General features: G+C 33.2%; 2 protein-coding genes across 2 annotated transcripts; both read right to left on the reverse strand.

The window, feature by feature from the left end:
• Window positions 1-41,612: 41,612 nt before the first annotated feature.
• On the reverse strand, window positions 41,613-100,437 carry LOC149911083 (protein apterous-like). Its single transcript, XM_090102594.1, has 6 exons — window positions 100,294-100,437; window positions 92,226-92,548; window positions 71,171-71,344; window positions 69,816-70,072; window positions 55,730-55,932; window positions 41,613-43,365 (listed from the first exon to the last, which is right to left on the reverse strand). The coding sequence occupies exons 1-6, from the start codon at window positions 100,327-100,329 to the stop codon at window positions 43,159-43,161; spliced, it is 1,200 nt and encodes a 399-aa protein (XP_089958720.1). The 5' UTR covers window positions 100,330-100,437; the 3' UTR covers window positions 41,613-43,158.
• Window positions 100,438-101,055: 618 nt separating this feature from the next.
• LOC149911084 (putative NADH dehydrogenase [ubiquinone] 1 alpha subcomplex subunit 12) lies at window positions 101,056-108,647 on the reverse strand. Its single transcript, XM_090109234.1, has 4 exons — window positions 108,534-108,647; window positions 107,551-107,676; window positions 105,584-105,776; window positions 101,056-101,099 (listed from the first exon to the last, which is right to left on the reverse strand). The coding sequence occupies exons 1-4, from the start codon at window positions 108,645-108,647 to the stop codon at window positions 101,056-101,058; spliced, it is 477 nt and encodes a 158-aa protein (XP_089965360.1).
• Window positions 108,648-112,763: the final 4,116 nt, after the last annotated feature.

The following is a 112,763-nucleotide window of genomic DNA, read 5'->3' on the forward strand; positions in this document are numbered from 1 at the left end:
ACTTACCCGATATGCACAGAAAATTTCATGAGAATCGGTCCACCCGTTTCGGAGGAGTATGCAGACTAACATTGTGACACGAGAATTTTATATATAAGAAAGATATATATATCAATTATCATATATGATGGGGATGGAGCACTATTTGTTTTAAATACATAGATATATTATACAAAGTTCTCTGCCCATATAAAAGCCTGCTTTATTCCAAAAAAGATAATGGAAAATTTCTGAATTAACATCCAGTGAGTAATTTTTATTTACCTTACAACGTAAATTAATTTTATATATGTATGTAATAGTTTTAAATGTGAACGTTGATATTTATGATGATGTTATCATTGAATACTTGTTACTCAATCAGCCGGAAAAGGCTGAACTGATATCGATGAAATTTTTAAAACAAGTAAACAGAGTAAACCCGGTGCGTATTTTAGTATGACTACAATGACAATTGACATGACATATTATATCAACCAAAAATTACTTTTGACGTACCTAGGTACTATAAATCTTACTTCATTGTTCTATTCATTAAGTTGTTAAGTCAATTACGGTATCTATTTTCCTTGTAACTAAATAATTGTAAGGTTATCCTGTAAAATATTTGTGAACTCTGTAAGACGATAAACAATTTTAATCCATGGCAACTTCTTCTCCTGTAAGTACATAAAAAAGTTGAGTAAATAAATACCAAAAGCTTAAGGACCACTAAGTCAAAACAGTAATTTTTATTTTCATTATGCTGTCTTTTAAAACGTAAGGTAAAAATATTACCTATACTTATTTTTATTGTGCGTATAAAATTAAAATCTCTTTTTGTAAATGTAGGTATTACTATGAACATTAACTATGAATATTAACTATGAAAAAAGATAAAAGAAAAATTATTACTTTTACATCTCAAGCTCCAACATACAGTACATACACATTTCTTCAACGCCTATCAAAAAAGCGCAACAAATATTCAACTACTTATTTCCCGAAGCACGAACACGTCGCTGAGATATTTCTTTCAGCCGGTGTCTCAGCTTTCGTCTTCAGTCAACACGTTTACAACGTCAACACATCGCTAACAAGAGAAGGTGTCATTTGGACATCTGATCTCGGGTTACTAAAGGGCGGCACATCAAAGGCCACGGTACACGCATCGTATGACGAGCATTGCTCACCCCGACATAATGCACGCGCTGTTTATAATAAGCAAAGGGTAATGACGTATGGATTTGGTGACGTAATTAATTCTAATACTATAATTAGGAGGTAGGATAAGTTCCAGTGGAGGCAGGATTAGACGCAATCGAACAATATTATTACCTCATAAATGTACTGTTCGTACTGTTCACATTTCCGTAACTTTGTGTTTTTAATTTTTTATGAGACCGCATTTTGGTCGGAAACAGGTTATTATTTTAATTTATATCACTTAAAATTAAAGAAAAACCATTGAAAGTAGTGAAGTGTGTAGTATAGTCATTTTTAAAATCGGATGGTCATTCATTTTTCTCTTTCTATATCTTAATAAAGTAAATACCACGATATTTCGGTGTTACTTAATCCGTAATCGTTTACAGAAACTTTACAGAATAATATCTAAAGTTGATTATATCAAGGTAGTTAATAAAAGCTTACAGAAACTGTAGAAAATGGTATAGTTAATTAAAAAAGATACATCAACTCATCAAGAGGCGAATAAATAGGCATTTTCTAGGTAGACATGATCTACCACCATAGACCGCGACACCGCTTTCCATCAGGTGGGACTGTGGTCAAATGTCTACCCATCCGAATTAAAAAAAAAAAAATTACGTGACATTGGTCTAACCGCTTACGTAACCCCTCGGTATGAAAGCGAAAAAGAAAAATAAAGGCATAGAAAACTGGAGCATTTATAAAGAACTCAAGCTAGCGTTCCATTGTTGAGTTTATACGATTTTAATTCAACAGTGCTTCCCTTTCAATTCTCCCTAGGGCTTGAAACAATCGCCTTACGGAAATATTTTTCCGATTAATAAGATAGCTTAGTATCGTGCACAGACTCATTCGTCATAAATAATAATTGGAACATTTAAAATCAGTCTGCTTTGCTGTTGTGTACTTTCTCCAGTCAAATTTACTAAAAAAAATGGAAAAGTATAGAAATGAATTTGCCTAGCTTAGAGCACTACATTCGAGTCTGCATAATCATAAAGAAAAAAAGAACTATTGGAATCGTTACCATCGACAAGTGAGTGTTACCCGTTTTGAAATTAACTGTAAAAGAATTGTAGAATAAACCTAACTCTTTATGTCCAATCAAAATCCGCCTAAGTCGAAATCCTTTATAAGTTGAAAACTCTATATAACTCGAATTTTTGGGCGTCTCCCTTGGTCTTTTCAACTACCGCACGGGCGGAGCGAGCGAAGCGAGCGAGTCGCGGCAGTGGCCGGCGTAAATATTCAAATAGGTAGCGAGGAGCGAAGCGACGAGCATCTTAGGTTAACTTTTGAACTACCGCACGAGCCGAGCGAGCGAAGCGAGCAAGTTGCAGCAGCGGCTGGTGTAAATATTTAAATAATTTGGAAAATCCAAAAGTGCACGCCTCATAATTTTTTTTAATAATTATTTATTAATTATTATTTTTGTTTATTTAATAACAATTAAACCACATCGAATCAGACCCTGAAAAATGAAAGGGTTCTATTCCTGAGCATACTCAAGCGTAAGAGAAAAAAAAAAGACTCGATTAGTAAAGTATTTCGGTCGCTATCGTGTTAACAAGAAAATCCTCCGCACATACAGACACACGGACGTCCAAGACAGAACTTTTTTAAACTGTTTTTTAACTAGTTTAAATAACAAAAATGACATCAAAAATATCATGAATGTTAAAAATAGTGTTTTTTCTTAATATGTGTGTGTATGTATTATCTTACAAGTGCAATGTATGATACATAAAGACATTTTAAGTTTGAAAAATCAGATGTTTTGCGCGAAGTGACAGTAGTACCCACCTCAACGCTTCGCTTATGAGGCGTGCAATAGGTAGCGAGGTGCGAAGCGACGAGCGTGTAAGGTTAGACTAACGTATTTCTGTAATATTCTATACAAGCTGTGCCGCACGGTTTCACCCGCGTGGCTCCGCTCCTGTTGGTCTTAGCGTGATAATATAAAGCCTATATTACTCGTGGATAATGTAGCTTTCGAATGGTGAAAGAATTTTTAAAATCGGTCCAGTCGTTTATGAGCCTATTCATTACAATCAAACAAACAAACAAAGTTCTCCTCTTTATAATCTTAGTGTAGATAGTAAATTATTTTTTGAAAAATAAGGTCATACCTAAAGAAGTTTCACTTCTTACGTGTGTACTCTAGTACACGCTCACATTTTTTTCCCTATGCCGGCTTGTAGTCTATTAGCCACATGTGTAACGAAATGATTACAACAAACTTCCTAACCTGCAATTATAGTAAAAGTTTAGATTTCAGCGATTTAGTGTTAACCAATAAAGATTCCAAACACCATTCAATTACCATAACGTTAACACGGTGCCGTGAGGTGGCGTTTAGCACCTATTCTATTAACCGAACGTATAAAACAAAAAGTTCTTTGTCCGAAACACCTGCACATTTTCCAACTAAATTGAGATATTCACACCTACAGCGTTGGGACAGTTGATCAAATTCAAATTGGACAATGCGGCACTGGAATTCTCAATTGAAATAAAATATGGGAAAAACATTGAATAGAAAACCGTTAGTAACAAAAGTGGAAAACGGATTGTAAAAGTTCCATTTTATTGTCAGCTGTTTGTTTATTTGGGCGTAATTGCGTGGTCAAAAGCAAAAACAACGACACACTTGCCAACTATTTTCGGCGTATCTTTATTCGTGAAAAAATATTGTCAACTTAAAATCAAAAAGGCTTTACGGCACAAAAATATGTTTTTGGAATTAGTAGAACAACCTTTGCAAAGAATTTTACAAAGTCGTTTAAAGGTTTAAGGCTACTTTGACATATAATTGTAAATTGTAATTAACTTCTGGCTTTTTCAAAAAGTCTTGATGTTCATCAAATAATCGAATAGAAATTTTATCTTCGGAATAAAGTCGAAGCTTTTCAAAAACATTGTTATAGCGTCACTTCTCTTTATTCTGAAAGAAAATTTCATAAAGTAAAAATAGCACAAACGATAGCAACATAACAATACAACATTTCAAGATATTTTTCTTAATAATTTTTTCAAGTAAACAAGGTGAATATCTCCATGTACCTTTTCAACTCTTGGTACGTATTCATTAGAAATGACTCTACTTTCGTACAAAGCAGAAACCCAACCAATTATAACGACTAGACGCGTGATTATGTTCATTATAGAAATTGAATGGAAATAATAAAATAGTATATTTAGATAAAGATCGATAAATATGGCTACAAATGAATTCGAGAACAAAATTCTCCGATTAATTTAGGTGGTCAGCAACCAGTTCTAATACCTAGATCACTTTCCTATAGGTGGTATATTCATTGAGTATACTTTTACAACGATTTTTAATACGAGGAATAAAAAAGGAACTAAAACGGTGCCAATAAAAGCAACTAATACACACTTTAGTGTTTCGTAGCGATAAAGCTTTTTCGCGCGATTGAACTTTTATACTTAATAATTATATCAATAAATCCAATTTGCTTTTCAAATTGAACTTTATTAGTAGTCCAACAATTTATTCCACACAATGCACTCAATTCTCACACCATTTTAATTAATATCTCTTTAAGTAATATTATCATTACAATATTATATTGTACAAGTGTTAAATATCACGCCACGTTTGATTATACGAAGGTTTTCAAGCGGGTTTTATTGAAGTATTAACCATTATTATTTCGAAGAGGTTTTTCATTAATTTGAATCATACCATAATTATTAATGTGTGATGTATTCTCGAATAACAAAATATATATCAATATACTAGCGGTCCGCCCCGGCTTCGCCCGTGGTACATATTTACGTTTTCTCTACATAAAAACCATCCTCGTACTTCAAGGAATATAATAAAAAAAGAATTATCGAAATCGGTTCAACCGTTCTCGAGTTATGCGCTTACCAACACATTTTGCGATTCATTTTTATATATAAGAAGACTAGCGGTCCGCCCCGGCTTCGCCCGTGGTACATGTTTACGTTTTCTCTACATAAGAACCATCCTCGTACTTCAAGGTATATAATAAAAAAAGAATTATCGAAATCGGTTCAGCCGTTCTCGAGTTATGCGCTTACCAACACATTTTGCGATTCATTTTTATATATAAGATTATGTTAGTGAAGTCCCGTGTTTTCCTAGTAGGCTGTAGGGTATGTAATGGGGCAGATTCATTATACATATATGATAACATTCTGTATCACTGATCGATTTTATGATGGACAAGTAGGTGCCGTCTGTGTCCTGCCAGACAGAGACATTTTTTTTTCTTCGTCTCCAACGGGAATCGAACCTAGGACCCCTCGATTCTATGCTCACGCGTTATCCACTGTACCAGGGAAGGCTGTCATCAATATACATTATACATAGCTTAAATTGTAAAACAGAGAGGCTTTCTTATCTATTTACTCTTTATGACCACTGAGTGTCTCTGTTTTAATTGCAGCAAGGCAATTTCGAACTAAATGTATATTAACGCCCAAACAAAATAAGAAATGCATCATATGCATAAGTACCAACGCATACAAGTGCATTTATATCCATCATAAAACATATTATATACCTTTACGGCCCGACGACGGTTACCCTATAATCAACGATTTATTACCGGTAACTCTATCAAATGCGAGCGTATGTCTTTATTTACTGCCCCGTGAGAAAACAGACCGATCACTTCCAAGAACTGTTACCTTTTAATTTCGAAAATAAAGACGAAATCCTACAGATTTTATTGAAGGACTATTGGGTGCAGTATTTTAATTTTTTTCCGGAGCAAGAGAGGCCGCTTCTTGAGTGTTGTTTTTTTTTGCATCGAGTGTTTTTGAATTCGGTATCGGTACTATTGAGTGTAGTAAATTCACGGTAGCGAGGATCTTAAAAAAATAGTAATAACGTCAATGAAGTGTTATCTTAGGATGAAACAAAATCAACGGTTGAAGCTGTTATATTTTAATGGCAGTGCGAAATTGCAAATGAATCGTGGAAAATAAATAACAATACTCATACTATTAACTAATTTTTAGCGCAGATAATTATTTTAAACTTGATGGTTAAGGTTTTTTAATAGTGTACGTTGTAATATAAACTAAATATAAATATAAAAGTTATGAGTTAGTTATAAGTTTAAGATATAAAATTTATAATTATAATCAATAATTGTTTGACGCGGACCGAGGTAACGTAATAAGTTCTACTGCATAATCACAAATGCTTTAGATACCTATATTTACAAGAAATAACTGACAAATTCTTTATTCCCCAAAGGAATATAAAAGCAAAATAACAAATAGGTACGAATTTTTCTCGAGTTCTAAATGCAGTAGACATCTATAACCGAGCTTTTTAATGCAGAAATGGTAAGATTATCTTATTTAAAATTATAATAACATGTGAACGTCTAAACTATATAACATATACCTACCAATTACCAAAAGTCTAATCCTTCGTCGCAATGTTACGAAACACGAATACGATTCACATACTCCTATTGATTTATCGACAAAAAAGAGTAAGACTCCTCGCTAAAAGCTGATACAATTAATCGCGTATCCCTGACAATTGTTTACACCTCATATTTAAGGGCGATTGCAAAATAAAACAATGGTGTTTGACAGGAAATTCATTTAGCGCCGTCGAAGCATACATCACACTCTAAGCACACAGTCGGGTCGGGATTCCAATAGTTATGCAAATAGCGATGGAGAATGTAATGAGTGGCCGGCAGTTATTTAGAACCGCCTCGTAAGTCAAACGCTGGTTCTGGATTGAACTCAGAACAGAGACCGGCGTGGAGCGGCTGTTGATGTACAAAAATATTTTTCTATAGTTATCTTGGAATTAGGCGCCTTAGTATATAGAAACCAGAATCGAATATCAGAACCTACATTTGTAATCGTTTACCTGATTTTTACACTTCGACAAATTCGAATTAATATTACACACACACACACAATTTATTCTAAATTTAGTGTGAGAAAGATTTATAACGTATAACGTGTCCATTATATATTTGCCCAAACATTCTCATAAATAAATAAAATAAAATAAAATGCTAATCCGGGGAACATACCATTTTAATTATCTGTACCCAATCCGTGTCACATCATCACACATTCAAATGAATTCAATAAAACCAATGCATATTCATACTGGTATCCATATCAAAAGTAAGCATTACTAACAATATTAGAAATAATTAATAAGCTTGTTGCACTAGTTCTAAAAATATAGCTTACATAAAAGTACAGTTCTCAATAAGATAACAAATCTATTAGCATTTTTATTCAAATATTAAGTATCAGGTAGATGAACTTAAAATAAAATCAAACAACAGCGTCTCTAATCACGCCTCTGTGATCTCATCTCACAGTCTCACACCTCAACCGAACACAAAATTAATAACATGTTGATTTTTAATTTCGGTTCTGCTCTTGCACTTATTATTATTTAAACTGAATTTCGAGATATTATTTATGGCTATTTATATAACGTATGTTGATCATTTTTCAATGTTTCCACACAATTAACACTTCATTTCACTGTTAATCTCCTTTGGTCAGACTTTTTGTTTAATGTATCGTATATCGTAATTATTTTTGCGAGTCGTATAACAGTATTTTGTAATGTATTGTTATTTTACGAATGGCGAAAATATTGTTTTTTTCCATTTTTAATTAGGATATCTGAAATCATTTTATATAAAAACTATCTTTAATTGATGTCACAGTATGATCGATATCTATGTGAAATCTTTTATTTAAGTATCTAATCTTAGATGCTAGATTTATACTAGACGGTTATTTTTCGAAAGCTATTTTTATAATAGAGCATTGAAAAATTAATATATTATTTATTTATTTTAGTGAAATTCATAACAGGGAAACAAAACTCAAACATAATAATTAAATTATGTTTTATAGAAACATCAGTAATATTATAAAATACTAATTTTATAAATTTAAGCTAAAAATAACGCTCTAGATAGCGCGTTCAATCTTGTTTTATTCAAGGAAAATGAACATTGAAATTTATATGAACGAATTCCATTTTAGAAGTTAGTTCAGTCACCGCTCCCCGTATTTGATCTCTAGTTGTAAATATCCACAAAAACCGCGGTAGTTATCGAATAGAGGACCGTCCGTTTATGACACAACAATTATATACTTAGTTTTTTGTTTTTATTACTGTTTCACCGTCGGCTTATTGTTGGTTAGTAAACGCGATCCGATCCGATTTTGTTACGCTGTAAAATTTGATTGTTTGATTTTTAATTGCTTTAGTGCGGGGCTGTTTCGATTATAGAATGCGACCGAAACATAATATAACATATCAATCTAAAGTTTGGTATTATAGCTCTTAATGATTTTAGTTTTAACTACATTTTTATGTAGGTCGTTAACGTTGCGTCCATGGATAAATGTACTAGACTACAGGCCCATGTTGAAAAAATTATGGGTCATTTGACCCACCACCTGACCTATCTAGAATGATATAAGAGCATAAAATAATAAGATTCAGCACTATGACGTCACTTGTAAGCTGTCCACCTGAGTGCAGATTAGAATTCGAAGGTTCAGGTAGAGATTTTCTCCCCTTGTCTCCATGATTTTTGTACGGCGTTGCGGAATAATGGCTTAAAAGCAGTATAGAAATAGTATGACACAGATGGCGTACAAAAATGGTGGTCCACAAAGTCGGAATTTATTTTTATTTTTCGACAGTTGCCGGGGTAAATTTGGTCATTTGATTTTATACGGCATCTGTGTCATACTATTTCTATACTACTTTTTATCAATTATTCCGCAACGCCGTACAAAAATCATGGAGACAAAGGGAGAAAATCTCTACCTGAACCTTCGAATTCTCATCTGCACCCAGGTGGACAGCTTACAAGTGACGTCATAGTGCTGAATCTTATTATTTTATGCTCTTATATCATTCTAGATAGGTTAGGTGGTGGGTCAAATGACCCATAATTTTTTCAACACGGGCCTGTAGTCTATACTTCTCAAAAATGACATCATCTTCATCCGAATATTTTTTACCGACCTTTTTTGACATAGCAGATACATAATTATTTATAACAAACCTAGGGTTTAGGTTTAGGCACAGAATACATAATAGTAGCTAAACGGACACTCTCCGCCTCCCGCCAAAAGTAAACACTTACCTCCCCCGCACGATCGGTCTAAAAATGGTCCATATTTTTCTACAGGGACGATACGTAACGAAGATTGACAACATTAATCAAATTGACTTAAAGTACTTAATTTTATTATTTTGGATTTGTGAAAACGATAATTTTGTATGGAGTGTCCTGGGTGGTATGCTATATTCCATTACGATTTACGCCGGTTGTCCTGACACATGTCATCAAACTTTTGACCGGCCTTAACCTCTGAGTCATCAACGAATAGAAATAAATTTAATTAATTCAAATTATTCATTACGTCAGTTTGTACGTTCGTACAAAGCTATTTCAACATTTCTATATCTACATTCGGCCCGTAATACCTTTTTAATTTGGTCTTGTTTAGGTACTGTAAAATAAACTGTACACAGACAATATAAAACATAATTCCTATTCCCTAATAACTTGCCAACCAGCAAACCAAATAATTTCATTCGTTTCAAAAATTGGAAAAAGCCTATTAAAATCTGGCTGCGTATTACACCGTTAGCTTTGTTCCACGGCTCTTTATAAAGTAACTTTATAAATAATACATGCATGGTTATGATAAATTGTTAAATTACGCTTAAGTATTAAATTTAAATTAAAATATTTAATTTCTTAGCGTTTCCTAAACAAACAATAAAATACCGGGACGCCGTATGATTTATTATTTTATGCATATTATGATGATTCATTTATCGCATTTTAATGTGAGGGGAAGCAATTTAAGGAACTGTACATTTTTGTGTCTATTTATTTTATATCTTTTAATACAATAAACTGAATTATTCTCAATTCTTTTTACACTTCCTATACCTAGAATAAACGCGAATATAAGATCTGAATTGGCCATAACGGTCCCGATATAATAAAAGTGTAAACATAATGAAATAGTATCTAAATTTTGAACAACTAAAAGTACGTTTGTCGTGGTAATTGAGAAATGTAATTAGAAAGACAAATTGACCTCCGAGATGAGTTTGTCAAAAGTCGATGCGTCAATTCATCGATGTAAGACGAAGGTCGAGTGTTCGATTCTCATAATCGACTTTATCTATTCTATTACAGTTCTTATAGTATTCAATAGAAATATTTTATTTATTTATATTATGCCGTTACAAAGAATAAAAAATATTCGTCCACTTAATCTCGAATAGAATAATTCATTTCGAAATAAGCTTGTTTAAACTTTGCCAACGATTGAAGTGCATGTTTCATAACAGAAAAAACTTAACAAATCAGTACTGTAAGAGCATGAAGCCATTAGTTGAAAAACTTGTAGAAAACTTAGCTTGTTACGAGCACAGAACCTAGGTAATTTAAAAGCTCCGGGATTTCTAGATGTTTGTTATTTTGTTATAGAACGAATAACAAATAGAAAAGAGAAAGGGGTAATAAAGAGCCATCCTTCATAAGTCATAACGATATGAACTATCTTTATTTTCATGTCTGTTTTTATATAATATTACATTTATGCCTTACGAGAGAACATTATGCGAGATGAGTAATTAACTGAAGTCAAATCTGTATAATGATTTATCTGTTTATTTATTACTTACTTTATTTGTACCTAGCGGTTTCAGGTTTATCTCGTTTCGGTCTAGTGGATTAAATGTAGGTAAGGAAGAAGGTAAATGATTATTATATAACTATTTGTACTTTTGACGCTTAAAAATCTGTATTGATAAAAAGAAACATTTCATATGAGAACTATTATAGTACCAAACCATCATTAAAGTTTTATAACTGTTAGCCTAAAAATTAAGGTTATAATAAGCATTGATATATATAATATTATATAAATATCAGGTCAAAAACCTTACCTACTCGACAATTAATGTTACATTGCGGTGTGAAAGGATATACCTGTATCGTTATAAATATAATTTATGGTTAACGAGACACTTTAGTAGGCCTCAACGGTCAGATTGGTTAATTAACATCGTGCAAATAATGAAAATCACTTTTTGAAAGAACGATTTTCGATAAAAAAAAATTAAAGCGTAAACAATAAAGATGTTTTCTCAGGCCCCGATTGTTAATGTTCATGACGTAAAAAATATATATGGTAATTTCATGCGAGTACACCAGGCAAAAAAGTATATATAAGTATATTATAATATTATAATTTAAGCATAATTTTTATTAGATCAAGATCGTCTTAAGAGCGTGATATCCAACGAATATATAACTATTAACACGTTCACTGCGGCACATAAAATGCCAAACTTACCGTTGTTGCGGCATGTCTTCAATACTTCACATTGGCAAGTTCACCACTGTGCGTCATGAGCCATTTTTATCACATCGCACCTACTGACTTTGAAGGTTAATAATTTCATGAAATTTCAAGATATTTCAAAAATTTTTTTTTCGGATAATAGTATATATAGTCTTGTATATACCGCATAAATAGCTTTTAGTTTGACTCAATAGTTTAAAAGATATGAGGGAAAATGTAAACCCCTGATTTTGTGAAAAATTATTTGCCATCCCGCACTGCGTTGATACGGCATGTTTACAGTAATAGCGATGGGAAACACTGTAAAATAAAACATCGATATCGATATAAATCAATTTTGTATATTTCAGTCTGTTTGTTAACAGATAACGAGATCGTCGATACAAAAAAAAAAACTCATATAAAACAAGGTACTTGATAGAGTACTATCAGGAAATTGTTCAGTAACTTTTGTTTTAATGTTTTATATTATTTTCACAAGTGTCATCACATTTTTGCATTTATGCTACGAAATAAAAGAAAGTAAAAAAACTAAAGCCTCTAAGGTATCATTGTCATTTAAAAATTTGATAACGACGCGTGCGGTCCTGGTACTCCTGGTACATCACTATGCGAGATTGACACGCGGCGCGCTCGCAGTACAGTGCGGCATGAGGTGCTTGTCCATGGCAAAATATTTGACATGCCGCACACAAAAGAAACGGTTTCTTTTCTATGCGTGTGTCCAATATTTTGCCATACGATTTTTAAACGAAATTGAGTCCTACTTCAAACTGTGATCACAAAAATATATTTGTCTCTTTTCTAGTCATTGATTAACATATAAAAAACCTCGCCGCACCACGGTGAAAACTGCGATTTTGGGCGCCGCACTGTGGTGTAGTCGCTGATGGCCCGATACTGGACATGCCGCAGTGAACGTGTTAAAACGATCTGATAGCGACGTAATAGAAAAAAATTAAATTATTATCCGAGTGTCCATACAAGTTCTCGTTGAACAATGTCTTGAATCCAATTAAAATAACTTTATAGGAAATAATATATTCGCCATTCAAATAGACTATAATGGACATGTGCCTAAAATCTCCTGCAGTTTTATTTTTGGCGCCTGGCTGTATCTCGGCCATTTATCTATTATAATCGTCGTGTGTAACATTTCGACCACCTGTTATTCAATTTTTGTAATATATACCAGTATGTATGCTAGTATGTGAATGTCTGTGTCTAATGGCAGACACAGAACATTGATCCTAACATCTGTGAATATTTCAGAATGGTATTGCATAACCGCAGAATTGATAGAGTGGCTTATAGTCATTACTCATTAGGTACTTCAAATCCGATTTATAAACATTTTAAACTGTAGTACTATCAATTAATATAATAACATATTTTATTAATGGTCTTAATTTATTTCGAATTGTTTTGCCTTTTATTAAATGTATGTTAGTTTATTATTCATTATAGTATACTTTAAATTAAAAATTCTATTTAAAAACTGCAGTTAATTTCTAAAAAGCTTTTAGATTTATGTTGCTATTATAAGACATTGACTCCGTAATAGAATTAAATAAACGTTGATAAACTTTACGATAGTAATATGTCTGTTAAATGAGGCCAAGCAACAAAATAGATATTGACTGATGCAGCTCAGAGAAAAGTAATAGTAGCCTGAAGGGAAATGGAATAACGTCAGTATATCTTTTATATTGTACACATGTCTCCCCGGGCAGAGGCTCATTAACAAACGTCAACATATAGTTATGTATAAATGTTTATTGAATGTAAAACTAATATCTGTGGATATTTGTATGGGCGTGGATGGCGATGGGAAATATCTAACGCTGGTAAATACTGTAAACTGTGAAACTGTAATTAATTTATTGTTTTAAATTTATTATGATTTTGGCATGAAATATGGAAATAGATTTTTGGTTTTTTGTTTGACAGGTAGTAGGTATGTTTAATTTCGTAGAGTAGAAAAGTATAGTTTCAGTTTCAAGATTTCAAGACTGAATCGAAATCGCACAATACATTCTTGAATGATTGAGATGATAAATGATTAAATTTAAAAATGGTATTTAATGATTATTCGAAAAGGTTGCATAATGTATTAACTTAGGTATTCTGCTCCTTTAAAGAGTAATTTCGATGATAGATTTATAAACATTACTATAATTAAACCATATGAATCCATTTATAGCATAAACATCTATTTTGCATACATTACGCGAAGAAAGGAATTTATTTACGAGGTAACGTGGTAAATTTTAAAAATATGTATTGACGTTTCAAAAGTGCTTCTCGAAGAAGTCTAATTGAATAAATAAATGTTTGAATTTGAGTTTGAGTTTGAGGTTTTATTAACATAATGAACTTGAATAAAAGGTCTTAATATATTTGGTGTTCTTCCGTCCAAAGTATCAGTAACCAACAAAGCGTAATACAAAGTGAAAATGTTGTGAATGTTAACATATTGCGATTTCAAAGTAGATACTAAGGCCACCGGCAGCGGAGCGTGATAACAACTCACAGTTGTAAATAAAAATTATTACTATTTAAACACTGACTTTCTCACTAACGTACTTTATCTTCATACGTATAGATAATTTTATGCAAGCGTTGCTTTAAATAATTCACGCTAAAACAAAACGTAAATGACTTCATAAATATGAAGAGATATTTTTTTAAAAGCAAAATAATAATGCAGCAACGATACTTTAGTGAAATGAATTATGATTTTTGCGTTAGTTAAAGTAGGTTCTTTAAGTTAAATTAATTTAAAAAACAATCATTGCAGAACACGTTTAAATGTTGTTTATGTTCTCTTAAGTTCATACATTAATGAAATTTATAGCTCGCACTCACATGTTTGCTATCAATGGTAAATAAATTATAAGTTATCGGTCAAACAAGAATCGTAGCTAGAAAATTTACTTTTGCATCATTAAAAAGCCACATTTTTATCTTTAAATTCATTTTTGTTAATGCCAATGGATACTGGCGAATGTAATACTCTTTTATTTTAAAAGCTTTTACTTGTATTTACAAAATTTTATTTATACATTCTTATTTTTAGAAGGATATTCGTTACTCAATTACATCGAACAACTTGCAAAATATATGCAGCAATTTGCTAAAAACTTAGATTAGTAGAAAATCAGTAGCAGTGTAGAATTATAATTATAGAGCATACAAATTATGTCAATTACTTCCAGTATGTCCAAAAACATTCATTAATTTCATAACGATCGTAAAACAACAGAATACTTTAAACCTTCAATAATAATTAATCCACAAATGCAGTTGCGTTCAAGCATATTCGATCTCGATTCAGCCAGCTCTGACGTATACAAACGATCCAATAGGCAATATTGCTCGTCTCCGATCCCCTTTGGTCTTCAATCAACAATTGGGCATAGTTCAATAGCTTCGCACTCAATTTAACTGCGCACCAAAATCGTAGATATGAAATTCGATGACTGAATCAATTTGCAGCCCGTTTTCAAGTTGCAGTGACTTTCGCGGGCGTGTGTTGGAGTCATTACTTACGCTACCGTTATTCTTTTTACTTGAAACTGATCACAATACAAAAAGAGCAAAAAAAATGAAGTATGTACAGCCAACTGTACAAAATACTGTACGCACTAATATTTGAAATGCTCTGTTTATATTCCCGTTGTTAATGTGATTCAAAGTTATGGCTCGTTAACTTTGTGAAATTTAGAAAAATATATATTTCGCATTACAAGGTAATAATATAAGAAAGTAAATATTGACGATCATATTTTTATTGTCATGGGTGATGTACTTCATATAAATATTTCCTTGTACAGATACACTGTTAAATGTCAGAATTGCAATTTAAAAACAATGTAAAATATTAAATTAATTATAGGACTTGCAAATTTTAAGTCTCTAATATTAAAAAAATAATAACCATAGTTTTTAATCAAAATAAAATTTTGAAAAATATTAATGGACCATTGATATTATTTTTCAATTTCATTAGAAAAAAATTAATTATGTTTTATGATATTTCTTGAATGCATTCAACTAGATTTACAGCATAGTAACTTCATATTATTATATTCGAGAATTTAATATTAATAAGGAAAATTAATAATTCAGCCTAGTTCTATAAATCAACGTGTCTTTGCGAAAATTAGTTTTTTAATTAAAACCTTAAAATATGTTAAATTAACATAATTTTCAATATGTAAATGTAAACAAAATATACAACGTACATATACAACAGAAAATGGTTACATATAATTTAAATTATAATACACGACTTTAATTTGCTTCACGTATAACAAAGAGAAATCTTGGATTTATTCATTATATCTAAAAGAAATAAATTTTTACTTTTGCGGCATACAAACTTCTTTAGAGGACAACAAACACACATTAGAATTTAGTCACGCGACTTTGAAATTTTACTCTCAACGCGCCTAAAGAAGTTTCACTTCAAAATCTTAATCGGATATCGTTTGCTTGCAATTTACAAAATATTGTGATGAACATATGTTTGCTCTGTGTCTGGGTGTTAATTATGTATCTATATAAATATTTATTTAAAAACTAGCTTTCCACCCGCGGCTTCGCCCGCGTTTTCAAAGAAAAACCCGTTCCCGTTGTATTTCCGGGATAAAACCTATCCTATGTCCTTTCTCGGGTATCAAAATATCTCTATACCGTATTTCATGCAAATTGGTTCAGTAGTTAAGGCGTGATTGAGTAACAGACAAACAGACACAGTTACTTTCGCATTTATAATATTAAGTAAGGATTATATATCTATGTATGCTTATCAGCCATCTGGTTTTCATAATCATGAAAATTGTCCTGGAATATTTATTTATTTTATTTAATATTTTGCAAACTCAAATGATCGTATGGGAAAAAAATGTGCACCACGATTATTTTGAGGATGTGATGTTTTTGCGACGTCGCGCATGGTCGCAACGCGGCGCCTCGCAGGTCTCGTGTTACAAAGCGCCCGAAGCGAATGGACCCCATGTGACTCAAATGAGATTTACCATTCCTGTCCCGATCCGTTTATTGAAAAAAATACGAGGTTAAATATCAGTCAATTATTCTTTTGTACGGTACAAAGTCAATTGTAGATTGAAATGCTGTTGTTTATTTGTGAGTTTTTTTACCTTTTAAACGTTAATTTCTAGGTTTTACTAACTTGATTCATATTTACAAATTTAATTGATCTGCTTTCAGTCATAATAAAAACATATTTTATTTTGGTATATTTCTGTAACAGACGATATAATACGTGACTCTTTAGGTATATTAAACTTAATATAAGAACACTCTTAATTTAATAAAAAATAAAATAAGGTTTTTAATTGCATTACTTTTTTAGTATTAGGCAATTTATCACAAAAATCAACGTAAAACAGTAATCAGGAATTGCTTCTGCTCTAAAATGACGGAATCCTGAAAGTCTAAGAACTTGCTATCATTTACTATACCACGGAATGGGTGTTGCGTGTCATAATTTATTATACATTTTTGAAGAAAAAATACGCCATTAAGAAACCTAAACGGTAAACCGAAGATTTAGTTTCCTTCCAAAAAAGTTACAACTTACAAACATACGTTGGCTGAGTTATTTGATTTTGGGGCGATAGTGAACTCTATAGCTTAATTAATAAGGGTCATAGCCTGGTGAATGGTTTTTTATTTTATTTTATGTGGTCCAATAATTCATTAAGCGGTGCGAGGGTCGCTCAGTCGTTATTCAAAGTATATTTTTGATGGATTGCAATGGGAAGTTGCTCATACTTAATTCGGTTTCACTTTCATCTTATCGTGTTTGACATGTTTAAAAAATAGCATTTTAAATGATTTGTATATATAAGTGTTTTGCTTTGGTTACTTTGAATAGACTTAAGCGTCAAGTGTTTAAATAACCTTATATTATAAAACAAGATTATATTTACTGAATGTGCTAAAGCCTACAAATTGGATTTAGCAAAATTTTTAAATTAATGTTGTTTTTTAATTTCTCGAGTAAGTACATAATAATTGTGAAATTAATTGATAAGTAATATCTTTAACTTCAGTTTGCTTGAATACTTAGTATATTATAGTACCTACAATCTACATATCACATTAATAATATAATATAGTAAGTATATTTAACAATGGTTTAATAGTCAAGTTTGTTAATTTTATATTTCGTTAAAGTTAGGTACCTATTTTTTTAATTGCTTGCATCATAGAGGCAGCCCTATTCCCTTTCGGTATAAATGCCTCCTTCAGTCTATTCTTATCGTGTTGGTATTCAAAGCATACACGGTGGAATTCGGCAACTGTTCTTAAGCTGGGTGTAGGAAGGATGACGGCACAGAAACACCGCGAACAAGTGGACAGCTCGCTGCGGTAACGTTTCAATCGTCACTCGGTAGTGCCAAGTCATAGTCAAGGAGCAACTAAATATGGATGTGATATAAATTCAGGGTCTCGTAATAAACAAAATAGAGTGTGTGTGCCGAGCACACACACTCTAGATACCAAAATCAAAGATACCAACACAAAGATACCAAAATCGTCGCCTTACTACATGACGTGACAGTATTGACATGACGCGACCTTGAAATTCTCAACGTGAAAGATGTAGAAAATATAGGATAACAAAGAAAATAATGAAGGGAATAAATGAAATAAGAAACATAAGCAAAGCAAAACATTCCTGAATCTTAGAAGCAATTAAAATATAAAATAAATTCATTGTAAAATATGATACGATACAATTAATTTAAAAATAAGCTTCTATTGTAATCAAAACAAAACATTTTAATAAAACTGAAGATATACGATAGAGTAAACAAAAGTTATTAAAATAATAAATTTTAGGGCAGTATAACTATCCATCGACCGACAATCAAACGAAACAATTTTTATTCATAAAAATATGAACTTGTGACATAATCAACCAACTCGAGCAAGGAATAGAGTACCTCCTACATAATATTCTATCTCTTCAAACATCTGAGCTGTCATATTCTGCTGTGGTTTGATAAATGACATCAGCAGTGCTACTTCGACGCGTCTTCATTTGTGATATTCAATCGGATTTAGATCTCAGATGTTGGTGTTTGGTTCAAACGAATTTCTTTTTAAATGACAACCAATAAACCGGTGTTAAGAGTGGTTATTGAATGTGAGTTCGATTTTTAAGTTTAAAAATGCATTACATTTATTGCAGACTATATATACCTATAAAAACTTATTGGACTTTCCGCTGTGAAATAAAAAGCTGAACCGAACTGATATGGGATCTTAAAAACCTCGGAACGTGTCTTCACACGCTCCGCTCTACCGCTCTTCCTTACACCAGACCTAAATCTGGACTATTGTTATCAATTTTAAATGAACAAGCAGCAATCACGTTGCCTTCTCAACGTTTCAACATGGCTTTTGTTCCTGTAATACTGGTAGTCTGACCCTACTGTATATACTTAACAATCGAGTCTTATATTTGGGCAACATTTCTTATGAGGTTCCGCGGTACAATGAATAAATCTTATAAATAATTAACGATCGCGATGACGTAGCTGCGTACGCGCATTCACGCGTGATGCAACGATTCAATCGGCGCTTTTAACAAATATCATTTAGCCTTTAGGCAGTTAGTTAAAATGGTATTGAATGGTCAAACTTAACTCTCCATAGACAGGAAAGTAAGACAAATGATAAAACTGAAGTCATATAAGTAGACAAAGCTTTTTATATTTCATTACTAGAGGTCCGCCCCGGCTTCGCCCGTGGTAGGTACATATTTCGCAATAAAAGGTAGCCTCCTTTCTCGGGTATCAAAATAACTCCATACCAAATTTCATGCAAATTGGTTCAGTAGTTTAGGCGTGATTGAGTAATAGACAGACAGACAGAGTTACTTTCGCATTTATAATATTAAGTACGGATTTACAAGGAACAAAAAAAAATTGCAAAAAAGTACAAACATCTAAGCAATATCTGAACAGTGAACACCTTAAAAATCCTAAGAAATACATGTTTATAGGTAAATGAACTACACATAATATTGGTTATGACAAATGCTCAGGAAAAGTACTAAGTGTAAAAGTAACTAATATAATAAATAAATATAAAAATATATTGCAAAACACCATGAGGAGTTTATAATTTTAATGGCGTGGCGAACAACGATTAAGAAAGAAGAGGAAATGAAAGTCAGTTCAATATTAGACAGAAATAAAAAGAAATAAGTGGCAAAGAACAATTTTTGAGTCATCGTCAAGATATGAAACATCCCAGCGCGCTGATCGTTGTAAAGATATCGAAATTCGTAACATCAGTATTATAACATTACGAATAATTCGCGTTTTATTACAAACTGACTCGCGTATAATTCAGTGTAATCATCATCAGCCCATATCCGTTCCCACTGCTAGGACACGGGCCTTCTATGAGGGTATAGGCCATAATCCACCACGCTGGCCAAGTGCCGGTTGGCAGATGTCACATGTCGTCGAACTTTTGATTCTTCGATATGTCGGTTTCCTCACGAAGCTTTGATAATTCTGTAAAACAAATAAAACCGGCCAAGTCGGACTCACTCACGAAGGGGTGTACTATGGGGGTTCCTTATATTTTATTTATTTTTTAATTTTTAGTATTTATAGCGGCAACGGAAACACATCATTCATGAAAATTTCAGCTTTCTAGCTGTCACGGTCTATGAGATACAGCTTGGAGACAGACAGACAGACAACGAAGTCAAAGTAATAGGGTCCCGTTTAACCTTTTCGGTACGGAACCCTAAAAACAACAACCCCATAGTGTAACCTCAAGTAACTAAACTACGTAACAACATAAAGACACAAAACAAAGAGACACACATAAACAGTGGCACCAAGTCCAGCTCAGTCCCAGAGCTGTACCTATCATTCGCACGTAACCGTTATCAGGACGACGTGCGATGCCGAGATACGGGACTACGTGGCGCGCTATAGCGGATCTCAAACTTTACTTTTTAACTTCAGTTTCGTCTTTCTCTAATATTTAACTAGATAAGACCGCGGTTTTGCCCACTTTGCCTATATTAACAAATTACACTACATAGTATAAAACTACAAGTGTGTCTGTATTAGATATTTAAAATTACGCATCAGATTTTGACAAAGCTTTTTTTTTATAGGTATTCGATACTTGTGTATGGTGCACTAATACATAATTAAATAAATGATTCAATTTAAAATCCATGAAACGAAATGGACATCAAATTCTATGGTACCTTCAGCTTTCAATGAATTTCCTATAGATACGTACTCAATAGAAAAAAGCTGCCTTTGTATTTGACTTGGAAGAATATGTTGAGAACCTGTGTGAGATGGACCTCGGATGGAATATGTTACGGGAAATAAAATAAAACCAACATCCAAATGAACTTAAACATCCAACAGCACTTTATTGTTTATAATTTTGCATATATCAGACTTTTTTATTAAAAATTTTGGCCAATAGTGTGTTACAAAACCTGTCTCGATTATTTATTTCAAAATTGCAACTGTTTAGGTATCTTTTTTAATTCGATTAATATTATCAATAAGCCTAATAAATATTTCATATAATGTACACAGTTTGCAAATGTAAGAAAACAAACTCCAGTTAACAAAAAAGGAAGGTATTCTTTGCCACACCGCGCGGTGACAAACAAACAACGTGGTATAATGTAAGAGATACCAACAAAATTGCATTCAGGCATGACATACAAGCCATACAGCGTAACGCTTCGTTACAATCCCTAAGAATGTATGAAATTATAATTAAGAGGCGCAGAACACAGACGAGCAATGCTCCAAGACTAGAGTACGAGTTTTTTAAGGATGAGTCGTGGTTTTTTACGGACACTGCGCGGGAAGCCCTATTGAACTAGTCATTTCACACTCGTAGAAAACATACATAATTATATTATTCGACAGTCTTGATTTTTTGTTAACCACAAATTATGAACGAACGAAATTATCTCGAAGAGGCCATGATTGTAGGCTGACGCGTGACGATGCAGTTTTGCAAGCCGGTGTCCCTATTTTCAAATCAGTCTTCGCATAGCTTTTGCGTTGAGATTAGATTTAAACAGATATGACTTGTAGTATTTCTGGACTTTAAGTAGTTATATAGGTATACATAAGTTCTCTAAATATTATATATACCTACGATACATAATTGCGTTAGGACTTTACATTATTTTTTTATTAATTAATAAAGACGACAAAAAGAATTACATTTTCAATCGCAATATTGTTGGTCTTAACAAGGGGCTAATAAGAACATATTTCATTTTAGCCTTTCTGGTGGACGGCAGATATTATGTTTTCCTCGTCTTAAATAAATTGGGTTAACTTTTAATATGCCCAGCATTTATTTGTTACACATGACTACCCACGTGAAACAAGCCCTCTTGATATCGATATGAACTTGTTAATTAGTACCAACAAATGAGCAAATATATTAACCACATTACTAGAATATCGTAAGTATCTCTCGATATTAATTAATGTTAACATGGGCCATGTACTGAATTATATCAGTGTAGCGTAAAAACTGTGTTGGAAAGTCGTGCGTAAATATGTCGAAGGGTTTTAAGAATAGGCGTGCGTGGGTCAAGTCGGGAGCTTTAAAGCACGTCATTGTGTCGTTGTTTGAGCATGTGCAGGTGGAACACTAAATATCGGGGCCGACGTTTCTAGTAACAGTGCTCGAATTCAATTATAGACATCAATTTATATCAATAAATTGGATTTATGTAACAGCGTATGGAATAAATTAACGCGATACTTTATAATTGTAGATATTTGCGATGCTTCTGTAATTTATTTATATAATATTAGGTACTTATATTAATGTGTTGATGGAAATAAAAATTATGTAATCAACGACATTTTTATTAATACACAATTTATAAGAAAAATGTCGATTAACTGACCCGGCTGACAGCGCTATTACTTATGAGTTATGTCAGAACAAAAAAAAACTTTAGAAAAAGACCAAAACTACACAGATAATATTTGGGTAAGTATATTAAAAACTAAGTTGAGTCGTTTCCAATTAACATACCTACAGGTTACAGAGCGCGAAACAAAACCTAAAATTTATCTATGCATAATGATATTTTTCTTATCATTTCTAAAAACGTAGGTACCAGCCGTTTATTTCTGAAACAAGGAACCTACGTGTACATCAAATGTAGCTGTCTATTAACATTGTTTTAATTGCTATAATTAAAAGGCGCTTAGAAGAAAGCGATCGGATCACATTTCACTATCACTAGAAACTTCTGTAAGCTCTTAGAATCTAATGAATTAAAACGGCAACAAAACGTAACTGAGGATGCATTGGTTTATAGCTGCGACTTGTGTAAAAATAAATATGCCCTCAAGACATTTGCTATACACGGATATGTTATTTCAAGTTCGCATGTCTAAAATTGCCACATTTTTCTTCCAATTCCATTTCGACATAATTTTAATATTATTTTCAAACCAGTTAACAGCGGTCATATATTATGCTGGAACGTTTTACCGTAAATATGCCTGTGTCGAAATAGAGTAATTACAGGAATTTTTAATTTATTGTAGACGTCACCAGGTATTATTTATTAAAATAGTCCTATTATTTACTTCGTATTTTCATATGTAGACATATTGTATATCCCTTATGCATTAACAAAACTATTTCTTAACTACTGCCCTCCTACGTGGAACCATTTTCCTCTCAAACTAAATATGCAAAATACAAAACTAATGTGCAATAAGTAATAATACTATCCTATACTCCAAACGTTACATATACAATTAATAAATCATTGGTCATTTTCTGCATGTTGATTATAGTGATCAGGTGGCAGGGGCCGTTTTGTAATTGGCTAATCCGTAAAATCTGCGTCAAGTGATGCTTAACTGTATTGTGGGGATCGGGAAGGGTCCTCACCCTCGCCGGTCGCGACTTGCACATCGGAGCAAGATTACACACGTTCCGATCGCGCACCTGCCGCCCCAGCTCGTCGCTACACCGATACTGCCAGTCAAGATAACGTATCGCTCGAATGAAACACAATAAACATTGCATTTGCATAGATAAAACACTTTACAGACTGCATGACTTTCTATTCGAACATATTACCAATATGTACCTATCGCGCAACACTTTTTCAGCGCCGCGTGCGATTTCGTACGAATAGTAGCGTTAATTCAATTACCGCTCGCACTCAACAGTCGCAATCACACCGTCTACAGTTAATGATAACGATGTTTGTTCTGTAACGAGCCTCGGAAGCCGGCAATAAAGGCGACCGACATCATTACCACGCCGGCAAACACAAATTGACAAGCAATATTTCAAACTCGATGATTATCATATCGGGCAGCGAATACCATAAAATTAAATCGCTAGGGTTGAGCTCAGTGAATGGAACAATTACTCGGCTAGAGTGCATGTGCCGGTGTCGCGACAATGACTTCATTAGTGGCAAATTGTGCTGTGTGCGACCGGCCTTATGATATTCGGTACTCCTAATGTGTTTGGGGTGTCGCTGATTGCATTTATTGTAAACATTACTTTGTTTAAAATAACGATGGGCAATAAAACATACGTGTTGAATTATTGTTGGAGTCAAATTGGTGAACGGGTTTGTTGCAGCAACTAATTTTCACGCATTGTAACTTTAAATGAAAAAAGCAGTTTTACTTATTTACTTATACTGTCATAAAGCATAGCTATACAAATACAAATCAATTATATAATTATTGTTGATTGTGTAAAATTACCTCTCAATAAAAAAAGACAATAATAAAATTACACAAAACAAAAAAAACGCAAATTATTTTATTATCATTAAACAAAAACAACTCCCAAGTTCCAGTCCGGCAAAAGTGAAATTAATAACTTGTTTAACAAATGTAAATTCCGCAAATAACACGTGAATAAATGCTAATTTCACAGAATTATCGTCAATGAATGTAGCTTGCAAAATAATAAAAAAAAGTGTAAAATTGACAAGCATGTTTTCTGGCTGATTGGAGATAATGATCAGGCCGAAGCCGGCATATGTCAGTGATGATCCTCCACCCCTTGCCAATTAGAGAGGCACGTCGGAGGGGCGGATTATTCACTACGGATTTACGATATAAGTATATTTGTTAACTTCGTAAAATACGTCACCTGGAAAATGTTCTTTTAATTACTGTAAATATGCTTTTGTGTTTTGGTTAAACTCGAGGCTAATTAATGAAAAAATATTATTTATGCCTGGAGCAGGATCAGCTAAATAAACTTTACAGTTCAAAAAACTGATTTATATATTATAATATTACATATATTTTACGGATACAATTAAAGACTCTACCCTTCTCCTTCATAGTTCAACCAATTCAACTGCACATATTACAAGCGTTTTAAAGATAAATATTTGTAAACAAATACTAAAAGGCAAATACAAATACTATAAGTATATTGCATTTAACGCTGCCCTCAATAGTCAAGCCTCTCATAACACTCAAACAAAATACCATTGTCGACTTTTGTGCGAAATCGTTGTAAATTTAAAAACAAAGCATCTGCCCACTCCTTCCATCAGAGTTATAAAAATGAAAATATGTACATAAAAGCAAATAATATTCTCGAGTTTTAACAATTGACAAACACTTCAACCCTTACTTTCAATATTTTAACGTCATCTAAACACTTCTAACATACGTGGTGTCCAAGTTATAAGATTACTATCAATTTTCAATTTAGTAATATACATATATTATAATGTATAATCGGCTCTATTATGGACATAATAACTTCAATTTCATGTAGTAGTACTTCTCTCATTTTTTCGCAAGCAAAACTTATGCCTGTAAATAATAAGCTACATACCATATTTTGTCTCTTGAAAAAAAGAATATATGTATAATTGCAACGAAATTAATGTTTGTAGTATAGTCATAATTTGTACATACTTAATTTATAAATTTATATCAAATAAAATATTAAAAATCAAATAAAATTTCATATCATTATCAAACAGTAGACAATCGTAGGTTTTTTATTGACACTCGCTCAAGCTTGCGTTTTAAACCCGGAGCGAAGTCAAATACTATAAAAAGAATGATTAAAAAAATATAAACATGTAGGGTGGAAACAATACAACTATCGGGGCATTGTAAGTTAGCAAATAATATGAAATATTATCAATTTCACGCTGCTACTGATGTTTGTTAAAGGTTTTTTATTTGAATAATTTCTTAATCCCGCATTAGTTTAAGCAGTTGAAAAAACTTTTATAGAAAAGCTTATTATAGCATTTTTATTTAGTTTTCACTCAAAGTATATAAAAAAGTATAGGCTTGGACAAAAATATTCTGCAATGTTTTCGATAAATTGTTGTTATTTTTTCATAACCAGTAGGTATATAGAAAACAATATAAATGCATGGATAGATTAGAATGATTTGTGTACCTACGTTTATGAAACTTCCTTTTTTAAAATTGATAAAATCATTTTCCAGGTCAAAACGGTGACTCTATGTTTTAGCTAAATTATACATACGACTTGGAAAATGGGAAATCATTTGCGTATAAACCAATATTATCTAGGTACCTAATTCTAAAAAAATAATAACGAAAATCTAAAACGGAAATCAAGCTTTAAAATGAGAACAGTTGCCGAAAGCGGTATATATTAAAAAAATACAGTTATATAATATTGATAATTAAATACCCTTAGGTACATGCAGTAACACCTATAAATGATCACAAACAATGAGCTGAAGAATGCAAGTACACCTGCCTATTGTTTCCATTAGTTCTGTTATCTCGACGAACAACTTTATCATATCATGTGTGAATGATTTTCGAGGCGACCTGTCATCATCACTTACAACACTTATAACCCTTTTTTGAAGATGCCCCGGTAACGATAAATCGAGGCTGGCGAACAAAATGTCCGTTTATATCTAATACTAAAAAAGGAGAGTGTGGACATTTAAATGTGGCCATGCAACGCGCTTATTATAAAACATTCTTGTACTTTAATATGCGGAGTTGGGTCCTTATGAAGTGACAAAATCCTTGAAGTGCGATTCTTGCTGTATATAATTATTTTTATTATGTTGCTTTTACCACTAATTTCAGGGTACAGCTCTCGTGAATATAAATTTGAAATAATACATTGACGCGTTTGTACACAATATCTATTTTGATAATTTTAATAATTAGTTATGCTTACTATGGCTATTTCCTTCTAGCAATAATTGTTGTCCATATGAGAAAATATACATTCAAATCAAACCTTAAAATGTAGGAGGTGCATTATTGATAAAATATCAAGAAAAATAATTATTATTTTGTGCTACCATTCATTTTGCTATATCGGATAAAACATATTCGCTAATAAATTGTTTTTATTATTTCTATTAAATAATATTAAAATTTAGTATTTCACAAATATACTATTTACAAATAATCCGTGGTTTTCATAGCCACACTTTATATAAAACCGGTTTGGGCGCTAAGCCTGCGACAAAACCGTTGTGTCGTCATAGTACTAGTTACATATTGAAGTATGGTGATCACTTTTATTAATCGTTTGTTTTACGACAATTATTAATCTTTGTAGACATTTTTATTTCATTTCATATGATATTTATTTTATCGTCATTTTCCTGTTTTTGTTCATTTTGTTTCTTTTTCACTAGTGTTCATTTTTACGCAAGATTCTTATTTTTAAATTTAAATCAGATTAAAAGTATTATTATAATATGTACTAGCCTTTATAACTAGTTTTCCGGCCGCGGCTTTGAAGAACCCGCGTAATTGTAGTTCCCATAGGATATCCGGAATATAACTTAATCTAAGTATGTTCTTTCTCAGGTCTTAGGCCATTCCTGAAGCAAATTTCTGAAATAAATTTCATAGAAATCGGTTCAGTGGTTGAGGCATGAGAAGAAACAGAGAGACAGATAGAGTTACTTTTACATTTATACTATTACTCGTTAGGAGTTAGTATATATTAGGATTATATCTACTAAAAACATACGAATTATCCGAGGCGGCTTCAGCCATGTATTAAGGACATTAGATCTATATCATGATGATATACCCGCCTAAACCCCAAAAATTATACGATGAAATCTCACCATTGCTACCTGAAAATGTTGTAAGAATAAAAAAAAAGTTGAAATTGCTGCAACATAATATTATTCATGACCAGAATATTTATCGATATATTTTTATTTCATTTCACAAATTATTGTGGGATATATTATACTCTTAAAAGCGAAATAACTATTAACATTGTAATAATTAATTATGAAAATTATTTGTGGTTAGCGAAGTCAAACCACCCAGGAATATGAGATATAGAGCTTAAATAATTAATATATTCTATAATTTATTATTCATTTCTTTTTCAACTTCTACATTGATAAATGAAAAAGTAAGAAAGATGGCGGTGGCCTTTTCTAATACGATTATTTCGATAATACAGAAACTTAATTATTATTTTAATGAACGTTGGTATTTTTGTGCATAAAAATTAAAAACTATTTAAAAACTTACAATTTATGCAATAAATATCATATTTAGAGATTTAGATTGCGAAAATAAATAATACATTCTTATTTTTCACTAAGTTATTACATATTGGAATTTGGAAGACTAAATAAACATTGAAAATGCATTAAATTTTTAATTCATAAGTTTAATAATACTTTTCGTTGACTTTATAGTGGCTATTTCATAGACTTAATATTGCTGTGATTGGATAGCTACCAAGAATAGCTTTCCCATCGATTCCTCAAAAACATAGTAGATATAATAAATAAATGTGTGAAATAAAATCTCCTCACAATCACGCATGGAGTGCGTAGTGCGGGCCGGTTGCGCGGGTCCCAGGGCCCGCGCTGCGGTCGCGCGCACTCATTACGGCGCACGGCCTCGCACGCGCCGCGTCACGCGCCTCTCTTCATTACCAACCTCTTTGCCAACTTTATTATTTTTCGCCACGTGCTCATTATAGCGGTTTTTATTATATTTTTTGTTATAAACTCCTCTTAGGCCGTGTAATCGGATCCCGACGCAAATAGGGGCGGATTAGCGAAGGCCTAATAGAATACACCCGATCGTGGGTGATATGTGATTCGATCAACATAAACAAGCTATTTAACGGGGCTCGAGAGGTTAATGGTGGTATTAGTTTTATGATTTACTGAACATATTGAAGGCCCCGCCGAACTCGTTTATTAAATGTTGCACAACTACGTCCGATAGTTAGATTGAATCTTTGTTGTTACACAAGTCGTGCTTTGAAGTTTCTTTGATACGCTCGCAAATACTAGTCACCTAAGCTAGTCACATATTATAATATGATATGTTGTAGTATCGCAACTTGCTTGACAGTACACATAATATAGAATTTAAGATTTATTAATTAATTCAACCTTCTACAGTTTTAGTTTAACTTAAGCTTAAAAAAATAACTTACAACGAAAAATAATTTTTAACCTCTTTCAACACTAAACGTTCAACGTTCATTCTTCCCTGATCCATAAAACAAAGCTGAATACAAATAGAACTAGTCTCGTTCTCACTGTACCGACCTTCGGCTATTAGCGCCAAGCGCTGGGGCGCTCAGCAGGGATCCTCGAGGACCCGGTCCCTCCGGAAGACTCACGCTCATTAGAAAGGCCTGTCGGCTTCCTTTCAATGGCCGGTACATTTATACGCCTGAAATCGAGTAGGATTTGTTAGCACGCGTGCCCCGCGCGTGCTCTATTCTACGCTCGCTTATTTGCTTTTACATGATTTAACATGTTTATTGGGCGGGAATATTCGTAGTTTTTGTTACCGTGGTGTTTGTGTGCAGTACTGATTAGAAAGTCCGATTTGTTGATTCGCAAATATGCATGCGCTTTATTTATGTTGAATTTAATTGGTGTTTATATAGTGTTATAAGCTTGGGTACAAATATGTACTTAATGTATAAACAAATTAGGTATTAAAGTTTATGTTAACGCACACGTACGCTTTTTCTGCATCTCAATATTTAATTTTACTCAATAAGGTACCTATTTCGTTGTTTTAATGATTTTCTTTGAAATATGAGAAGTGCTAGAGCGAAGAAATCGGAATATGTTAGCCGGTTAGCACACTGTTACAATTCGACGACATAATATGGTCAACGTATGACTATCTAGCTGTATCTAGAATCTAGACTAAAATAAAAATCCAGAGTCCGTGAAGTCACAGAACGGAGAAATATGCCCTAAAAGCTCAAAGTAATATAAATTTATTGTTCCAATACTTCTAACATGGACGTATAAAAAAAGACGGACGCCGTATTACGAACAAACAACGTGAAGCCACCATAGTAAGCTAGCGATCGCGTAAAGACAATAAACACGCACACACTCTCACCATAGTAAGCTAGTCGGCCGCCATTACGTCGTGAACTACCGACTGATTAACTGCGTCACTGTTTCACAAAAAATATTTAAAATGCCGTCTTGCGTGGTTAAATGGTGTCGCAACAGTACAATTTTAAATAACAAAACACAAGGGATTACATTCCACAGGGAAGCAAGTTATTTCTTTTATGTTTTAATGACAAAATTATTACGGCAAAATTTATAGAAAAAAATACAGCCGCCATTGTCATCAACACAGCTGTTGCCATGGCAACATGGCACACACGCATGGATGTTTCGCCGCCATTACTAGGCTTCACTCAATATTTAGGCGATATACCGTCCGTCTTTTTTTATACGTCCATGACTTCTAATAAAACTTATTGAAATAATGATAGAGTTGTAATTTGTTATAATATACCTATCTGTATTTTTAAATAATAAAACAATCGTCTACAATGTATTAATCTAAGACATAATAAGTCATTTCACCCACATCGAACACGTGCTTGTACAAGATATTTCTCGCTAATTGCATTAATATCAATATGGGATTATTCCGCCCATCGAACTCCGCTAGCGACGCATTATATTACCGCCTCGCAAATGCAGGTGTTTTAAATACATTATCAATAGACCTTAAATACATGTGTAATTTACTCCCTGTATTGCATCAATATTTGGTAATATTGTTAGCTAATATTAATAAACGCGTTTTCTCTTATTGACGCAGTAAATAAATTAAACATTTCGGTGATTTAATAACATAATTAACACATTAACTTAATTATACGTATTTAATGCAACGTTTACCTATTTATGTAAATAAAATTATGTTGGTTCAATTACCACTTATAACACAAGAAAAAGGAAATGATATTTAAAATTAATTCTTTGGAATTAACTCCACTTGAAGATAATAATTAAAAAAATAATCTGCAAAATATCACAATACACGGTCAGAGCCAGAGCGAGCAGCTAGTACAAAATAAAAATTTAAAAATAGATTACGCGGCCGAAAATATTTTAAAAATAAAAACAACAATGAGGTCCAATAACAATACCTGCTGTCGAAACTCTACAGTTTTTTTCCCAAGAATTCATTCTTTTGTTAGCGAGAGGGGTGAAAAGGTACGTGAGCTTTGCTCGCTATTGACCGTAACAATGAGGCGGGAGATGGCCCAGGGAGGGTCACGTGGCGGAAACTACTCCTGATTAACCCGGGACTCGGTAACGAAAAAGAGACCTTTTGCCCTCAGCGCAATTTTTACTTTCGCTTGATGATGAATTTAAGAGATTTTCGTTTGCACGCGGTACGATATCGCTCGCGAGTCGTTAGATATGGTTGTCATTTCATTTACGTATAATTGTATAACTACGCTAATTATTGCTATGGATTTGACACGCCACCAATCTGTATCAATCGTCTGAAAATTCTTTTCTTATCATCAAACGGACTAATTATAAATACAATTGGTGTGACAAAGTGTTGGAAAGTGCTCTGCTCTGTGAAAGTTCCCAGTCACAATAATAAAAATTGTATTAGACTATTTTTTAAATATCTAACTTGACTCTACCCTCGACTTCACTCGTGTGTTACGAGAGTGTTTGACATATTATATTGGCTGTATATATATCCCGGACAGAAAATGTTTTTGGGAACTATATTTTCTATCACCAAAATTTATATTTGTCGTCAAGTTGTATCACCTAATAAATAGATCTATCACCACGAAATATTTTCGTTCTCAGATAAACAAAAATTGTTCCCAGGTATGAATTATCAAATTATAGTTAATATATGTATGTGTAAAATAAGCGCTGATTGTTCAGTGGTAATTATTTTAAACAATAAATATTGATTATTTTGACTTTGTTTGTTTTATTTACTAGTTACTCTGCTAAAAATTTTATTTAAATATAATTTATACTACCAGTGGAAATTTAGAACCTTGGGAGTCTAGTTAAGTAGCAGAATCTTTTGGTTGAAACGATGATGACAACCATAATTTTTTATTTGAACTTAATGCAATTTTCTAGTAACATAATAATATGATTTATTGGTGATCTCTTTAAATTAGTTTGCATAAATACTTATTAGGACACACCTATTATAATACATACAAAAACATTTATTTGGTACTAGAACTTATATCTCAGGATTTTAGGTGATTTATTGTGGAACTGATTTTGCATTGTTTGGTGACTACATTTTGGTGACAGATCTACTATTTTGAGGACAAACCCTATTATTCCATCAGTCCTCGGAATCACAGACACAATAGAAAATCTATTGTGTCGCGCCCCGATCGGGCCTTACGGTGGTCAATGGGTTATTTAAGAAACACAAAACTAATTACTTAAATTGGTGATAGCTTAAATGATACCCAATGTTTTTGTAAAAAGTCTTAATTAAACCTTTGCTTCAGCGCCCAATAATAAAGCTCAAACACTCCTTCGCATTAAAATTAAAATATTAAACTTATTCTTCTATAGGTAATAAATAGATAATTAATAAAAAAATATATTGGAAACAAGAAAACAAAAAAAGAACGAAGTCGAACGTCCGTTGTAAAAATAAACATTTGACATTTTATCTCATAAAATGCGCATTATTTTTCTAACAAGATTTGCAGAATATTATTTGCTTTCTTATTTGTTAGGAATTGTTTGCAAAAGCTTCACTTTGTAATGCAACCTTATTATGTAGCTGTATTTATTTTCAATATATACGTATACTATCTAATATACTGTTGATTAATTACATTGAAATAAGAAAAAATTACCGAAATTTCATCTATAAGTACCTACTTATAATTTACGTTCTTGTTTTACAGTAATAATCTTTCAGTTCATTTGATGATGATGAAATGTGTTTTATAATATCGTAGTATAGTTTTTTAGATATTCATTGATCGGAATTTATTATCAATTTTATTTTTCTAAAACGTGTTATTAGTCCAGGAGGAATCGGCGCATGAGTACCGAAAACTATTCCACCTCAATTTTTTTACGTGATCCTCTTCAAATTGCCCTACTGATGATATAAATGCATGTTGCCATGGGGCAACCCGGTGCCATATTGTTTAAACCGAAATTGTTTAAACAATTGCAAGGAATTGTTATTTTTCAACCGGACAAATTTTTTTTATATTTTTTATCGAAATACCAATAAAAAAGGTCCAATTACTTTTCACGATAAAGTTAATATTTTCAAAGATATGAATTTTTTAAGGTTTGAAAAATCTCAAATTTGGGTACTTTCGACCCATGAAAAATATATTTAAAAAAAAAATAATATATAAGTAATATTTTTTTTTCAATTCTCTATACAATAGTTAATAATATTGTTAATAGAGATTTAAGAAAATTTCATTGTTTATATCTGTTTTTTAATTGTTAACTTCGCGTATCAAACGTATAAAACATTAGATTTTACGAATTTCGGCTACAAATTAGAGAATGGTACTTTGCTACCTTTATTTATGAATAAAAGCCCATTCCCAACTAATCTTAAAAAACCGTGTAATTGTAAGAAAGCCTGTAAAACCAAAGCTTGTTATTGTAAAAAAAATAATATAAGTTGCATACTTCTATGTGGTTGTGATTCAGAAGACTGTAAGAATATAATATATAAAAATAATATTGATAATAAATAAATACTTATTTTTAAATCTTGTTTTATTATTTCATACTTCTCCATCTATAACTTTCGTTTGAAGAAGTTATTCAATGTAATTAATAAGGTAAAAGACCTAGTTATTGACACTTTAAATTTTATTTTAGTTAAAAAAAAAACAAATCAATTCTAATAAATTAATAAATATAATTTTTGAATTAAAAATTTTAAGATCTTTGGTTTTTTGAGAACATTTCATTCTTTTAATTAAAATCAAATTGCGAGTGTCAAACAACTAGGCCAGTGTCAATAACTGGGTCTTTTACCTTATTAATTACATTGAATAACTTCTTCAAACGAAAGTTATAGATGGAGAAGTATGAAATAATAAAACAAGATTTAAAAATAAGTATTTATTTATTATCAATATTATTTTTATATATTATATTCTTACAGTCTTCTGAATCACAACCACATAGAAGTATGCAACTTATATTATTTTTTTTACAATAACAAGCTTTGGTTTTACAGGCTTTCTTACAATTACACGGTTTTTTAAGATTAGTTGGGAATGGGCTTTTATTCATAAATAAAGGTAGCAAAGTACCATTCTCTAATTTGTAGCCGAAATTCGTAAAATCTAATGTTTTATACGTTTGATACGCGAAGTTAACAATTAAAAAACAGATATAAACAATGAAATTTTCTTAAATCTCTATTAACAATATTATTAACTATTGTATAGAGAATTGAAAAAAAAATATTACTTATATATTATTTTTTTTTTAAATATATTTTTCATGGGTCGAAAGTACCCAAATTTGAGATTTTTCAAACCTTAAAAAATTCATATCTTTGAAAATATTAACTTTATCGTGAAAAGTAATTGGACCTTTTTTATTGGTATTTCGATAAAAAATATAAAAAAAATTTGTCCGGTTGAAAAATAACAATTCCTTGCAATTGTTTAAACAATTTCGGTTTAAACAATATGGCACCGGGTTGCCCCATGGCAACATGCATTTATATCATCAGTAGGGCAATTTGAAGAGGATCACGTAAAAAAATTGAGGTGGAATAGTTTTCGGTACTCATGCGCCGATTCCTCCTGGACTATATGGGGCTCGTTGTCACAAATTTTCGGGGGCTGGTTGTCACATATCAACCAGCCCCCTGTATGCGAGATGACTTTATTTGCGTTTTGAGGTTGTTTGTTTCAGCCGTAAATTTTCAATCAACACCGGAAAATCACCCTAACAAACCTGCTGGAAGTCCATCTATCCTTGATGACTCTATATTGACTCACGATTATTATTATTTGCTAAAATTGTGATCCTTAATATTCAGACTGAAATAAAGACCGTAGACACGGTTTCATTTGGTTAAGAGTTCTTAATTAAAAACTATTCCGTAAAAATATTATAAGACCAAAAAGTGACTTTCTATTTATAAATTGCCTGTTATTTAGTATGTGACTACCTACCCTAGGCATTGTGACAACCATCCCTGACCCGGGGTTATAAGTCACATTTTTCTTTAGAGTGAAAATACAAAATATTTCTACAACTGAAAATATTACACAAAAATACGTTTATTTCTTTTGTAACAGAATAATTACACTATCTTTTGGTATACAAATATCATTCCTAAACAACGTATTTTGGAAGTTACATAAAAAAAGTTAAAAATGTGACTTTCATCCCCGCTCTCCCCTACGTGGGGAGAGATTTTAAAAAAAGGTTGTGATTTACGATTTGTAGGTAATCTGGTAAAGCTTCAGTTTTATATCGAAAATAGCCCTGAAATAAAGAGGCAGAATGTACGGGATTTGATGATGACGGGGACATTTTTTGCGACGCTTCTAAAAGTTAGTTTCTCATTTCGTCGCGTATTTTTTTAAGAATTCAGGCGTGAGTGATAAAAAATATTTCCTAAAGAAACGAAAAGTCTCTTGATACCAAAAAGTAGAATAAGTTTATAAAAGCTTCAAGTCTGAAGGCCATGAAAAAAGATATAAAAAATATATTCTCCTATACCTATTGAAATAAATGCCGTTTCAATTCTCACACAAGTATTTCACTGATATGTCATACAACTAAAAAAATATCGAACATATATGAAAGTGACAAAAACCCGTGTAGAGATGACAGGGTTGACAATGTCATCGCGGCCACGCCGGCGCTCCATCAATTATGTTTGATTCATTGACTGCACCTGACATAAGGCATCGGATCTCTCGCCGCCTCTAAATATTGTGATTTAGATTTTATCTGACTGGAGCCAAATTAATATGGCCTATCGATGCCCTCGACTCCACAATGCTTAATCGGAAACATCGAGATTAATGCCTCGATACTAATGGTTATGACTCGGAATATGTCCCTTGATTAGCACGTTCGGGCCTCGCCTCCCTGAAGCACTACATACTTGTGTATATGTGTATACTCGACGATAATAAAATATTCCTGATAAAATCCAATACAGCAAAATTAAAAATTGAGTAAAAAAACTGAAAATACGCTACGAATTAATCACCTCCTCTTGTGGTATAGATTTTCTCTCGTTATTTAGTTTGTTTGAATAACACGCAACTGGTTTAAATTTAGCTATCAATAGGAAATAAAAGTGGTTTAGTAAATTAAGGATTTGATCCTTTTACAAAAGCGCTTTCGTATATTTCAATTACATATTTTGAAACGGACTTCGTTTTATTTTTGTTTTTTGGTATAGGTAAGTATGTACTTCTTGTTTAGCATAGAGATCCTAACCAGAGCTTTAACTTTATTGTAATACTGTTTAGAAACTAAGTACTATGGACATAATATATGTATTTTCAAACTTGGAAATAAAAAGATCATCTATATACCTACCTATATAAAAGAAAGTCGTGTTAGTTACTCTACTTATAACTCAAGAACGGCTGAAGTCTGAACCGATTTAGCTGAAAATTAGTACTAAATATGTATCACAGGCGAAGCCAGGGCGGACCACTAGTAGTAAAATAAAGAGAAATGTAAGCTCAGTTCTATTATAGCTTGACAACTAGCTGTGCCACGCGGTTTCAACCAAAGAAGAAACCGCGAAACAAAATTAAGTATCTATTTATTTAGCTCGGTTTACGATGTATATACAACTTATGTACGTATTAAAGCATTATTATAAAGTTTAAACTTTAATCCAACTCCTTACCATAGCTTTTTAGTGAAGAGTAACAAACATACACATTACACATCCATCATCACAAACTTTCACAATTATAATCATCATCATCATCACCGCTTTATATTCCCACAGTTGTGACACGGGCCTCCTATAAATAATCTTAAATAAATAGGAAAATAACAAATTATTTTCTTACCTTTTTTTATCGAAAAAGCAGCGCCACCTACCTTGTTGTAGTCAAATCGCATTGATTGATTACCAACCGCAAACGACACAAGCATATTATAGCTGTATGGTTATGAGTTGTCAAATGAATTATTCAAATACATTACAAGCTGAATATGTGTGAACATTGAAGGTCAAAGTTTTATATTAAGCATTGATTTTATATCATTATGTCGTTATGTTTATATTAGATATACCTAATATGTGTAAGTAAAAGTAATTTAGATATTAGTGACAGACACATGTCAGAAGTGAAACTGCTCTGGCAAGAAGACCAAAATCGTCGCTTACTCCATTGCCATGACGTGAACTTGACATTTTAGGTAGGTACTCTCATTGCGCCTAAAGAAGTTTCACTTCAAATTTCATAAAGCTTAAACATTTAAATATGCAGTAAGTTATTTTCAGCAAAAGCTAAAGTTATAACGTTCATAGAATATAATCAAATAAATTGTTAAGGAAAACAACGAGAAATGTTTAATATTTATAACCCATTATAACGAATATATAGTGAAAAGTTTTTGTTCCCGTCACCCGTCATTTATAAGCAGATGGGCAATGGGGCTAAATTAGACGTACACTACATATTTTAGTTTATTTCTCACACTATTGCTTCTACTAAATTCAAGATGAGTTGCGATACAGTTTATAATTTACACAATCTTTTTTGTTACCTATCTACTCGATAAAACAACGCATGAGGAAGCGAATTCGAGAATTAGATTAAAAAAAATTGTATAGTCACGATATATTCAAATTGTTGCTACACTTCTCAAACTATAAAAATGACGTTCATAGTTCATTCAATTGTTAAAATTTAATGTTAACGTACACGTAATGTAACATACACGTGTTACTTCACGTACTAATAACTACATCTTTTTATGTTATAATTAGACCTAGACACAACTCAAGGAAAAATTTCCTTTTTCCCAAAACAATAACTTTTTTACAATAATCGAATAAATTCAAATGTATTTTGCATATTTTAATATTATTCCAACAAGCTTCCAACTCAAACCAATGGTAATCAAACATTGATTGACACTTTGACGTCTATATTTCATTGACAGAATGCTAATATACGTATTAACATAAGCTTTTAGTACTAAGGATACCTACTAAGGATATGATCATTGTTTACATCTAATTTAGAGTTAAATTAGAGTTACATAAAGACTTCTAGTTCGTTCATAAGCTCTAAAACTGATAAACTGATATTCATAAAAATAGTGGCTTAGAAAATCTCAATAATAACACAAAAAAGTAACACCACACAACTGTGCAGTTGAAACCAGTCCCCGACGAGGTAGTGTCATATAAAAAGTAAAATGAAAACACAAAAATTTATTCAGATAATTTAATTTTCAAATGCACCTTTTTTGCCGACCATACTCGATACAAGCCAAATGTGGCACTAACGCCCCACAGTTTTAAACTGCACGGGACATTGCATAAGCACTTGATTTATAATTACGGCCACATAAAAAGGACACCGAAACCCGTCGTTACGGTTTCGTCTCAAAGTAAATCAATGTCTCATCCATTTTGTTCTGTATGACACATCATAATATAATAAACATTTTGAATATCGTTATTCATTGTGATTGAATTGTTTTATAAACGTTATAACTGTGGTTATAACGCAATATATGAAATGTATTTTTTTTTAATATTTGAATTTTAATAACCGTTCTGGTCTTTTTTTCGTGTGGTGCCTTGTTATCGTTATTACATTTATGTTAGTTATTTTGCGATCTTATTTCTGTACCTATGTTTGGGTTGATGTAAATAACTATGGGCCTCAAATAAATAATTATTCTGGGCGGTTTTTCAATGTATGAAAAAACTATTTCATACGGTACCCAATACCATGTATATAACCTATATATGTAACCTAACCTATGTAACATAACCTCATATATGTAATCTTTTTAAATACACTTCCTTAAATACTAAAAACTAAACCTTACCTATACCTTTTTAAGTAGACTATATAATTCTGGAAATTTCAAGATGACTCAGTGTACAATTTCTTTTTTATATACGAATGATCGGAAATTGCAATCATCGATGAAATGCTTAAATGTATATAGGAGTGATACTTGAGATGTTCTTTCTAAGAAATTATAGTACCTATTTAGTTTCTATCAATTACTTCTAAAATTTCATTTAATATGAGCCAAATGATCTCTAATTTTTGTAATTACTAAATTATATCTCTGTATCAAATTTGAAGTAAATCCATGCAGTACCTACTTTATGAGTTTATCCCAGACATACATACATGATACATACCTACAGTCAACAAAAAAAAATTTGAAACTATGTATATTTTTTGCTTCGGTAGGTACGTAGGTATCTTTCATAGGTCCCACCCCAAGTATTCTTTAATAAATATTTACTGTACAGTTTAACTTTCCTACGATTTTATTATGTACCTATAGAATATAGATATTGCAGTAAACTGTAAAACATAGGTTAATTGACATTTAAAAAATTAAATGAGAGGCACAGATAACGCAAATCCTGAAATTATAATTGCCTATTTCAGATTAAATATTCCTTTTTACTAATGAATTTAATCCTATCAGAGGCAAAGAAGGTATGTGTACTAGGAAGTAACAAGTAGATTATCAAACGAAAATTCTGCTGTGAACGTAAATTTTCACATGAGATTTTTCAATTTAACTGTTTGTTGGAGGTACTTTCAAATTTTGGTTTTTAATGAGAGGATATTAATCTAGGATTCACAATTTCAACGACTACTCTTAAATGTATCGCTTAAATAGATTATTTAAATAAATTACTGAATTTAAATTAATTATTAAAAAAAATGTCTATTGGTAATATTTATTTCACAAGTTAGGTACTGAATTATTTTTATAATTGATATCTTAATTTATTATTTAATACTCATATTTGCAATGAATCACTATAATAAATACCTCTTACTCAATATGGCCTATTAAAAATTCGATCAAAACCCTTAAATCGATTCCGAGAATTATTTATGTCAATAAAACAAAAGCTCGCAAAACTCGGCAAAGTTGTCGTCCCGTTATGTGACTCGGTGCGTCTATCTCTCTCACTGCCGCAGTGTCTGCAGGATGGCATCTCTTTCATCCTTGAATGGTGAATACCACATTACGAAGAGGTCGATACCAGTTTTGGTACACAACAAAGACTTACCTCTGGATCCGAATTCGCAAAGATGGAGTCACCGCTTAAGGACTTATGTAGTCTGTACATGGATACGGAAAGGTACCTACATATTATTACATAATGACGCATCGTCATCGTATAATGTACATCTGTGCCAACCATATCTTATTTCAACAAATACTATTCTATTTTTAATCTCAATGTGGTGAAAATATATTTCTATAGGTATAAAAATAGCTCATTATGAGAGTAAAAATAGCCACAAGAAATGAAATATAATTAACCTCGTGACGTCGATCATACTAATAAGTATTTAGAACGGTATCACAACAGTTCACAGTTGTAGTTGAAAAGAATTTGTGGAAAATTTCAAAAGATCTTCGCAAAAAGTTACTTCTATCTACATTCTTTTAAACTTTTTACAGCGTAACTTGTACAGTTTTATTTGCACATTTTGGTGTAATTAAAATACATCGAGTTTTTATACCTTTGGAATAGTCATTACCTACGTGTTTTCCTATTTTGTGACCGTTTAATTAGTGATCATATTAATGGCATATTATGAAGGTATTTGTATGTGTAACAAGATTCCCCGTACTTGTTAAGTCTGTAATACCTTATATTTTTTTTGACGCCATCGAAGGTTGTGTTTTTAATTTTAGTACCTACGTATCTATTCTATTCAGAGAAGGTGTTTCTTTAGTACCATAAACAAAATCTGTTCCGGGAACTAATTATCCAATTACTTTGATTATGATCCTAATATTGAAAGATTCGTCACGAAAGCAGAATAAATAAATGGGTTCAAATATACGTATTATTAGGGGCATAAGAGCTGACCAAAAGGTAAAAATTAGGTATTTACAGTCACGCGAAGGTCAAACGAAACATCGGTAGGTGTAAGGTAATGTTTGATCTGCTGTATATCGATAATGTGGGGAATTTTGGTAAATGGAATCCATCGGGACCACCCAAAAGAGCAGCTGCCCCGCTCTTATTTATTGTTTTAATTAAAACAACATAACTCAGGCTGGTCCGCCGTACGCGCCTATGTGACAGCTCGTAATTCTAAAGTTTAGCTTCTGAATCCGATCCTTATTAAATGAGAACTCCATCATGATAGTGATCAAGGTCAGGGAACCTATGTGTCAGCGACGGCCGATTGAGAGCTTTACATTCTTCCGGTCTATACCTACTACCTACCTGCTATAAGTCACCGTTTATTAATTAAATGGTGTTTGAATGAACAATTCACTTATAGGATACACGTTTTTTGGTAAATTTACTCTGTCTATTATACCTTCCCTTTGGATTCATTATAATATGCATTAAGATTTTAACAGTTGCTGAGGAGGCCATGTGTTGTGGTTGATTATGTGCTTTATAGGTTCAATGAAATAAAACAGGATAAAAATTGTAATAGTTTTTATTAACAGATCATTATAATTTTAGTGACATGAGGAAGTTATCCGAAATGGAAACAACTTTGCGCGCGTCGGTCGAACGCGCCACCTGTCTATGCCTATTCGTTATTTAGTGTAACCGTTATTCTAAATTCTACAGAATGAATGAGAAGTATCGCTTACATATGTGGCTAACACATTTTATTTTCGCAAGTTATTCACTTTAAGATTACAATATAAATTTATACAAAAAAGGAACTACCAGTGCGTGTACTTATCTGGCATAACTTTCTACTTACAAATCTAAAACTATACGATCATTACTCGTTACATCCGTTCTACGTCGTTTTCAATATACAGTATAATATTACTGACACGCTTGTTCGCTGTATGTGAACTCTCACACCCGCGCAAACGCAATCATATTGGAATTATTATTGTCAATAGTTTTGCATGTGTGCAGGCGCCATGTTACATCGTTCACTCTTGCAGATTTCATAGTACGCGGGATCTCATAGAATATCGTTGAATGTTATTGTCGACACTATAATAATATAGTCGATTTATTGCGTGTAAGTGAGCGGCCATAGCCAATGTAATTTCTTAATACTATGTCATATCACTAAAATATTTATATTATGGAAATTTTTGCATATACCTACATCTTACACTAAATTTACGCTTTAAATTAAATTATTAATTAATTCAATAAATAAATAGTATATATTAAACACCGCTTCGGTCGTCGAACTTTACATAATATCTTGTTATTAAATCACTGACCACAATCTTAATGTTTTCATATAACATTTTTTACCAAGAACAATACACATTAATCTTTCTATATTTTACAATTTGACATACATTATTTTTATGCGCAGTTTAAATAAAGTACAATGAGGAATATATCTAAATTTATAAAATAATAATTTACATAATTATTAAAAATTTGCCAGGGTAATTTGCCGCCATCATCACAAATCAACAAATTAAACATTCTCAAATATTTAACTGTTTGTTAAAACATTTATTTCTTAAGGAAATTAAATTTAAATGTATAATATAGATTTACGAGATGATCATGTTCTACTCGTTGCCATTATGCTACATGAGTTTTCAATAAATAAGACAACAGAACATAATATTACCCAGATACAAATGGACGGATGTGCGAAACTAATAAGATTTTTGCCAAAACATACATACGGTTGATCTAAAGAACCAAAATTAAACTCTTAATCCAAGAGACTGCAATGATATTGTTTTTCACCAAATTTCAAACATCAAAAGTTCAGATGGCATCATCATTGATATAAATATACAACCTTTTTCACAATCAATGTAATCCACCGCACTACATAACTCACAGGACCTATGCTAATTTAACGACGACGAATTTCAGTCAGTTTCACGTAAACTACAGTCGATGTAAACAGTCTCATAACGTTGCGTTAGAATGTTTCACTAGCTTCTGTACAGTTTGGTAAGAGCGCGTATCTTGGAAACACATTTTCTAACTAGTTTGATGGCGCTCATAAGGCGCAGAACTGGGGCTACGGACAGTCCATCGAGTTGGGGCTCGGCGGGCCGCCCATGACGCTGTAGGGCGGGCTGTGCGGCGGCAGCGACTGGATGGAGCCCATGGGCCCGTGGTACATGTCCATCTCGAGCGACGCATCCGGCGAGCACTTGTCCGCCATCTTGTTCTCCTGCTTCGTCACCATGCGCCGCCACTTGGCGCGCGCGTTCTGGAACCAGACCTGCCGACAAAAAGAGAAACGTTAATACTGGTAAAAACACCGCTATCGAAATTCGCCAGCAGAATGTAAAACCGTGCTACAAAAGGTAAACGTCGCATTGCGAAATGAGAAAAAATTCACTACTGAATGCGTCCATAGCGTCTTCCATAATAAGCCGACGATTTCGGCGTAATGGCCTACCGACTAGCGCGGCCTGGATGCGGAAGCCAGTTTTTTTTTTACGAATCTTAATTCCATTTTGTAGGACACGTTAAAGCGTGCTGGAGATATTCGACAATTGTCGTTTGCATTCCGAATGCAGATTTTATCTCTCATTAGCGAGATTAATCTGTTGAGCGCTTGAGTGGTCCGCTTGGTGCGAAGGTCGCTGTCGCCACTCGCCTGCGTCGCCTGCTTCTTACCCCAGCTTGTAATAAGGCTCCCGTACGTCTTTTTGCTAATTATTTCTTCTTCCATTTCTTGTATCTGCGCAAAGAACATGCGTCATGTAGTTATATAGTTTAGTTTTAACGACTAATTACTTATGTTTCCAAAATATATTAAAAATAAAAATACACATGCTGTTTTTCTTAAAACTTCGCTAATTTTATTAAATAGGTAATACAATTTTTTTTTCCTTTTGGCGCGTTATTTGAACGTGGAACGCTTCCAGAACGCGCGAATTCATGACCAATGGCGCGCAACTTTATCGATGCCCCGCCTCTCATGTCATGGCCGCTGCGAATGCCTAATGCCAAATTTAGATGATCATTCAATTACTCCTAGAAAATAAAACATGAGTCACACAAATATTTACACTAACAAATTAGCATTATTGTTAGCGGTGTGATCTTAAACAGTATTCATATTTACGCAACATATTATTTTACGTTAATTAGTAGGTACAGAAGGTAGGTACGGAAAAGCTGTCAGGCGCGTCAAAAAATAATCATCAAAATGTGAGTCGATAGCAAATGAGAAATGGGCGAAAAGCGCAGGAGACGACGGGCGGGATTGATGATCCTACGTCCACACGTTGTCTGAGATAAGGGTCGCACGGTGGTCTACAAAATATTCGTGTTATGAATGACGTGACTTATTTTTACCAACTCCCATTCATCGTTACCTGTGGAGACTATAAATGCCCGACCTTTCTGAATGAAATTACAGTGTTACAAGTTAATAGAATACGTACCTATTTAATAACTTCGCTTTAAGTTGATTTTTGAAGTAAAACTTCTTTAGGCGCGACTAGGGAGTAACTCAGATTTTTTTTCTGACGGAAGTAACGCTTACTATAGTCTGTGTAGTTTCCGCCATTTAAAAATAATAATTCTGATTGGTTGTAAGTATATGTCATATACTACACGCTTCTTGACATACGCCAGCTAGTGGCAAATATCATAATCAATTGAAGTAAAACTTCTTTAGGCGCGACTAGGGAGTAACTCAGATTTTTTTTCTGACGGAAGTAACGCTTACTATAGTCTGTGTAGTTTCCGCCATTTAAAAATAATAATTCTGATTGGTTGTAAGTATATGTCATATACTACACGCTTCTTGACATACGCCAGCTAGTGGCAAATATCATAATCAATTAGGTTTATTTATTTTCAAATTTTCAAACGGATCAATTGTGAATAGCAAAGTGAATGAAAAATTCAACAGTTTTAAAAACATTATTTTAAATTGCAAAATTTTTTGAAAATCTCTAAATATACTTGTTTATTTATTACTTTTAAAATAACTAAATTAAAAATAAAAATAAACATGTTGCGGATTATAATCAATCTATTTTAAATATTGCTGAAGACAAAGTAGTATCCATAGCAACAGATATGTATATAGGTTGTCATTCAGTTGAACAAGAAGCATATGTACGCCAACAATTTCATAAAATGTCAGTTATTGATACAGGAGGATCGCCTTATGAAATCATATTAGTTCTTAACAAATATTACATTATTACAACCAATATTGATGTATCTGATGGCTTAGCCAACGGTTGTGTTGGAAAGTTAGTGTATATTGAACGTGATGACAGTGATAACATCATACGCTTATGGCTTGAGTTTCCTGGTAAGATAGGAGAGAAAATTAGGAAAAAAGCTGCCCATCATATTCAAACTCTAAACATTAGTAGAACAGCAGTCCCAATGAAGTAAAACTTCTTTAGGCGCGACTAGGGAGTAACTCAGATTTTTTTTCTGACGGAAGTAACGCTTACTATAGTCTGTGTAGTTTCCGCCATTTAAAAATAATAATTCTGATTGGTTGTAAGTATATGTCATATACTACACGCTTCTTGACATACGCCAGCTAGTGGCAAATATCATAATCAATTAGGTTTATTTATTTTCAAATTTTCAAACGGATCAATTGTGAATAGCAAAGTGAATGAAAAATTCAACAGTTTTAAAAACATTATTTTAAATTGCAAAATTTTTTGAAAATCTCTAAATATACTTGTTTATTTATTACTTTTAAAATAACTAAATTAAAAATAAAAATAAACATGTTGCGGATTATAATCAATCTATTTTAAATATTGCTGAAGACAAAGTAGTATCCATAGCAACAGATATGTATATAGGTTGTCATTCAGTTGAACAAGAAGCATATGTACGCCAACAATTTCATAAAATGTCAGTTATTGATACAGGAGGATCGCCTTATGAAATCATATTAGTTCTTAACAAATATTACATTATTACAACCAATATTGATGTATCTGATGGCTTAGCCAACGGTTGTGTTGGAAAGTTAGTGTATATTGAACGTGATGACAGTGATAACATCATACGCTTATGGCTTGAGTTTCCTGGTAAGATAGGAGAGAAAATTAGGAAAAAAGCTGCCCATCATATTCAAACTCTAAACATTAGTAGAACAGCAGTCCCAATTTTATGAAGATCGTCATCTGTACCAATGAATAGAAATAAGACAATATTTGCAAAGAGAAATCACTTTCCATTAGTATCTGCTTGTGCGCTTACAATACATAAGTCTCAAGGTGGTACTTTTGATCAAATCGTTTATGAATACAATAAAAGTCACAGTCAGCAGCTGTTATATGTAGCATTATCACGAGTAACTGATATAAATGGATTGTTCATTGTCTCAAACACCGATGACAACAAATTTTATCATGGAAGAAAGCGTCCAGGGGGAATAGTTGATTTACAGTGTGAATTTGAAAGACTTTCAAATTCTCGCCTAATAACACAACAGGAAGAATTATATAACCTTGTAAATGAGAGTAACATTACACTATTTTCCTTCAACTGCCAAAGTTTACGTGCTCATGTTTCTGATCTGAATGATAAAGTATTAAAAAGGTCCACATTGCTGTTATTTTCCGAAACTCGGATGAAAAATGACGAACAAATTCTTATTGAAAATTTTTATTGCGTAACCCAATACAAACGACCCAACTCAACTGCTGGTGGAGTAGCTGTATATCATTCATCTACAGATACACTGAACAATGTAACACCAATTCAAAATATTTCACAAACGATATTATCACAAATTTCCGATGAGGTTTCACAAATTGGTGACATCGCCTTGGTTCGATGTGTTAATACGAATGACCAACCTGTGATTATCGTTGTTATTTATATTTCTACAAATACTAGCCTGACAAATATCATAAAATTTATTCATCAGCAATTACTTCACTTCACAATTGAAGGTTCTCGACTTTTAAATAGTAATTATCATGAATTACCGATGATTCTAACTGGAGATTTTAATGTTAATTTTCGCTCTCAGGAATCTCAGCCGTTAATTGATTTTTTAGAAGAAAAATTTGATTTATCTATGAATACTTCTCGACTTCATTCAACAACGCGTTTCGGTACAACGATAGATGCTGTATTTTCAAGAAAAGTAGCAAATTTAGAGAGTAAAATTTATGTTTCACATTATAGTTACCACAAACCTATAATTTCGTACGTAAGATGACATTCAATTACCTGTTTCGAATGAATAATATTAATATAACATTTAAATAATCTTTGTAAAGCACATGAATAATAAATATAATTAAATTATAATATAATATTTATTTATTTAAGTTAATATTTAATCATTTCAGTGATATATGTCGTCAACGCCAAAGAAGTTTTACTTCAATCGCGCGTAAAGGTTACACGCACACACTTTTTTTTTTATACTATCGAGTTAATTCGTTGCTTTTAAAAATAGAACATTTTCTCCTGTTTACAAAATATAATATATTCATAACATTTCAATAGAATTACGCATAGGTACATAACTATAATAAATTAGTTTAAAAAACTCATAAGACTTATACCTCCTACTCATGAAATTATTGTATTGTAAGCGATCCTTGATAAGTAAGTGTACAAAGTTTAAATCTGTCCGTTTAAAGTGGGTCAAAATGGAGTCAAAATGCGCCAGTTAAATACAAACATATCTACATGCAGTCAATAAAAGCGAATAAAAAAAACAAATAGCTAGATAAATTAATTGTACTTATAATTTAAAACATTTACAATTTAGGATATTAACTTCATTTTAGTCAAGTGTCATAAAATAATGAGCGTGCCGCCCAAGGTGCCGCCTATCCCTCGTTATCCTGACAGCGCTATCAATTACACGAATCGAACAATGAGAAAAATCATGTAACGAAAAATGTTTTCTATTGTAAATTCTGGAGGAATATTGGAGATTTCGTTCGCGAACAATAATAGCTGCAAGCGACAAGCGCTCGGCGTGTTGCGATATTTCAACAATTGAGAAGCCGAGCTTTATTATCCTTGCAATACTTTGTTCCATTCTGAAGCTCGGGCTATAGTTGAATAACGCGACATATCATTTTAATGATATCTCGTAATGATACTACATTTTACTGTATTCAATTTTATGAATTCGAAATAACTCTTCCCATGCTATAGTCGATATCGATGTCGACAATTTTTGGATACATTTTTGAAGTAAAACTTCTTTAGGCGCGACTAGGGAGTAACTCAGATTTTTTTTCTGACGGAAGTAACGCTTACTATAGTCTGTGTAGTTTCCGCCATTTAAAAATAATAATTCTGATTGGTTGTAAGTATATGTCATATACTACACGCTTCTTGACATACGCCAGCTAGTGGCAAATATCATAATCAATTGAAGTAAAACTTCTTTAGGCGCGACTAGGGAGTAACTCAGATTTTTTTTCTGACGGAAGTAACGCTTACTATAGTCTGTGTAGTTTCCGCCATTTAAAAATAATAATTCTGATTGGTTGTAAGTATATGTCATATACTACACGCTTCTTGACATACGCCAGCTAGTGGCAAATATCATAATCAATTAGGTTTATTTATTTTCAAATTTTCAAACGGATCAATTGTGAATAGCAAAGTGAATGAAAAATTCAACAGTTTTAAAAACATTATTTTAAATTGCAAAATTTTTTGAAAATCTCTAAATATACTTGTTTATTTATTACTTTTAAAATAACTAAATTAAAAATAAAAATAAACATGTTGCGGATTATAATCAATCTATTTTAAATATTGCTGAAGACAAAGTAGTATCCATAGCAACAGATATGTATATAGGTTGTCATTCAGTTGAACAAGAAGCATATGTACGCCAACAATTTCATAAAATGTCAGTTATTGATACAGGAGGATCGCCTTATGAAATCATATTAGTTCTTAACAAATATTACATTATTACAACCAATATTGATGTATCTGATGGCTTAGCCAACGGTTGTGTTGGAAAGTTAGTGTATATTGAACGTGATGACAGTGATAACATCATACGCTTATGGCTTGAGTTTCCTGGTAAGATAGGAGAGAAAATTAGGAAAAAAGCTGCCCATCATATTCAAACTCTAAACATTAGTAGAACAGCAGTCCCAATGAAGTAAAACTTCTTTAGGCGCGACTAGGGAGTAACTCAGATTTTTTTTCTGACGGAAGTAACGCTTACTATAGTCTGTGTAGTTTCCGCCATTTAAAAATAATAATTCTGATTGGTTGTAAGTATATGTCATATACTACACGCTTCTTGACATACGCCAGCTAGTGGCAAATATCATAATCAATTAGGTTTATTTATTTTCAAATTTTCAAACGGATCAATTGTGAATAGCAAAGTGAATGAAAAATTCAACAGTTTTAAAAACATTATTTTAAATTGCAAAATTTTTTGAAAATCTCTAAATATACTTGTTTATTTATTACTTTTAAAATAACTAAATTAAAAATAAAAATAAACATGTTGCGGATTATAATCAATCTATTTTAAATATTGCTGAAGACAAAGTAGTATCCATAGCAACAGATATGTATATAGGTTGTCATTCAGTTGAACAAGAAGCATATGTACGCCAACAATTTCATAAAATGTCAGTTATTGATACAGGAGGATCGCCTTATGAAATCATATTAGTTCTTAACAAATATTACATTATTACAACCAATATTGATGTATCTGATGGCTTAGCCAACGGTTGTGTTGGAAAGTTAGTGTATATTGAACGTGATGACAGTGATAACATCATACGCTTATGGCTTGAGTTTCCTGGTAAGATAAGAGAGAAAATTAGGAAAAAAGCTGCCCATCATATTCAAACTCTAAACATTAGTAGAACAGCAGTCCCAATTTTATGAAGATCGTCATCTGTACCAATGAATAGAAATAAGACAATATTTGCAAAGAGAAATCACTTTCCATTAGTATCTGCTTGTGCGCTTACAATACATAAGTCTCAAGGTGGTACTTTTGATCAAATCGTTTATGAATACAATAAAAGTCACAGTCAGCAGCTGTTATATGTAGCATTATCACGAGTAACTGATATAAATGGATTGTTCATTGTCTCAAACACCGATGACAACAAATTTTATCATGGAAGAAAGCGTCCAGGGGGAATAGTTGATTTACAGTGTGAATTTGAAAGACTTTCAAATTCTCGCCTAATAACACAACAGGAAGAATTATATAACCTTGTAAATGAGAGTAACATTACACTATTTTCCTTCAACTGCCAAAGTTTACGTGCTCATGTTTCTGATCTGAATGATAAAGTATTAAAAAGGTCCACATTGCTGTTATTTTCCGAAACTTGGATGAAAAATGACGAACAAATTCTTATTGAAAATTTTTATTGCGTAACCCAATACAAACGACCCAACTCAACTGCTGGTGGAGTAGCTGTATATCATTCATCTACAGATACACTGAACAATGTAACACCAATTCAAAATATTTCACAAACGATATTATCACAAATTTCCGATGAGGTTTCACAAATTGGTGACATCGCCTTGGTTCGATGTGTTAATACGAATGACCAACCTGTGATTATCGTTGTTATTTATATTTCTACAAATACTAGCCTGACAAATATCATAAAATTTATTCATCAGCAATTACTTCACTTCACAATTGAAGGTTCTCGACTTTTAAATAGTAATTATCATGAATTACCGATGATTCTAACTGGAGATTTTAATGTTAATTTTCGCTCTCAGGAATCTCAGCCGTTAATTGATTTTTTAGAAGAAAAATTTGATTTATCTATGAATACTTCTCGACTTCATTCAACAACGCGTTTCGGTACAACGATAGATGCTGTATTTTCAAGAAAAGTAGCAAATTTAGAGAGTAAAATTTATGTTTCACATTATAGTTACCACAAACCTATAATTTCGTACGTAAGATGACATTCAATTACCTGTTTCGAATGAATAATATTAATATAACATTTAAATAATCTTTGTAAAGCACATGAATAATAAATATAATTAAATTATAATATAATATTTATTTATTTAAGTTAATATTTAATCATTTCAGTGATATATGTCGTCAACGCCAAAGAAGTTTTACTTCAATCGCGCGTAAAGGTTACACGCACACACTTTTTTTTCTGTTTAAGCCATTTTATATCTATTTATATCGAAAAGTATTGCCAAATAGAAAGTATAGCGTTAATGTATTAATTATGCAACAAATAGTTTTCGTAAATATCTTGTAGCCCGATCACTATTCTTGCCAGTCGCTCGCTGGCAGACCCGTCGCGTCCCATCGCACGATATCATTTATTATGCCGTGACGTTGTTAGAAATGATATTTGAAAATAACTTTTCTTCACAAACTGTACGTCTCAATTTGCTCAAATATTATAGTTGCTATAAAAAGTAGCGCATGTCAAATTTTCAGACAAATCATGTGATTTGTATCACTTTGTATGGAGAGCCACATTTTATTGAATATTTTATGACACTAACTTTGATTGCTTTATTTCTTATACATACTTAAATCTTAATCTAATAATAGCGTTGAAACATAACATGCTAATGTTGTAGGTACCTACTTATAAACTGTGTTATAAACGCCTGAATAAACAAAAGAGCAATGAAAAAGAAGTCTAAAAATTATGTTTACTTCCAACAATTTTTCAGATATTAAATATATTGACGTGAACAACGTTAAATGTCAATTATTTGAAGGCTGGTGCATCTTTTTAGTAGCAACTTTTACAGGACCTTCTCAAGGATATTTCATTATAACTTATGGTAATAAGTATAATAAGTATTTGTAAGATGGGTACATCTAAACCATTTTTACTGTTCCCAATAAAATTAACAAGTTTAACATACAGACATAACACAAAACAATTTGATGTGTATGAAGCTAAGCGTCCCATCCCGTAACTAAAAGAAAAAGTCCCACACGTAATAAACTTCATTAAACAACTGAACAAAAACGTGATCAAAGACATTCAAACATTCCATTTATGTGTAAATAAAACTGAAGAGATGTGATTAATAGTACCCACGTTTTCCTTATATAAATAATATTTGAATAAATTAGGAGGTAGACGCGCCACGTCCGCTCGGCGCGAGGACGCGCGACTAAATGACAAATGGTCGTCTTTTGAAATCGCGGCGGAAATTATCTGCCCAACCGAGCGTCTCAGGGCGATGCGTTCGTACTAATTACTAGAGCGTTTGATTGTGATCTCAATTCGTCACACTCAGATTTGACTCTTAATTTGTCGTCTTAAGGACACGATTTAATTGACTACACCCGTTTATTATTAACTCAAAATGTACTTAGAAAGTAAAATTATATGCGACCAAATGTCGAGGTGTGACCATCCGCTTCTAATTGCTGGGGTTGTGACGCCTTCTGAATCTTCAAGTTTATTTGTGTCGCCTTTTAAGAATAGTCGGTGTTATAGCTATACATACCATTAAGTATATTTTTTAGGATAGACAGATAAGGAAATATTTTTTGTACTTTTATTAAAATTCTTCTTTCCTTTTCAATAAGAATAACGGAGGCATGGTCTTTGAAAAAAAAGTTACTTAAAATACTGAAACGACAACTTTTTTTAATGGAATTACTTTAGTGTTGAACTTAAGAATAATTTAAAAACTGGTCATTCCTTAATCATTGTTTCAATATATGGAAATGTCAATAAAATTGATAGTTCGATTAAAAAATCCAGTAGCAATTACCGAGTACGCGTGGCTCGATGGCGCGGCGAGGTTGAACAAGAAAAGGCACTTTTTCAATCAACTAATTACGCAGCGCTTCTTGAACCCGGTTCATTTTTCAGTGAGAAAAAAAATACAAACGAAGCGAGTGACAAATCACGCAATTGCGAGCGCAACGGGAGAAATATGGCTCGGTTTGTTCTAAATGCGCCCGCGACGATGTTCGCTGACGCCGCGCGTAAGCGGGAGGCGGCGACCCAACATTATAATATTACGCGGACTAAACTCTGCACCTGTTTCATTGTTATTTATTCACATTATATTTATAATTACATTAAGACTCTGTCTGTAATGTTGCTCTATATCTATGGAGTTCTAGATGAATAGAGCTTTGACGTATATTAAGAATACCTATTAAAGATAAATTAAAAATTTATAAGTTATTTCCCATCATAAAACTATCCATTAGAAAAGAGCAACAAACCTTTATCCTTTAATATCCTAGTACTAAAACAGGCTTAGTGCCGCAGCTTTGGGTACTAAATATTTCTAAGCGCAATTAGTATGCTCATAAATAGCGCTAGGTGAGAGATGTATCATCAGTCTCGTATTTATGCGAAACTCGAGCTTTTAAAATAACGTGCGCAGTTTTATTAACAGAAAATTTAAATAAGAATTTATTACGCTATTCATCTACCTATTGCGAGTCAGTTCGAAATCTGCATTTACACGCGTCATATTTCATTTCCTATAAGAATTCTTATTGGAAATTATTAGTACCTACTAGTTTACACTTTTTCTTCTCGTATTATAAATTTAATTGGTATTTATTCTAATACACAGTTTATAAAATTTACGTTGTTTTTTTCTCAACTACCCTCTGACAAGATTCCGTTTAAATTTAAATAACCGGTATTTTCAGTTTTTAAAGTTAAGTTGACTCTACCAACTAATAAATAAAAAATATATAAGTAATCATTTATATGAAAGCAATAAGTCCAGACCGAGAGGTCTCGAAGTTATTTCAAAATGCAATATCTCTTTATATAATCTGAACTTTCGCTATTTGTAAAAAAACTCATCCGACGAGATGTCCTTTACGGGAGCGTTTATCCCAAAGTCAATGCGCGCAAAACGAAAAAATACTTATCTTAGCAGAATGGCGAGCGCAAACCGTGCGCTTTTTTTCCAGAAAAAAATTCTCGATCAATATTCGGAGGACTAAGGGAGAGGGGTCCTTTGCCTTCGTATAATTGGTTGAGGGAAAATTTATGCGGCGCGCGCTATCTACATTCGGGCCCGCTCGGCTCGGCTCGGCCGACGATAAATACTGAGCCGCAAAGCCTACCGTTCGTGAGCCTGTCCCCGGCTGATCCTTGCTCGCTTGGAACACGCGTGACAAAGGCCACCGATACAATTAACAGTTTTTCAGGCAAATCTACAACTTTCCTCGTTATCTCGATTCGTGCCCGAGCAATAAATTAATTACAACATAAACGTTTGGTCTTCCACGAACATAAATTTTTAATCATAAATACTGAGAATAATTAACGACTGAACAGCAATTTATTTGAAGTGAGCTTTTAAATAAAACCAGCAGCTGCTAACAAACTTGAACTACTAAGCGGAAATTAGATGTGATTTAGTTTATTGGTAAACATACTTTTATTGCACCTGTATTCGATGACTTTTACTTGTTTGTTGAAAATTTTAAAGATTTTAGAAAGGACCTTTATCTTGTATGCGTATAACAAGAGAACAGTGTTCAATATAATTCTTACGTAATGTACAAAAAACGTTGTAATTACGAAAACAAAGGAGAACTCTTTGAAGAGGCCGTGCGAGATACACATTAAAGGGCCGCTGCTTCAAATAAATTAAAAGCAATATAGAGCTCTAAAAGGTAAAGATACACCGAAGTGTGTTCAAGTTATTAGTAAGCGCTCCTTCCAGCAGCGGGCAGATGTGCCAAGTGAAACCGTTGCCTTTGAAGCCGCTCCAAATGTATGACCCGTGTGTTCATGAGCAAATATTGACGTCATCAATCATTCGTGTTCACAGATCTTTTGTCTAATCCATCTCGTATACTTACCTTTTTCATCAACGGCGACCCAATCAAAACTTCTTTATTCCGTGTAGGCGTTAGGTACCTTGGTGTTAGGTACCTATCCTATACCTTATATTTTCATAAATCCTACAATAAATAAACCAGTAGGGCGACATTCGTTAAACACAAATTTATTGATTACTTACCTCTTGCGCACTTGCTTAGAAAATATATGGCTGTAAGAAGAAATCTTAATCAGAAACGAAAAAATAAACACATGGTTCGAGTGACCCAAAGTGTCGGATAGAAGCGCAGATAACGCGACTGCAGGGCACAGACCACAGTAAGTTGAAAGAGGAATAAGTATAAAAATAATTAAAACTTAACTGTTCGAGCCGATAACCTTGTGAGTACCCCACCTTCGTTTATCAAGATACGTGACACAATTCCACATACCGTCTCGACAATTTTGATGCTAGTAATCCGATCCCATTAACATATTCACCGTACACCATGTTTCTAAAGCTTGAACACAAAAAGTAGAATGTTAGTCTAATAAGATTATAAATTAGTATGGAAGTGGCGTTCGCATTGCATTAAATAATGATAGCGCGGTTGAACAAAGCCGTACAGGGATCGATACATTCAATTCGCAAGACTTATAGATAGCACTAACCAATCATAAATATTAGCGGTTATGTTCTAACACTGTCTTATGTTTTAGCAATATAACCTCTGCACGATATGAATATGCATTTATTATTGATGTCATAGAGATACACATAGACATAGATTGGTGTGAAGAGATTTCTGATGCTAGAACATACGACAAAAGAAATGCAGAAACTCGAATAATTACCTGCAGCACTCTTTTTGGCAAGCCGGTTTTCTGGCTGAGTTGCTTCAAATCCTTCGCGTCTGGATTGTGGTTGATGGCAAAGTAGGACTTCATCGTTCTCAGTTGGTGGTGCTTGAAGCTCGTGCGCATGCGCTTGGTGCGCGAGGTCGCCCCCAGGGCACCCCCTCCCCGGAAACCCATCTCCAGGTAATCAGCGTTCAGATCTGGTATGAGAAGAGAATAGTCATGCTGCTAAATGATAAACATAACGTCACATAAATGAAATATAGAAATATACACACTATTCTAGGCACTTAAATCTATACGTGTTTTATGGCATGTTTTTATAGTTAGGTATCTATTATGAGTCATATATTTCTATATCTTAATTATTATTAAACTTCATGCATATAAATAAAGCAATATAAGGTCAATAAGTTGATATAAATAATGTTGAAATATACGACATTAGTAATTCGCGATGCAAATTCGCAATGATTTACAGTAAAGATTATTACACTATTAACATTAATGTAGACATCATTGCAGACCATTGAATAGAATATGTTAATTTTTCTACACACTTGTTCTTACCAGTATAAATATAAGAGTTTAAAAAAGTAAGTTTCAAATTCACATCGATTTCAAAGTGGAACGTTAACAGTGCCGCTACTGCTAATGAGTAAGTTAAATAAAATCTTATTTTTTTGCCTTGAAGTGATTCGTCGTGTTTTTGGGTCGTAAATCGATTGAAACACGCAGCCAATTCATTGTTTTCATTTACAATTTCTCAGCTTCGCCGTGACGTATCCGTGACGGGAAAAGCACGCTGCCACATCGCGTCGCACGTTTAACGACCAATAAAAAGTGTTGCCAATAAATATTCCGAAACCGAGAGCATACCGCACGGGACATAGAAATGCAATGAGTATCATTGCATTGACATCTTTCTAAACCTCCATCGCCATAACGCTGCCCTATAAACGCGAAGCGAAACTGTTTTAATGATCTAAATTTACACCGCGCGGCCGCGATAAGAGCGTATTCCGCAGCACAGTTAGAAAAGATCTAATGAATTCAAATCTCGTAGTGAGATACCAAATAAAACAAATAGAGATGAATGTAGGGTCATGATTACGTTAAAATAAATAGTAAAATTAGCAACGACGCCTCCGGTTCCGAGGTCTGAGCGCGAACAATTAGCGACGTAGGTAATTATGCAGGGATTCGTTGGAGCATTTTACTCAAGAGCTAATGGCGACCGATTCGCGTTAAATGGAACGCTTTAGACGTGCCGCTTGCGGTTACGCATACAATTGTTTTATGTTTACTTTCCAAATCGACGCACAAGGAAGTCGACAGTCTCCCTAGGACTTTATTTGTAATGCTATCGCTTAATGGCATCATATCGCATATAGAGATGATAAAAATGTTATATTAAAAGGATTTGTAAAGGTTAAATAATTATTAGATAATAATAGATACCTTCCCTATCTCAGTAACGTATCTCTATCAAAGTTCACTGTTTACCTGGTAAAACATACTAAAGAAGACATTAAAGATAAGAATGAGATATATAGAGTAAGATAGCGAAATGAGTACGAAGTTTTATGTACAAATTTACAAGATGATAACGTTCGTGCAAAAAAATAAATTCAAAGTAATAAAGGTGATCCCACACCGATCGAAGTGCAGATCGGCCGCGCTGACGCAACGTTTCTATTTGCTCGACATGATTTACGCACCCACTGTCAGCGATAAAACCAGCCACCAAATTACCTAGATATACGGCTGCGTATGAAATGACCTTAATCATACGGACTTTAGAAAAGGCCAGGTGTCCGCAACAGTTCAATTAAAACTGGCCGAGGAAGACTCGCCCCGAGCGCTCGTGCATCGCCGTGGTGATACGGTCTCTCGGTGAGCAGAAAGGATTTGCATACAAGAGAATTTCCATGTTTTACTCGGAATACCTAGAAGTTGCTGAACCGAAAACTTCCCACTCATTATTATTAAAGATAGCGGTTTGGAATATTTATAACGTGATGCGGCGTTTTTAGACTGAAATGCGTGTACATATTAATGGATTACCAATGTTAAATTTTTTTTAGGGTCACGTCAAGCCCGGGACACGACAGGCGTTGGACATCCTTCCTTTTTCTGTCCGAAACGGAATTTTAGCAAAAAAGATAAAAATCAAATCTCAAACGATGCACATTTGGTGATGGTTAAGCTTTTATCAACAAATAGAATCAGTACAGAAACGTCGCGTCCGCTAAAAGAAGACATTATTAATAGATTGAGACACAAAACGTACCCTTGTAAAGGTAAGGCGTAAGGAAGGTAAAAAATTAACAAAAAAACAACGTTGGTTGTAAAAGATCACTGTGATCTCATAAATCGTACGCACCATTCATGTTTAAGGCCGGAAAAAAAATGGAGATTTCCTACACGATAGAGCCTCGTCCGGTGGCCACTAAATTCTTTTGGCACATTAATTTGGAAAATTAGACTATAATAATTTTAATTATTATATTCTTATAATTCACTATTACATTATTTCTTAGTTTGATTCGTGCATAATGGTGTTTTAATAGCGCTACAACGAAAAGTCTTAAAAAATATTGATATCCTTAATGGCTGTATAAGCTTTTGATAACCAAAATGAATAAATGTGAGATTTACGTAAATGGTAGCATATGTCGTTTCAGCAAGCAGCAGGGGGCGCTACCGGGGCGTCTAACTTATACCACGTACTACGTATACGCGGCGAACCAGCCAAGCGCCGCTCATATTTCATTTGTTATTACTACTTAAAACTGTGGAGTTATACTGCGATTGATATCAAAAGGAACATCAAAAACGGTGTATAATATTTTTCCAGTTTAGTGATGCCCATAGTATTCGAATTAATGTAACCGGCTCTCTGGTCGTAGACTTCTCTATTTTATAATCGTCTGATTGATGGCTGTGATTGAAATTGTTTACGACATTGAACCTATATCACTGATAAAATATCCAACTTCGAAATAGGTATTTCATATTCCACGAATAGCGGTATAATAAACACATGAGTGATAAAATTAACAAAGGCTTACACAATACTTATGTTAACTATTTAAAGATGAAAGTGAGATTACATTTTATAGCTCATAGCTGTAGCAGCATTAAAAGACGATAAAACATTTAGCAATTTTATCGATAACAAATCACTACATCACTATTTTTATGACACCCCGCGTTTTTACCAGAACCTTTAATAGGCACACTGATATTAATGTACATTTTTATTTGGTGACATAAAATATGTAAGTTATAGTAATTGTTCGCTTAAAAAATTGTAATTGAATATTTATAAAGCTACTTTTATCATTTCCATAAAAAATATGATTTAATTATAACATTAAAATGCGGTGTTGGTCGAGGAAAAGTCCGTTCATAAGGTCGTGTATTCCTATTAATAAAAATAACATCCTGATTTTAATGCCATAAACAAAATGTCGTTATTCTTAATTCGAGAAGGGTTTGAGTAATAAATAAGGCTTCAATATAAAGCTATTGGGTCGGTGTGCCACTGATACAGATGTCTTGTGAGAGATAGCGGCGTTTACTAAACGAAGTAACATGGATATCACATTAGCCGACTGACGGGTAGTGAGACCATAAGTGAAGGTATATTGTGAACCATTTTGTAGCTGTTTTTAATACCGACGTAATGTTTTTAGGTAGCGGTGTATAAGGACGCATCACCAGCGTTCAACATATTCATTTAAAAACTGATATACTTGTGAAATAAACAACGTTTAATCGTGATAAAATGCATTGCAACACGAAAACTTTTTCTTTATCCGCTTTATTAATACAAAATTTTACCCGAACTCTTTATGTATGCCAGTGGTATTTTAACAGTTATAAATAAACAAAATGCTTCGTTTAACTTTCGTGACATCGTTATCTTTTATCAAGACAAAAACGAAGAGAAAAGATATAAAAGTATCCAAACAGCTTTTTGTTTCAGCAAAAATAAAGTGTTCTTTTTTTAAAACCCACTACCGTCGGCCATGGAACGCGAGCGTCGTATCTGTGTGATCGTTGGACGCTACTCGAAGTGTCCAAAGCCGAAAAGAAATTATAAAAAAATAAACTGGGTACATATTTTGGCAGGGAATAAATCACATTGGCTGTAGATTCGAGACGCAACCGAACTAAATTTATGGCGGTGCCGTAAGCAGGACGACTGGTAGAAAACTACTAAAAACAAAAAAAAAACGAAAAGGTGATACCACGTGACCCCCGAAGCAGATGCGACAACTTCATTACGACATATAATTTACTTCGCTCCCGTTATTGAAGTAGGAAGTGTTTTTTTTTCCTTGTCCGCCCGTTATTAGGTAATTTATGGCCATACGCATCGAAATGTTGGGCCACGCTGACGGCTTCTTATTGATAGTGAATGGAAAATATAGGTGTAATCGTTACCGTGGCTTACCATTCATTGAAAATTAATGCTTTTGATTTGATTTGTAAGAAAATTTTGTGATACCAATGGCAATTTGAAAATGTGATTATCTGAAGAAATATGGGTTTATTAATTAAAAAAGTGATGTTGAACAAATAATTTTATATATAATAGACTACAAGCCCGCATAGGACAAAAATATGGGTCAAATGAACCACCAGGGGATATATCTAGAACGATAGCAGAGCAAAAAATAATAAGATTCATCACTATGCCGTCACTTGTAAGCTGTCCAACTGAGTGCAGATGAGAATTGAAAAGTACAGGTAGACTCGGTAAATTTTGGTCATATATTTTTGTACGGCATTCTTAACCATCGATAGATCCATTAAAAATAATAAGAAACCGCTCAGTGCCGTACAAAAATGGTGGTCCACCAAGTCGGAATTTTTATTTAATTTCCGAGAGTTACCGGGGGTAAATTTGGTCATTTGACCATGTACGGCATCTGTGTCATACTATTGCTATACTGCTTTTAATCCATTATTCCGCAACGCCGTACAAAAATCATGGGGACAAGGGGAAAAAATCGAGAGTTGCAATCCCCTCTCTTTCCCCACTCCAGGGGGTCATTTGACTAAGTACGGCTTCGGTTCCAAAACATTATCTAGCACTCAAAAGTACTATTAAAAGCAATGCCGTCAAAAAATAATTGTTCTTTTAAATGTATACCAATAATCATCTTAATTTCATCGAATTCTTGATATAAAGAGCTGTAAGGTCATTTGACCCTGTACGGGAACTTTTTTTTAACATGATATTGTAAAATTCAATTGTTGTATAGTATTGCCGTTCAAAAGAAACCGTTCTAAAAAAAGTTATAGAGAAATGCAAAACCAGAAATTTTGTTAAAGTTTAAACATCGTAGATTAATGAAATATAATAGTTTTCTACACTTTATTCGTTGTTTTAAATAGTATTAACATAGATAAATTAGGAAAAAATGATGCCGTACATTTTTGTGCAGACCACATCTTTTAGGCTGATGAAAGCGACGAAAGCTACAATTTTAAGGGTGCTTTATGGCCATTTGATACAGTACGGCATTAACATATTTTTACCCAACTACGGCAAAGCAAAAGGAGGGTTATGGTTGTTTACAGGTCATGTATGTATGTTCATCTATTCCCTCGTAACTTCTAAACTACTTATCAGAATTCGACAAATGACATATCATTAGAAGCGTCTGAATTGTTCACTGGATAACCAGCGACCAGCTAGCTAAAGGCTATATGGGGTTTCACAAAATCTAATGTGGCGCCCTCTAGCGGACAAAACATACAGAGTAAAAAAATAAAGTTATGATAAATATGCAGTGTTTGGTATCATTTGGAAGCGCTTTACTTGTACATTTTGAATATGTATATATTACTAGCATTTGCTTGTGACTTTACCTGTATTCATGGGCTGATTGCATATAATTCACATCTTTTCGTTCATAGCTTTTTTATTAGTTCATCAATTTAACGGAGTCCATTCCACCTGACTCCGACTTTCCAAGGTGATAATTAACCACCTCAAGCTTCTTAATATTAATGTATATTTATATTTTATTATCAAAATATAAAGCAAAGATTTCGTTATATGGATTTCTTTTTCAGATTTTTCCCCTTTGAACCAACGAAAATGTACGGCACATGAAAAAATATTATCTATGCATAAAATACTTTAAAAATAAATTTATTTCGTGTTGTGTCAAATGACCCCCTGGAGTGGGGAAAGAGAGGGGATTACAACTCTCGATTTTTTCCCCTTGTCCCCATGATTTTTGTACGGCGTTGAGGAATAATGGATTAAAAGCAGTATAGCAATAGTATGACACAGATGCCGTACATGGTCAAATGACCAAATTTACCCCCGGTAACTCTCGGAAATTAAATAAAAATTCCGACTTGGTGGACCACCATTTTTGTACGGCACTGAGCGGTTTCTTATTATTTTTAATGGATCTAACGATGGTTAAGAATGCCGTACAAAAATATATGACCAAAATTTACCGAGTCTACCTGTACTTTTCAATTCTCATCTGCACTCAGTTGGACAGCTTACAAGTGACGGCATAGTGATGAATCTTATTATTTTTTGCTCTGCTATCGTTCTAGATATGTCCCCTGGTGGTTCATTTGACCCATATTTTTGTCCTATGCGGGCTTGTAGTCTATAAATGAAAACAACATAAATCAATTTGTACTTTTTATTTTGAAGTGAAAATAGTACGGTCTATTGTTTATTTGTTTGTAAAGGTTATTTTTAATTTTTCGTTCAATTCAATAGGTAGGTGTACACGTACACACACGGTAACACAGCTAATATAAAGAATTGATGAAATATTATGTAAAAGAGGTTATATAAATTTTATAGAATATCATATGGAATAGAGATGAAACAAACTTCTAAGCTATTCAAAGCACCAACCGATATATCTAATCATGCAAATACATCATCAAAAATTGGATCTTCGTCAGACATATTCAATAATGTTTAGATAAAGTAGATTATTTAGTCGAGTGGGTGCGGCTGGCACGCCCATCCGACGCCCTCGTCACGCGCGTAATGCGTGTACGCAACTTCATTGATCATTGAACAAATTGTATTCTATTACTTGTTTCACCCGCGTGGCTCCGCTCCTGTACGAACATAAGCAGCGTAATCTATACTATAATATTATAAAGCTGATGAGTTTGTTTGTTTGAACGCGCTTATCTCAGGAACTACTGGTCCGATTTGAAAAAATATTTCGGTGTTAAATAGCCCATTTATCGAGGAAGGCTATATATAGGCTACCATCACGCTAAGACCAATAGGACCGGAGCACTGCGGGTAAAACCGCGTAGCACAGCAGTGCTAGTGATATAATATATGTATAAGTTTATAGTCTTCCTCGATAAAATGGACTATCTAACACCGAAAGAATTTTTCAAATCGGATTCCTGAGATTAGCGCGTTCAAACAAACAAACAAACAAACTCTTCAGCTTTATAATATTAGTAAGTATACATAGATAGACTGCGGGTTACAATTGTAGACAAGTCTGCGGTCCAATGTAACCGAACGTTTTGACCTTTGACTTTAGAACAATTTTAAGCAATTTCGTGTCAAGGGCATAATTAATTTTAGAATTTTAGATTATTAGTAGTTTTTTGGGTAATATTCTTTTTTATATTGATACTGTGATTTAACACGTAGGTACTAAGGAATTCACTTAAAAAGTTTAAAAATGATCAAATTCAAATCAAAATCAAATCAATCAAACAGTTAAAAAATGGACACCGACGCGACGACCACTAAAACAATTGATGTTGCGGAAACAAATATTTTACTAATCTATTAACTCCGTATTACTAAAACTTCCTAAAACAGCAATACTATATCTTTTTGTTTATAAATAGAATTATGATAACTCATAAGTTATCATTATTTTTATACATAACCGAGTCTTAGTGTATACTATCTATCTACACGTGTCTAATGGAAACAAAATATACAAGATTATTATTGTATCTTATCATATTCAATAATAATTCTATTTGGAATTTCAATTCACGAGCGTTCATATTTTATTTTTAGCTAGAATAATTATTATAAATGCGTATACGGTCAAAGACATTACCATATTACATATTTAGTACGTTATAAAATTTATACCACGCTAACTATAGACACTGTAGATATAGATACTTATATTGAAAATAACAACCAACTGGAGCAATGTAAAAACTCACAAGTTGAAAGGCAAATATCGCAAATACTTTGAATTAGCATAAAGAGGCCTATTACAATAAAGATAAATAATTTTAAGGCGTGCGGAATGGTAAAAAAGTACAATTTTAGACTTAATTTAAGTGCTCCTTACTTGGGAAGTTGCGGCCGTGGCGGGGGAGTCCAGAACATTGCGCCTTTCACTGGTTATGCAACCAGACGTTCCCTTATAATTGATATGGCGGCCATGACGGGACAGAAAAAGCTTTACCGGATTCGCAAAAATGGCCACCCCAGCAAAAACCAACCTGACCAAATTCGTGACTTGCGCCGCTTACGTGAAACATCTCGCCACGACGAGTGTCGCGTAAAATAATTAGTATAGTAACATAGCCCATAGGGATACATTTAATAGCTTCATTTGAATTATTTCACCTAATCACCTATTATCTGCATGATCATATAGGTAGAATTATTGCTACTTAATCGATATAGACATCATTCTCTTACTCAATTATTTAACTATTAGGTAAGTTTGTCATAATATGTCACAGTAAACTCGAGATTAGCAAGGTATCTATGATTAATATTCAAACATTAATCTATATACGTATTTGGATATTTAAAGTCATATTTGGAATTTTAGAATTTTATAAATACTTTGGTATTCAGTCTCGTGCGGCGCGTCATAGTGTGCGAACGTTAGCAATGGCTGATGTGAACGGGTCAACGACCTCTAAAATGTTGAAGTGCGCGAACTGTACCTAATGTAGTTATAAACGAGGTTCTGGCCTTTATTCAGAACAAGTGTGATGTGATGGACGAAGATTCAATGATCAGACTGTGTATCACAGCGTTTAGACCGGAAGAAATTAGTGCATCAAAAAATCTTTTGTTTACCTCTGTCAAGACAACGGGAAGAAATATCAACCGTAAAAGGGAGGGAAACACTCAAAGAGAAATAGTCTTATTATAATCATAATCTCACTAATAAAACAGAAAGATCCTGAAGAATTGCCGATTTTTGTCGCCCGTGACCTACAAAAATTACCCCCGGTCACTTTTGATCACCTGGACGCGACACGGATATTAAAGGACCTTATTTTACTCAAACACAAGATTGAGACTATTAAGGAAACATATACACATGTTGACCAGTTTTCGAGATTACAAAATGAAGTCATTAATCTTCAGCAAGCATCCATGGTTAATTATTTTGAACGGGACAACTTTGTCAACAGAAAACGAGGTACCACGAATCGTATGTTAGACAGCTCAGAACTCAATAGCGAAAGCGGTCCCTCAGGAATTATTCACATAACACAGGAGCCGGTGATCGTTAATAATCATTCCACCGTTATTGATAAGGAGGTAAATCAACACAATCAAGCGCGGCGCTCACCGTCCCTGTCTCGCTCGCGCGCAACGCTGTCTGGTGACGATCTCTCTGTCGCACACAGCCCAAATATTGCGCGTGCGGCGCTACTTACCGAAGAACAAACGCAGGGCATTTCGACTAGCGCGGTGACTAATACCTCTGTATGTATAGGTGCAACAAACAATCAGCTGATTCGAGCGCCCCAGACGCAGAACGCCTTATTTACAGACGATCGAACATTTTCAGCATGCGGGGCCACACCTCCCGAGACTTTTAGGACTTTTATTTACGCTCTGTATTTAGTATTAGACATTCCTATCTGCCAAATGAGCTGATGAAGACGGTGGTAGTGCCTATAATTAAAAACAAGACTGGAGATAATTCCGACAAGTGCAACTACCGCCCGATATCATTAGCTACAGCCACAGCTAAGGTACTTGATGGACTGCTTGAGAGACAGCTTAAAGAACACCTAAATTTAAATGACGCTCAGTTCGGTTTTAGACCTAGACTTTCGACAGAATGTGCGGTTATGTCTCTCAAGCAGACTGTCAGGTATTACACAGATGGGAGCACGCCCGTGTGCAGCCTTTCTCGATCTCTCCAAGGCTTTTGACCTGGTAAGGTACGATATTCTCTGGCGTTTACGCCAAGGATACAGGTGTACCAGGTGAGTTAGTTAATATCTTTAAATATTGGTATGGCCACCAAACTTACCGGGTCAAATGGCTTGGTGAAAACCTTCTCTCTTCAACTTGTACGTGAACGGGCTGATTGTTGAGCTGAGCAGCATCGGAGTAGGATGCTCGATTGATGGCCACTGCATCAACAGTATTAGCTATGCAGATGACATGGTGTTGCTCAGCCCATCAAGGGCCGCGCTCAGAAAGCTGATAGGCGTGTGTGAGGAGTATTCGAGGGTACATGGTCTCAAATACAATGCTCAGAAAAGTGAGCTCCTGGTATTTAAAGCCAGGGGTCGTAAATCGGGGGAGGTGGCACCTGTCCTGCTTAACGGTGTCGCTCTTCGATGAGTGACCGAGTTTAAATACCTCGGCCATGTGGTCACCGAGGATTTAAAAGACGATAGGGATATTGAAAGAGAAAGGAGGGCGATGGCGGTCCGCTGTAACATGTTGGCACGCAGATTTGCGAGGTGTAGTTTAGAGGTTAAGATCACCCTGTTTAAAGCATACTGCCAAACGCTCTACACCTGCAATCTGTGGGTCAACTACACGCAGCGGGCCATCCACGCTCTCCGAGTACAATATAATAACGCGTTCAGGGTGCTGGTGGGGCTCCTGCGCTACTGTAGTGCATCTGCGATGTTTGCGCATGCGCACACAGACGGCTTTCACACAGTGATACGGCGCCGCATCGCTTTGCTGATGTTCCGTACTCGTAGGAGTCCCAACACCATCCTGAACGTGCTCAGTCACAAGTTGGACAGTCCCCTTTTGGGGCACTGGGTTCAAGCACAAGTGCGTGTGCCTGGGGCTCCAGAGGGTGGTAAAGACCTAAATTAGTAAAATTATTTTTGAAGTAGCTAATTACAATTATTTAATTTTAAAATTTCAATTTCAAATTATATAAAATTTTATTATTTTATTATTGGTCCAATTAATTTAATTTATTTTATTTTATCGATTTTAATGTTTTTTACGTAGAAATTTTGCAATTTAATTTTTATATTTTCAATTATTTGTTTATCTATTTTTTAATTTGAGTTTTAATTTTATTTGATTTTTATTTAAGTATTACTTTATTTTATTTTGATGTATTGTTTTTTTATTTGAAGTTGAATGTTCTTGTATGGGATTTCCCATACAAGAACATTCAACATAGGTATTTACCTACTGCTGAAATAAATCAATTTTTTTTTTATTTGTCAGGAAAAATGATGGTTCGAAAAATACAGTAGTCCGATCTATCATTTGAGAATCTAATTATGAATGTTACAGGACACTTAAGCTCATTGCTCACCGCATTAAGATTCAGAAAACATCGTGCATAAATTCTCTTGTAATTCAGTGGGATAATCATCTCTGTAGCTGCCACTATCTCATTAATCAGGAAGATAATTGCATCATGTTCATGTACTTACTGCAGATTACCTGAGGTGTATTTAATTAAATGACGTGGCATGATCCATTATTCAGTTTTCGGAAGCGATTATTATTATCTTCATATCGTTATGAAATATACCCATAGTTCAGTCAAGTCCTCGTTAATTCATCGTACATACAAGGGCGGACAAAAAATTGTCCCGCCCCATCCGGAGTAAGATTAATGTGTGTTCATGAAACTAGAATACCTCATATTTTGGTTTCGAATTGCTTAGGGTGTAATCCTAGATGGTAACTTACAGTTTTATCAAATTATTTTCAAACGTTTTCTCTATACCCTTTATAAAGGGTATAGATGATAAAACGCCTATATATGGTATCCATACTATAATATTATAAATGCGAAAGTAACTCTGTCTGTCTGTCTAGGTTACTCAATCACGCCATAACTACTGAACCAATTTGCATGATATTTGGTATAGAGATATTTTGATACCCGAGAAAGGACAGGATAGGTTTTATCCCGGAAATCCTACGGGAACAGGTTTTTCTTTGAAAACGTGGGCGAAGCCGCGGGCGGAAAGCTAGTTACTTATAATGCTTATATTATCGTTAGAAAATTGAACTAATCTCTGTAGTTTCCTAACTAAAAATAACTTGATAGAGCATAGCATTGGTATTTTAGCTAATTTGTACTAAATGCTAATATAAATATAATATTATCTGGTATATCAACAAATAAAAGTTGAAAATAGCAACTGAATTAGGTACTCAATAAAATATTCTATTATCTTATTTATTTATGCTCCTTGCCGTTAAGCAATGTTATGAATTTAATCGTTAAAAACAAAACAATTCCTAAATAAATCATCGTATATTCCTGTAAATCGCAAAAAAACAATGATGTTTTGTGCAAATTAGAATAACTACTAATAGGTATGTATAATTTGTGTGTATAATTTAGTAAACATTTAGGCATTCCAATAAAAACAGGTAGCATATTACACTAGTAAGAATTAATGCTTCAGTGTCTACACTAAAGACTCTGTTTGTATAAAATACACTGTATAAAAATACGGCTTTTATTTTTTTCATAGATATCAAGTAGCAGACAGTATAGCAGTAGTTAATTGCGCAAGTGTCGGCCCCTTTATACCTCTCGATGCATGTGTTAAAATTAATTATGTACTTTTTAATTCCAGTATGTTCTAGATAATGTCAGGCTCTAATACAACATGTTATTAAATTTTAATTATAAACATACAGGATTGATAGCCTTAATTGAGCTTACTTTTATAAATATAGAGCTTTAGCATAGTTGTAGAAAATAACATCAGATGATTGAATATTTTAGAAAATTTAAGATTGTTAATGATTATATTAAAGTATTAAAAGTGGTTCGTGTAATAAATAGCACGTGGCTCTTAGGAGCAAATACGTCCTCTAGGCCAAGACGTTCGGTTCATTGAAATGTACAGAGTATGATGAACTTTGGATTGCGTCCGACACGCGAATGCTTCAGGCAACACGTGAAACAACCTGTTCGGGCTATTTCAAATATCCAGAATGGCGCTCTTACTGTAACCTAATAGAACGACTACAAATAGACCTACCTGTACTTTTTATTAAAAAAAAAACACTCAGTGTTATGATACAAGCCAACCGTGCATAAAATTCTCGCAAGACAATCACTTGGAAAATAAATGCGTCAAGAAGTATGTTCGCAACTCATTCAACCATTAATAGAAAAAATAAATGTTTCTGTAATTTTTATTAGACTTTGTGTCTACTCAGATACTTTATTAGATGCGATCGACATAACGATATTGGAGTAACATGCGGCATGAATTATATCGATAGCTGGTTTTCCGCTGACCGCTATTTTATTTCTATTTGGCGTTCGGTCGGAATATTATGTTTGCAAGCACATGGATACCTTAAATAATCTTAGTTTTTTATCGGTCACCGTCGACACGCAACGCACTAATTTCAAAATTAAGAAGGAATTCTCGTCAAGGCACACGGCGCACGAAGTCGCCCGCACCAGCGTCGACCAGATAAACGGACTGGTTTCGATATCTCGAAAAAAAGCGAAATGTTCTCCTTTTATAAAATACTCACACGGGATGTTGCCTCCGATAATCTTCCGAGGTAAGTGCAGTTTTGACTTTAATGTGTTAATAAAATTGTAACCGTTTTGTTGGAGAGAACGGCCTGCGTTCGTATTAATAACAATTTAGAAGTACGCAATTGCAGATCACTCCGTCGCGTTCCAATATCGAGCGACGTCCTGCCCTCGTGTGGCTTTAACAAGGTGTCAAATGTTCCTTTTAGTGCGTAATAAAGACAAATAAGGAGCTAAATGATTGTTTAATGGGAAGTAACAAAATAAGATCAAACGATTAACATTTCGCTTCTGCGTAATCGCACATAATATTAACTCACCGAGATTCGCCGTCATTAAGTCTTGGTCTTTCGGTTTCTTTTTTCTAGGTCGTCCTTTCTGTCGAGGAGGTGGTGCCGCCGCTCCGTTGAAGAAGGATCCTTTAGGAACATCGGGTTCGACCCGCGCGAAGTCGGGCGAGGGGTAAGGGGGATAGTGCGGCCCCGGCGGGGGCCCGGCGTAGGGCCCCGGACACATTTGCGGCGGCCCTGGCATGGGCATGTGGGGCCCATAGTCCGGCATGGTTTCATAATGTAGCCTGTAAAATATCGTTCTTATTTTTACCCTTAATTCTTTTATCGCACGGCACTCGTGACGTACTCGCTCCAACGAAACGTTATTGCGTTACGCTAGATAAATTTAAATTATTATGATAAGGTGCTTTAATCCAGTTAGATACTCATTAAATTAAATAAAATTAAACTTGATGAATTTATTTTAATCAATTTGATATTAATAGACAAATTATATCTTATATATAAAATTCTCGTGTCACAATGTTAGTCTACATACTCCTCCGAAACGGGTGGACCGATTCTCATGAAATTTTCTGTGCATATCGGGTAAGTCTGAGAATTGGCCAACATCTATTTTTCATATGTACCACGGGCGAAGCCGGGGCGGACCGCTAGTATGTAATAAAAGTATTCTATTTTGATAAAATATCACTGTAGTTATAAAGAGAAGATCGTAATAAACTGCCGTAATAGCACTTGGTCTGGTAGCTCTCGGAGTTTATCATCTTTTAAAAATAATAGCCGACCTTCATTGTGACATGATCGTGCCGGGAACATACAGAAAACGAACTACAGTCTACAACGGTACATTAGCATTAAAATTAAACTGAGGTTGTAATTAGTTTACCTAAAGTAAATTTGATTTACTATCTAGATACCTAAAAATAAAGATAAACCATTGATTTTTACATAGGTATATACTATGCGATCCAACTAAAAATAGGATCGATTCAGCTCCATTTTGTGACGAAGGTCTTAGTCGTTATTTTTCGATCGCTTAATACTATCTTCATTCAATCCTGCCTAGGTCACTCACTTCCGTGCAGACATTTATATAATGTACGTTTACAGTGAATTGAATATTTGCACTCATACAGGGTAAAGAACATTTGCAAAAGCCTCTTTTGGGTTAACATAGTCGCACGAATATGAGTGACCCGCATAATGGGTCCTCTTCACAACGGGTAGTGTTGGCCCAACATATGATCGTCGATATTTGCCGCTATTACGGCGATTATGAATAAACTCCAATTCCGGTCCATCATTTAGGTCCTACACTATCGTGATTGCTTCAATGCTGCCCATTGTGAAGTGCCTATTACAGTCATAACATTGCTTACCTGCAGTATACATTAGAATCCCTGATGCCGAACGTGTCGCCCTTCGTCAGCCTTGTACTGCAAAGAGCACAAGAGAAGCAGTGGACGTGGAAGACGAGGTCCCGCGCTCGCATCACTAGCTCCGAAGCGGATATTGGCGTGTTGCATCGCGCACACCGTTTTGAACCGTATAGCCTAGGGAATAAGAGTTTATTTTAATTCTTGCATGTTATCGACTCGTAGCATTTTGAAGGGATATTGCATGAATATTGGCATCGCGCACGCAGTATTGAACCTTATATATCGTACAGAATAAGATTTTGTTTTAAATCGTGTATGTTCGCATAGCTTTTGGGTTACAGCTTTACTAGTATGAATATCTATGCTATTTCCTACAATATTCTATCGCTGTGCTAAGTTTCTTCCACATCCAATCAGTTGTTCTGGCGTGAGTGGGGAACAAACAACCATATTTGATATTGCTAATAAATATAATGTTATGTTTTGTTCGCATACTTTGATAGTTTGTATCTATCTACTTCAAATTTTTAAACAGGAAACAGAATGTTCATGGGAGAGTAATACTAAGTATGTAATTTCAATACTAATTATTTTTTATTCATTGTCTAGGTATATATAAAATGTAGGTAATATTATTAGGTGAAGCTAAAATACCACTTTCAAGTAAGTTCAACAATTGTCCTTTCCGTCCACACTTTCGAAAAAAATGTCAAAGCTTCTTCCAATTACAGATATAATTCAAAAATAAATAAATGCACCTACTTAATTTTATCAAAGTAACATTCGTCATTTCGCGTGTGGAAAATCTAATTTAAATTTTAAAAAATATACCGTTCAAATAATTTCACACCTGCCGTACTAATAAGAAGTTGTATTAAGTAACAAATATGCACCTCTATAAAGGCACTCAACAAATTCTATTTAGATAATTAAAACCGGAATGTGACCGAGATTGAAGATAGGCGTTCGACTCCCGAGTGAGACATCCCGGTGTGGTCCCATTTCCACGACTCGCCCGTATCGCGATCAAACAACGCTGAATTATTCTCTAAATTATAAATAAAATGGTACCATCGGTATGTCTCCTATACGGAAACCTTACAGGATTACTTTTAATTACCGAGAGATCGACTCCTCAACACAATTCCAATACCATTAACTATTGACAATCTAAACGTTGCCACAGATAATAGATACAAAAACAATCAGCTAATTACAGCACTCTTCGGACCACGTTTCCAGTTTGAAATTCGAATAACAAATAACGGCATTTTCATATCATACAAGTTAATGTTTTTGTTTAAAAAGAAACAATTGTTTATTTTATCATTAATACGACAGTTCTCACACCTAATATATTTTTTTAATTAATATTATAAAGCACCTGGCTATATTTTCTACGTAGCGTGACGGGAAAGTTCACCGAAATGCTAAAATATGTGCTAACATGCAATTGTTCATACTATTTATTGTTTTATATCGTGGACATTTTTAAAACACACTATTAGCTGCAATTCTTTATATCATTTCCAATGTATTTATAGGTTTTTTAATAGACAATTATTTGCTAAAACAGAAAACATTACAATGATAAAAATGGAATCAAAATACAGTTAATTCATTGTTACCATATATAGTGTGTTATTATAGTTTAATGAACTATTTTTATTTAAAGTGAAGAATCCAAGGTAACATTTTATCTTCAAATATATTACTTTAATTATATTTTTTCCTTTTATAGTACATTCCACATATTTTTGAAAATATTATCCTCGTCTGCAAAACTTTGTGAAAATACTTAAAATTTCAAAAATTTTAGCGCAAATAAAAATTTTTAAAAGCAACTTGAATTTTATATTTTTAAAGTTTGGGATTACCGATTAGGATCTAAAATATTGAAAGCAAGAGAAAGACTCAAATTTTTTTATACATTGTTCGTTTCATTAGTTCAAGAAGAAAAACAACTGTCCTGGAGGCATTAGGGTGCTTGTTCACCAGAGATGTGCTTTGTAACTATGCTACGAAAATGTAAGAGCTATGCTATGAAACTATGTCACCGTTTCCACCAGTGCTAAACTATGTGCTATTGAATATGATTGGTAGATTAAAGCTGGCATAAGCCACCGAGACATCTTGGGTTCGAGTTTTGGTGCAAATTGGAAAAAAGTTGAAAATTTTCTGGACACAGAAAAAGGAATATCCCCACAGTCTAACACTGGATCTATCATGATTGATATATTAGGTATGTAATTGTAAAAAAACCTGTTTGAAAGACATAATACGCTTTAAAAGTATATGGCATCGCTTAAAAGGATTCATTGATTTGGCGAAATGCAGTCACGAGCGATGTTATCTCTGGCCACACACCCTCTCAGACCCTCTCTAGTCTCTAGTTCTTACTTCTTAGCAATAAAATCTAAACCCAGTTTGAGGTAGCTAAGTTTCTAAACGAATATACTTGGCATAGTAATAATAACAAATTACTTAACGTAATGTCCAATATAATTTTAAATAAGGATGAAACATAGCGTGTAAAAAATCTCTAAGGAAAAATACTTCACATTCCATTGAGTGTTATTTTGCGTAATGTTTCAATTATTTAAGGAAATAAATGAGGAGAGTTTATCAATAAACTAACTAAACTAAAATTAAAAATAATTTCCTCATTCGTCGGCATTTACATATTTTCCTTTGTGTTGAATAATAATTATTTATTGTGCTACTTCTCAGGAAACGATAAGGGTTCAACCGATAGTGTTTAATGAAATAAGTTGAGCGAGTTAACTCGTCGACGCTACGTTTAATTACTGTAAGCGTTTAAATGAAAAGCGATATTTACATTTAAAAGGGAATGCAGGAGAAGCAAATAATATTTTAACAGACCGAACGAGTTAACATAACGAGCATCAAATTAAATATTTGGTATCCGAAACCGATGCCCTTTATACCCTATATAACTAATTCGTAAACCTATGCCTTTCACGCAAGAAACGAGCGGATTCGACACGGCTTCACAAACAATAGCGAGCGGCAAGCTTTATTTGTTAATAATGTGTCACGCCACACGAATGTAACACGCCTATTCTGCGCCAATAACGTCGATTCCTAAATTGCTATTCGATAAAAACTACGTGAAAACTGGCACGCTTTTAAGTTCTGAATATTTAACCGCTCCGGCTGGTAACGGAAATCCAACGTTTAGATTCCGAACGATTGTTGATTGCTTACCAATCTATGAATACACAATCCTTTTTGGTTAGTATAACTGCTAGGGCTAAGATAAAATCCAATCAAAAAATGAGTAGTTTAAAGTTAAGTGACATAAATAACGATAAAAAATCGTCAACCACAATAATTTATAATATACGTATATCTCAATGTTATCAAGTACATACATACAAGCTATATACATACTTACCTACCGTTACATGCTTCCATTTCATAAAAAAAAATCAACGATAAATATCCCATTCATGGTGTCGAGAGATACTCCTACCAGAAATGACATGAAATTAAATACATATCAATAATTTTCGCGATCTTCGCTGTATTTTTTAGCAATTCATTTATACAGCCGACCAATACATATCATTCTCCACAGCAACTTGACGTCGCCACAAAAAGTTGCCATACGTGTTCGCAATTACCAATCACAACTCTGTCGCCTTACACGAAAAGAATATATAAAGAAAACGACCAGTATCTTAGTACATAATAACACCTGTAACCCTTATCTGGTCGGCTTAAGGCGCAAAGATCCGATTCGAGATCGATTATGATGTACTCGGAGACCGGCAATACTAATCAGTATTAATTTTTAAGCGGTGAATTAATTTTTATGTCGTACATGGCGAGTCGAGGCTTTCCAGGCCTCTGCAATAAAAATTTCTCGACAATAACCAGGCCCGTGAGCTCTCATCCGCAGCACCTAATTATTGCTACGGCATATCTTCTCCTTGTTCACAAGCCAATAATATTTTTAATGACTATATGAAATTAATATTAAATTGTTGCGTAAGATAGCTGGAAAAACTGTCGAACCGCATTAAGCAAACTCAGACGTCAGTGGAAAACGGCCGCACAAAAACCAGTTCGCATACTGTAAAAGGAAAGCCGTCGTTACCGCTTCGAAACATCTTTTTAGTGGAATTCCTCACCCCAAATGTGCTATTTTAGGTTTTACGCGACAAATGAGTACCGTTCCGACGCTGCAAGATTGATAGGGCGTCACCGATAGATGGCGATGTTGCCATTAATTAACACCAAACGTTTGAGGTTGAACCCTCAGTCGACACGGTGTCGCTTCGCAATCGGCCGAAACGCACCGCGACGCCCTTACTAACGGTACACTGAATTCTATTTCACAATATGCCCTACCTCGTCCTCAACTTTTGAGAGGGATGCATGGAAATTATACACTTCCCTAAAAATAGACGCCAACCTTTTACGCTTTCTTATATTATGAACTGCATTATTATACCGGCTATTAGACAATACCTAGGTTTATTTTCGTTTTAGTATCAATGATGCCAATTATTTATAAGTAGTTATGTACAATAGAATCCTGTTTGAATGAAAAAGCGAGATTGCATGTCACTGAGCCGGCTTAACTAGATTCCGCCTGAAGACTACTAGATACAAAAAATGCGAAATTTTTCCGATCTTTTAATCAAGTTTTTCCTCGTGGAAGAATGAAATTTAACAGGTATTGAAAGATTTATGCTCGTAGAAGAAAATGTGTCTTTTACGTTATTAAATACAATTAAACGGAGGTCCACTGCTTTAGTTAATGAAGGCCATTCCGAAGCTTTTTTGTAATGATTAATAAACTATAGCACTTAGAATCGATTCAGCGTCATTTCTTTGAAGAATTCGAGGAATAATGAATTTCCGGTAAATTCCGAACTTGTATCAAGTCATCAATTTTCAATAAATATTAATATTTACACAACTACACAAAACCAATAAAATAATTCGAAATAAAAAGGAACCTTATAGTTTAAATTAACCAGAGTCGATATCATTAGTTATATCATAACTCAGAAGTATGTTTTTCAACCGCACAGAACACGTGTTAGGGGAAATTGAGAAGAGATTTATTCTTAGGATCACAAAATTAGACAGAGCTAAATTAGAATGAATTGATGACACAAAATTTACCTGATGTGTGTGCGATTCAAATTTATAGCCACCACTTATTTTCAGAATGTCAAACTATATTTATACTAGCTTTCCGCCCGCGGCTTCGCCCGCGTTTTCAAAGAAAAACCCGCATAGTGCCCGTTCCCGTGGGATTTCCGGGAGAAAATCTATCCTATGTGTTATTCCAGTTTCCCTCTATATGTGTGCTAAATTTAATTGTTTTCGGTTATCTAGTATTTGCGTGAAAGAGTAACAAACACACACACATCCATCCTCACAAACTTTAGCATTTATAATATTATTAGTAGGATTTTATAATATTATGCCGAAGCAGTGGCACGCAAGGTAAAATTATGACAACGGATCGGACCAATGAAGGATCCATTTTAATTGCAGTTACGTTGAAAAATACTAATCATTGTTCAATTAACCCAAGGCAACATGCTCTTTTCACAAACCGCTGCATACATTTATACCAATATGTGTATAAGTGATCGGACATAGGTACTCAGCTACTTTGTGATTGAATATGTTACCAATTTTAAAATAACTGAATTATATCACAGTTTATACCTCCTTCGAAAATTAAAAAAAAAATCTAGTTGAAGTAAATTCTTCATAAGTACTTTATTTTACAGGTTTCATATGTTTTTCTATTTTTAGCATAAAAATTTAAGACATGGGAAATTCCCATGAATGCTCGATTGTTAGACTTACACTTTTCTCACTGGAACGAATTAAAATGTCCACACAGATAAAATTAGCTTTAACTAAATATAGAATCATCAAAATCAATTCACCCAGAGGAAAGTACTGAAGCATCGAACATAGAAAGGCTGTAATTTTAAATCGAAAACCTCCTCCATTATTTAAGTATGTTAAAGAGAACCTACCTTTGCATTAACTAAAATAAAACAAAAAAAATTAAAGACATAATGACATTCTAGATGACGTGGGTCAAGTACATCATTTACCATACGATATGCATACAAAATGTCTACTATGAGAGCAATTCTTACATCCATTGTGCAAAAGAGAGTCTTATCGCAACACGTACATAGGAGCTCGTTGATGCGATCAGTCGCCCACAACCAGCCAATTTGGGAGACCGTACGTTCCGTAAACATAAAGACAAACGTACGTAGGTACTCCAGACGTGTTAGAAAGTTACATCTAAGATCAAGTCGATAAGCAACATTTACATGTACTCAGAATTTTAATTCCTCAAATTCTCAAATTATATTTACTTTTTGACATTTAACATTTGTGAACGGTGCGTACTCGTTTCAAATTAGAATATTTATTGTCGTTTTATTATTTAATACTTAATGAATTAGTGTTTTTGTAAACATTGCTTTTGAAATAGTTTTTAAATATTATGTACTATAACGTCGTTAGTTTAAAACTATGTTATTGAAATATTGCCTGTAGTAAACATGAAACGGGAAATTACGTGTCTAGTGAGTAGAGATAATTTGCAAATTATTACGCGTCAACGTCATACATACTTCGAATCTATGAAACGGCACTGTATACATATTGTATATTAACCACGTATCGCCTTTTACACACTTGGTCAGTCTGCTTAATAGTGGATGAAGTGCGTAGTTTTTGCGTGCACGTGTCAGGGTTTTTCTGTCAGCAAATGGCCTGGAAAATGGTGCATGAGAAAATTGATATTATATCAAGAATTCTAATTGTTCTTCGAGATAAGTCCCGAGCTTTTGTGATACTCGTGTGCAATGAAAGCGTGATGCGGAAAACAGCATTCAATACGAACGCTTTGTATAATTTACGGCAATCGGTTATTAATTGCAAATATGTACCTGTTTAACTGATACGTATATCAATGACCTTAATATAGTTATTAAAATTTGGTGTTATCTATGCATGTAACGCCCTCACTGATATCTACGTTTCTCACGAAATGATCGAACGCTCGTCTCTTCGCCATTACTGCGATATGCTTTATCTTGTCCAAAAATTATCTCACTCTGTCAGCTAGTCATGAGTAGTTGTTTCCTCGGCCGAATGCAAGAACAACCCAAAGATATTACGCAAACACTTGAATTTTACCTAATAATTAAACCGCATGTTACATACGGTTTAGTTAATTATTATTAAAAGTAAGTCATGTGCGTTTAACCTGTTATAGAAAAAATGCTGGCATGTAAATATCAACTCATATCTTATTCTGAGTTTATGCAAATGTATGTTAAAATATCTAATAATTTTACATACATTTATTGCTTACCGTATATAAAATGACTAGCTGCTCCGCGCGGTTGTGATTATTATTTTTCTTAGAATTATATTTTTATTTTATAACATGTTGTTTGACGTCGAAGCCGATATAAAGTTTAAAAGCCATGGAGGCTAACATCGGAAAGTCACACATTGATAAAGGATTCATTCACTTCCCACTGCTTTGGTATTTATAGCAGGCTGTATTTATAAGGTTTTCCAGTTTATATTGACAATAATATAGAGTTATAAACCAAAATGAATTAAATACCTTATAGATCAAACCGAGAAGATTTGTCAATCCAACTTTACAACGTCTATTAAATTTATCTAAATGTACTTTTTACTTCTCCATTTGTTTCCTACCGTTTTTACAATTTTATGGATGTGTAATGTTGATAAAATTGAAAGCCTTCCACGCTATGCTATGTCCAATTTTAGAAGGTAGCTAATGGAACTATCAACTAGTAAAGAATGTATGTATTTACCTACCAATCTGAAATATAAAGAAGGCTATACACATATAACTTTTATTTTAATTAAGGTATGTATATTTTTATCGACACAAGCATCTTTCAAAATAGCGGCAAGATACAGTCGAGTCAGTCTCATTTTACTAAGCAACCCGCACAAGAAACCCGATCCTAGTTTTATATTTGTAAGCCGTACGGCGTACAAATCTCACCAGCTCCCGCCCCACTCCCGGGACTGACAATGTAACGAAACCAGGAATACTGCGGAGCCACCCGCGTATCGTGTTACCAAAATTTGTAACAAATTGCGATATCGAGCCACCGAGGGTACCGAGCCCGGCGGGGGGCCGCGCGCCGTGTTTGCAAATAAACAGTCGACAGTATCCCGGGGTACACAATGCAGCTCCTACCTCGGGGTTGTACAATTGTGACCAGCGTGACGCCGCCGGCCCGCGGAGACTCGCCCCGCGATACTCGTTCTCACGCGAAATAGGAAATACACTATGGGAATTCCTCTCACTCAGTTTATAGTCAAAATTATTATTCATAAATACCACCGATCACCCGCTGATCAGCTCCCGTTGATTCTTGTCTATACTCGTACTGCGCGCTACCAAAAATGAGAACGATTGAATTCATAATTTTACGACAAACATTTACTGTACCTAACGGTGAATAAACTTATACGGTTGTATGTTTTTGTAATGTCGTCTCATACTTTTAGACACGTAATAATAGTGTTTGATACTTAAACATTCTTTGAATAATTAAAAATTATAAATAAACAACAATCCTTTCATCGAAATATACCTATTTATGAATAAATCCATTCCAAATAAAAAAAGTTCTAGCCGTGAATGACTTTTTGATTTTGAATTATGAATTAATAAAAGGTCGCATCTACTCGTTTGATTGTTTAATAGAAGCAGTGATAAGAGGAGGGCTTTCGATCAAGTGCACTCACATACTTGACGAATCATAATACACAAAAACTAAACAACACTCAAAAACAATGTTTTTATTTGACTAACACAAACACGTAAGTATTTGAATGGGCCTTGGTTTTTTAAAACTATTCTTTGAAATACAATGGTTACAATTATTCTGGATTAAACACAAACATTCTACTAATTTTATGCGAAAGTTTCGAGGACTAAAAAACAAGGTATTGTTCGATTCAACAGGGATATAATATTATATGAAATTCATATCAAATGACAAACTATTTTTTCCACGATATAGAGTGATAGCGGAAATACATTATTTAAAACGAAATTTTTATGTATGTATTTTTTTTTTAATTTGTGTACACATTAACATAGATATCACAACAAAAAAATCAAACAAAAGCAAAAAATTTGAAAGCACACAGCGTGAATTTGCCACAATGATTTTACAAGGGAGGTTCATTTAAAATTAGTGAACCGATAAATCGCATTATTTAGCCAACCACGGTGGTTTTATAATTTGTTATCACATTTATGATACAATCTAGTGTCCATAAAAACAACCACATCAATGATATCAATTGTAACATCAGCGTCGATAATTAAATATTGTTTTATTTAATGTAGATCTTGCTTGCACAATTTTATTCCAGTCGTGAGCTTAATTCAGACATACTAAACATTTAGGAAGTGACTATATCAAAAAAAGCAATAAACGATACCACAAGCGTAGGGGACAACAATATTGAGACGTCATTTACACAATAGAAGCAACCACACAATAAAATTGTCATCATTCATTTGTCAACAAATCCTTACAGTGCACACAAAGCTCCCGATGACCCTTATTACAAGCACATAGGGGCTTGACTTGCAATAACAATAAAAATTCAGTTTCCGCTAAGACCATCTGCGCCGACAAAACATAAATAGGTCAAATGTTTTTGTAAACAAGTATTGTGTAGCGATTTTAAATTTTCTGGGATGTTAAAGCGAACAAACGATTATAGAAACGCATCGCCACGTAACGTCAAAAAAAATTCCTTGACATCTTGACCTACTGTGGAATCCATTCGATGTACTTTCTATACTCGCATGTCCAGTTAAAACACTAGATGTGCACAGGAAAGTGGATATTACCTATATTACACGTAGTTCGGAATAAACATTTTGTTGGTATTACCCGTGAAGGGACGAGCTTTCAGCTTACGCCACCGTTAACGAGATATGTACATAAATATTTAGATTTATAGCAGATAAAATAAATAGCGATACAGTGCCGCATTATTACACATGGATCGAGTTCAAAAGTTTATCAATCAAAGTGAGTAACACGATTGCGAACTTCTTTTTTGATAGCGAGTGGAACTTAAGGTTTCACAACTAAGTGGACACGCCAATGACACGACCGTGCCCTTGCTTATTGCTCCACAATAAAATCGATTCGCAACACAATACTTTACTTATATTCAGATTATATCAAATTGCCACACCATTGACTTTTCATTATACACCGTAAACGTCGTCACTTGATAACATTCTTAACAAATGCATTGCGAATGGGAGTATTAACCCTGAAAGGCATTATTAATCACTTGTGACGGCCACATGCATAAATCAATGTATTCTATCTTTATTCAGTACCTACGTTCGCTATCGTTGGAATCTATGATGATTACATTAGATTTTAGCACACAAATAACTAGTTATGAAAATAATTTTTGATAGAATAATAGAATTATTATACCGTAATCTATGTTAGAAATAAAACAAAGCTTCAAATGAGATTGACTCATTATGGTAAAGGTTATCCAATATACCAGTCATAGTCATAATTACAATTATTACGCATTTAAAAACTACTATTACTTACTTTCACTAATTGATGTAACCATAGCACTTTTTTACAACGTATAAAATAATTCGCACTTATGAAAATTCATACCATATACGGGTCGAATACATCACGAGGACAGAGGCAGGTGCTAAAACTAGTTAATTAAGAGAAGGTCGCGATCGTTGGTAAAAACGTAGCGGAGTATTTACAAATGTGCAGCATGATGTCACCGCGCACCGCGCACGGCGCCGCAGCGTCGCATGCAAGTAGTGGCAATATTAAAATATATAATAGGTATTCCTCTGGCCCATATCGGACTAGGCCCGGCTGACCCGGACGCGATATCGATAACTCCGTCTGTTGGACGCGTGACAACGCTGTTTTGTTTACACTGAGACTCGTGCGACATTTCGATCGTACCTACAGTTCAAAGTTCTAATACGATGTTTATTCTTTGATAGTAATTACGCTATTAAATCTCGGCCATTTCTGTCAGGTTCACGACGTGAACTTCTAACACACACTTGCGTGTTACGATTACAATGCTAATTAAATTATGCATTATTTACATCGCCTCTGTCCTCGATACGAACAGGAATCATATCAACGTTGACGTTACTAATTCTTATTGATGCCAACGTATTTAATGCCTTACGAAATTGTATCATTAATTGTTTGATTTTCGATCTGTTTTTTTCTGTCAATTGCCTCAATGCTAAATCAATTTCATAAATATGAACAACTTATTATACCTACGCGAGCTACTCTAGGAATGAGGCGTAGCTCTAGCCAAATAAAGAGTGTTACATAGAAATAATAAATAAGATTAGTTTTATGTATAAACCCCGCATTCATACAATGAACTGCAAATTCTAAATTATAATACGGTAAATCTCTACAAATACCTATGAGTTCTATACGAGTAACAGCAAATAACATAAAGCATAAAATAGCGAGCTAATTCATAATTACTTCAAGCACTTTTATTTATATCATAATTACATTATATGTAGCGAAACGATTATTTTATAACGACATAATATATATCTATAACAAAATTCAACTTCCACAAGTGGCGGTGAAATTAATTCCGTTCTTTTGTTAAATAATATAGGTACATACCTAAAAGCTTCGCTGGAAATTTAAACTGAATTTTTTGTTACTGAGAAACTGTTATTGTTTCGGAGTTGGGGAGATGCGAGTGAGTTATCCACACTAATATTATAAATCTGAAGAGTTTGATTGTTTGTTTGAACGCGCTAATCTCAGAAACAACTGGTCCGATTTGAAAAATTATTTCGGTGTTAGATAGCCAATTTATCAAAGAAGGCTATTAAGGCGCTATCATCACGCTAAGACTAACAGGATTAGAGCACTTCAGGTTAAACCGCAGGGCACAGCTAGTTTTTTAATAACTACAAGAACCGTAATGTGTTGACAATGTAAAATGTGGATAGTGGTTAGTACACACAGTACACACTTGGGTATTTCGGCGTCTGGTCATCGCCCCAGTGAGAATCAGGGACACAATGCAGCGACTCACATACGATAGCAATCACAATGCTTATGAATGGACCCGTGGTGGAAGTTGGAACGAACGATTGCACACTAGATATAACTACTTAAGCAATGGATTACGGCTATGGCTAGCACTTACTTCTTTAGCGTGTTTGTTAAGGCGGTAAATCTGTACATGAGAAAACTTAAAAATCAAACACTTTTTCAAGTAGATAAAGGGGCGGTGGTACTTCACACCGAGTCGTCTAAATCAAATCGAGATCGGAGTTTACTATGTTTCAATCCTATAATATTAAAAGGAATGTTTATTACAAAATAATGCAAATTTTATGCTAAAAATAACTTTTAAAAAATTCATTTCATATTAGATGAAGTTTTATAGTACAAAGCACTATTACAAAGAAAAAAAATAAAAATAAAATTTTAAAAATATGTCTTCTCATATGCTTATATGTAATTGTTACTAAGAGCTTACTACCTATTGTAATTATTAACATTATTACTGTAACAATCTACATTTTTAGTTTAAATTATAATATTATTCAATTAATTATTACATACATTCCCGACATGATTATAATTATAATGATTCATAATAATATTATTTGTATGTAAATAGGAAAGCAAAAGTTCAGACGATTAAGTGCACTATAGAGTCTTCACAAAACGATACGAATCGCGTAAACACTAAACATCTATCTTATTTGTTTCAAGTTATAACTACACATAATAATAATTAGTGTACCTACTTAAATTTATTTTTAAACGCCACTATAAAAATCAATGACTCACGTCATTATAATAATTAACTATAAATAATATAGATATTTTTTATTATACAAATTAAAGATAAAATTGTAACTGAGGTAGAAATATCTAGTCGCGAAGAATACACTTAATATGAAACATTTTTAATGAATCTTCATCGTGTTAAAAGTATTTTAATTTGTTATTTATGTTAATGAAGGTTCATGTCTAACAAACGAAGAACAAAACATAGACGACGATCATAACATGACAAAACTTTGAAATGTAAAAAATGGTTCGCGTGATCGGCGAGAGTTTGATCGTACTAATCCGTCAAGCTATGCGCAAGAGCATGGGCCGTGACATCACGCGAACTTCCGACGGGAATACATTTTTTCTGCGATGAAATTGTTTCCACGACCGAAAATACACAGAACATGCAATTTTATACTCTTGCGCCGCGGCAGAAGGCTATTAGAAAATGCCGGCCGCAAGTTTATTGACGATACGGTCTGATACAGTGACTGATCTCGGGCTCGTACTGAGGAATTATGTTCGGCTAATGCGTTCCTGTGTTTTATTCATATCATGGGTGTCCTCGAAAGAGTGCAATTACCAGCTGATGAACTAATTGTTTATCGTGAAATTAATCGATTCGTACGTGAACACAAAATTTACGCACGCATGTTAATTTACATGGATGATAAAGTTTCGTGAACACAAAAATATTTTTTATAAAATAAATGGATGGATAGAGATGACGGTGATAAGGCGCCGAAGCCGCAGGAGTGAGTAATAAAATACGACACGAGTAATTAAGCTCTACCTATACATATTAATATTATCTTCAAACTATACGCATTTCCTGTATTTCTACATTACATTCAACTGTGAGTTTTATACTCATATTTACATTTACAACCGAGCAGTAATATTTGAACGAAAATAAAAAACTCATGTTTATTTTTTCATCTAACTTTTCACATGCAATACTTTTATTTTGAGAATCATATATAAACAGAAATATATATTATATTTATTTTTATTCCTTTTGATTCAATTGATCGTACAATTATTAAAGCGCAAGTAATAAACTGTGGTTATTATGATCATGCAAGTAAGTAAGTACCTAGATATATGTTCCTTAAACATATAATTTGATAATTATTATAACAATATTGTTCGATTTATCTTGATTTTAAAATGAACTCATTTTCTTTATGACAAAAAAAAATATTCTTTAAAAAGTACGACTAAGAAACAAAGATTCGAGTCTACATATGAATATTATAATTTATAATACGAGTTATATTTTTTATAGAGCGTTATAATGTTAGAGTTCATTCTTTCCATAGCATACAATAGAAAATATTTCGTGAAAAAATTTTATCCTCCATTGTCATAGATTTTTTTCACAGTTATAAGTGGACAGCATTTAGATTACCTTTTATCTAAATTATGCATACTGCGTAAGACTTTTAAGCGGCTGACGATCGCTATTTCTCACCTTTGAAACAAAGGCTTCTGTATATTTAAGAGCGTGACACCCACACAATTATAACTTATTCAAAAATATGGTATTTCGCATACATAAACAGGTATACAATGGGAACCATAAAAGTTTCTCTCGATGCGGGCTGAGTGATTGTTTACAATGTTCCCAGTGTTGAGAACTCAAACAAAAAACATAGATACAGTCCCAAAATATAATTTTGTGGTAAGTGTTGATTAAATGTAACAAACTCATCAGTATTAATATGCAGTATTATGAAGAGATAAGTTTGTGAGATTGTAGCATTATCTCTGCATCTTCTGAACTGATTCTGAACATTATTTTCCTCAAAGAGAGGCATATTATTTTGTGAGTGTCATATATAAGCTTGTTTTTTCCCGAAGCCTAAGCACCCCACGATCATAAAATATAATATTCGTATAAAACTAAATAGGTTAAAATGAATGTGAAATCAAATTTAATATTGCAATCTTTATTTAGAATACCTATTTGGATTGCGAAGATCTTAGACTTTAAATAAGTTGTAATCTTGTAAAAGTAAACAAACATTTATCACACTCAATGAAATGAGTCTTGAAAAACGAATAAAATTTATAGGATTTTTTTACATTTTAAGATAAAATAGCTTTTCATTTTCTTTTATCGTAAAATGAAAAATCATTTAAAGTTGTATATTTTGTTTGTAAATGTATTATTATTCATCGACCTTAGAGTGTAACAGAATATTATTTTAATACAAAGGTGCCTTATCTATACTATATTATAAAGCTGAAGAGTTTGTTTGTTTGTTTGTTTTAATGCGCTAATCTCGGGAACTACTGGTCCGATTTGAAAAATTATTTCGGTGTTAGATAGCCCATTTATCCAGAAAGGCATATAGGCTATACATATAACATCACGCTAAGACTAACATGAGCGGAGCAATGCGGGTGAAACCGCGGGGAACAGCTAGTAAGTTATATATATTATAAATTATAATAATACCACATACATGAATTATTATTATTGAACTTTCGCTACCTAAAACTCTACTACCTATAGTTTTATCAATATCATAGAGTTAATTGTAAAATATTTATTTAGTCATAGATTTTATAAGCCTCTCCTATAAAGTACAGAAATTTTTCGGGATAATTTCATAAAACTTATTTAACCTAAGTAGGTACTTAAATTGGTTTCCACTAAAAACATTGCAAAACATGCTAAATAAAACCACTAAAAACAAATCTTCAATCGACTGACCAAATTGATATTGATCGAATGACATTCGATATTGAAGTCACCTGTCACAGTATACTTCTGAAATGAATGATTTGGTTTTGATAGTAAACGTGTTCAAGTTCGTAGACGACGCCGGCGCAGTCGATGGCCGTCGGACCAATGAAATGCGGTATTGCATCAGTCCACCGATCGCATAAAGCGGCTCTAATATACGCATAGCCGTTGCCGTTGAAGACTTTTATGAGCAATTTAACAAGTATCTCGTTGCCATGGCCAGATTTGATTTATACTCGCATAACTGACGTTTACGAGATGCGTTTGTCTCTGGTATTCTCCCGCTGTAGGAGCTGAAAGTTTTATCTGAGAATAGATGTTATGATAAAAGACGGTCCGTTTTAAGTTAACCGTTCATGATTTATACAAATTACTAATCGATAAGAAATCCATTTTTAATTTCAATTGAAAAAATAAGCTTAATATGATTAATATCATAACATTATAAACAATGATATTTAACATTTAGCTCTTTAGTCACCATAGCGTCAAACCCGATCTATCGGGACATGCGCCTCGTGTCACAATTTATTAATGAATCGATGCACATTTTGTATATCTGTAGATATTGATTTACAAAGTGACAGGGAAATATGAAACAAAAAAAATAATGTGTTTATTTTCTCTCTTGTTGTAGTGTTAAAAATAATTTAAGTAAGTTTAATAGCTTAGTTAGTTATTTCAGAAAGAAGTAATTCTACTAAGGGCTGATTTTTCAATCCTTAGTTAAAACTTATTCGTCGAATAATGTATAAAACTACCATTTTAAAAACGTATTCTAATTGCCCGTATTTGACAGTTTACGTGACATTTTAATATCATCGTGTAATACTTTATTGGACGGATAAGTTTTATCTAAGTATTGAAAAATCGGCCCTAAGGGCTGTCTTTTTTAACCCTTGGTTAATACTTATTCGTCGAATAAAATATTAAACTACCATTTCAAAAATGTATTCTTTGCCCGTTACGGCTGACATTTTAATATTATCGTATAATACTTTATTGGGCGGATAAGTTTTAACCATGGATTGAATAATCGGCATTTAAAATATTTTAACTTCATTGTTGATTATGTTAATTGTAAATTGAATCAGATCTTGAAAAGCAATAGGTATGCTCAATGAATTGAACAGTGGAATTAAAAATAATATTTTATGTATTCATTTCACATTTAATACTATACGAGGATTGTCGCAAGGGAAATAAAAGAAATACTTAAAAGAAATAGAAAATCAATTGGGTTTATAATCATAGAAGAAATAAAACGCTTTCCTATCAATGAGCACCGTTAAAAACTATCGCATTCTGTAAAACACGAGAATAAGTTCGCGTTATCTATGTACAGTTGTACGGCTTGTACCCTCTTACAGATTATAATTATTGGTAAGGAAAAACTTTTTCACACAAGTTGCCGCTGCGTGTTAAAACATGCTCTAGTTGTGCATGTTTTTGATGAGTTTGTATATAGATACCGATCAGATATAATCAGTTTCTCACCTCATTATAGGCTGTATTGAAGTTTAACATACCCCTGCATGACACATAAAAGGAGTAAACCGAAAGATCTGAGAAATTCGCTTTTTGCTGCACAGCTTTGAATTTAATCGTTGTTAAACTGTTATTTTATAACGACTTTTCTTTTTTATACTTTACTAGCTTTCCGCCCGCGGCTTCGCCCGCTTTACCTAAAACATAATGAATTATATACTAAAACCTTCCTCTTGAATCACTCTATCTATTAAAAAAAACCGCATCAAAATCCGTTGCGTAGTTTTAAAGATTTAAGCATACATAGGGACATAGGGACAGAGAAAGCGACTTTGCGTAGTTTTTATACTATACAGTAGTGATTTTCAATTCATGTGTATACACATAATTCTATCTGTGCTGGCAAACGTTCTTCTGCCTTACTCTTATCACTCAGGGGTATGAAAAATAGACGTTGGCCGATTCTCAGACCTACCAGACATGCACAGAAAATTTCATGAGAATCGGTTTAGCCGTTTTGGAGGAGTATGGTAACTAACATTGAGACACGGAAATTTTAAGTATAAGATGTATATCAGGGTTATTGACAGAGTTTTGCACTCGATATTCAAATAATTTGAATGTGATCTCCTCTTTAAAAAATTAAAATGGAATATATTAAAATCGTGTATAATATAATGAAATAATTATTGCGTCATTACTATGATAGACTTATCGTTTATCACCCAATAACATAAAAAGCGAATGCCTTCGCAGCTGGACGTAGTCAGCTGTAACTCTACGATATCCATACAAACGTATTGACCGATATTGTCGCTTATTTTTACAAATAAAGCTGAATAATAAACTACTTTATTAATAAATGTGATTTTTTCTTCAAATCGTCCTATAATATCCCACAATCTACATTTATGAATATTATCTTTTACTTTTAAAATTTAAGTTGAGGCTTTTTTACATAGGTACCTAAGTAGTTTTTATTCATATCTAGATGTGTTAACAAACAAAATAGTGTTTAGAAAAATAGAAAGATCTGCAATAAGGTTATAGAACTTCGCGAACGCACCTAGCAAGCGCTTTTTGGTGCTTTTTGCTACTAACATTGAATAATTATAATCACAGTACACGTAATCACATTTTCTCCAATCATCTATTCCCCACGCATCCTGCAGAGATGTGCCATAGAGATGTGAGCGTGACTGATACGAGCGTAGTGATAATGCCAGCTGACTTGTGACCAGGGTGGGCTGTAAAACGTACATCAGATAGCCCAGATGGGTGACGGCCCACATCATGAGCTCGGCGCCGAAATGTAGCCGTGTAGGTACGCACGAATATCACGCTTCGAACACGTACCAAAAACCGTTTAAGATATGCAGATATAACCTTGTCCGCTCCTCTATCCATAAAAAAGCTTGTCCACACACAATTAGACGCAATCAATTCCCGAATGTTATCAAAAACTTTTTATTCCATGCGAATACCACAATACTTCATTTAGACATAGAACTGCGTTGTTTTATTGTGAGATATGATATTCAGTTTCTGTAAATAACGTGCGAAATAACACAAAATCGCGTCGGGATATTTCCACTCTAAAAAGAGTTTTTTAACTTTTCTGAATGCAGAATATTGAAAATCCAACGAATAAATTGACGTTTTTTATTTGGTATTTAATCCTTTCCAATGGCTACGTAACAATCTAGCAAAATCAATTTATATAACCGCTACTTGAACTGAAATTATACTCAAAACTTATTATACATAAAAATTAAAATATTAACAAACGCTTATTTTTGCCTTCAACAACAAATCAGTGACTAAAAATATACAGCAGACAGATTTATCCAATTTTTAAACCAATGAATAGCCAACGACTGTAGGTACCATTTTTCGAAAAATAGCAAACGGTTTCAATAAGAATCATTTAAGAATCAGTGGATACTAGACATGCTTCAAAAATATAAAACGACATCATTTGAAACCAAAATTTTAATGTCAGTAATTTACGAGCATTAAAACAAAATTTGCGAATCTAAAGAATGTATGCAAATCTTAACTGCTATAATATAAAATAAAGAGTGTTCTTTATCTCAATAATTAGCTGTAAAAAATAATGCGTGTTCTTGTCGCGAACAGTGTGAAATATTAAATTATTTAAATTAATTACTCCACATAAAGAACGGATGATATTTAACAAACAATCATAATACTTTTCCGTGGAAACGTGCTAATAAAAGGTTTTATTGGCGGATTAAAAAGTTTATCTCCAATGTTAATTTACTGAAAATGATCCAGAATTGTTTTTTTAACATTGTAACATTGGTGTTACACTGAAAAAGTGTTATTTTATATTTTGCTTTTTAACATTTGGAAACGATAATTATGTTCTACTAATATAAGATACTACATATTTTCGTTCTCACTTGTGCCTAGCGATAACTTTTGAGCTCTACTGCATCACAACGCACCTATAGGTAAAACCGAGGGGCACATTTAGCCTATAGCCTTCCTCGATAAATGGGTTATCTAACACCAAAATAATTTTCCCAATCGGACCTCCTAATCCTGAGATAAGCGCGTTCAAACAAAAAAACAAATTCTTCAGTTTTATAATATTATGTATAGTATAGATTATATTTGCTTTCATAGTATTTCACTGCAATAATTTTCCATAGAAGCGAATAGCAATACTACGTTTTACATTGTTATCACCATCGCTATGTTAAACGTTGCTTGAATTCTCAAAGTCCGTAGTTCTCTGTGTAATTTAGACAACTGCTTTGTCCGGCGAGTTTCACAAAGCTTACCTCGTTCAAATATTTAGGGAATTGTTTCAATGCTATGACCCGAAATGTGATGGTATTTATACAAATTGGCGAGAAATGTTTCCTGTAGGTCTATACATTTTATATCTAGAACAAATATTTTAAAACCTATATTTCAAATGAACTGATAAATTAAATTAGCTCTTATTACTACGTATTTATATGATGTGGTTTGGCTTTAATTAGATAATTTTATTATTTTTTAACAAACGATATATGTATATACAATTTTTTTTATCGTATACCAAAAATGTTATATTTTAGTTGTTGCATTTTTTTCTTATTAACCATGTTGCTTAATTAATATCATAAACATTTAATGTAAATAACACTAATTCCCAATCTATAATTATGTTCATGAATCTGCTTAATTATGACGATCCTTTTTAAATACAGTCGACAAAATTACTCGATTCGATAGCGGTTTTTACGTTATCTTTGTAAAGTGCTTAGAAATAATAATAAAAGCTTCCTACGCTAAAAGCTGTGATTACATTCTGCGATATACAAACAGCTCGCTTACATCATTGCATCAAACGATGTTAATTTCGGTAGTAAATAGGACTCAAGCGCGATAAAATATTCTCTGAACCCGATATTCGATAAACATTCATTAGACCATTACCAACAGATGCAAATCACGAATTTAATAAGCGCTCGTACAGTGTGAAGACGCAATTAAAGCTTACAAATTCATTGGAAATAAACTAATCGTTCTATCGATAGATTGTTAATAGAATGAGCATTTATTCCGATATATTTTTATTCGGTTTTTGTACTCACTTACTTCCACAATAATAACAAGTTATATGCCCATTTCTGAACATAATTATTATTGAATAAACGAAAGAGATTTTACGCACCATTGGTGGTATCAATCAAGGGCAATTTACTCACTTGTGTTGTTTATCGAATTATATATAATTGCATTTTAATTAATGTAATAACTTTAATATTTGTAGTTAAAAAATGGCCAATAGAAGATTGGATAAACGTTCACGTTTAGCGTTCAGGCCGCGTCTAAAGAAACTGCGAAAGCTCACCTGAAATAATCGTTCTTGCAGAATATATTGCTGTCCCTAGCGTAGCAGCGCTGTTCGGAGTCGAGCGGCATCTTGCACTCGCAGCATCTGAGGCAGGGGGTGTGCCAGCGGCGCTCCAGCGCGAGCAGGTAGTAGCGGTCGGTGATGCGGGCCCCGCAGCCGGCGCACGCGTCGTCGGCCGGCGGCGGCGGCGGCTCGTCCGGCGGCTCGCGCTTGTGGCACGAGGTGCAGTCGCGCGGCGAGCCCGGCGACGCGGCCGGCGCGACAGGTGACAACTCGGCGCCCGTGTCGTAGGCCGAAGTTAGGTACCGCTCACTCTGTTGCTGCAAACATACCCGCCTTTACATATTTGGTTGGTGTGACAGCGTTGCGTAATCCTAATCGCGCTATTACCGCAAACCGTAACCGACCGTAATGTGCTCGTATATAATTTGAGGTAAATATTTATCACACAAAATATGTAATCGTTATAATATTCATTAACCGCTTTATTAACAATGCACATATTTATATTACACGCCCTTATTGAAAAAACCCAATTAACAAACGGAGAATAATTTGGATCATAATATACCTACAGTTCTTAATAGCGAAGAGGAAATAAAGGAAATATGCATATGTAGTTGGGCAAATCCCATAAATATAAATAGAAAATATGCATAAATATCCGGGAAGCGTTGGATACGGACAATACGAGTTACATTCCAACAGTTTGTGGTTTGTAACCGCAATGTGATCGACATTTTTGAGTTTATCCAAGCTGTCCATAATTAAAATGATGAATTTTTCTTACCGATGTTTAAAAAATAATTTCACAAATAAATATTTTGTTAATAGAATCCTATATCTTTTATCAGCTATCCTTTCTTATACTACCTATCTTATATTAAGTATTTTATGGCTCTTTCACCAAAAAGATTTGATAAACGTGCGCTTCCGTCGGCATAGGCTATAGGCACAGTAGAAAATATATATGTACCTGTATATAAGCTGACAAAAAACATGGTTTTCATCTTATCCTATATAAGTAGGTATATAATTTATTATACAATTATCCAAACAACATTTAGAATACAGATATTAAGAACGTGTCTCGTTATTTGTCCGATACGGATTGCTAAACTACTAAACCGTCTTTAATAAAATTTTGCACTCTGTATGCAGATTAGGTCAACTTGATTTTCTTGAAAGAAGTTCCGGGGGGAACTGGGGCCAATGGCTAGTACCTAGCCATAACAATATAATAATCCAATACCTAGTAGGTATGTCCGGTATTTAGCAAAGTTCTAATATAAAATACATTAATTACTTCCTTACCTAGGACAAAAAATATTGTGCGGAAAATTAAACAAAAATGTGTACTAATTGATTGTTGTAAAATTGTCTGTGTACTATTTATGATTGTTGAAAAAAATGTTTGAATTTATTTCTAAAAATAATCCAGCCCAAAAATAAAAGGTTTATTTCCGTTTAGAGCCCCGAGCATACCTCGGTCAATTGAACAATACCTACTCATCGATTGAATTTAAACGACTATCACAGTTTCGCTAAATAACACGTTTTTTAAATTGCGTGTATAAAAGTTAAACTACAAATATGTAGGTATGTATCACCCTTTCCCACGACTGGATAGAACATTAAGTGCCAGTAAATTAAAGTAAGTACAACTTTATGCACAGGTATTTCACAAAATACGCCTTACGTCATAGAAATTTATAGTATCATGAGTATCATAATATTGCAAGAATGTCATAACAAGAATTGTCATAACGAACGAACATTAAAGGGCGAACTTCAATGAAACCTAAATTAAAATCTGCATAGTATCCGCTTCTCAAACAAAGCCTAGAATTTACAATATGAACACTATAATAATTAAAGTTGCATTGCTAAACATAGAACGAGGATGTTTTAAATTTGAATACAAAAATATTGTTTCGATTTGAGGTTCTACATAATATTCGTTCGTCTCAATGTGACCATTTCAATTTTACCAAGTCGATCCAAAACTAATTTCATATTCGATTGAAGTACTAAACTTATAGTTAATCATTACGCAATACAAATATAAGATTTGCAGACAGGATAACGACCGCGACTGTCTATTTACTATCAAAGTGATTTTCGCGAATGTCGGATGCATTCAAAGGATAAAGTTAATTGCATACGCCCAGAAATACTTTCACCGTATTATATATTTTCTCCGAGCTACAAGCCAATGCTGTTTGAATACTGAATTTCAATGGGAACGCCTTACTAGGAAGCGGTTTTCCTTTGCAGTCCTGCACTCTATCAAGTACAGGGAATCAACACAGATATCAATGAGCGGCATCCTTAGCGGTGGACCGCTCAGCGCTCTTACGTTTGAATACCTTCACAATATTAATATTATCGCCGAGTTATATCCCATTCATACGTACGAAATACCTTATTTATCGTTTATTTATTTAGCAGTTTATTTAGTGAGCGTTCCAAGGATGAAAATTATATTTTTGCAAGAGCCGTGGGCGCTAATTCTATCCTATTATTTTAATAAGTGGCTTAAGCCCATTCTTATATTAATTTAGTATTTTTAGCGTTCCTTTATATAGTCAAGCTTTTTTATGCACGGAGGCGTATATCTTAAAAATATGATACCTGAGCATTTTAAGCCATAAGTTTTTATATTTTCACATTTGTTAAAGCAAACGGCCGAAATTTATATTTTAAAATATAAAAAAGTGATACAAATCTAATTAAAACGTTAATTGGCCTCATGTAACCTTGTACTCGCTAAAATATTAACAATAAAACATTTTTGTTTTGTGTTTGTAAAAAGTAAAAACTAACTTTTTACTGTAATACCTACCTACATCAAAAAGTACTTTAAAAATAGGTACATATTTTATGAAAAGACGTGGCATTTAATTAAATATGGCATATATTTATAACAAAAAGTTAATCACTAATATTTATTAAAATAAAACGAAATACGACACTTTCAAGTGCAGAATGCATATGAAATAGGAATTTAATTTCTAAATGATGCAAATAACTTAAAACTATTATATTCTATGTAGGTAATAATAAGTAAATGATATACACATTATATTTACATAATTTTAATACCTCATACAGTTCTCTTTAATTTTGTAAAATGAAAAAACCACACCCGTATACCTAGTTACCTATAGAAATTAAATGTAACATAGTGAATTCAAAAAAACCTAACTTAGCTTTTAGTTCTAGCATCATATGAAACCAAATAGGTATGAATTGTAAATAACTATGAAATAAATAAATGAAAGAACAATTAATCCAGCACTTTACAACAATAAAAACGAACCTACGCAAGACATCAGTGATCAGATAGCTAATAAAAAATATACAGATAAACAGATTCCATTAAAATAAAAAAATCTTATTTTAATTTGTGGTTTAACTCATAGAGCAGGCTCCAAGGAGATGTTCGTTTGCAAAAATAGCGGACCTAAATCTGACTTCTGATATATATTGTATAGATCCCAGACATCCTATAGACAGATTTTGCCAACCAGTTTTGTGGTCCCCCTCTCCCCACCCCGGTAATTAAATATGGCATACAAAGAAAAAAATAAAAATTTCAAAAACATGCCGTGTGGGGTATCAAATGAAAGAGCTTATTGAGTAGATCACGAATATATAGCATACTATAACATTTCTTACACTTTCTCTAAGATTTTTTAGAAAATTTACGAAAATGCTCCATTTTTGAGTTAACTTTAAACCATATGAAATTATAGATTGAAAACATATGAATATATTTTTTAAATTATTATTTTAAATAATTAAAAATAGTCCATTCTTTACGATTCAATAGTTCGTACAGTGAAATAGTTGCATGGGGGAGTGGGGGGAGCATTCAAAGATGGCGAGTATATTTTCAAGTTTATGCCAGAAATAAAGGCCTAATACAAAAATATCGGTGTCAGGGCTTAGAATAATTATCTCTGCAATATGGCAGAACATTCTTGAATCAGCCACTGTGTGATTAGATTTCAAATCGGTAACTTCAGTGAAAGTTGCGCCTTACAATTTAAAACATTTTGTGGGGTCATCAAATCCACCATTATACATATAGCTCACTTATTACAAACTATTGAATCGTAAACAATGGACTAAGCTATTTTTGCAAACGAACATCTCCTTGAAACCTGCTCTATCATTTATAAACTCAATGAACACCTAGTTGAGATGCAGCCTTTTTCTTTGAAAGTCCATGGAGGGTTGTCGCATAAGAACCACAAGACAGTTCTTTGGCATTTTATGATATTATATACAGTTACATATTTCGTAAAATTAAATTGTAATACTGAAAAGATTTTAAAAGAGCAACTATGAAGTTTATTGTCGGTTCATCTCCATAATACTGCTTTCTGAATCCATGGTAAATTTAAAAATTGCTACCTATGACGATTCAAAAGTACTTCTAGAAGAAGTCTATTTGAATAAATAAATGTTTAAGTTTGTGTGAGCTTTGTATGATTATTTTTAAGACCTCTAACCAACTGCAACTGTAATGTAATGTAAGCTTAGAATGTAAGTATAGTAAGTACTGTGTATGTGTAATGTACTGAACTTTATATAAGAAGCAATAAATGATATTAAATTAATAAGTGGCTCTATCGTCGTGATAAATAGGTATTTATAACGATATTTTCTTCAATATGGCCTAATTTGTGAAGAACCAAATATTAATAAGTATAATAATTTAATTCACTGCTTACCTAAAAAGTAGAGTTAAACTTTTTACCTTTTTTTTGTTTATACAATATATACCTAATTATTATTTAAAATAAATGAATATACGAATGATGTAGTTATGTATTTGTATTAATACTACCAAGCTTTTAGAGGTTCTCTTTATAGTATACATATATATAATATAAATAAATAAATAAATAATAAATATTATAGGACATTATTACACAAATCAACCTAGTCCCACAGTAAGCTCAATTAAGGCTTGTGTTGTGGATACTAGGCGACGATAAATATAATATTATAAATACATATATATAGATAATAACACCCAGACCCAAGAACAAATAATTGAGTTCATCACTCAAATATTTGCCCTGACCGGGGATCGAACCCGGGACCGTCGGCTCAGTAGGCAGTTACTTTTCCACTGCGCCAACCGCGTCGTCATATCACTGTACGTACCAACTTATTAATTTAATAAAATTACTACCATATTGTATAGCTTAAATTTTAATTCTTTAACCATACGAACGAAAAAGTACCTACAATAAAATACGGTAAAATGTTATTTATATTCACTTATTGTTAAAACGTATAATTGTTTTTAATTAAATCTTCTCTCAAATGTTCTGCGCATTATTTCATAGGTATGTGTAAAAGGAAATAAAAATAACTTTAACGACTATTTTTGTTAATTTAATTTAAATTTTGAAACAACGTAGGTATGTACGGTGAATACGGAGTCTAAAAACGTACGTACCTAGTTAGTAAAATATAGTCACGATACTGTCTAATCTATTGTGAAGTAATTAGTCGCATACCACCTTTGAGTCCAATAACATCTAATTTATATATTTGATTAGTTTTGTATATGGGTATATAATAAATAGCTATAAATCTTTAAAATGGTGTCCGGTAAACACCGTAGCTAGCAGCGCGCCGACGGCGACTGATTATCTACCACAGCGATAAAAACTAAGGGCTAAATTGAATTCTTATGTAAAGGGTTTTCAAAATTTATTATACCTACTCCTGATATTGATATAAACTTTATTGAGACCACTTGCGTTAATGGGAATTCACAAATATTAATCAAAATATACATTTCGAATGTCACTTTTAGTCCAGTCTGTGGGGAAATGTAAAAGCCTCTGCTCTACAAAAGGTGGCGTAGAAAATGTTTTGAAACAATATTGTTTAGGTATGAAAGGTTAATAAAAATCCAAGTTTTCGACCTTGACGGACCCAGGCGCTAGCCGCCATCTTGAATTAAAGGTGCTAAAATTAGGTATATTTTAAATAACTTCTCAATTGTTTACTAAATCACAAAAGTGTCTATGAGGGGTTCAAAGAAGACAAAATTACCTACATTTTTTTCATACATGATTATTCTGTAAGTCTTAAAGGTAAAAAGTTACAAGCGACGGAAATAATAATATTTACAGAAATCATATAATTTTAATTTTGTTTAAAAATTGTGCAGCAATCTTTTTTTATTCTTTTTGATGGCCCGGGCTGGTTAATGGTGGCTTCTTCATTATCGTCGCTGAAATTTTCTGTTTCATTGTCTGTATTTTTAGTTTCCAACCATGAAATTTCGTCGATTAAATTTACCTTTTATTGATAACTTTACGAATCGTTCATATCGGATATCTTCTAAGGATTCTTTATCCATGTCCCCTCCGTAAAAAGTTACTAGAAAGCGTGCTCCAGCGTCTTCGATTTCTTCTGGTCATGATGACGAAATTTCATGGTTGGAAACTAAAAATACAGACAATGAAACAGAAAATTTCAGCGACGATAATGAAGAAGCCACCATTAACCAGCCCGGGCCATCAAAGAGAATTAAAAAAATGATAGCTGTACAATTTTTAAACAAAATTAAAATTATATGATTTCTGTAAATATTATTATTTCCGTCGCTTGTAACTTTTTACCTTTAAGACTTACAGAATAATCATGTATGAAAAAAATGTAGGTAATTTTGTCTTCTTTGAACCCCTCATAGACACTTTTGTGATTTAGTAAACAATTGAGAAGTTATTTAAAATATACCTAATTTTAGCACCTTTAATTCAAGATGGCGGCTAGCGCCTGGGTCCGTCAAGGTCGAAAACTTGGATTTTTATTAACCTTTCATACCTAAACAATATTGTTTCAAAACATTTTCTACGCCACCTTTTGTAGAGCATAAATACCTACAGACTGGATTATTTGGCGGGTCCCGAAATTTATGGAATTCTTAAGTGCGACTTCATATTTGTATCTGCCGCTGTATTTTTGGAGATTAAAGTGTTTAAGTAAGCTGTATGTGGATTGAAATATAATTAGTGAAATTGTAAATTCCTTGTTTAATTTTATAATACTTATATGAGTAATATAAAACTAATTTTGTTTTCTCTTCAAACCAAAATTTTATAGCTAATTAACAAACGAACGATCGCATTCCCTTTAAAAGATTTCAACGATAACCTATTTCCTATCTTCTATCTTTTTATTAAAATTATCAAAAGCTAAAACATAGGTAACAACATCACATATAATTATATATTTGCAAAAAAAAACACATTCATTAAAACCTATCCACTTTGAATTTAACAAAATTAATTTATTTTTAATATAATTTTATGAAGTAACAATAAATAAACTATGTAAATATAATAACACATGTGTTGTATTAATTATATGTATATGTATATAAAGAATATTTACTATTTATAACAAATTCCTAACGGTCATTATGAATAAACGTTGTCACTGAATTGTAGAGCGCGCGTTTTTATTAAAAAAAATGTCTGATTCTACTTAATATTATCAAAACGGATTCATTAATTTATAAATACAGTACCTAGTACATTCATTTTCAACTGATTCAATAAAATCTAATAAAACACATTTATTTTATTAAGGAAGTTATCAAACTACTTGCTGAGTTCAAAATATTCCCATATTGAAGCCTTAACAAACATTAATTCACTAAAATCTTAATGAAACTAAATTAAAAAGAGTACCTATTGTAAATGCTACTTATACTTATACTTTATTTTTTCTGACAACTTAATTTGCTATTTATCATTACAACATTTTTTATTTATATTAAACCAACACCAAGCTAATAATAATAATACCTACCTACATAATGTCTTTTATAGATAAATGATTTTTCATATAGAGGTATAAAAACGAATTGACTTTATACCTCTATGAAAAATTAATAAAAGCAGAACCTATGATAAATTGTGTTGCTTTACTTTCATGAAAAATCATAAAGCATGCAACTTACAGTTACTTAAAAAGTAATTTCGACAATTTCGCGCGTAAACGTAAACATAAACAAAATACGTACCCAGTGCATCGCTCCCCTCTCTTCGTACACTCCCATCTGGGGGTCAATTTTTCCGTTTTGTATTTTCGAACGTATGGGCCTCTGCCCCACTACACTGCGGCACTCACACGCGGTGCATACTCGTGCGCTACGCGTCGCGTCCGACGGGCGACTGTCGCGCCGTCAGCGTCGAGCCGACGCGGTGGGAAGGAAGGCCGAGCCCCGCCCAGCCCCGCCCCCGACACCGCGGGCACGCGAACGAAAAAAAGAATTTTTCTTTTTTATGAAACTTGCTATTGAATTTTTTGTCGCGACTTTTTTCATTTGCAATATTGCAACGAATTGCGCTCGAGTGGCTCTCTGAAAATGTTTTCGACAAGTGATATGTTGAATGCTGTTTTGTAATGTATCGATCGCGACGTGTAAGCTTATTTAAATACCTACGTAGAGAAATGGAGGGAAAAGTTTCAATTTAAAACAATAAAAAATATTTCATAAAAATATTTTTACGTCGGTATTTGTATTTAAAGGAATCATTTCGAACATTATGTAATGAAGTTATAATATAATATTGTTTTGGTATTTTTCCTTTTTTACAGCTGGGGTGAAATTTAACAAGATGTACAATTTTTATTCACTAAACTTTACCTATCATATATAATCATAGGCATAATTGTATGATAATTAACAGTAAAACACAATTATTATAGTATTGATTGACTTTTATTTTTAAAAATAAAACATTTATTTTAACCTTTTTAAAAAAGCAAAACATTTATTAATTCACGGAGAAATGGTTTTGCAACCGCGTCTTGCAGCTGTGCAACCTGAAAATAAAACATCCACTATCAAGACATTTAAATAAAATAATATAAAATTAATATAACTTTTCATTTCGCATATTATAACAACTAGCGCCATCTAGTCGTCGCGGTAGGAACTACGATTCCGATAGCTCTATCGCTCTACCAAGTACCAAACTTTACTAAGGCCGTTCAGGCACGGGCGACTGAATGTGAACGAACCAAATTTATTTTCATACTAGAATTTAGTGTTAATTTTAATATATAAAAAATATATAATTTATTTACTAAATTAAAAAGATTATTAAACATTTCACAAGGACTATTAGGAAAGGATTGATCATTTAGTATGGGCAGGTTTTATTAATATTATTCCTAAATTTATTAATGCCTTTTTTAGTTATTGGCCTAACATTAATCCTTTTAAATGTAGGTATGCAATCCCATTCAAAACCTATTTTCTGGCCACAGTGATCCGAAGTCAATGTATTGAGAATATTTTTCTCTAAACAGATGCAGTCACAGTACAGGTAAATTAGCTTGGAGAAATTTTTGCGTTTGTAGTAGTGTATGGTCAGCAAATAAAATAAAACAACATTTTATTTTTAGTTTTTATTTTATACAGGGTTACTTGTAAAACACCAGCAACCTCGCAGGACAAGATAGCTAACATCATAAGTAACAACATTTGTTCTACGACTTTTGGCATAACGCAATAAATTATTTTTAAATGATTTTTTAAACTTTTATTGTACTCTCCTTACATTTGTAAGTCTATGTTCTATTAATTATCGGATGGACGACGCGACGCCCCCTTCCCCCTCTCGTTCGCTTTTTGTTTACGTAATTTTTGGGAGGCGTAGAGTTTATAATATTCAGACGGAAAATTAAATGAATATTTATTTTTGTATGAAAATAAAATCTAACAAATTATCAAAAGTCGTAGAACAAATGTTGTTACTTATGATGTTAGCTATCTTGTCCTGCGAGGTTGCCGGTGTTTTACAAGTAACCCTGTATATATAAGGGATTTTAAATTAAACTATATGTGTTTCTCCTCTGAAAAAGATGAGACTTTATTTTAATATTTGCACATTTAACATACATATAACTTTTACATTAACAATGTTACTAAAATGAAAAATTTACTAACCTGAAAAAGAAACGACATTTAAAGTTTAATTCTTTAGTTTGAGAAGTCAAAGGCTTGCCTCGACCATGTTTTAACACTGGAGCCATATTGAATTAACAATATAAAGTTACAACACTTACACACAAATTAAACACTAGTTATGGCCCTGCCTTCATACAAAACTGCTGAATACGCCGTTCGCACGGGAATAGAATGTGGATGCGATTTCCCTTAGTTAGCATCCAAGCTTACGTCTTTATAATTATGGAAAATAATAATGGTTCCGACAAATAAATAAATCTCCAGCTATCTCTGTCCGACTTTTATTCTAATTTACCAGCGTTATAATAATATACCGACAAAAAAATTCAAAGCATACCGAATAAAATACCTAAATTTTGCTGACACCTATGAACACAATCAAATTACATTTCTACTTAAAAATATATTAAACTTCGAATAACAAAACTAAACTTCTGAATAAAATACTGAACCTCCGACGAGATTACTGGGTTACTGACAACAGAGGTCATGTCAAAATAATCATTCTTTTAGGAATTTTATGAGTTATTTAATTTTCTAGTGTTGGTTACCAAATATATTTTTTAACTCTCAACATTGATGAAAATACCGAAACTGGTCGGACCGCGCGATCGGCTCCGTCGACGCGCAAAAAAAAAATCAAGTTTAGGTTAGGTTAGCCGTTAGGTTAGGTTAGGTTAGGTTTCTTAAAAAAAAAACTACACAGAAATAGGAGCCCCGCTTCGCGGGGCTCCGTCGACGCGCAGAAAAAAATCAAGTTTAGGTTAGGTTAGCCGTTAGGTTAGGTTAGGTTAGGTTTCTTAAAAAAAAAAACTACACAGAAATAGGAGCCCCGCGAAGCGGGGCTCCGTCGACGCGCAAAAAAAAATCAAGTTTAGGTTAGGTTAGCCGTTAGGTTAGGTTATGTTAGGTTTCTTAAATTTTCATGAATTAGAATTCATGATTATAGTAAGTACATTTTTGTATTTTTAATAACTTTCTGGACAAGCGCCAACAATAGAAATTTAAGTATAACATTGTAGTAAAAATAGCACAGAGTTTATGAAAAATTAAATGTAATTGATGAATTTCTAGTTGGCAAGTAAAGGTAATAATTACAAAGCATTGTTATCAGTAGAACATAATTTTATATGGTAAAAAAGTATTACAGCAATTAACAGTCATAAGATTTTTTCTAAGATTTAAGTATATCATTCGGTCGTTTCGTCATTTTTAGTCGGACAGAAGTAGTCGGAGATTTAGTATTTCGGGCAGTAAATATTATATTTTTAGTAAGGACATTTTTAAATTTACTATCGGAGCTTTTATTACTACCCTATAATTATTAAATAAACTGTATAAATTCATTCTTTAACTCCGGTCTGCATCGTGCAGACATGGGTGTAAAAGTCTCATTTTAGCTATTAAATGTAGTTTTTAAGTACATCTGAGTTTTTATTTGGGGCCTCCGGCTGCGGGACATGTAATTCACTTCAACAAATATTATAACAATAATAACAAATAATAACAACAATCAACAAATACAAAATTTATCAATTAAACTACGTACATAATAATTATAATTTTTGAATGAAATGTGCTTTATGTTCTAACGTTACCAAACGACTGCACGTGGCACCTGCGGACAGCGTAAACTGGTTTATTCTGGTTTTGTGCGTGTTTCCACTTTCCACTATCAAGTGACGATTTATTTATTTGTTTTGTTTCGTAATTATTATGGTCAAATATTAATTATGAAACAAATTATTATGGACACGATATTTTATTGTTTCACGGTAGTCGCCTTGTCGTTTGCTCAAGGACGTAAAATTGAATGATATATTTTTTTTTATAAAGTCAAAACCATTTTCTTTCAAATAAAAACTTGTTTTTATTGAAAACAAAAGTGTTGCTAGGAATAAGTATAAAATTAAATAGTAATGTTAGGATATCGAAACATTTTTGTATAGGCCAGAACGATATAGTGGAAACGCGCTCTAAGATCTGAGTAATATACACACCACTACATATGCAAAAATTTCTCCAAGCTAATTTACCTGTATATATTATTATCAATACAGGTTGCAGAAGTAGGTGTAGGTAATTCGTGTGGGTTCGTTAAAAAGTTTATATAGATTAAATGACTGAAATAAATTAACAATTCATGTAGCCGTTTGTGTTTGTAAAAGTAAATCAATATTAAAATCACCACATATACTATAACTTTTTTTTTACTCCTGCTTAGACGCTTTAATATTTCTTAGATGACTGTCTCAAACATATTATAGTCACTGGAAGGGGGTCTATAAACGCATACAATAATATAACGCTCCAGCTCCACACAGGACAGTTCAATGGTCCGTTCTACCTACAGAAAGACTAACAATGTCAGTTCGTTCTTTACATTTTACACTATCATGTAGGTACAAAAATAACAGAACCTCCGTGAATAGCCTGTGTCCTAAAGTATGTATATACTTTTTAATTTGTAATTTTCAATATTTACTAACGACTGACATTGTTTAATAAAAAAGATTCCCCATTCTATGCTTATTTGCATTACATTACATAACTGAACCCTTTCTCATATCAAACTGCTACATTTATGAGTATCTTGAGTACCTACCTACGTATTCTCAATGCAAGAACCTAATTACTTAGTATGCCGTAGGTACTTGTATGTGACATACCTAAGTGCCTACTATAGAAATCTCTTGACAATTATATTATACACTAGCGGTCCGCCCCGGCTTCGCCCGTACATATTTACGTTTTCTCTACATAAAAACCTCGTACTTCAAGGAATATAATAAAAAAAGAATTATCGAAATCGGTTCAGCCGTTCTCGAGTTATGCGCTTACCAACACATTTTGCGATTCATTTTTATATATAAGAATATATGAAATGTAATAACTAATAAGGCTTATGTTTAATTTTACGGGAATGTTGTTTTTTTTAATACGCTTTTTTAGCTTCATATCACATATGACGTGTGTTTGTATGTAAACGACTCTATTTTGACCAACTTAATTAAACGGACACATTCAAATTTTGTACACTTATCAAGGATCGGTGACAATTCAATAATTTCATAAGTTTTAGCGATGTTTAGTTTACTTTTTTTGCAATATTTATTCATTAGGTACATTCTTCAATAACTACCTAACTATAGGTACCTACTGATTTACTAAGGTACTTTGACGCTTTCTTAAGTAACCAAAAGTACCTATTTACGAGTCAAATACTCAAAAGCTCACACTCAGCTCATAATCGATTGATAAGAAGAGAATCTAAAAAATCGGTACTTCAAGCGAGCGAATTTGTACCTATATGAGTAGGAATACATAATATTACCATCCCAAACATAGATATGCGCTCTTGTAGTACTGTACGGGTAGAATGCCTTATCTGTGCCCGTCATGTTCTCCTCGTGAGGCAGCAGCCAGCATCTGGTCCAGGGGCAGCTCATGAGGCAGTATTTAGCGCAGTCCTCGTTGGGCAGCCGGTCTGTTTTGTAGTGCAACCATCCGTACCATTCCGCAGTCACCTATAATATTTTATATCTAAGTCCAAAAATTAATAATCTCATAAAACCTTTATATTCCAATAAGAACTTATTAGATCATCAATTTCGTATTTTAATAGGTACTCTTTAATAACATTTATTTGTAACAGGCGCGTAGCTACCGCCGTATCTGCCGTATCAATTATACGGGGCCCCCGTGCCAAGGGGGCCCCCAACGTGCGTAAGCAAAAATTACAAAAAAATTCCCAATTTTTTTTTTCAGAAATGATAATAGTCAAAAATAGCAATTTTCTGGCCTCCTGTGTGTATATTTAATTTGAATTGTTTCTAAAAATTTGGGAATAAGTGACAGATAGATAATTATGATGAATAAATATTTCTTTTAATTTTATGCCCCGCCAAGGCACGCTACGCTTCTGATTTGTAATTTATTGTTTTCGTGGTATATAATCAATGTTATAAAGTTTCTTTAATTTTTTTTAACTAATATTTTTTAATAAATTGACGAATTGTAATTAGTTATAATAAATATTTTGAACGCTGTAATTTCCTATAATTAAAGGTGCAGAAGACCATGTACTTAAATAATTAGATGTAACAAATGTAGGTAATCTGTATCCTCTGTTGGAAATTCTAAATAAATACCTAAATAAATAAATAAATAAACATCAATGACCATCATCAGCTATCATCAGCTAGTGATATATTATAGGAACATCTATACCTAAGGCCGACTGATTTGTAAAATGAAGTGTCGATATTTAAATATTTTTCAGGACAATTTTTACAGGCGGCACGATTCCATACTAAGCTTTCGCTTGTGTTGGAACTTGGAAACCAGCTGGCTGATAAACATACATATGTAATTTTAAATAAATACTTCTATAGATAATTAACACCCAGACACAGAGCAAACATCTACCTATGTTCATCACACAAATATTTGGCCCGGTTGCAGGGAATCGAACCCACGACCTCTGGCTTGGTAGGCATAGGGCCAGTCAAATTCAAGTCAAATTAATTCCTAACCTTTTGTACCTGTGTTAGCGTTAGTTACTATTTAGTATTCTGTGCCTATGTCCTGCACCACGAAACAGGTACGTACCTACGCAACGACAGGATCACAGCAGTAAACTACTCACACAACGACAAGATGACACGACACACGACACACACGACTGACAGTAATATTACAGAATATTCGCTCACTATGGCACACCTTCTTGAATGGTAACTGTCAGATTTAAAGATATTATAATCTACTACATAACTTCTACTTGACCTAAGCGATACAAGATCAATTTTGATCAACTAATAAGAACTTATTAGATTCTTACTAGAACATAGGTAGGTACTAAAATATTCTACCGACGATCGCTATATCTGCCTAATAGGTGCCTATCTAGTCTATCATCAGCCTATCATCCAAATATGTATTTAACCCATGTCAAAATAATAGTAGATAGGTAGGTAATAACTAATAAGACACCAACGCTTGACTTGAATTTACGAGAGCTGCTAAAAAAATCTATACTTTCTAATTTTACATAGTAAAAGTCGAATGCACGTGGGCATATAGGATACCCACGTGCATTCCTTGCATACAGACCTTGATATATATAGTTACATGTTGGTAACAGACGTTTTCCTTTCAAGTTTGAAACTTTACATACAATGCACACCTACACACTACCTACTCTGGCAAAAAAAGCAATTTTGAAAATATAGTTCGAAAAGGAAAGAGCCAGTAAGAAAATCTGTAGTCGTTCTTTTGCAGTCATATAAATTTCTATACCTGACTAGCATCATAGTTCCACTTGACCATAGGATTATATTCCACCCAACGGCTCCTCCCAATCATGTAATACGTATTCTCGAAATATTTATTTCCAAAAGCATCTGTCCCCACCAGCTTGCCATCCTATAAATACATTAAAATTAATAAAACCAGACAAATACTCGAATGGAATCGTGGTTTTTGAATAATACATTTTTCTCGTAAGTCGTAACTATGTCCTTACCCCACAACAGAAAAGGGATTCGTAATTCATGTAAATTCATGAATTAACAATTAAAATTGTTTTTACATTTATCACCTCAAAATGCACGATTAAACTAATTTAATTAATCAAAAACTAAAAGTTTATTGCTATACTATAGGATTTCTTTCTGTCTGTCGGTATCTTTCTGGGCTCTTTTTAAAATTTATAATTACTTAGGTACTTCGTTTCAGTAGCTTATGAAAATAAAAAATATGCTCAATTGCTCAATCTTACAGTTATGATGAAATTTCAAACTTCAACAGAAATTTCTTCGTCACTCCTATAGCATATAGGATCTAGGAGACCTTGAGATTTATGCCGGTGTGCCCTGGTTTTGCAGAACGATAAAATCCGATGCTCCAAGACTACCAAAACAAGTCATATGTGATTTTTTGTCTCAAGTTGGCAAAGGAACGGTTACATGAATACTCGCACTTTGTGTGATAAATACTTATATGAGGAGAAGTTGATGCGAAGAATAGAGAAAAGAAAAGAGAAGGATAAGAAAAAAGATATGGGAGTTTTCCCGCTCATCGTACGAAACACAGCAGCATTCATTTGCTATTATTCTATTCGACTATATTTTGTGCTGTGGTGTCCTGACTCTTGAGTGCTGAGTGCCTCTCCTGAGTGCCGGCCCATTTCGTGCCAAAGCATGGACTCCCAAATGCAGAAATTTCCTATATGATAATTTCCTTAGCAAAATATACAATGAGTTATTGTTATTGATACTTACTTTCAGTGTATCGTGCCTCCATAGTTTCCCTAATGACTTGATAGGGCCCCCATTCTTAACTATTATTTTAACGAACCGAGCCCATTTGTCTAAAGCTAAATAGTTTAATACCATTTTGTAAGTATAATTCGTTTAGTTGCTTAACGTTATTATGTAATTGTTTGTGTGTTTACAAACATGAGTTACAATTTTAGACATATTACAAATTTTGATTGATTTTAATTGATTTTTTTTCGGTGTCAAATTAAAACTAAATAAAAAGCTAAATTTGTAGAACCTCCACCGGTATAGTATATATTATCTATGTAATGTAGGTATTTATTGATTTAACTGTATTTTATGTGATTTTTATTTGTAGTATAATTTAGTTTCAAATTATTTTTGACATGTATTTTGGAATTTATTTTACTTGATCTATAAATTGTGCTAAATAATGTAATTTTTAATAATTTTTTTTATCCCCTCAACTATGCTGTGCTTGATGCTGTGTGTACCTATACCTGTGGTGTATACAATTTGGTTGGCATTTTACCGCAACATGTGATTGTTCTATGTAAAATTGTGTATAATCCGTCAAAATTGTCACTGTGGTGTGCACCTTTCTAAATAAATAAATAAATATACCTCTGACCAAGAACAAGTTTTATATTATATTCAACGATTTATTGTACGACTATACTATCATTGAAAATAAAACAATATAAATTCCTTTACCCATCAATGTTTCATGGAAGAATTGATTGAGATGTCGACGTTAATTCTGGGGTGTTAAAACTTTACATCCTATGTATAAATAAATAAAACAAATTTTAAATAAAAGCAACGTTTTATTTTACCGGTCACTTAAAATGTCACAGCCAATGGTAGAACAGAAATTTACAATTTGACATAAAATGTACTAATGTGTAGGTATACTCGGCTCGGCGAGTGATGATTCCTATGACACAGTCAGTTTTTCTCAAGAGACAAACTTGTAATGGCGTCACCATTAAATTAGAAACTTATTAGAGGCGTCTAAAAATGGCATGGCATAAAAATGGCGTAGAGATTGTCTAATCTAAAAATGAACGCCCCTCCACTAAACTTAATTGTTTCAATGTGTGAGGACAAATAATTATTGAACCACTTTATATGTGTGCGCGCGGCGATTCTACTGCAAACTTTGACTCTCGCGCACTGATTTGTCAACTAATCGGGCGATCAGTTCAGGTGCCTAGCATTGTATGGCGGGGAGAGCGCGCTATGTACGGAATGACACGTCCGTTCTGTCGTGCATCGCGTCATTTATGCACTAGTTGGCCAACTGGCCCTGTCGTTCGGGCATGGACTTGACTGGAGGACTGAACGACCAATGAGGCAGACCAATTTGCGTGTATTGCGTCTATACACGTACTTTGAATGTGAGCGTAAACACAGTGGAGGGGCGTTCATTTTTAGATTAGACAATCTCTACCTAAGTATTAATTTTTACGTAGCTTTATGCCAATACAATGATATTCCGTTGGAATTATAACAATTCTTAACATTTACGAGAAATTATTTCAATCTGACTTTACGTTTACGTCCTGCAAAACTTACATCGTTAGCATTTATCGACTAGTGCGGAAGTATCGATAAAAAATGTCGATAATGGAAAAGAGTACATATTTTTGAAACCGGAAAAACAAACCAAATAGTGAGACTATACCTGAAAAATATCCATTTACCTATGATTACAAAAGTTTTTCAGACAAATTAAATGGGGACATCCATTTTCATGATAAAATATACACTAGCGCATACGTGTGTAACGAAGGTGCATTTTTATGTTTTGGAAAACTATCGTTTTACTTACCTACTAAAAAACTTAAATCAATGCAACAACAACATAATAGACGTTAAAAATTTTTGTTTATAATATTTATAAAAACATTTTTACCGACTTGGCTGAACGCAAGCCACGCCTTTGCCTATAAAATAGTAAAGTATCTACACGACCCATTATACGAGCAATCACGAGGAACTGTCATAGGGATCATGGTTTGCCGTGCCGAGTGTAGTTAGTACCGGAAAGAATTAGTACAGTTTATTTGATATCTGTCGATCCATATTATAATTCTGTAATTCGAAATGAATTTTGCAATATATTCAAAAGACCAGCACATTTTATAAATTTTAATTATTCGTTGAGAATCAAGTCGTTATTTCATTTAAAATAAAATTCCATATATTATACACTTATAAGATTGTATACAGGAATAACAACAACCCGTAGTATATCATACTTTTACTTGTGAGTAAAAAGGGTGTGTCCTTACAGAATTAGATGACGTCACTGCTACTAAATACAAACGGATAAAATCCCGTGTATATGTTACTATTTTTAACAGTTACCGCAAAAGTACATATCACAAAAATAAAGTACTACTCAATCTACTAACAATACTAATATCGTGGCATTATCGTGGAGTGCATCTTACATACGGCTACTGACACTAATTTATATACGACAATCCATTTAAAACATCTTTACCATATCCCATTTTGATTAATATACAGAAGTTTTTTTGGTAGTTGTGCTTCGTTAGTAGATTGTTCTATTGCATTCAATTATATATAGTACAATTCAACAGATTCACAATTCGTATATCTGTAGTACACTATGGAACCACCAAAGAACAATGTTCACACTAAACCCTTAAATGTGTCTTCTGACCTTTCATTTGACCCACTACAAACTTCAAACGATGATGCAGAGTGCCTCTTTAGCCATATAAAAAGCTACATCAATTAGCGGGGCTATTTTTCGATCGTTGGTTAAAATTTATTAGTCGAAAAACGTCGTAAACAACCATTTCAAAGTGTTTTCCATCGCAAATTGACAAAGAGAATATTTTTAGATTGTGGCATAATACTTTATTGGTCGGATAAGTATTAACAAAAGATTGAAAAATCGCCCCTAAATCAAACAAATTCTCAAATCTCAATTCATTTTAAAGGCGTATAAATGTTATAATTGAATCACTGATTTAGAAAATGCATGACTATCATATAGGTATAAACACAATACCTTACAAAAACCTCGAATGAGTAGGTCCTAGCAACTTCTGCTTAATCAGACAATAGATAACTTTCAGTAACCGAGTGTATTATATCTAAATAACAACTTCGTAATTGAACTGCTACTGTTTTTCGAAGGAAATGAACACCATTTAGGTCCTAACGCTGACCCTTTTAACCTAGCATACTACTTATGTAATAACTAATGATACTACGGGATACATCGTCTAGAAGCGTTCATATTCTGTACATATTACAGATGAAATGAGATTTGTTTCAGTATCGAAGACTGTATTTATCCCGCAATCCTTAGCGCACTATAAACAACTAGACACAATCGCCTGTTAGAGCTAGCGCGCAAGAGCAACTTTTGTCTCCGCAACGATTTGGTCTCTCCCATCAACTCTATAGGAAGTTGCGTCGCTACGTGCGCGCACTTTCTTACTAGCCCATAGAGTTGATGGGAGAAACAAAATAGTTGCAGAGACAAAAGTTTCTCTTGCGCGCTAGCTCTTAAACAATTGTCAAAAAATGTCCGACCAGCGATGTTTAAAACGTCGGTGAAATAAACACGGTATTTCGTGGCAGTATTGTTCAGTCTCTTGTATCGCTCATCAGAAAACTCTGCCTTATACACGCGAAAGCAGTCATGACATTTTTTGGTGAAAATTGTGAGTGTACTCGTTTATTGTATGTCTATGCTCGTTATATGTAAATTCAATAGAGAACGGGTAGACTATCATCCAAAATTCAGCGAAGTTTAGAATTTTTAACTATTGCTATTTTGTTACCTTTTTAAACAATATACATATATAATATATACCTATTTATTGAAGGAATAATACAGGAATATTTAAGTATTTGAAGTAAATTAAGTACATTTGTCTATATATAAGAGCGATAGATTGCACCTTTACTTATTAAAGATATCAAAGGTACCTATTTTGTTTTCGACTTTCGTTGTCGTTTTTCGTTCATTTCAATATTGATCTCTAATTTCACTCGTGCGCATATTATAAAACATCGAATTACTTTGAAAACATAAATATTTATAAATAATTAAGAGTAAAACATAACGGATATGAAGCTTTGGTCGCTTATATTTAAACACATAATATAATATTTTAATAGAGAAATTAGTAAAGCACACAACACTATGGCATACGAATATATCGTCGAATCGTCGAATTT

Source organism: Colias eurytheme, chromosome 1 (genome assembly GCF_061535395.1).
Source record: "Colias eurytheme isolate Ceu_HAF_F1 chromosome 1, ilColEury1 Martin Lab GWU primary, whole genome shotgun sequence".
NCBI classification, from domain to species: domain Eukaryota; kingdom Metazoa; phylum Arthropoda; class Insecta; order Lepidoptera; family Pieridae; genus Colias; species Colias eurytheme.

Excerpts from the sequence above, each read along its gene's own strand:
- LOC149911084 (XM_090109234.1), bottom strand. The coding sequence starts at position 108,647 with ATGGTATTAAACTATTTAGCTTTAGACAAATGGGCTCGGTTCGTTAAA. Across the intron at positions 107,677-108,533 it reads GGAGGCACGATACACTGAAA|GATGGCAAGCTGGTGGGGAC; the intron begins GTAAGTATCAAT and ends ATGTATTTATAG. Across the intron at positions 105,777-107,550 it reads GGAACTATGATGCTAGTCAG|GTGACTGCGGAATGGTACGG; the intron begins GTATAGAAATTT and ends AAAATATTATAG.
- LOC149911083 (XM_090102594.1), bottom strand. The coding sequence starts at position 100,329 with ATGGGAGTGTACGAAGAGAGGGGAGCGATGCACTGG. Across the intron at positions 71,345-92,225 it reads TGCAAGAACGATTATTTCAG|GCTATACGGTTCAAAACGGT; the intron begins GTGAGCTTTCGC and ends CTTATTCCCTAG. Across the intron at positions 70,073-71,170 it reads GATTCTAATGTATACTGCAG|GCTACATTATGAAACCATGC; the intron begins GTAAGCAATGTT and ends GATATTTTACAG.